The sequence below is a fragment of the Salmo salar genome, chromosome ssa01 (assembly GCF_905237065.1).
Source record: "Salmo salar chromosome ssa01, Ssal_v3.1, whole genome shotgun sequence".
Lineage (NCBI taxonomy): Eukaryota > Metazoa > Chordata > Actinopteri > Salmoniformes > Salmonidae > Salmo > Salmo salar.
This window is the reverse complement of record NC_059442.1, coordinates 84000485-84144663: the sequence shown is the minus strand read 5'-3', so window position 1 is coordinate 84144663 and position 144179 is coordinate 84000485. Positions and strand designations below refer to the sequence as shown.

General features: G+C 41.7%; 2 protein-coding genes across 4 annotated transcripts; both read left to right on the top strand.

The window, feature by feature from the left end:
• Positions 1-36219: 36219 nt before the first annotated feature.
• LOC106611875 (inward rectifier potassium channel 16-like) lies at positions 36220-122147 on the top strand. 3 transcript variants are annotated; one of them, XM_045723457.1, is made up of 3 exons: positions 103076-103265; positions 107584-107667; positions 118567-122147. In XM_045723457.1, exons 2-3 carry the CDS (start codon positions 107600-107602, stop codon positions 119813-119815), a joined length of 1317 nt encoding a protein of 438 aa, XP_045579413.1. In that variant the 5' UTR covers positions 103076-103265; positions 107584-107599; the 3' UTR covers positions 119816-122147. The 3 variants fall into 3 exon arrangements, with proteins under 3 accessions (XP_014067992.1, XP_014067977.1, XP_045579413.1); XM_014212517.2 differs by lacking the exons at positions 103076-103265; positions 107584-107667 and adding an exon at positions 36220-36324; XM_014212502.2 differs by lacking the exon at positions 107584-107667 and having other exon boundaries at positions 103062-103265.
• A 3274-nt stretch (positions 122148-125421) lies between these two features.
• Positions 125422-133500, top strand: kcnj2a (potassium inwardly rectifying channel subfamily J member 2a). The gene is made up of 2 exons (XM_014212530.2): positions 125422-125598; positions 129748-133500. The coding sequence occupies exon 2, from the start codon at positions 130029-130031 to the stop codon at positions 131295-131297; it is 1269 nt and encodes a 422-aa protein (XP_014068005.2). The 5' UTR covers positions 125422-125598; positions 129748-130028; the 3' UTR covers positions 131298-133500.
• The last annotated feature ends 10679 nt before the right edge of the window (positions 133501-144179 follow it).

The window sequence follows — 144179 nt, the reverse complement described above, 5'->3', positions numbered from 1 at the left end:
ATAGCATCAATGCCTTCCTCTTGCAGGAACTGCTGACACACTCCAGCCACATGAGGTCTAGCATTGTCTTGTATTAGGAGGAACCCAGGGCCAACCGCACCAGCATATGGTCTCACAAGGGGTCTGGGGATCTCATCTCGGTACCTAATGGCAGTCAGGCTACCTCTGGCGAGCACATGGAGGGCTGTGCGGCCCCCCAAAGAAATGCCACCCCACACCATGACTGACCCACCGCCAAACCGGTCATGCTGGAGGATGTTGCAGGCAGCAGAACGTTCTCCACGGAGTCTCCAGACTCTGTCACGTCTGTCACATGTGCTCAGTGTGAACCTGCTTTCATCTGTGAAGAGCACAGGGCGCCAGTGGCGAATTTGCCAATCTTGGTGTTCTCTGGCAAATGCCAAACGTCCTGCCCGGTGTTGGGCTGTAAGCACAACCCCCACCTTTGGACATCGGGCCCTCATACCACCCTCATGGAGTCTGTTTCTGACCGTTTGAGCAGACACATGCACATTTGTGGCCTGCTGGAGGTCATTTTACAGGGCTCTAGCAGTGCTCCTCCTGCTCCTCCTTGCACAAAGGCGGAGGTAGCGGTCCTGCTGCTGGGTTGTTGCCCTCCTACGGCCTCCTCCACGCCTCCTGATGTACTGGCCTGTCTCCTGGTAGCGCCTCCATGCTCTGGACACTACGCTGACAGACACAGCAAACCTTCTTGCCACAGCTCGCATTGATGTGCCATCCTGGATGAGCTGCACTACCTGAGCCACTTGTGTGGGTTGTAGACTCCGTCTCATGCTACCACTAGAGTGAAAGCACCGCCAGCATTCAAAAGTGACCAAAACATCAGCCAGGAAGCATAGGAACTGAGAAGTGGTCTGTGGTCACCACCTGCAGAACCACTCCTTTATTGGGGGTGTCTTGCTAATTGCCTATCATTTCCACCTGTTGTCAATTCCATTTGCACAACAGCATGTGAAATTTATTGTCAATCAGTGTTGCTTCCTAAGTGGACAGTTTGATTTCACAGAAGTGTGATTGACTTGGAGTTACATTGTGTTGTTTAAGTGTTCCCTTTATTTTTTTGAGCAGTATATATATATATATATATATATATATATATATATATATATATATATATATATATATATATATAATGTTCAGGGGAGCCCAATTGTAACGGCCATCAAAGGGAATAGACCAAGGCGCAGCGGGTTGAGTGCTCATTTTAACGTTTATTTTAATAAACTTGAACACGTAACAAAAACAAGAAAACGAATGACAGCTACACAGTTTTGCAGGCTAACCCTAGCAGTGCAAAAACAACTTCCCACAAGGGACAGGTGAAAACAGGGCTACCTAAGTATGACTCTCAATCAGCAACAACGATGTACAGCTGTTCCTGATTGAGAGCCATACCAGGCCAACACAAAGAAATACACAACATAGATATAGCATAGAAATACAAAACATAGAACACAACCAAAACCCCGGAATACTCTAAACAAACACCTCTCTACATAAACACATATATCAACACACCCCGAACCACATAAAACAAACACCCCCCTGCCACGTCCTGACCAAACTACAATAACAAATAACCCCTTTACTGGTCAGGACGTGACACCAATTGAGACCAGGGTCTCATTGACAATGGAGCCCTGAGAATAAACAACTCAGAAAATAAAAAACAAACTACAAGGTACAGTAGATACAGGCACACCACATCTCAACAACACAAATAAACCATCACAATCAACCACAACACCGATAAACCCTCACAATCAACCACAACCCTAATAAATCCCCACAATCAGCCACAACACTAATAAACCCTCGCAATCAACCACAACACTAATAAACCCTTGCAATCAACCACAACACTAATAAACCATCACGATCAACCACAACACTAATAAACCCCCAAAATCCACCAACACTAATAAACCATCACAATCATCCACAACACTAATTAACATCACAATCAACTACAACACTAATAAACCCCCAAAATACTAATAAACCATCACAATCATCAACAACACTAATGAACCCTCACAATCAAACACAACCCTAATAAACCCCCACAATCAACCACAACACTAATAAACCATCAGAACCAACAACAATACAAATAAACCATCACAATCAACCACAACCCTAATAAATCCCCACAATCAACTACAACACTAATAAACCCCCAAAATACTAATAAACCATCACAATCATCAACAACACTAATGAACCCTCACAATCAAACACAACCCTAATAAACCCCCACAATCAACCACAACACTAATAAACCATCAGAACCAACAACAATACAAATAAACCATCACAATCAACCACAACACTAAGAAACCTTCACAATCAACCACAACACTAATAAACCCTCGCAATCAACCACAACACTAATAAACCTTCACAATCAACCACAACACTAATAAACCATCAGAACCAACAACAATACAAATAAACCATCACAATCAACCACAACACTAAGAAACCTTCACAATCAACCACAACACTAACAAACCCTCGCAATCAACCACAACACTAATAAACCTTCACAATCAACCACAACACTAATAAACCATCAGAACCAACAACAATATAAATAAACCATCACAATCAACCACAACACTAAGAAACCTTCACAATCAACCACAACACTAATAAACCCTCGCAATCAACCACAACACTAATAAACCTTCACAATCAACCACAACACTAATAAACCCTCGCAATCAACCACAACACTAATAAACCTTCACAATCAACCACAACACTAATAAACCCTCGCAATAAACCACAACACTAATAAACCCTCGCAATCAACCAAAACACTAAGACACCCTCGCAATCAACCACAACACTAATAAACCCTCGCAATCAACCACAACACTAATAAACCCTTGCAATCAACATCAACACTAAGAAACCCTCGCAATCAACAACAACACTAAGAAACCCTCGGAATCAACAACAACACTAATAAACCCTCGCAATCAACCACAACACTAATAATCAAATCAAATGAAATTATATTGGTCACATACACATGGTTAGCAGATGTTAATGCGAGTGTAGTGAAACGCTTGTGCTTCTAGTTCCGACCATGCATTAATATCTAACAAGTAATCTAACAATTTCACAACAACTACCTTATACACACAAGTGTAAAGGAATGAATAAAAAGGAATGAATAAGAATATGTACATATAAATATATGGATCAGCAATGGCCGAACGGCATAGGCAAGATGCAGTAGATGGTATAGAGTACAGTATATGCATATGAGATGAGTAATGTAGGGTATGTAAACATTATATAAAGTCGCATTGTTTAAAGTGACTAGTGATACATTTATTACATCCAATTTTTTATTATTAAAGTGGCTAGAGATTTGAGTCAGTATGTTGGCAGCAGCCACTCAATGTTAGTGATGGCTGTTTAACAGTCTGATGGCATTGAGATAGAAGCTGTTTTTCAGTCTCTCAGTTACAGCTTTGATGCACCTGTACTGACCTCGCCTTCTGGATGATAGTGGGGTGAACAGGCAGTGGCTCGGGTGGTTGTTGTCGTTGATGATCTTTTTGGCCTTCCTGTGACATCGGGTGGTGTAGGTGTCCTGGAGGGCAGGTAGTTTGCCCCCGGTGATGCATTGTGCAAACCTCACTACACTCTGGAGAGCCTTCAGGTTGTGGTCGGAGCAGTTGCCGTACCAGGCAGTGATACAGCCGACAGGAATGCTCTCGATTGTGCATCTGTAAAAGTTTGTTAGTGTTTTTGGTGACAAGCCAAATTTCTTCAGCCTCCTGAGGTTGAAGAGGCGCTGTTGCGCCTTCTTCACCACGCTGTCTGTGTGGGTGGACCATTTCAGTTTGTCCGTGATGTGTACGCCGAGGAAATTTAAACTTTCCACCTTCTCCACTACTATCCCGTCAATGTGGATAAGGGGCTGCTCCCTCTGCTGTTTCCTGAAGTCCACGATTATCTCCTTTGTTTTGTTGACGTTGAGTGTGAGGTTATTTTCCTGACACCACACTCCGAGGGCCCTCACCTCCTCCCTGTAGGCCGTCTCGTCGTGGTTGGTAATCAAGCCTACCACTGTAGTGTCGTCTGCAAACTTGATGATTGAGTTGGATACGTGCATGGCCACATAGTCATGGGTGAATCAGGAGTACAGGAGAGGGCTGAGAACGCACCCGTATGGGGCCCCAGTGTTGAGGATCAGCGGGGTGGAGATGTTGTTTCCAACCCTCACCACCTGGGGGCGGCCCGTCAGAATGTCTAGGACCCAGTTGCACAGGGAGGGGTCGAAACCCAGGGTCTCAAGCTTAATGACGAGTTTGGAGTGGTGTTAAATGCTGAGCTGTAGTCGATGAACAGCATTCTTACATAGACTATCACAATCAACCATAACACTAATAAACCATCACAATCAACCACAACACTAATAAACCCCCAAAATACAAATAAACCACCACAATCAACTATAACACTAATAAACCATCACAATCAACAACAATACAAATAAAACCATCAAAATCAACCAAAACACTTTGTAATGCGATGCTACTGGCGGCAGAGAAGTCAGGCGCAGGAGAGCGGAAACTGATTTACAACGGTTGTGTTTAATAACCATAAATCACCGTCAACAGAATAAATACAATAAATGGGTGAAGCAAAACCCAGTAACTACCAGCATACCGTGCACAAGCACTACAACAAACAATTACGGACAAGGACATGGGGGGGGGGGGACAAAGGGTTAAATACACAACATGTAATTGATGGAATTGGAACCAGCTAAGATGGAAGACAAGACAAAACCAATGGAAAATAAAAAATGGATGGCTAGAAGGTCGGTGACGTCGACCGCCGAACGCCGCCCGAACAAGGAGAGGGACCAACTTCGGCGGAAGTCGTGACACACTTGCAAACCTCAGTGAATTCATCCCTCATCATTGTTCTAAACTGCCCTATTGGCACCAGGGATTCCAGATTGCAAATTATTCCAAACATTTGGGGCATTGAAACTAAAGGCTGATTTACCTATGTTGGTAGTGACACGAGTGGCTGCTAAATGACCAAAATGTGAAAGTGAAATGTTTTACAGTGTAACCAATAACATAAAGGTCAACATATTAGGTCTATGGCAATGTCGCTTAACTTTATACTTCATGTTTAATGATTTGAAGAATTTGAATTGTTTCATTATTTTATTGTAGAATATGTCAAGGACTTACTTGAAGTCCAGTTCCTGATTTGTTGAGCAATTACGAAAACCATTGTCATCATATCCTGTTTTAGTTGACATTGATATTTTTTATAGCGATTAGGGAATGAGCGACGTTGACTTTGGCTTTATTCATTCTTGCTCACAGTTTACACAAACTGAAGATATGTAGAACTGACATAAACATTGCATACAAAATAGCATGAGAAAACTCTTGGAATACTGTACATAACACATGGCCAACATAATACAACATCTTAGAATACATAACACATGGCCAACATAATACAACATCTTAAATACATAACACATGGCCAACATAATACAACATCTTAAATACATAACACATGGCCAACATAATACAACATCTTAAATACATAACACATGGCCAACATAATACAACATCTTAAATACATAACACATGGCCAACATAATACAACATCTTAAATACATAACACATGGCCAACATAATACAACATCTTAAATACATAACACATGGCCAACATAATTCAACATCTTAAATACATAACACATGGCCAACATAATACAATATCTTAGAATACATAACACATGGCCAACATAATACAACATCTTAGAATACGTAACACATGGACAACATAATACAACATCTTAAATACATAATAGGGTACAGAACATTTCTCTTGATGGGATAACTGTATTGTATGAAAAAGGGCTTTTTAAAGAAGATGACTTTGAATAGGCATAAATCATTTAAGAGCTACAATGAGCTCTTCAGCCTATATTCTGGAATAATTTTCAGCATGGGACAGCTCCTGTAATAACACAGTTAAGTTTAACTTGTGCACTGGGGGGTGTTTTGGGAAATGGGTGTGACATCTTCTGCCATTGTTTTTATTATGCATCGTTAAAACACTTGTAACCCTAAATTCCATCGCTATCGGGAAACCAGGACCTGGGCCCGCATCCACAGTGTCTCAGAAAATGTCCTAGGAATCCTGTTAAAATCTGTTTGAAGACAACAACAAAAACCTTCAGCTTAGAGTAGGTTTTAGGATCATGTTTTGACAGTTTAATACCAGGTTTGTATCTTATATCATGCTTCCCTTTTTTGCATTCAAATGTACTATTTAAAAAAACGGAATCTATGGCATTATTTAGGATGCCTAAGACAGAAGCTTATACTATACTAAATAAAAAGAATTATTTGAACAGCAGTGCAGAAAGTGTGGTTTCACATAAAACAATTCTCTAAATAGTGTTTTCAACTAGATTCAACCTCATACCCTTGTGTCCCTGATTGTTCCATAGCTCCCTACTCTACCTGATACGCTACTGGTCAAGTGAAACTTTTTGTACAAAATCCTAAATATATTTGTAAGTATGGTGTCCAGTAAAGGCCAGTATTTGAAAGCAGCTTGTAATCGAAGAAAGCACCCCGTGATCAAATGAAGCTTCGGACGTCACATACTTCTGATGAAGTGATACATGCATCGGCACACTGCTTTGAAGTTAGCAGCTTAGCGATTTCAACGCATACCTCGGAGCTCTGGTATCAAACGTAACATCACTACTGCTAACACAATCGTCACTCCCGTTTAACAACTCTAAGGCCTAGAATAAACGCTATATAGAAATAATAACACTCAAATTGAAAAATCATGAAACTAAATAATATGGTTTTCTATCATCCTAATGGAGGTGTAGATTACCTCTCACATTCCAGTATTCAAACTTGGAAACAAGGCGGCATGGGATTTCTGTTAATGCAACTCCATGCAAGTAATGGCAATGTCCGCTTTAGGTATAATGCCAGGAGTCGCTTGTGGATTTAACAGCTCTAACTCAGTTCCACCTCTGACCCAGCCAAAACAACCGCTATGCGGATGTCGGCTAATTGGGATCTGATTAAATAGAGCATTTAATTGCTTTGGCACATTAGTCGTCAAGTCACTTTTACGCTGAACAAAAATATAAACGCAACATGCATGAATTTAAATAAATTCATTAGGCCCTAATCTATGGATTTCACATAACTGGGAATACAGATATGCATCTGTTGGTCACAGATATCTTTAAAAAAAGGTAGGGGCGTGGATCAGAAAACCAGTCAGTGTCTGGTGTGACCACCATTTGGCTTATGCTGTGCGACACATCTCCTTCGCATAGAGTTGATCAGGCTGTTGATTGTGGCCTGTGGAATTTTGTCCCACTCCTCTTCAATGGCTATGCGAAGTTGCTGGATATTGGCAGGAACTGGAACGCGCTGTCGTACACGGCAATGGGCTTCCCAAACATGCTCAATGTGTGACATGTCTGGTGAGTATTCAGGCCATGGAATAACAGGGACATTTTCAGCTTCCAGGAATTGTGCACAGATCCTTGTGACATGGAGCCATGCAGTATCATGCTGAAACATGAGGTGATGGTGGCGAATGAATGCCATGACAATGGGCCTCAGGATCTTGTCACGGTATTGCTGTACGTACAATTTGTCATTGAGAAAATGCTATTGTGTTCATTGTCCGTAGATTATGCATGCCCATACCATAACCCGACTGCCACCATGGGGCGCTCTGTTCACAACGTGGACATCAGCAAACTGCTCCCCCACACAACGCCATACCCGCTGTCTGCCATCTGCCCTGTACAGTTGAAACCAGGATTCAACCGTGAAGACCACATTTCTCCAGTGTGCCAGTGGCCATCAAAGGTGAGCATTTGCCCACTAAAGTTGGTTACAACACCAAACTGCAGTCAGGTCAAGACCCCTTTCGGTTGTGCAAACCCACAGTTTCATCAGCTGTCCAGGTGGCTGGTCTCAGATGATCCCGCTGATGAAGAAGCCCGATGTGGGAGTCATGGGATGGTGTGGTTACATGTGGTCTGCGATTGTGAGGCCAGTTGGATGTACTGCCAAATTCTCTAAAACAATGTTGGGTGGGGCTTATGGTAGAGAAATTAACATTCAATTCTCTGGCAACTGCTCTGGTGGACATTCCTGCAGTCAGCATGTGAATTGCACACTCCCTCAAAACTTGAGACATCTGTGGCATTGTGTTGAGTGACAAAACTGTACATTTTAGAGTGGCCTTTTATTGTGCCCAGCACAAGGTGCACCTGTGAAATGATCATGCTGTTTAATCAGATTATTTTTATGCCACACCTGTCAGGTGGATGGAAAGGTGAAATGCTCGTTAACAGGGATGTAAACAAATTTGTGAACAAAATTTGAGAGAAATAAGCTTTTTGTGCATATGGAACCTTTCTGGGATTTTATTTCAGCTCATGAAACATGGGACCAACATTTTACGTTGCATTTCTATTTTAGTTGAGTGTAACAATGTGATATTGCCCTCCAAATTGATCACTTTAATCATTATTTAGGTTATTTCAATAATCAAATGAAAAATGTGTGATTATTTTGTGTTTAGGCATATCATGTGAAATAGGCCTCGTGAAATCATTGTCAAAATTGCAAGAGATAGGCTGTTCCATGTAGGTCTATGGATTGATAATATAGAAATATCCAAATATTCTTTCAACAACTACAAAGCAATTGCATGTGGTGCAGGAACCACTGACTCACTGCCTTTTTCTATTATCAAGACACCTGCTGGTAACTCTTAACTGGTTAGGAGTTCTAATTATCTGTCGACTAGGTGGGACTCTTATGACTTATGACTTAAGAGACTTAATGCATAACTTTTACCGATATTACTAGGAGTAAAATGTCTCTATTCTCAGCATTTATGAACTTTTTTCTACCCTGATATGCTTTGTGATGCTGGGTTCCAATGCACCCAATGTATACTGCTCAAAAAAATAAAGGGAACACTTAAACAACACATCCTAGATCTGAATGATCTGAATACTTTTTTCTTTACATAGTTGAATGTGCTGACAACAAAATCACACAAAAATAATCAATGGAAATCCAATTTATCAACCCATGAAGGTCTGGATTTGGAGTCACACTCAAAATTAAAGTGGAAAACCACACTACAGGCTGATCCAACTTTGATGTAATGTCCTTAAAACAAGTCAAAATGAGGCTTAGTAGTGTGTGTGGCCTCCATGTGCCTGTATGACCTCCCTACAATACCTGGGCATGCTCCTGATGAGGTGGCGGATGGTCTCCTGAGGGATCTCCTCCCAGACCTGGACTAAAGCATCCGCCAACTCCTGGACAGTCTGTGGTGCAACGTGGCGTTGGTGGATGGAGCGAGACATGATGTCCCAGATGTGCTCAATTGGATTCAGGTCTGGGGAACGGGCGGGCCAGTCCATAGCATCAATGCCTTCCTCTTGCAGGAACTGCTGACACACTCCAGCCACATGAGGTCTAGCATTGACTTGCATTAGGAGGAACCCAGGGCCAACCGCAACAGCATATGGTCTCACAAGGGGTCTGAGGATCTCATCTCGGTACCTAATGGCAGTCAGGCTACCTCTGGTGAGCACATGGAGGGCTGTGCGGCCCCCCAAAGAAATGCCACCCCACACCATGACTGACCCACTGCCAAACCGGTCATGCTGGAGGATGTTGCAGGCAGCAGAACGTTCTCCACGGCGTCTCCAGACTCTGTCACGTCTGTCACGTGCTCAGTGTGAACCTGCTTTCATCTGTGAAGAGCGCCAGTGGCGAATTTGCCAATCTTGGTGTTCTCTGGCAAATGCCAAACGACCTGCACGGTCTTGGGCTGTAAGCACAACCCCCACCTGTGGACGTCGGGCCCTCATACCACCCTCATGGAGTCTGTTTCTGACCGTTTGAGGAGACACATGCACATTTGTGGCCTGCTGCAGGTCATTTTGCAGGGCTCTGGCAGTGCTCCTCCTGCTCCTCCTTGCACAAAGGCGGAGGTAGCGGTCCTGCTGCTGGGTTGTTGCCCTCCTACGACCTCCTCCACTTCTCCTGATGTACTGGCCTGTCTCCTGGTAGCGCCTCCATGCTCTGGACACTACGCTGACAGACACAGCAAACCTTCTTGCCACAGCTCGCATTGATGTGCCATCCTGGATGAGCTGCACTACCTGAGCCACTTGTGTGGGTTGTAGACTCCGTCTCATGCTACCACTAGAGTGAAAGCACCACCAGCATTCAAAAGTGACCAAAAGATCAGCCAGGAAGCATAGGAACTGAGAAGTGGTCTGGGGTCCCCACCTGCAGAACCACTCCTTTATTGGGGGTGTCTTGCTAATTGCCTATAATTTCCACCTGTTGTCTATTCCATTTGCACAACAGCATGTGAAATGTATTGTCAATCATTGTTGCTTCCTAAGTGGACAGTTTGATTTCACAAAAGTGTGATTGACTTGGAGTTACATTGTGTTGTTTAAGTGTTCCCTTTATTTTTTTGAGCAGTGTATTTAAATATTAGTATTTTAAAAAACACTTTTCAAATATATGCAAATACTTTCCAAGTGTATTTACAAATGCATTACTAAATAATGAACTACTTGTATTTTCCCAAAAATTATATCTAAAGACTTACTTCAAAATCTATGTGAAAGTAATTGAAATACCTTAAATACTGTATTGAAGCCAGGTCTGCCACCCAGTGAGAGGGAAGTGGTGATGTCACGCTTTTGGCCCCATAGAAGAATCTCATTCTATTGACCCAAGTTCAGAGGGGTTGGGTTAAATGCGTAAGACACATTTCTGTTGAATGCATTCAGTTGTACAACTGACTAGGTACCCCCTTTTCCTTTCCCTTGTGTTATTTGAGTCGTCTCTGACTGCTTACCAATTGATACACCTTACAGCTCTGTTATGAGACTGCCTATTTTCTTGAACTCGCTGATGCATAAATAGTTCATAGAGTTTATAAAGTTCTGGTCAGTCACTACTGTATATTTACTTGAGGCTTTTTGGCAGCCCTGTGAGGAAGCAGTTCATAATATGATGGACAAGTAGCAGCATCCTGAGAGCAATGCAGCAAACACGGGGCGAAGTAGAGTAGTCACCGACGTGTGGGTTGCTGGGTTTTTTGTGTCTGTTTGTTAGAGTAGAGAGAAGTCAGGTAGACTGCACACCAAAGCTACTCTCAAGCACAGCAGCAGTTCTCTGGTTTGGAAGCAGCCCAGCTATCCAGCCAGAATTACACTGCGGTTTTCTACACATAAAGTGGAGCGGTTCCACATTCTGGTGGGTGAATGTAATGAAAGGCTGACCGGGACATGATGTGGGGCAGAGAGGATGAAGAAGTGAGGGTGAAAGCGAAGGAGAGGGAAGAGAGAGGGAACAGTAATGGTCATGGGAGCAGCGGACATAGAGGACACTGCAAGGTTAGAAACAGGTCACATTATAATCAAATCAAATTTTATTGGTCACCTACACATGGTTAGCAGATGTTAATGCGAGTATAGCAAAATGCTTGTACTTCTAGTTCCGACAGTGCAGTAATATTTATAATATAATATCTAACAATTTCCCAACAACTACCTAATATACACAAATCTAAAGGGGTGAATGAGAACATGTACATCCCTCCATCATGATGTAACGATGGAGGGAAGGAGAGAGAAAGTAGAGAGAGAAGCAGATACACACAAAAAAAGAAGGGTTATTTGGGAAGGATGATGGGTTCTAGGGTTCTTTGGAAAGGATGATGGTTCTTTGTGGAACCATACTGATCCAAAGAGCACTTTGAGCTCTTCAATAGTTCTTTGAATTTCAAAAAAGGGCTATTTTTTTATTTTAGTTATAATCTAAATTTAGGGTCGTTATGCCATTAGAATATTATGGGGCGTGGTTTGCGCACAGCTCTTTTTGTGCAACTGAGTGAGAGTGCCATTCCAGTTTACCTAATCTGTTGTGTTATGCCATTATACATTATTTATGACTATGGCCACTAGTGGTGTCTTGTGGAAGACTCAAATATGGCCTTGTGTCAATTGAGATGCTACCACTAGTGATGGGGAAACGAAGCTTCTTGAAGCATTGAGACTTTCTAGTCAGTTCTGTCGGAAATAGGTTCATTACTCGAGGCTTGGATCAACACAGTGTACACTAGTGGCACCTGCTGGTCAAAAGAATTTAGAGCAGCCAAATGATTATAGATGACGTCCCACATGCCATAGCGCGTGTAAAGAATAGCCTTTTTGTCTTCTACCAAAGCAATACCGAACCAATCAGGTGGCTGTTCGACGAAACAAAGCTTTGGACGTCATTGATCACATGCTTCTGATAAAGTGATACAGGCATCGGCACACTACTTTGAAGTACACTTCTTAGCAATTTCGATGCATGCCTCGGAGCTCTGGTATCAAACGCAACATTACTAGCTACCACACCTGATTCAACTTGTAAATTAACACAATAATAAAACCTATGGAATTATTATTTACTCCCTTTTTCATGGTATCCAATTGTCAGTAGTTACTGTCTTGCCTCATTGCTACAACTCCCGCACAGACTCAGGAGAGGCGAAGGTCGAGAGCCATGTGTCCTCCGAAACACAACCAAGCCGCACTGCTTCTTAACCTGTTGGGTCTAGGGGGCAGCATTTGCACGTCTGGATAAAAAAAATGTACCCGATTTAATCTGGTTACTAATCCTACCCAGTAACTACAATATGCATATACTTATTATATATGGATAGAAAACACTCTAAAGTTTCCAAAACTGTTTGAATGGTGTCTGTGAGTATAACAGAAGTCATTTGGCAGGCAAAACCCTGAGACATTTTCTGACAGGAAGTGGATACCTGATGTGTTGTATTGACTTTAAACCTATCCCATTGAAAAACACAGGGGTTTAGGAATATTTTGGCACTTCCTATTGCTTCCACTAGATGTCACCAGCCTTTACAAAGTGTTTTGAGTCTTCTGGAGGGAGATCTGACCGAACAAGAGCCATGGAACGTTGATGTCCCATTAGACACCTGGCGCGCTAGTTCATGTTGGGTACCCTCGTTCCAATACGTTATAAAAGAGTATGCATTCGTCCACCTTGAATATTATTCATGTTCTGGTTAAAAAGGCCCTAATGATTTATGCTATACAACGTTTGACATGTTTGAACGAACGGAAATATATTTTTTCCCCTCGTTCATGACGAGAAGTCCGGCTGGCTTACATCATGTGCTAACGAGACGGAGATTTTTGGACATAAATGATGAGCTTTTTTGAACAAAACTACATTCGTTATGGACCTGTGATACCTGGAAGTGACATCTGATGAAGAGAATCAAAGGTAATGGATTATTTACATAGTATTTTCGATTTTAGATCTCCCCAACATGACGTCTAGTCTGTATCGCAACGCGTATTTTTCTGGGCGCAGTGCTCAGATTATTGCAAAGTGTGATTTCCCAGTAAGGTTATTTTTAAATCTGGCAAGTTGATTGCGTTCAAAAGATGTAAATCTATAATTCTTTAAATGACAATATAATATTTTACCAATGTTTTCTAATTTTAATTATTTAATTTGTGACGCTGACTTGACTGCCGGTTATTGGAGGGAAACGATTTCCTCAACATCAATGCCATAGTAAAACGCTGTTTTTTGATATAAATATGAACTTGATAGAACTAAAAATGCATGCATTGTCTAACATAATGTCCTAGGAGTGTCATCTGATGGAGATTGTAAAAGGTTAGTGCATCATTTTAGCTGGTTTTATGGTTTTGGTGACCCTGTCTTTGACTTGACAAAACATTACACACAACTCTTGTAAATGTACTGTCCTAACATACTCTAAATTTATGCTTTCGCCGTAAAACCTTTTTGAAATCGTAAAACGTGGTTAGATTAAGGAGATGTTTATCTTTCAAATGGTGTAACATAGTTGTATTTTTGAAAAATTTGAATTTTGACATTTATTTGGATTCAAATTTGCCGCTCTTGAAATGCACCTGCTGTTGATGGAGTGCACCACGGGTGGCACGCTAGCGTCCCACCTAGCCCCAAGAGGTTAACACAGCACGCATCCAACCCAGAAGCAAGCCGCACCAATGTGTCAGAGGAAACACCATACACCTAGTGACCTGGTCAGCATGCACTGCACCCAGCCCACCACAGGAGTCACTAGTGCACAATGAGACAAGGATATCCCTGCTGGCCAAACCCTCCCTAATCCGGACGACGCTAGGCCAATTGTGCGCTGCCCCATGGGCCTCCCAGTCACGGCCAGCTGCGACAGAGCCTGGGCTCAGACCCAGACTCTGGGAGCCTTAGACCACTGCGCCACCCGGGAGGTGATAACATATGGAATTTTAACAATATAATATGGATAACCAGAAAAAATAACTTTGTATAGTTATTCAAAATGTTTTTTTTTTAGAACCTTTGACATTGAGAATGGTTCTTTATACAACCATTCTCCATCAAGATTCCATAAAGAATGATAAAAAAGGGTTGCTCTAGCACAAAAAAGGGTTGTAATGGTAGCAGAACCCTTGTTGGTGCTTTATAGAACCATAGGAAAGGGTTATTTATAGCATATTAAAGCTTCCATTTAGAATTGTATGAGCATGGTTCTTTATAGAACCTTCAAAAAATGGTTACATTCTGAAAACATTTAATATGAAATGGCACGACATAACAGATTAGATCAAATGGAATGAGACTCTCACAGTTGCACAAAAAGAGATATGCGTGAACCACGCCTCAAAATATTAGAATGAACTGCTGACCCTACTTTTTAATTATCACTATAAGAGGAAAGAACTCTTTTGTGAACTGCATCGAACAATTGAAGGGCTCAAAGGGTTCTTTGAGTCATTATGTTTCCACTTAGAACCATCACCTTTACCAAAGAACCCTTGAGAAAACCTTTTTTCTTAATATGTATTGGGAGTGTTTATCCTGTCTTGTTGCCCACACCTCATCCTGATGCTGCCCTCCTAACAGAACAGGACAGACCCCATGAAGAGTAAATGTAGCCTAGCCCACCAGCTAAGAGCTAAGAGCCCCAGTCTGCTCCCCCACCAAGAGTCTGGAATGCAAATAGTTTCCACTCACTTTTTCTATTCTGTTAGAATAATAATTAAAGGGGATGTTGTCAGTTAGGAGTGGTGAGTGGTCCTGATGGCTTCCTCTCTGATCTCAGCAGGACCATAATTGAGAAGAACCATCAGGTCAGACCACTCTCTGTAAAGAAGAGAGAAACACACTAACCCTGTTGTTGCACTGGAGTCCAATGGACTAGATAGTTCCAGTTCTGGAGTAAAAACAAAACATTTAGCAGTTACTATATACCGTCACAAAATGCAGCGACTAGGCCAGGGTATGCCTTTCATCGTCGGGGGACTACATTTCTTTCTGTTCTCTTTTTTTTATTTGGTGAGATCAATGTTTACACTTTCTATTATTGTTTATTATTTCATATGAATATTGATTTTTGGCCACACCCGGCCAGCTGTTTTATAACTATTGTTATGTCTCTTCTGCTGCATACTGTGCAGCAGTCATATCAGTCCATAGGCTGAGGGTCTGTTGTGAGAGAGCATCATGGACTACTTACTGCAAAGAACCAATTAGGGAGCTAGGGAGGGGTTCGCAAGTGCACTCAATTCAGACCCCTTGACTTTTTCCACATTTTGTTACGTTACAGCCTTATTCTAAAATGGATAGAATAAAAAAAGTCCTCAGCAATCTACACACAATACGCAACAATGACAAAGTGAAAATGTGGGCGGCAGGTAGCCTAGAGGTTAGAGTGTTGGGCCAGTAACCGAAAGGTTTCTAGATCGAATCTCTGAGCTGACAAGTTAAAAATATGTAATTCTGCCCCTGAACAAGGCAGTTAACCCACTGTTCCTAGGCTGTCATTGTAAATAAGAATTTGTTCTTAACTTTGCAAAAAACAGAAATACCTTATTTACATAAGTATTTCGACCCTTTGCTATGAGACTTGAAATTGAGCTCAGGTGCATCCTGTTCCCATTGATCCTTCTTGAGATGTTTCTACATCTTGTTTGGAGTCCACCTGTAATAAATTCAAATTGATTGGACATGGTTTGGAAAGGCACAGAACTGTCTATATAAGGTTCCAAAGTTGACAGTGCATGTCAAAGCAAAAACCAAGCAATGAAGTTGAAGGAATTGTCCGTAGAGCTTTAGACAGGACTGTGTGGAGGCACAGATCTGGGAAAGGGTACCAAAACATTTCTGCAGCATTGAAGGTCCCCAAGAACACAGTACCCTCCATCATTCTTAAATGGAAGAAGTTTGGAACCACCAAGACTCTTCCTAGAGCTGACCACATGGCCAAACTGAGCAATCGGGTGAGAAGGGACTTGGTCAGGGATGTGACCAAGAACCCGATGGTCACTCTGACAGAGCTCTAGAGTTCCTCTGTGGATATGAGAGAACCATCCAGAAGGACAACCTGCAGCACTCCACCAATCAGGCCTTTATGGTAGAGTGGCCAGACGGAAGCCACTCCTCAGTAAAATTAACATGACAGCCAACTTGGAGTTTGCCACAAGTCACCAAAAGGATGCTCAGACCATGATAAACAAGATTCTCTGGTCTGATGAAACCAAGATTGAACTCTTTGGCCTGAAAGCAAAACGTCAAGTCTGGAGGAAACCTGGCGCCATCCCTACGGTGAAGCATGGTGATGGCAGCATCATGCTGTGGGGATGTTTTTCAGCGGCAGGGACTGGGAGACTAGTCAGGATCAAGGGAAAGATGAACAGAGCAAAGTACAGAGAGATCCTTGATGAAAACCTGCTCTAGAGCGCCCAGGACCTCAGACTGGTGCGAAGGTTCACCTTTCAACAGGACTATGATCCATAAGCACACAGCCAAATCAATGCAGGAGTGGCTTCGGGACAAGTCTGGATGTCCTTGAGTGGCCCAGCCAGAGCCCGGACTAGAACCCGATCGAACATCTCTGGAGAGACCTGAAAATAGCTGTGCAGCAACACCCCCCATCCAACCTGAAAGAGCTGGAAAGGATCTGCAGAGATGAATGGGAGAAACTCCCCAAATACAGGTGTGCCAAGCTTGTAGGGTCATACCAAGAAGACTCGAGGCTGTAGTCACTGCCAATGGTGCTTCAACAAAGTACTGAGTAGAGGGTCTGAATACTTATGTAAATGTGATATTTTCGTGTATTACATATTTTTTATAAACTTGCTGAAAATTTCTAAAAACCTGTTTTTGCTTTGTCATTATGGGGTATTGTGTGTAGATTGATGAGGAACAATTTAAAAATAAAGCTGTAATGTAAAAAATGTGGAAAAAGTCAAAGGATCTGAATACTTTCCAAAGGCACTGTGCCTGCAGTTGTCCCACCTAGATATCTTATTAGATGAACTCATCAAATGCAAGTCACTTTGGATAAGAGCATCTGCTAAATTACTTAAATGTCAATGTAGATATAAAATAGATTCAGAAAACATAAGGAAGCAGCAGCAATGTGTTCATTCTTTCCAAACAGAGCAGACAGGGGTGATGCACTCCCTTTGGTATGGGGCCGGGGCCTGACAGGGCCGTTCAAAGGGAGGAGAGAATGGAGAGGTTCTGCTACTAGTTAGCATACATCTGCTGCTCCATGAGATGGACATGAGCCGCCCGGACCTCAGAGGCCACGCAGCGGGCAGACTAACGTTGAGAAATTAAATACAGAACAGCAGCCACTTACAGAAACACACAGACAGACAGATAGACACACACACACACACACAGACAGACACCCACACAGTAAACATGGAAGACACAGGAGAAGCTAAACGAGAGCTGGTTGCATGTCTGGTTTCCCTAGCTTTATAAATTGTGAGAGGGGAGCCAAGATGTGTTGTTACCATGTGCCCCTGTACCACTCTATACATTTTACTCCCTAACACATAGTGAAGGAAGAGCTCCTTGCTTCATCCTACTTTCCTTATCTCTGAATCCCTGTCTCTTTCTCGCTCTTGTTTTGAACACTTTCAACATTTATTGGTCAGTTACATCACATTAATTTTCCTTTGTGCTCTCTCTCTCTCTCTCACATCATATTAATGTTCCTTTGTTCTCTTTCTTGTCTCTATTTTCTCACACTGCACATACTATAAGAGGAAGTTTGTGCTGAGAAGGTAAGTTTGACAGCACACAGCTCTTCGACTGGTGTTTTGACAAGGAAATTATACTCCAACTTTATGGAGTAAATTGTAGCAGCTGCCTCTTCTATTTCATTCATGTTCTCACAGTTCTAATATATTCTCTCTCTCTCTCTCTCTCTCCCCCGTCTCACATAGAAACACCCAGAGAAGAATGCACACACACGCAAACACACACACGCACACATGCACGCACACACACGCACACACAAAACCTACAGTAGCAGGTCCCTTCAGACCCTCTTCTCTGACAGAGGTTCATCAATAACTCCAGTCTAAGAATACTTGCTTGATACCACACACTGAGGTATCAACCTGCCCTAGACCATGAAACACTGACACACACTTAGGTATCAGCCTACCCGCTAATAACTATTGAAACCATTTCAAGGCCATAAGTACGGCATTACATTATTTTACAGCAAATGTTCCAGTGTAAAAAAAACAAATAAATGTACATGCAGTGTTAAATCAGCACTCTGTTGATTTATGCGTCTGTGGACGCATATAGACACCAGAACAGCGTAAACTAATCCAATCAGTTAGTACGATTTTTAATAAAATGTTTGTTCAAGTTTAAAATGATTAGGTAGTCTACTCACAATGATCCTAACCCTGCCAGTCATTCTGGTTGCAGGTGAATAAAATTCCAATCGTTGGATATCTGTCACGCTTGTCGTCGGTTAAAGACGACCAAAACGCAGCAGGTATGTGAATGCTCATCTCGACGTTTTAATAAGTACCAAATGAACACCAAAATAACAAACAGGAATACGATCGACAAAAAACAGTCTGGCAAAGCATAAGGCTAACACAGAACAATCTCCCACAAATAACAAACACAAACACACCCTAATATATGGGACTCTCAATTAAAGGCAAATAGACAACACCTGCCTTCAACTGAGAGTCCCAACCCCAATTAACCAAACATAGAAACAGACACACTAGACTAAACATAGAATACATGAAAACCAAACAGTGCCCAAAAACCCCAGAATACTTAAATCAAATGCCCCTTCAACAAACACACCACCCCGAACCACATAAAACGAATACCCTCTGCCACGTCCTGACCAAACTACAATACCAATTAACCTTATACTGGCCAGGACGTGACAATATCCCAACCAGGATTTTTGGAAAAGCTGGGCGTTTTGGGAAAGTTGTTGGAATTTTCAACCCTATTTTCAGGCCTGGTGTTTCCTGCAGTATGAACTAGGGTACAAGTATGTGCTTATAACTAAAGGTACAAAGTGGTACCTTACTGGGTACCACTACAGTGACAAGTGTTTGTACCCCTTTAAGAACAAATCCAATCTGAGAGTGTAATACAATGGCCTGAAACTAAGTTTACAGGCCACATCTGGCCTGCACGTCCCATTACACTAGCTTGCAAGGTGATTTATAATTCCTATCAAATTCCAGCCAGAGTAGGGATATCCAACTTTTGGAATTTTTTTATCACCCGTAACCTTTATTCGGAATGACTTCCAGGGTTGGGACTAGGGTTGAATGGCGGGAACCCGGTTACCGAGATTTACCGGGATTTACCGCCCAAAACCACTCCCTTTTCCCGGAATAACTGTGAGAAACCGGTAAATTATGATAAATTATTTATATGAACAGCATGGTGTGAAATGGAACTGTTAAATTATATGCAATGTCTAAAGCTGGCTTCTATACTACCTCTGCATGATGAATCAACGCTCAAGGTGGGGACAGACAGCCCATCTCAGTATGGAGCGGAGGTCACAATGCATGTAGACTAATCATCTCATCATGGTAACTTTTTTCTTGTGACAGGTAGGCCTACATTTTCTGCAGCATAGACTATGCTACAGTAACATAAAGACAGAATGCGCGTCTAATTTATCCATCTCCATCTGGCTTTCAAGTGTCACCTTTAAAAAATGGTTTAATAGCCTTAATTTCTCAGAGCAAGAATAGACTGTTGAGTTTCAGAAGAAAGTCCTTTATTTCTTGCCATTTTGAGCCTGTAATCGAACCCACAAATGCTGATGCTCCAGATACTCATCTAGTCTACACAATGCCAGTTTTATTGCTTCTTTAATCAGAACAACAGTTTTCAGCTGTGCAAACATAATTGCAAAAGGGTTTTCTAATGATCAATTAGCCTTTTAAAGTGATAAACTTGGATTAGCTAACACAACGTGCCATTGGAACACAGGAGTGATGGGCCTCTGTACGCCTATGTAAATATTCCATTAAAAATCAGCCGTTTCCAGCTACAATAGTCATTTACAACGTTAACAATGTCTACACTGTATTTATGATCAATTTGATGTTATTTTAATGGACTTTTTTGTTGTTGCTTTTCTTTCAAAAACAAGGATATTTCTAAGTGACCCCAAACTTTAGAATCTATGGGCTTTTCTGTTTTGTGTTGTGCATTATGTACAGTAGACTATATCATGTACAGTATGTGTTTTGATAATGGCACAGTCATTTGGGCTTTTTTGGTCTTGGGCTTATTAAATGTCGTTAACGTAGGGCTAATAAAATGTATTTAATATATGGCTCATCAGGCTCCGGTAGCATCAGGTTTGAATTTTCATGCTGATCAAAGCCTGACATTTGTACCCTTTATAATGCTTTTGAATGGCACTTTTGGTTTTGGTGGGAAATACCAGGTTACCCAGGAGAAAAGTGATTTATTCTCAGGATGGAATATTTGTAAAATACAGAGGAAAATATTCAACCATAGTTGGGACATGTAAGGTATGAGACTATGTAAATATTTTAAACTGGAACAACCATTTCAGTAATGGGTGCAATAAAGCCAAGTAACATATTGGATTAGTTTAGAAAATGCTTGTAATTTATATTTGAGTTGCGTAAGATTAATTAATTCATTCATCAATACATGTACATGCACACACATAGATATTGAAACAAGCAATTCTAAAAATCAACCTGCAAGAGAGCATGCTGGGAAATAGGATAATGTTGAACGTGGTATTGGTTAATTAGTGATGTGTATGAGTTTCAGGCCTTCTGTATTAGGGTAAAACTAGGCCCTCAAAATAAGGCCTTATGAAATGCATCTGGTATTGTGTTAGGCTCTTACCAAGCCAAGAAGTACATAACAATGAATAGAGAGAGAGAGAGAGAGAGAGAGAGAGAGAGAGAGAGAGAGAGAGAGAGAGAGAGAGAGAGAGAGAGAGAGAGAGAGAGAGAGAGAGAGAGAGAGAGAGAGAGAGAGAGAGAGAGAGAGAGAGAGAGAGAGAGAGAGAGAGAGAGAGAGAGAGAGAGAGAGAGAGAGAGAGAGGCTTTCGTAAAAATGTAGTATTGATTTCCCATGGAATGCATCACGTCCAGTGGGCAGACAGACTCACACTTAAAGCAGTTTCAGGTTCATATAAAAAGGGATATGTTTTTCTATGTCATGTCTCATTTGCTTGTTCAACAATCAAAACCAAAACCCATTGTGCCCAATAATTGACTCCAGTCCTGTGTGTGTGTGTGCGTGCGTGTGCGTGCATGTGTGTTTTAGCGAGACAGCTGAATTGATTTACACAATGAAGTGTCTGTAATCATTGCAACAACCCCTATCAAAGCCTGAACGGAAGGCAAGGATTCAGTTACAATACCCCCAGCGTGCCTAATATTCCACCACCAAATCATGTGTCTGCGGCCTAACAAGAAACACAACCAAATAAGCTCTTTCATTCTCTCTAATGAGTCAGAATGCTTTATTCCTAACCCACCATGGCTTTCTACTGCTTTGTTCTAATGGGTTAGATTTACTGTTTTGGTGGTGAGTTCAAAGCCACAGCCGTAAATTCTTCATTTAGAAAAAGGACAAGAAGGTGAAGTGAACTTCCCTGTTACAGAGCTGAAATGTTTATTTTTCTGTTTCTTTTATGGCTTCAGACGGATTAATAAGACAAGCACTGGAACTCCCTCAAAGCTCGGCCTTGACTGTTCTGGTCTGACTTCTTGCTAAACTTACCATGGAGAAAGAAAAATATGATGATGATTTGTTTATAAAAAGCTAAGGTTATAGCTAAAGGGCTTTTTGGACAGGCCTTTGAAACTCCTGGGGGCACAGAGGGAGGGCTGGTTTGGTAGGTGTGCTGACTGATCCTATCACCCAAGTCATAGCCAATCTAACCAGGGACATGACCTCAACCATACCTAAAACGACCAATATGTTGTAGCTAAACTAAACTAAATCTTTGTCTAACTAGCAGCACCCCAGATCTTCAAAACCAGTCACCAGCTCATGGTGAATCAACACTGGTCACACTGCAAGAGATACACTTTTTCCATGACATGAAATAGCTATTTATATGCAACTTAATGTAATTTCCATGAGTGCCATTTATCATGGACTACAATATGACTGTGACTCTGAACTTCCCGGACAAAGATTGTGACGATACTGCTGGACCATATGGACCAGCAGAGCATGATAATAAACACTTTGTTACTCAATGTTTAGTTTTATTATATCAACACGTTTTAATGATTTAAACAGTGGACTGAAGTCACTGGACAACAAAGCAAATGTTTCTAAATGTTTTTTTAGATAGCCTACGATTTTACAAAACAACTCACCGGAGGCCAACATCTCTTATCAAAGTCTCAGTCTGTAGTGAGGTGTTTGCTGATGAGGTATGTGATAATTTTTATACAGGCTTTATAATCAGCAGCACATTAAATAGGGGCACTGATTTAGGAGTGTATCGTGTGATTTTAATAAATATTGTGCAAGCTAAGACAGGGTAATTAAATGATATAATGTGTGGGAGTAATGGGTGCAATTGTGGGAAAATATCATGGAAAATATTACAGGTAGTTGGAATCCGAGAGATATTGTTAGAATATATTGCACTCGTGATGACAACACGTCCAGAAAAACATGAAATCATGAAATCTCACCGCATAAACCACACAAACACACACACACACGTTTTGTCCTAATGAGTTGGTTTGGCTGGAGTTAAGTTACAGGCATGAGCGCACACTGGGACTTCACCCCAGAGAGAGCATGCCCAGCCCAACCCCAACTGTGTGTGTGTGCGTGTGTGCCTGTATGGGTGTGTGTGTGTGTGTGTGTGTGTGTGTACCCAGCCCGGCACCAACAGCTCCCGGGCTCAGTGATTTACAGTGTCATCCATCCAGGTTTGATTGATGGGACAGAGGTGACCACGTGGCCACAGTCTGGGTCATGGAACTCACCCAGGATCACAGGTCAGAAGTCTCTTTAACCCTCTCTCTCTGTATTTCTACTCTCTCTATTTATCTCTCTGTATTTCTGTCTGTCTCTCGCTCTCTATTTCTGTCTGTCTCTCTGCAACTGCCATATAATATGGCTGCCGCAGGGTATCAGAAGCCAAGGTGGAGAGTGAGAGAAGGAGGGAGAGGAAGAAAAATACAAAAAAGTGTGTGAGAGAGAGAGCGAGAGAGAGAAAGAGAGGAAATAAAAGGAAAGTGAGAGACAGAGAGAAAGGCAGTAGGGTGAGAGAGCTAGTAATTACATGCAGCTGCAGTGCTTAGTTGGGGGTATAAATCTGTAACCACATCAGAAATTATCCATAAAATTTACAGTTTAGGAAAACCATGTGTGTGGCTCCTTAACACTCTTTAACCTACAGAGGCCTATGTTACACTACACTGCCCCGGAAGAACTGGAGGTGGTTGGCAACCAGGACCTCTTATACACAGGCTACATGTAAAAACTACAAAATGAGGGTTCCTCAAAGGTTCTTTGGGAAGAGTGATGGGAAGAGTGATGGTTCTATGTACAACCATTATGACTCAAAGAACTGTAAGCTCTTCAATGGTTCTTTACAGTTCACAAAAGGGTTATTTGCTCATTTAGTGATAATTTTTAGAGGAGGTGGCTCATTAGAATATTTTGGGCTGGGGATTGTGCACCACACTTTTTGTGCAACCGTGAGTGAGAGTGTCATTCCAGTTTATCTAATGTGCTGTGTTATGCATTTTTAAAGATGAATATGGCCTGGACTGTTTTGTAAAAGATTTGCGGATGGCCTTGATTTGTGGATGGCCTTTCTTAATTCTCTCCTCACGGACCCCCAGCTGTTCCAGAGGTAGCTCACTTGATTCAACTTGTCAATTAACACAATAATAATACCTATAGACTTTTTCAATATATCATATTAAGTAATGACAATGTATTTTAAACTTCACGCAAAGTAAAATGCTTGTATAACCTAATACATGATTTTATCATTAGGAGTGGAAAAAAGGTGCTTGTACTTGAACATTGATAAGCCCACCAAAGACTGTGTTAACGGTAAGTAATCAAATAAAGACAACACTTGTAAAAGTCTATTTCAAACCATAGCCTGCTGAATTTGCAAGATAACTTTTCTTTCATTTTGATTTCAGCACAAATTAAAATGTGGCACTGACTCACCAATGGATTGATGTTGCGGCATTGTCTCAATGAATAGTTTGGCTTTCCAACTAACCATGCTGGGTTGTTTGGTTGACCCAATTTCTGGGTTGCAGGCGTTGGGTCACTTAGTTGGGTTATTTTCTTGAAAAACTTCTGGGTTATTGATGCTGGGTGCTGGGTTATTGGTGCTGGGTTATTGACATATGACCCAGCGGGTCAGATCAGAAGACTAGAGGCGTAGTTTAGTAGGGGCATGGCATTCAGACAGTTATTTTTAGCCACTCACGAGAGTAAATGTCATTCCTGTTCATCTATTATGTTGAATAGTTATCACATGTTACTGTCAAAGATTGACATTTTTGTACCTTGTCTGAGTGTCTGGGTTCCTTAAAAGCCTAGGTAAATCCCATTGTTGGGATACAATAACACCTTATTATAATATGTAATAAATCATCTTATTATTATAGAGGAGCATGGTAAAAGAATTAAGGAAAATTTCAATTTGCAGTGTAAACTTAACATGAACAGGAATTACATTTACTCTCACAGGTGGCCAATAAGTGCTATCTGAAAGCCACACCCATAATAAGCCACACCTCCTGAAAATAACCTAAAGATTGTGTTAGAAAGACCCAGCTGCTAGGTCAACCCAGCTTTTGAGAAGAAAATACCCAACTGATGGTTAAATTAATCCATGTTTAGGTAATCCCAATAACCCAACTTGTTATTCACGCATCCAACTGGCTGTGTCAAAATAACCTAGCGTGTGTCCTGTCCAATATTTACCCAGTGCTAGGTTACCAAATAACCCAAATTGGGTTGTTTTTAACCCAGCATTTTTTTGGGGGAGTGTTCTTCATGGCTCGTCCCAGGTCGTTCTGATTCTGGCCAGACCACCACACTGACTATAAAGTATTACAGCGTTACAATGTTACAGTCATTATGTCTACAGGGACCAGTCGCTGTATTGGCTTGTTTCCACACGATCTATGACTCTACCTTTCTCCCTGGCTTACTCTCGCTCAACAATACTCTCACTTTCCCTCTCCTTTTTTTCCTCTCACTCAACAATTCTCTCTCTCTCTCTCTCTCTCTCTCTGTCCCTTCTTCGCTCCCCCCTTTCTCTCCTCCCAGCTAAACATCCCTGTGTAGCAGATAGATCCAAGGCCCATAAATCTCATAGCCTTTCAGCACAGTCTCTTTATTGCCTTTCCCTCGACACACATCTCACTCCCACAGCCATGGCTTCTCCACATGTCCTCATCCTCTTCTCAGTTCATTGACTCAGCACTGCAGTTCAGGGCTTCCAAGAATGAGTTCAAGACAGCAGGGTATATTTTCTTCTCCTTTTACTTTTTAACCACTGTATTTCTGACCTGTCCACCAGTTGTCTGCAGTCAGCCAATACCATCCTGGCTTGGAGCCTGCCCTCCCTTCCTCTCCCCTACTTTGGCCTGGCCTGCATCCAGTCTTGCCCTGCCTCTGGTGACCTCTGACCTTGCTATGGGTCATTATGGGTCTTATTAAAATAAAAGAGTGAATGTCTTGAGATGAGAGCTCAGAGGATCTCATCTCACTCCATCCCAGTGCTGAGTAACCCAGTTTACCAGAGGTACTTAGACCAAGCGCATAGTCTTAATTACTATTATGTAATTCCTGAACCACAGCAGGGTTGGATGCAGGGCTATGCTTCCGTGTCTTTATGAATGATCCAGAGTTTGCTGTTACTGTCTTTTTCTGTCAGTTCCTACCACTACAACACTAATACCGTATCATAGTGAAGACATACAGCTCTAACTGGGGCTACTGTGCATTCCTCTCTACGCTCACCAAGTTGCATGACCAAACTGACCAAATTACCAAACCGTTGCTTCACTTGTTCTGGCCGTACCTCTCAAAGTCATGAATAAGCTCAGCGTCATACTACTGTACAGTATGTCTTGTGCATCTAAAGCAAATGTACTTAGCATGAGAAAAGGCAAATTCTGGAGATTATTTGTAGTTGTAGACACAGAGAAGGAGAAGAGTGGTCCTGTGTGTGTTTCCTGCCAGATGGTTTTTCTATAATTTTCTACTCGTTCCTCTGGTCCAGGCAGCAACTTTGGGACAGATACCTTTTTGATACTCAACTGGAGATAAGTATCTGATGTGGGTTTTTAATGATAAGCATCATGTCTCTGCAGTGGTACTGTAAGAGCTACTGCAGCTCAATTAAAGATGTAAAAGATATATGTAACCTCTCTCACCACAAGGCTCAGATGAATCAGCATGGGATTATCTGTGAAAAGAACATCTCAGTAAATTAACTTGTATGATATTCACTTGTTAGTTGAAAAACAAAAGGCTAGGGTTATTAATAATAGATATATTAAGGTTATGAATGATTGACTCAAAGAAAATACAACCACACACTGAATACAATTTCACTTGAATACATTATGAATAAAAAATGATCAGTTACACAAATACAATTATTCACAATGTAGAAATGAAAAACAGAACCCCCCCATCGGGTACTAGAGTGCACTCTTTAAACTCAGTCTAACTTTGGCGCACGTTGAAGCTCAATTCATGTGTGATTAAATGATTCAGCAAATGAATGGAAACCGAATGTTACTCACGGTACTGTAGAAAACCCCCTGAAACAATAATTCCAAGGCTGATGCCTATTTGTAATCCATGGTGGAAAATGCCCTGCATGCAACAGTAAATATGTCCAGTGTCACAATAGAAGTCATCAGGTTGTCTTGGAACAAAGCTGTCCTCTCGAGCTCTCGATCCGAGAAAAGCCAGGCTATTTCTTGATGAAGTGACGATTGCTGGTTATATTCTCCACAGCCGTACAGGTAAGTTCGACAGATAGATATTAAACTTTACTTTCTCTACACTTGAAACAAGTGAGTAAAATTAAGCAACAGTATTTTGCTAAATGGAATTTGTATCTTCACAGATGTAAAAGTTCCAGCTCAACAATGGTGTTCATCTCTTTTCTCTCCTCACATCTCGAGCTGTCATGAGTCCGAGTCACCGTCAACAGCGAACCCAAAGTTCACACAATTGGCCCAAAAATGTAAAAGGGCTTCTGACTGGCTAAACCAAACCAGGTTACTTTAGTTCACATCAACGTAAAGATCAAACTAATCAAGTAGACGGTATATTAGAGAATTCAACGCACAGGAATTTTCAAATGATTGACATGACGACTCTTTTGAAGTTTGCACATGTTAGGGCCTACATAAAGCTGTCCCAACAGCAGAGCTTTCTTTTCAGCACCATGGAGTGAATCCTTAACACCACTTGGTCATGTCCTTCATCGACAATTTTGACTACTTCTGGAATAGGCCTGGCTAATTTGTGGAAGACGGAATTCACCTGGGTGAAAATGGCTCCCGGCTGTTGTCATCAAACATTGGAAAGGTTCTTGGTCAACTAAATGGATGTGAAGACAATATTAGCATTGCATGTACGTCAGTTTTTACCATCTCCTCTTTGGTCACTGTGAGAGTTCCACATGTTGTATCTGAAAGTGGTGACATGCCAAATGGTGCCAACCGGAGAAATGTAATTTCTATTCCTACTTTATTTTATTTTCCTAGTAGGTATAATCCAATCTTTGAGTCTTCTGGTGTTCTGAAATCTCAAAGTAATCTGACTTGTATTGAAACTCCATATGAATTTAAATGCAGAAAAGGTTTGACAATTTTACTTCTTAATATTCGTAGTTTATTACCTAAAATAAACCATGTCAAGATCTGGGCCTCTCAGGCAGACCCTGATATTTTTATTGTATCTAATTTATAAATTCTGAGGTTGCTATGGATGGTTACAATGTGTTTGGGGCTGATAGGAAAGGCAAAGGTGGTGGTGTTGCTATTTACACAAAGAATATTATTTCTGTGTCTCTGTTAAAGGCTACCTCCATTCCTAAACAATTTGAATTGTTGGCTTTAAGTCTTCAGTTGGGTTCAAACTCAAAATAACAGTTATAGGAATCTATCGTCCACCCTCCGCCAAGAAGTGTGTACTAAACGAACTGACTGATTTAATTGCCATTTTTACTACTCCAGAGGTGTGGATAGCCGGAAATGTTTATCTTGCATGGGGAACGCAGGATGCCTACTGTTTAAATGATTAGTACAACATCTAAATTTGACCCAGCTGATTACAAAGACCATTCGTCCAAACTTAAAGGACCCTACGAAATCTACTTTGATTGACCTCATATTTACAGATACTCCAGAGAAATATGCTGGGAGTGGGGCTTTTTCTTTGGATATTAGTGACCACTGGCCCATTGTATGTGTCAGGGATATATGGATGCCTTGATCCAAACCGTGTTTTATCAACAAGAGGAATTTTAAACATTTCAATGAAAATGCCTTTTTTGTGACCTTTATTTTGGTGACTTTGACTGTATTGCATCTATACCTGACCCAAAGTTGGCTCTGAACCACTTCTCAAATGTTTTCAATTGTATTGTAGATAAACATGCTCCATTTAAAAAAACTGAGAAATAAAAATCTATCTTGCCCTTGGTTCAGTCTAGAGCTATCTGAAGTCATACACAACAGAGATGCTGCCTGGGTCAAAGCTAGATTCACAGACTCAGGCCCAGACTGGCGGTCTTTCAGGCGATTGAGAAAACTGTGTGTAAAACTAGTAAAAAAAGCTAAATCGGATTATTATGTTAATACACTATCTGAATGTACAGGGAACCCAGCTACATTTTGGAAAGCTATTAAATCACATTGTGTCTCCTCTTCTCTCCCCCAATAAATTGATTTAGATTCTGGCCTTATTACTGACAAAATTGATGTCATTAATGCAGGAATACCTGGGATAGGATAAAGTAATCCTTCTAACCCCCCCCTTAAAAGATTTAGATGCACTATTGTAAAGTGGTTGTTCCACTGGATATTATAAGGTGAATGCACCAATCTGTAAGTCGCTCTGGATAAGAGCGTCTGCTAAATGACTTAAATGTAAATGTAAATGTAATTTTATCACTGCGGGCTTTATATTTGAATATATTTGAAAAAAGTAGTTTGGATGTAGATGGTCAAAATCTATTGAATGATTCTGAAAATGCTGGTCAGGAGTTTTCTTTTCGGAAATTTACCGATAAAGAAGTCCTGGACGCTTTGTTAACATTAGACAAAAATAATCTGATAATTTGGAGCCTGGTCTGCTTAAGTGTGCAACTGCCTTTATTGCTGGCTCAGTAGCCCACATTTTTAATTTAACATTGTTATCGGGAAGTATTCCAAAAGCATGGAAATCCACATATGTGCTGCCAATCCATAAGGGTGGGGATACAAATGATCTTGACAACTATCACCCCATTTCAAGACTACCTTGTTTAGCTAAGATTTTTGAATCCTTGGTTAATGTACAACTTTGTTCCTTTTTATCTGATAAATTGTATTCTTAATGTAAACCAATCAGGGTTTAGGACAGGGCATAGTACTATCACAGCAACCACGCTAGTTGTTACCGATCTTGTCAATGCCTTGGATGCTAAAAAGAGCTGTGATGCCTTGTTTATTGACCTGTCAAAGGCATTCGACACTGTTGATCATTCTGTTTTGCTGAAGAAATTATCAAGAGTAGGCTTGGGATATACAGTCTGTTTATGGTTTTAGAATTATCTTAGCGACAGAACTCAGGCCATCTTGATGGGGTTAAAATGTGAATTTCTTGCGCTTCAAAAAGGTGTTCCTCAGGGTTCGAATTTGGGTCCATTATTGTTCACTTTGTATATTAATGACATAGAAAACACTGTTAATACTTGTAACATTGATCTCTATGCAGATGACACAGTTTTGTACTCCTGTGCCACCTCAGTGCAGCAGGCCATTCGTGAACTTCAGCATGACTTTGATTCAATTCAGAAATCACTTACAAATCTTAAATTAGTGTTAAATACAAGTAAAACCAAGCTCATGCTGTTCTCTAGGTCACAAAATATTGACCCTGAGGACCTGCATATTTGCGCTATAAATGGAGTCCAAATTGAGCTTGTTTCTCAATATAAGTATCTGGGTGTCTGGATTGATGACAAGTTTTCCTTTGTAACACATATTGAAAATCTGACAAAAAAGTTAAGATATTTAAGTTAAGATCCAAGATATTTTCTTTATATAGAAATAAATGATGCCTTAGTATTAAAAATAGGAGAAAGATTGTTCAAACAACGATTTGTATTGGATTTGGGAGACATTGTTTACATGCATGCGACAACCTCTGTTTTAAAACCCTTGGACACAGTCTATCATTCCACAATAAGTTTTATCACAGGGGACAATTTTAAAATTCATCATTGTGGTCTGTATAAAAATATCGGATGGACCTCTGCCTGTAAGAAGAGAGCGGCGTTCTCTTTCATTTATTTACAATTCAATCTTTCAGAAACTCCCTCTATATGTAGCATCATTAATTAAGAATCATAAGTTAACAAATCCATTCACAGGAATGGATAACACTAGAGATCCCTCCAGTCTCCACAGATTTGGGAAAATCTGTGTTTAGTTTTTTTGCCCCTAATTTGTGGAACAATATGCAGAGTTCACTACAGTTAGAGTTGCTGGTGCCACTTAGGCAGTTTAAATAATTGATTGCGGACCTCTATGTAGTTGAATGTGATTGATTTTATTGAATATGTTAACTTTTGTTTATTGTGCTGAATTATATTGTTTTATACACATATTGTCACATCCTGACCAGTAAAATAGGTTGTTTGTTATTGTAGTTTGGTCAGGGCGTGGCAGGGGGTGTTTGTTTTATGTGTTTCGGGGTTTTTGGTTTATGTTCTATGTTAAAATATTTCTATGTCCGTGTCTAGTTTTTCTATTTCTATGTTTAGGGTTTTTGTTTGACCTTCAATTGGAGGCAGCTGTTTCTTTTTGCCTCTGATTGGAGGTCCTATTTAGTAGAGGTTTTTCAACTTGTGTTTGTGGGTGGTTGTTTTCAGTCTAGTGTTTTGTACCTGACGGAACTGTTAAGCTGTCGTTCGTTTCTTGTTTTGTTTACGTGTTCAATAAAAGTAAAAAATGAGCACTCAACCTGCTGCGCCTTGGTCTACGCCCTTCGATGTCATTTACGCATGTGTATGTTGTTTTAATATTCTGTTCTTATTGTAATGTGTACAGGGCTCTCTTGTAAAATAGATTTTTAATCTCAATATGACTCCCTGTTTAAATAAAGGTTTAAAAAACAACAGCACCTGGCTGTCATCGAAGCCTTGTCTGGCAGCGAAACAGTTAATTCAGACTAATTTACTGGCTTTTTAAAAAACATAGATGATATGGCTGACTTGCTTTAACAAATGTGGTTTCTACTGACAATTTAGATGTACAAACTATTGTACAAGGGAATGATGAGCACATAAGAGGCAATCCGTAATTTAGATTAAGACATTAATGAGCGATCGAAGATTGACGTAGTTAATATAACTATTTATTCAGCACTTTTGAAATGTACATGGACAGAATTCAGAACATGGAACGTTCTTACAATATTCTCCCTGTCCACCAACTCAGAACCGTAGGATAAATAATGGTGGCATATAAGCAGACGATGAAAGATCATATGACATTTCTCTAAAACAGGCTATAGACTACATGTGTGCCACCAACTCAGAACAGTAGGCTAAGATATGAGGGGAAAGGGACCCAATTATTAGGGTGAGGTACATGGGCTACTAACAGCTTACTACACAACATACACTTAGTATTACTTTCTTAGCTACAGTATACATACTGTATCTCCCTGGCATATTTGTTACGTGCCTCCTAGTAGGAGGGAGGTGCAGGAATCAGGAGCAGGAGAGCAAGGAAGTCCCAATGGCACAATCGTTTATTTAAGGAGTCCCAACTCAACAACAACATGGGGGGAAACACACCCAAACGAAGTCGCCACACACAGGGAAAGTAACGCAACACACGGAGGAGAAACCTCTACTCCTAAACACATTTCAAAATGATACAACTACTGTGTGAAAAAAAACCCCGTGGTGCAGACACGTGCCCCTCACAAAGTAACACAACCAAACAATCCCGCACAAAGACTAGCAGGCAGCGGAGGTAAATAAACCCACCGAAATCAACTAATGGGACACAGGTGTGACAAAACAGACAGACACAAATGAAAAGGAAAAATGGATCTGTGGCAGCTAGTAGGCCGGCGACGACGACCGCCGATCACCGCCCGAACAGGGAGAGGAGCCACCTTCGGTGGAAGTCGTGACAATATTACATAATTTATACAGCACCATACAATATATTTTTGCACTTGTTATGCTGTGCTCACTTGAACAGGAAGGTGGTGTGGCGGTCCTTCTTGTGGGCAAATTTTGTCATCAAAATTTGTCATCAAAGTCTGGCATTCTCTGGATTATGGTGCTTTCAAGACAACTGGGGAAAAAACAAGGTTGAATCATGACTTCAGATATTTTCAGTTCGTAGCTCTAGAAAGAGGCCTGAGTTCCCTACTTGGAATGCCAATGTATCCAACATTTTCTGGCCCATGGTGTTGCATGTGAATGTTTATCCTTTTAAGCTTGGAAAAGAGACCCTTAAACCTGGACTTGGACCACACACCCTCTCCAATGAATAGCAGGCTAGTGATTGCTTTTGCAATGCTTGCAGTTCACCACTGATTCCTTCCAAACCATTCATTGTTGAATTTGTGATTTCCAACTTGTTGTGTAAAGTTTATGTCCAATAGCCGATGAGCACAGATGCGTTTTATCTATAATTTATCTTCCTATGACAATGATTGAAAAGGATTTGCCAGTAGATTGTCGACTTGATTCATGATGATGACTGCTTGTTTAGCTAAGATTTTGTCCAATCAAGCTATGGTAGATATAACGTGATTTGACGTAATTTTATCTGTGGCCAATTACCTTGAGCCTTCTCGGATGGGCACTTTTGATGTAAATCTATGGCAGCACTCAAGGGGCTTGAACATTCTAGGACTCTGTAGATTTCTGCAGTGACGTAGTGTCCCATGAGTGACAGAACACTGAGCCAATCCCAGCGCAACTAGAGAATATTACCAATCCCTACGCTCTGTATTTCCCTCTGGCTGCCACATCACAGAAAGCACTGTGCTTGGCTGAAACACCTACATTTAGGAGCTGCCTTACTCAAGAATACAAAAAAGAGACTGTTTGTATGCTTCTTTATTTTTTTTTTACATTGTTTGCAAACTGATATGTGACATGTATTAATGCCAAAATAACATGCTAAACAAGCTTTGCCCCACCTGCCCTGAATGATGGGTTGCAACTGATTACATAATTTCATATGAACAAGTCCAGAGAAGAACACAGGGAAATAAATCCCACTAATGACACCATCAGGCAGAGAGCAATGTTTAACCGGCTGACAAATAAATTAAAGGGGTGCCTGCGACTACAGGTCCAATACAACCTGCATTCTCAGGCTGGGTTTGGTCAGAAACGTTGCTGGGTTGGGGTCAGAAATGACGTCTACTATGTTTGGCCACTGACATAATGCATCAGCCTGCTCACGTTTTAATGTCGGTGCACCTTTCCTAATTTTGCATGGGTACACTGGGAGATGGGGAAAAGATATATCAAAATGTGTCTTGATACAAATACAAGATACTCTAAAAACAAATGTATCCAATGTATCCAATGTATCAAACTAAAACACTATAAAAAATGGTGTAGAAAAGTATTTTGTATTTTGAAAATAGAAATTACAGGTCTTGAAATATATTGTTACAAATTACATTTGATTATAGTTCAGGCCAGTGTAACACAAATTCCAAAATACTAAAAAGTAATTCAAAAGTAATTAAATGCGTACACTACCGGTCAAAAGTTTTAGAACACCTACTCATTCAAGGGTTTTTCTTTATTTTTACTATTTTCTACATTGTAGAATAATAGTGAAGACATCAAAACTATGAAATAACACATATGGAATCATGTAGTAACCAAAAAAGTGTTAAACAAATCAAAATATATTTTATATTTGAAATTCTTCAAACAGCCACCCTTTGGCTTGATGACAGATTTGAACACTCTTGGCATTCTCTCAACCGACTTCACCTGGAATGCTTTTGCAACAGTCTTGAAGGAGTTTCCGCATATGCTGAGCACTTGTTGGCTGCTTTTCCTTCACTCTGTGGTCCGACTCATCCCAAACCATCTCAATTTGATTGTGGTCAGGGGATTGTGGAGGCCATGTCATCTGATGCAGCACTCCATCACTCTCCTTCTTGGTAAAATAGCCTTACACAGCCTGGAGGTGTGTTGGGTCATTGTCCTGTTGTCCCACTAATCCCAAACTAGATGGGATGGAGTATCGCTGCAGAATGCTGTGGTAGCCATGCTGGTTAAGTATGCCTTGAGTTCTAAATAAATCACAGACAGTGTCACCAGCAAAGTACCCCCACAGCATAACACCTCCTCCTCCATGCTTTACGGTGGGAAATACACATGCGGAGATCATCCATTCACCCACACCGTGTCTCATAAAGACCCGGCAGGTTGGAAACAAAAATCTCCAATTTGGACACCAGACCAAAGGACAAATTTCCACCGGTCTAATGTCCATTGCTCATGTTTCTTGACTCAAGCATCTCTTCTTCTTATTGGTGTCCTTTAGTAGTGGTTTCTTTGCAGCAATTCAACCATGAAGGCCTGATTCACGCAATCTCCTCTGAACAGTTTATGTTGAGATGTGTCTGCTACTTGAACTCTGTGAAGCATTTATTTGGGCTGCAATTTCTGAGGCTAGTAACTCTAATGAACTTGTCCTCTGCAGCAGAGGTAACTCTGCGTCTTCCATTCCTGTGGCGGTCCTTATATGAGCCAGTATCACCATTGCACTTGATGGTTTTTGTGACTGCACTGGAAGAAACTTTCAAAGTTCTTGACATTTTCTGGATTGACTGACCGTCATGTCTTAAAGTAATGCTGGACTGTCATTTTTCTTCGCTTATTTCAGCTGTTCTTGTCATAATATGGACTTGGTCTTTTACCAAATAGGGCTATCTTCTGTATACCTTGTCATAACAAAACTTATTGGCTCAAACGCATTAAGAAAGAAAGACATTTCACAAATTAACTTTTAAGAAGGCACACCAGTTAATTTAAATCATTCCAGGTGAATACCTCATGACGCTGGTTGTGAGAATGCCAAGAGTGTGCAAGGCTGTCATAAAGACAAAGAGTGGCTATTTGAAGAATGTCAAATATAAAACATATTTTGATTTGTTTATCACTTTTTTGGTAACTACATGATTTCATATGTGGTATTTCATAGATTTGATGTCTTCACTGCTATTCTAAAATGTAGAAAATAGTAAAAATAAAGAAAAAACGTTGAATGAGTAGGTGTTCTAAAACGTTTGACCCGATAGTGTATTTCAAATACAATACATGCTGCCCAGCTCTGGGTACATAAAAAATATCCCTTGAAGGGGACACCAGTCACACGGAGTTGGACTTTAAACCCAAGTATGCCCTCAAGTCAGTCATTGTTGAAGTGATGTTTAATGTACTACGAGAGTTTCCATCAGTATTGCACTTTCAGTCATGTCCGGTAAATAGTTGTCTGTGTGGCTACTGGACTATAATCTCAACCTAGCAGTTCACTGGCACAGCCGATGAACAGTAAGTGGTAGTTTTTCATCTATTTCTTTGTTGAAATGAGCTTTACAGTCTGGGCATTGACAGTGCTGGCTGTGGTGGTGGAGTGGGATCGAGTAAACCATGAAAGTACATATCTAGTGACATTGCAGCCTAAAAATGTTTCAAGGGGCTCTTTGCAGTTTTGGGTGTAAAAAACTAGTCAATACTATTTACTCTCCAAAGAGAGTAATTTATGGAGTAATTTCTGGTCACTCACATGCAAATTGACAGACATCGATGAGCATAGTCTCACGTTTGCCTCTCTTGCTCTGCTACATCTGTAGACATCACTGTTTGTGACACTATCACCAGTCTGAATGTCTTGGTAGCACTTTAGAATAACTTTCCATTGATATGCCACTAATAGATCATTTGTAGGGCATGTGTTCTGTCTTTCTCACTCTTGCACTGTCTCTCCATATTTAAAAAAACATTGTTTGTGAATGAGCAACAGGGTGAGCGTCATGCCTCATCAGGCAGTCTAAACAACGCCGCACAGCGCTGCGTTCCTAACTGATCACTGTGTTGGCTGCATGTCACAGACCTTTGAATACTATTTCCAGCAGCATATCACCCTGCATCCCACTGCTGGCTTGCTTCTGAAGCTAAGCAGGGTGGGTCCTGGTCAGTGCCTGAATGGAAGACCAGATGCTGCTGGAAGTGGTAATGGGGTGCCAGTAGGGAGCACTGCTTAAAGGATATAGCAACGCCCCAGTGAAGGAGACATTGTGTAGGGTGCTGTTTTTTTGGATAGGACATTAAAATGAGTGTGACTCCCTGTGGTCACTAGAGATCCCATGTAACTTATCGTAACAGTAGGGGTTTTAACTTCTTTGGGATAGGGGGCAGTATTTTCACGGCCGGATAAAAAACGTACCCGATTTAATCTGGTTACTACTCCTGCCCAGAAACTAGAATATGCATATAAGTAGTAGATTTGGATAGAAAACACTCTAAAGTTTCTAAAACTGTTTGAATGGTGTCTGTGAGTATAACAGAACTCATATGGCAGGCCAAAACCTGAGAAGATTCCATACAGGAAGTGCCCTGTCCATGATGGTATGGGAATTTAGCCAGGACACCAGGCTTAACCTGTTGAGGAGTTATACTGCTACACCATCAAAAAGTTATACTGCTACACCATCGAGAGCATCCTGATCGGTTGCATCACCGACGGTATGGCAACTGCTCGGCATCCGACCGTAAGGCGCTACAGAGGGTAGTGCGTACGGCCCAGTATGTCACTGGGGCCAAGCTTCTTGACATCCAGCACCTATATACTGTCAAAGACTGCAGTCACCCAAGACTATTCTCTCTGTTCCGCACGAAAAGACCTACCAAGCACCAAGTCTAGGTCCAAAAGGCTCCTTAACCTGTCTGGGCTAGGGGGCAGTATTTTCACGGTCGGATGAAAAATGTACCCAATTTAAACAGGTTACTACTCTGGCCCAGAAACTAGAATATGCATATTATTAGTAGATTTGGATAGGAAACACTCTGAAGTTTCTAAAACTGTTTGAATGGTGTCTGTGATTATAACAGAACTCATATGGCAGGCAAAAACCTGAGAAGATTCCAAGCAGGAAGTGAAAATGTTTTGAATTGTAGTTCTTCTTTTGATTCTCTATCGAAGCTACAGTGTCTGTGGGGTGACGTTGCACTTCCTAAGGCTTCCATTGGCTGTCTAAAGCCTTCAGAAAGTGGTTTGAGCATTTTCCTGTCACTGGGCAGATAATAGAAGCTCAGTTACTGAGTGGTCTGCCTGCCAACAAAGGGATTGGATATGCTCGGTCCCGCGAGCGCGCCCCTCCTTATTTTTCTTCTTGAATGAATATGCTATTGTCCGGTTGGAATATTATCGCAATTCTACGTTAAAAATACCATAAAGATTGATTTTAAACAGTGTTTGACATGCTTCTAAATAAGGTCATGGAACATTTTGACTTTTCGTCTCTCGTTCCGCTCTCGCATCATGCTTTTGGATAGTGACCTGAACGCACGACCAAAACGGAGGTATTTGGACATAAATATGGATTATTTGGAACAAAAACAACATTTCTTGTGGAAGTAGCAGTCCTGGGAGTGCATTCTGACGAAGACCAGCAAAGGTAATACAATATTTCTAATACTAATTCTGAGTTTAGGTTGCACCGAATTTGGCGGGTGTCTGAATAGCTCACCGTGATGGCTGAGCTATGTACTCAGAATATTGAAAAATGTATATATATTTTTTTTAAGCTATTTCAAAATCTGACACAGTGGTTGCATAAAGGAGTAGTCTATCTATAATTGTTATGTATTTTGTTAACGTTTATGATGAGTATTTTTGTAAATTGATGTGCACATTCACCGGACGTTTTGGTGGGAATACATTTTCTGAACATACACGCCCCAATGTAAAATGCTGTTTTTGGATATAAATATGAACTTTATCGAAAAAAACATACATGTATTGTGTAACATAATGTCCTAGGAGTGTCATCTGATGAAGATCGTCAAAGGTTAGTGCTTCATTTAGCTGTGTTTTGGGTTTTATTGACACATGTCCTTGCTGGAAAATGGCTGTGTGATTATTTTTGTCTATGTACTCTCCTAACATAATCTAATGTTTTGCTTTCGGTGTAAAGCCTTTTTGAAATCGGACAATGTGGTTACATCAAGGAGACGTGTATCTTTAAAATGGTGTAAAAATAGTTGTATGTTTGAGAAAGTTGAATTATGACATTTTGTTGTTTTTGAATTTGCCGCCCTGATATTTCACTGGCTGTGTCCCGCAGGTGGGATTCTAGCGTCCCACCTAGCCCATAGAAGTTAACAGGTTCTACCCCCAAGCCATAAGACTGCTGAACAATGAATCAAATGGCCACCTGGACTATTTACATTGACCCCCCTCCCTTTTGTACACTGCTGCTACTCACTGTTTATTATCTATGCATAGTCACTTCACCCCCACCTACATATACAAATTACCTCGACTAACCTGTACCCCCACACATTGACTCGGCACATGTACCCCACTGTATATAGCCTCATTATCATTATTTTATTGTGTTACTTTATTTTTAAAAATTTACTTTCATATTTTTGAAAATATTTTCTTAACTCTATTTCTTGAACTGCATTGTTGATTAAGGGCTTGTAAGTAACCATTTCACGGTAAGGTCTACACATGTTGTATTTGGCACATGTGACAAATATAATTTGATTTGATAAAATATTATATTTTCTCAGTCAACTTACCTTGTAAAAATTAGTTTTAATAAATAATAATCATAATAAATACATTTAGTGTTTGCTTTAGTCTACCTGGAGTGACATAGGGGTGGGCTTTGCTCTTCTGCAACCATTATATTAGTTCCATTGCACCAGGCAAGCTCAATCAAGCCCAGATACAGTATTTGAAATTATTTTGAATACTATTTGAACCCAGGTCTGGTGTGTTGTTAATGAGTATTCTCATCCACCACCATATAAATTAAAACAATTCCCTGAGCTCTGCTCTGACTTAACTGCATGGATGGAAAGCTCTCTCTCTCATCATAACAATCTCATGAAGAATTTCTAGTTCATGCTAAAGTACGTAGCATACTTTTTCAAAGTGTTCTGTGAATCTGCTGATTAGGGCTCCGTCCCAAATGGCACCTTATTTCCTGATATATTTCATTTGGGCCCTGGTCATAAGTAGTGCACTCTATAGAGAATAGAGTGCAATTTGGGTCATATACTTAGGGGTCGTTCCAATATGTCTAAACCAAGCTGGTACACTCCAAAGCCACAGAGACACTTAGAGTGAATGGTATTTTTAGTACAGCTGGGGCTGGAATCAGATCAGTTCAATTCAAGTATTTCCAAAATAGAGAGAGGGAGAGAGAAAAAAAAGTGGTGAAACTATTTTCGCCCGCTGCAACCAAACCGTTTACACAAACATTATGCACAGATGAAAGATCGGGATATGAAAATGTTGATCATATTTCTTCACACGACATTCTAAGAACAATAACTACTCAATGATGTAATATGTGTATAAAAAAAACAAGATGTAAAGAAAATGTAAAACTAAATTAGACAAACTCAAGAGACAAGTTTGAACCCAAGAGCGGTCCGGCCTTTTCAATTCAATTTCAATAACTGTGACAACACATGCCCCAGTCTTTTATTGAGATGCAGAAGAAGCTCTTTATACCTATATCCAACGGCTAGTAAACAGCAGTGCAAATGGATCTAGGAAATAGTGTTTTGTTGGTCAATTGCAGGCACTTACATTTTATAGGTTCAAACTCTTAAGGGTGGCACCCATAAAATCAAGTGTTTACAAACCTTTTAAAACACATCATTTGTGATTAGAGTTAAATAGGTTAATATAGTTTGTTAAGTTGTTTGTTTAATTGTTGTTTATTAAATGCACTGTTAACCAAGAGGCTTTGAAATGAGCGCTGTTAGGCATACATTAATGACTTAATTCACCTGGTGATGTAAAGTATTAGGCCTACATTTTACAATACTATTACATAATGAATCATATGGTTACAACCAATGTTATTGATGGTTGTTGTTGGATGGAATAAATACAGACAAGAAACAGAAAACAAAACAATGGAAGCAAGAAGTAATAGAAAAACGAAACAGCAGGAACGAGATGTGAAACGCAACAGAACACAAAAGAAAACAGAAGCCTCAGAAGCTGATGCTTAAACGTAAACTTTTTAGAATGTAGCTCTTTTGTTGACGTAGTTTAACGTAATTGCACATGGTTAAAGGGTACATGTTTAGATGTTCACAATAGTTCACACCTGGCACATTTAGCCCTATCCTAACCTCATCAAGTGGCATTGATTATTTCCTGTAAAAATTCTCCATCAACCTGTCAAAGATCTTAAACTTTTTTATCACCAAACCAATGTAATTTCTTAAGATGGGTCAACTCAGCCACCAGAGGAATATATATTTAAACCTCCAAATTCAAGGTTTACTTTTGTTCCACTTTACTTGGTCTGTCTCAAGTGCAGAGTGCCAATATTGCGTGATCATTGCATCCTTTAGGTCATCTTAGACAAATCTCGTTTTCGCATATATCACTACAAAGTTTTTGCTTATCCGTTTAACATGCATCCATGTGCTTTTACTGAGAAAAAGTACATCAGCTGTCTCAATTTGTTTCCCAAAGTTGTTAATAAAGGTAACAAACAACAGGGAACCTAAAACGGATCCTTGTGGCACACCTGAGAACAACTCTACGGTGTCCGACTTACAACCAGCTTAACACACTGTGTTTCATTTGACATGTAGTTCACAAACCACTCCAGAGCATGACCAGTAATCTCAACACACTTTAATCTCTACACCAAGACAGTATAGTCCACATTGTCAAATGCCTTTGGCAAGTCTATGAATACAGACACACAATGCAGCTTCCTATCCAGGGCACAGTGAACATCATTCAAAACCTTCAACGTTTCCGTGACAAGGCTATGGCAAGATTTGAAACCTAATTGCATACCACTCAAAATATTGTTTTCCTGGAGGTAGGCCTTAAACTGCTTATTGATTAGGGACTCCAATACCTTTGTCAGAACAGACAACTTAGATATGGGCCGATAGTTATACAGTAGAGTGGGATCTCCTTGCAAAAGATGTAGGACAAATGCTGATTTCCACAACCTGGGGATTACAATACATTCTAGGGTGAGGTTTAAAGTGCATGTTACGGGGGAGCAATGGTGTCTGCAGCTAATTGTATTAGGCAGGGGTCTAGCTCATCAGGGTCACAGGATTTTTTAACATTAACAGCTAGCTAGCTGCAAACGAGTGGCTACTGTTACCTAACGCCTCTGTCCCGAACCAAGCACCAGCTATCCTTGAGGTAGCTTTGAGCTAGGCCCATATACCAGCTAATTCTAGTGCTACAATACCTCCTTTGCCAATTGGCCTGGACCCTTTATTGTCGACACGGAGCCCCGCCGATCCATCACGACTGGACTGCCGACGTGAATGTGGCATCAACAGGCTGTTCTGTTATGATGTCGCTGAAGAACCATCTACTAGCCCCGGCCAACTAGCTTTTCTGAACGCTGTGTCCCCTGCTCGCCTTGCGTAGTAGTGGCTACCGAACAGCACCCTGACTCACCTATTGCTGCTCTTTTGACCCTATGATCACTCGGCTACACAGCTGATGCTCCCTGGACTGTTTCAATAACACAGAACCTCATTTTTTTTACCTGTCGGCCCCAGCATCGAACTCAGGTCCTGTATGTACCTAACGGACCCGCTCTGCCCATTCATCGCCATTTAGCCGTTGATGTCTTAGCTCTCCTGATCAACACCTGTGAATGCTTTATGCCTTTCTCTAATGTCATTATGCCTTGTCTTCTGCTGTCTTGGCAAGTTTTTACTGTTTTATTTCACTGTAGAGCCTTCAGTCCCGCTCAAAATGCCTTAGATAGCTCTTTCATCCCATCCCACATACATGCGGAGACCTCACCTGGCCTAACTTGTCCCTCCAGAGACGAAACCTCTCTAATCGTCACTCAACGCCTAGGTTTACCTTCACTGGACTCACATCCTACCATACCCTTGTCTGTACATTATGCCTTGAATCTATTCTATCACACCCAGAAATCTGCTCCTTTTATTCTCTGTCCCCAAAGCACAAGATGACCAGTTCTTATACCCTTTATCCGTACCCTTATCCTACTCCACCTCTGTTCCTCTGGTGATGTAGAGGTTAACCCTGGCCCTGTAGCCCCCAGTTCCACTCCAATCCCCCAGGCGCGATAATTTGTTGACTTCTGTAACCGTAAAAGCCTTGGTTTCATGCATGTTATCAGAAGCCTCCTCCCTAAGTTTGTTTTATTCACTGCTTTAGCACACTCCGCCAACCCTGATGTCCTAGCCGTGTCTGAATTCTGGCTTAGGAAGGCCAACAAACATTCTGAAATTTCCATCCCCAACTACAACATTTTCCACCAAGATAGAACTGGAAGGATATTGACCTCATTCCGTCAGTAGAGGATGCCTGGTTATTCTTTAAAAGTTAGGAACCAATACACACAGGCAGTTAGGAAAGAAACGGGCGGGCCTCCTTCACTCATGCTGCCAAGCATACCCTTGTAAAACTGACTATCCTACCGATCCTTGACTTCGGCGATGTCATTTACAAAATAGCCTCCAACACTCTACTCAGCAAACTGGATGTAGTCTATCACAGTGCCATCCGTTTTGTCTCCAAAGCCCCATATGCCTCCCACCACTGCGACCTGTATGCTCTCTTTGTCTGGCCCTCGCTTCATATTCGTCGCCAAACACACTGGCTCCAGGTCATCTATAAGTCTTTGCTAGGTAAAGCCCCGCCTTATCTCAGCTCACTGGTCACCATAGCAGCACCCACCTGTAGCACACGCTCCAGCAGGTATATTTCACTGGTCACCCCCAAAGACAACTCCTCTTTGGGTGCCTTTCCTTTCAGTTCTCTGCTGTCAATGACTGGAACGAATTGCAAAAATCACTGAAGCTGGAGACTTATATTTCCATCACTAACTTTAAGCATCAGCTGTCAGAGCAGCTTACCGATCATTGCACCTGTACATAGCCCATCTGTAAATAGCCCACCCAACTACCTCATCCCCATATTGTTATTTATTTTTGTGCTCCTTTGCACCCCAGTATCTCTACTTGTACATTCATCTTCTGCACATCTATCACTCCAGTGTTTAATTGCTAAATTGTAGTTATTTTGCCACTATGGCCTACTTATTGCCTTATCTCCCTAATCTTACTACATTTGCACACACTGTATATATACTTTTCTATTGTGTTATTGACTGTACGTTTGTTTATCCCATGTGTAACTCTGTGTTGTTTGTGTCGCACTGCTTTGCTCTATCTTGGCCAGATCGCAGTTGTAAATGACTTGTTCTCAACTAGCCTACCTGGTTAAATAAAGGTAAAAACATTTTTTTTAAAAAGGCCTTCTGCTTACCCGACCTAGAATTCCCTGCAATCAGATGTATTACCTCCCAAGAGAATTCTCGTCAGTTATCGTCACAGCTCTGTACATTCCCCCTCAAGCAGACACCAAGGCGGCCCTCAAGGAACTTCACTCTCTATGTAAACTGGAAACCATATATCCTGAGGCTGCATTTATTGTAGCTGAGGATTTTAACAAATCAAATTTGAGAACAAGGCTATCTAAATTCTCTCAGCATATTGATTGCACTACGCGTGGGGGTAATACACTCGATCACTGCTACACTAACTTACGTGATGCATACAAATCCCTCCCCCGCACTCCCTTCTGCAAATCCAAACACAATGCCATCTTGCTCCTACCATCTTATAGACAGAAACTCAAACAGGATGTACCAGTGACTAGAACCATTCAACGCTGGTCTGACCAATCGGAATCCACGCTTAAAGATTGTTTTGACCACACAGACTGGGATATGTTTCCGGTCAGCCTCAGAGAACAACATCGATCTATATGCTGACTCGGTGAGTGAGTTGATAAAGAAGTGCATTGGACACATTGTACCCACTGTGACTATTAAAACCTCCCCTAACCAGTAACCATAGATGGATGGCGGCATTTGTGCAAAACTGAAAGCGCGAACCACCACATTTAACCATGGAAAGAGATCTGGGAATATGGCTGAATATAAACAGTGTAGTTATTCCCTCAACAAGGCAATCAAACAAGCGAAATGCCAGTACACAGACAAAGTGGAGTGGCAATTCAACGGCTCAGACATGTGACGTGTGTGGCAGGGTCCACAGGAAATCACAGACTATAAAAAGAAAACCAGCCACGTCACGGCCACCGACGTCACACTTCCAGACATACTAAACACCTTCTTTGCCCGCTTTGAGGATAATACAGTGCCACCGTTGTGGCTCGCTAAGGACTCTCCTTCTCCGGAGAGTCCTTAGGAGGGGGGCTCTCCTTCTACATGGCCAACGTGAGCAAAACATTTAAACGTGTTAACCCACGCAAGGCTGCTGGCCCAGACGGCATCCATAGCCGCGTCCTCAGAGCATGCGCAGACCAGCTGGCTGGTGTGTTTATGGATATATTCAATCGCTCCCTATCCCAGTCTGCTGTCCCCACATGCTTCAAGATGGCCACCATTGTTCCTGTACCCAAGAAGGCAAAGATAACTGAACTAAATGACTACCGCCCCATAGCACTCACTTCTGTCATCATGAAGTGCTTTGATAGACTCGTCAAGGATCAAATCACCTCCACCTTACCGGCCACCCTAGACCCACCTCAGTTTGCATACCGCCACAAAAGGTCCACAGACGATGCAATCGCCATCACACTGCATACTGCCCTATCCTATCTGGACAAGAGGAATACCTACAGTTGAAGTCAGAAGTTTACATACACCTTAGCCAAATACATTTAAATTTAAACACATTTCCTGACATTTAATCCATTTAAACACTCCCTGTCTTAGGTCAGTTAGGATCACCACTTTATTTTAAGAATGTGAAATGTCAGAATAATAGTAGAGAGAATTATTTATTTTTGCTTTTGTTTCTTTCATCACATTCCCAGTGGGTCAGAAATGTACATAAACTCAATTAGTATGTGGTAGCATTGCCTTTAAATTGTTTAACTTGGGTCAAACGTTTCAGGTAGCCTTCCACAAGCTTCCCACATTAAGTTGGGTGAATTCCTCCTGACAGAGCTAGTGTAACTGAGTCAGGTTTGTAGGCCACCTTGCTCACACACGCTTTTTCAGTTCTGCCCACACATTTTCTATAGGTTTGAGGTCAGGGCTTTGTGATGGTCACTCCAATACCTTGGCTTTATTGTCCTTAAGCCATTTTGTCACAACTTTGGAAGTATGCTTGGGGTCATTGTCCATTTGGAAGAACCACTTGTGACCAATCTTTAACTTCCTGACTGATGTCATGAGATGTTGCTTCAATATATCCACGTAATTTTCCTCCCTCATGATGCCAGATATTTTGTGAAGTGCACCAGTCCCTCTTGCATCAAAGCACCCCCACAGCATGATGCTGCCACCCCCGTGCCTCACGGTTGGGCTGGTGTTCTTCGGCTTGAAAGCCACTCATTTTCCCTCCAAACATGACAATGGTCATTATGGCCAAACAGTTCTATTTTTGTTTCATCAGACCAGAGGACATTTCTCCAAAAAGTACGATCTTTGTCCCCATGTGCAGTTGCAAACCGTAGTCTGGCTTTGTTATGACGGTTTTGGAGCAGTAGCTTCTTCCTTGCTGAGCTGCCTTATGTCGATATAGGACTTGTTTTACTGTGGATATAGATCCTTTTGCACCTGTTTCCTCCAGCATCTTCACAAGGTCCTTTGCTGCTGTTCTGGGATTGATTTGCGCTTTTGCACCAAGGTACGTTCATCTCTAGGAGACAGAATGTGTCTCCTTCCTGAGCGGTATGACGGCTTCGTGGTCCCATGGTGTTTATACTTGCGTACTATTGTTTGTACAGATGAACGTGGTACCTTCAGGCATTTGGAAATTGCTCCCAAGGATGAACCAGACTTGTGGAGGTCTATAATCTTTTCTGAGGTCCTGGCTGATTTCTTTTGATTTTCCCATGATGTCAAGCAAAGAAGCACTGACTTTTAACCTGTTAGGGCTAGGGGGCAGTATTGACACGGCTGGATAAAAAATGTACCCGATTTAATCTGGTTACTACTCCTGCCCAGTAACTAGAATATGCATATAATTATTGGCTTTGGATAGAAAACACCCTAAAGTTTCTAAAACTGTTTGAATGGTGTCTGTGAGTATAACAGAACTCATATGGCAGGCAAAAACCTGAGAAGATTTCATGCAGGAAGTGGCCTGTCTGACAAGGTGTTGTTCTTCTTGTCTCTGTTTATTGAAGAGTGAGGATCTTAGCTGTAACGTGACACTTCCTACGGCTGCCATAGGCTCTCAGAAGGCGGCAAAATGCTGAATCGTGGCTTTGCAGGCTCTGGCTGAAAAAAAGTAGCGCGTTTGGGTAGTGGCTGGTTACAGTACTGTGAGACTCAGGCTCGTGCCCGCGTCGACTGAAAGCTTTGTTTTCTTTCCTCTGTTTAGCTAAATGGAGATTCCCGGTCGGAATATTATCGCTTTTTTACGAGAAAAATGGCATAAAAATGGATTTTAAACAGCGGTTGACATGCTTCGAAGTACGGTAATGGAATATTTCGATTTTTTTGTCACGAATTGCGCCATGCGCGCGACCCTGATTTACCATTTCGGATAGTTTCTGGAACGCACGAACAAAACGCCGCTATTCGGATATAACGATGGATTATTTTGGACCAAACCAACATTTGTTATTGAAGTAACAGTCCTGGGAGTGCATTCTGACGAAGACAACAAAAGGTAATCAAACTTTTGTAATAGTAAATCTGATTTTGGTGAAGGCTAAACTTGCCGGGTGTCTAAATAGCTAGCCCGTGATGGCTGGGCTATGTACTTAGAATATTGCAAAATGTGCTTTCACCAAAAAGCTATTTTAAAATCGGACATATCGAGTGCATAGAGGAGTTCTGTATCTATAATTCTTAAAATAATTGTTATGCTTTTTGTGAACGTTTATCATGAGTAATTTAGTAAATTGTTAGTAAATTCCCCGGAAGTTTGCGGGGGGTATGCTAGTTCTGAACGTCACATGCCAATGTAAAAAGCTGGTTTTTGATATAAATATGAACTTGATTGAAGAAAACATGCATGTATTGTATAACATAATGTCCTAGGGTTGTCATCTGATGAAGATCGTCAAAGGTTAGTGCTTCAATTAGCTGTGTTTTGGGTTTTTGTGACATATCTCCTTGCTTGGGAAATGGCTGTGTGGTTATTTTTGTCTATGTACTCTCCTAACATAATCTAATGTTTTGCTTTCGCTGTAAATCCTTTTTGAAATCGGACAATGTGGTTACATTAAGGAGAAGTGTATGTTTAAAATGGTGTAAAATAGTCGTATGTTTGAGAAATTGAAAATGTGACATTTTTGCTGTTTTGTATTTCGCGCCATGCTATTTCACTGGCTGTTTAATAGTGTGAGACGGTCATGTCCCACCTTGCCCAGAGAAGTTAAAGGATTTTGGGATATGAGTGATGGCCATATGACTTCCATATTCCAACCTGAGGATTCAACTGTGAAGATTTTCACAGACAGCGGTCCCAAACCCCTTTATCATGCAAAACTCAGGAGTTTTTCTCCTGTGCTGCGTATGAGAGAATGGCTTAAGATACAGCTAGCGCTCTGTCAAATTGAACAGGCCCTGAGTGGTACAACCGTGCCAGGCTATGCCTTGGAAGAGCTTGTGTGGGGGCGCAATGATTTGAAAGCCATAAGGATCTCTTCAATGGCGTATAACCCCAACTCCAAAGTGACAATTTTAGCATGTGAACAATTTGATAGTACAAATGCGACGAAGTCTGTCAGTTCATATGTATTTTCCAAAGCCTGCAAGGATGTAAACTTTTTTATGCCAGTGTTTAGCTTTAAATAGATTGATTACCCCATATTCATAACCCTGGACAGTCTTTTCCAAAATCGTGAACAATTACGTCGCTGGCCGCTTCTATCCTTAAGACATACCCAGGATCTACATGCAAGACGTTTGATCTATCCATGGAGTGAAAACTTACGGAGCCTTGACGGATCGTGCAAGAGAGCATGTCTTGACGAGGGGGAATTGGAAACTGACGGGGGGTCAGGGACAACCCTATAACCGGGCCCTTTATCTGTAAGAAAGGAATAGTAATAATGTTAAGTAATTATAGCATGTTTAAAAAGGTCTGTACTAAATATTATGAATTAAATAAAGGGATTTAAAAGCTGAATCTCACCTTTAACGAAGGGACTCTGTCTTTTCGTTCTATCATCATGCCATCCGGAAAGACGTGTCCGTGCGCGGGGGGTGTGCGTGTGCGGGGCATGTATGTGTGTGTGTTTCAAAACAAAAAGAGGGTGGGGGTGTGTGTCTCTGCATGGGGCGTTTGAAACCAAAAAGGTGTGTGAGGCTGTTTAGGATTGTGTGTGCGTCTCTTCAATTGGGTTTGGCACTTTCGTTTTATTACCCCACAAGCCTTTCAAAATACGTATTTATCTCACCCCCAATGATGTGGGGGCTAAAATGTCAAACAACCCAGACAGAATATATCTCGTCTCGACAACCTCCTATAGTTTAAAACAAATGTTATTTCTAATCAGCGCCCCCAAGCTGTGCTATGAAGCATAAATGCAATACCGGCAGACAGAATATGTCGAGACACCCGCCTGTGGTTTTTTGGGGTCTCTAGACATTCTGGGGTACTATATGACCATTTTTGCATACAGGATGTCGCCCGAAAAAACGGCACCCCCGCTCTGTAAACTCATTACAGAATATCTCTCCTTAGAGCCACGACCGCGGAGCGAGGCTAGTGAAACAGATACTAGCCATTCTGTACGAACGGCAAAAGCGCAACTCCAGACACCAGGCCCAACATCCCAGAGGAGTTATTATCCCAGAACAGCTAAAAGATCATCTGTGAATCCGTCCTAATGGAGCTTTCTGAAGGTGAGTTAGTGAAAATAATATATTAGATTTGGAGGTATTTTCAAGGAATTGTATGTATATTACAATGTGATATTATTGTAATATTAAACAGGAGTTATATGTTTTTTTAAACCGGGGACAGCAATTTTTTAGGTAATATGTCAAATGCTCGTATTCTTATAAGTTAAAATGTATCTATTTCGTATAAATATAGGTTAATATTATATAACGTTTGCAGGTTATCAATCTTTTACCCAGTTGCTCCGGGGAATAAATTATTTGGAACAGCCTTCGTTAGAAGGGGATTCAGTGGAGCAAAATGCATGCAGCCAGTCCCCATCACACTATTGTCGATGTAAGTCCAATAATAAAATCCATAAGAATATTTATACATTAAAAACAAAAAGTGTGCACCCTATATTAAAAGCTATTTTTGTGTTTACAGCTGACAGACCGCAAAGAAGGATCACGGCTGCATTATGTACTCTGAACGACTACGGAGGAGACGATGCTATTCTCCCGTTCTGTACGAACGTTTTTTCAAACAATGCGGTGTTTTATGTGATGATACTTGATACTCTGAACGAACTGTTAGACACGGCAAGAGATTATGGCGAACCTCGTGATGTCTTACATTTGTACATTTGTGGAGATAGCATGCAAAACACTGTATCTCTTATTTTACCCAATGGCGAAGCAGATTTTGAACAATTTATAGCCCTGCTGGAACGACTTGTTCAATCACATTTATCTGTCATAGCCGATAGGACCCTCGAGCTTGTGGTGCAAATAATATGTCAACCCCTGGGTGGTGGGGGGCAGAGAAGGAAACTAGATAGCCTTATGCAATCAGAAATCATAAACAATAAAAGGGCATACCTCATAAACGTTCACAATCCCGGTAATAAGCTATGCTTTGCAATAGGCCTAGCACATTTACTCAACCCTGGATGTACGGATCTAGCGGCGTTACAAAAGGCTAGAGAGCTCCAAATGGCCGTGTGTCTAGGTATAGAGGATGCGGTGGCATTCTCTGACATAGTCAAATTTGAAAACTTTCTGAACATCAAGATTGTGGTTTTGTACCTAATGCAGCTCTCTTGAAATTCCAAAACACCCCAGAACCTCATCCTCAGATTCTGTACTTTTATGTGCAAAACGACTATAATTATGCTATTACCAACATCACAGCGTTTTTAGGCGCACCATATGTGTCCAGCCTGTCATACAGGCTACACCCGAAAGGGGGGGGCACTCGTACCGTTATAACTGTTCAGTATGTCTGGATGAAAATTGTCCGATGCATCCCTTAAACCTGACACCCTGTGCGGATTGTCACTGCACATGTCGTTTGGCCTACTGCTACGAAAAACACAAAATTGAAACATGCACCCCAAGGCCTGTAAATCTGTAAGCAGTTGTGACATTAACAAGAAATGTCCAAAATGTCAGTGCAATTACAACCTTAAAATAAACAGCCCTAAACCTCATGTGTGTGGAATCATACATTGCCCAATTTGTAAAGGGCCTTTGAAAAGCAGAGACGCTGAAGTGGTTCAAGAAGTGCCACACGAATGTTATATTCAGCCCTTGGCTGAATATGAACATTCAGAGAAATACATTTTTTATGATTTTGAGACTAATCAGCAATCAGGTGTTCATTTGCCTATTTTTGTATCTACCATGACTTTCAAGGGTGATACGTGGTCGGCAGAGGGGCCCAATTGTGCACTCCTCTTTCTAAAATACTTCAGAAAACCCCAGGACAGAAACTTCACGTTTATAGCGCACAATTCTAGAGCCTATGATTCATACCTTCTTTTGAATCCTCTGATACAGCAAGGCGTTGCACCCAGTGTCATAGCTCAAGGTAATAAAATCTTGTGTTTTGTAGACCCCGCCTTCAACCAGAGATACATTGACAGTTTAAGTTTCTTACCCATGAGATTGGCTCAAATGCCTGAGGCCTTGGGTTTTGAGAACTCTGTGAAATGCTGGTTTCCCCATTTTTCACATCTGAGGAGAATCTACATTGTATTGGATCTTATCCCAGATCCTAAATGTACGGGTGTGATCAGATGTCTCCCAAAGAGCGAGAGAGATTCATGACATGGTACGAGACAGTATGTCACAGCACTTTTGATTTCCACAAAGAGATGGAGTCATACTGTGACAACGATGTAGTTATACTTCGTGAAGGATGCCTCAGATTCAGAGAAGAGGTAATCAAAGAGGCAGGCATTGGTCCCTGGAGTTGTACAACTATTGCATCTGCATGCATGAGTACCTATCGTACACACTTTCTACCTACAGCATCTATAGCTATCCCCTCACCTGAAAACTACCGACGCCAATTCAAGTCATACTCTAGTGGTTCCATTCAGTGGTTGAAGTACTTGACCCAGGATAAAGACATTTTTATTCAACATGCTTTGAATAGGGGTGAGAAGGCGTTTGGGCCTTATCATGTAGATGGATACACACAGATTGACGGTGTTGAGACCGTGTTTGAGTACAACGGTTGTTTCTTCCACTGTTGTAAATATTGCTTTGTGCCACAGGCCATGTGTGTGACTTTTGGGGAAATGTGCCAAGAGTTTCAAGACAAATTGGAATCTTTACAGGCTACTTACGTGTTCAAAGTGAATGTGACGTGGGAGCATGAGTGGACCACACTCAAAAAGTCTGATCCTCATGTTTGAGCCTTCCTTTCCAGCTTTGACACACCAGAACCCTTGGAACCACGACAAGCCTTGTATGGAGGCCGTACCAATGCTTTGACATTGTGGTATGTAGCGCAACCCGACGAGACAATAGGATATGTAGATTTTACATCCCTTTATCCTCATGTAATGAGTTCCTCATGCTATCCTATGGGGCATCCTGAAATTATTCACCGCGACTTTGACTTACCCCAAAACTATTTTGGTCTGATCAAAGCAACTGTCTACCCTCCTAGGGGTTTGTTTATACCAGTGTTGCCTTACAAGGGACCTCAAGGAAAACTTTTCTTTCCCCTTTGTCACACCTGCAGTGAAAACAACAACCAGGAAAAGCCTTGTGACCACTCAGATCAAGAAAGAGCCCTGACAGGTGTATGGGTCACAGTTGAATTCTCTAAGGCTCTAGAGATGGGGTATCGTGTGGCCAAAATCTTTGAAGTGTGGAACTTTTCCAGGAAATCAGACACTCTTTAAAAAGAGTACATCAAGACCTTCTTGAGATGCAAGCAAATGGCTTCAGGCTATCCTGCATCGGTCACAGATCAAGAGAGCAAAGACAAGTACATTCAAGACTATCACGACAGAGAAGGCATACTTCTTGACCCTGACAGAATAGAGGTCAACAAAACCAAAATAAACGTGTCGAAATTGTACTTAAACTCTCTTTGGGGGATGCTTTCGCAGAGATGCAATATGCTAACAATGTTGATCATTAACCTGTCTGGGAACCTCGGACGCTTGCGTCCCACCCTAGTCAACAGCCAGTGGAATCGCGTCGCGCGAAATACAAATACCTCATAAATGCTATAACTTCAATTTCTCAAACATATGACTATTTTACACCATTTTATAGATACACCTCTCCTGAATCGAACCACGTTGTCCGATTTCAAAAAGGCTTTACAGCAAAAGCAAAACACTAGATTATGTTAGGAGAGTACCGTGCCAAAAAAATCACACTGCCATTTTCAAAGCAACTAGCATGCATCACAAATACCCAAAACACAGCTAAATGCAGCACTAACTTTGACATTGACAATCTTCATCAGATGACACTCCTAGGACATCATGTTACACAATACATGCATTTTTTGTTCGATAAAGTTCATATATAAAAGCAGCATTTTACATTGGTGCGTGACGTTCAGAAAATATTTTCCCTCAAATGCTTCCGGTGGATCAGCGCTACAATTTACAAAATTACTATTCGAAAACATTGTTCAAATTTAATATTGTCATTCAAAGAATTATAGATTAACATCTCGTGAATGCAACCGCATTTCCAGATTTCAAAATAACTTTACTGGGAAATCACACTTTGCAATAAACGAGGTGGTATGCTCAGAAAAATAGGCTTGGCGATACATGTTAGCGCCATCTTGGAAACATCTAAAATCAAATATACTATTGTAAATATTCCCTTACCTTTGATTATCTTCATCAGAAGGCACTTCCAGGAATCCCAGGTCCACAACAAATGTAGTTTTGTTCGAAAAAGTTAATAATTTATGTTCCAATAACTCCTTCTTGTTAGCGCATTCCGAAGGCTACTCATAATGTACGAGGTGCGCTGGACTTGTCGTCACGAATGTGCAAAAAATATATATTTACGTTCGTTCAAACATGTCAAACGTTGTATAACATAAATCTTTAGGGCCTTTTTCAACCAGAGCTTCAATAATATTCAAGGCGGACAATTGCATTGTCTTACTAAACGTTTCGGAACAAAAGGGTACCCATGGGCGCCCGCATCATAGTAGTAATGGCCCTCCCTCTATGACCAACTTTCCAAGCCTCTCTTTCGGTCAGTTTCTACCATAGAAGACTCAAACCACTTTGTAAAGACTGTTGACGTTTAGTGGAAGCCTTAGGAAGTGGTAAATGAATCCTAACTCACGGTGTGTTTTATAGGCAAAGTGTAGAAGGTGATTCCACAAATCAGATTTCCACTTCCTGCATGGAATCTTCTCAGGTTTTGGTCTGCCATATGAGTTCTGTTATACTCACAGACACCATTCAAAAAGTTTTAGAAACTTTGGAGTGTTTTCTATCCAAATCTACTAATTATATGCATATTCTAGTTACTGGGCAGGAGTAGTAACCAGATTAAATCGGGTACGTTTTTTATCTGGCCGTGCAAATACAGCCCCCTATCCCCAATAGGTTTTAAGGACCCCGAAGAATAAGGAATGCCCCACTTACTAAAAGATTCAGGGTAGTCTATGACAAGAGACTACTTTTACCTGATGGGACCACATTGCCCTTTGGCTACTGACTTATGCTACAAGCCTCAGTGTGTCTTAAAGCTTAAGATATAATGGCTGCTGTAGAAGGCTTTGACACCCGGTTGCAACTACCATTTTCGGCCTTAATCGCAGGCCCCTCCAACAGTGGTAAAATTTGTTTTGTAAAAAGTATTTTAGAGAATTCTGAACATGTGTTATCTCAGAAGCCTGACAATATTGTATGGTGTTATTCGTGTTATCAACCTTTGTATGATGAACTGTTGAAGAAAATAAAAATCAAGTTTGTTGAAGGAATACCTGAATCCCTGTCTGATGATGAACTTTTACCTCCTCATAAAAACAATCTGCTGGTTTTGGACGATATGCTATTTGCAGGTAGCGAACATCCTGAAATTGCACGAGCTTTTACCCAATATACTCATCATAGAAACCTGTCCGTGCTTTACTTGGTGCAGAATGTGTTTCAACAAGGTAAAAATAGCCGTACCATTAGTTTGAACGCCAATTACATGGTTTTGTTCAAAAACCCTAGAGACAAACTACAAATTAACACTCTAGCTCAGCAGATGTACCCGGGAAGGAAATCCTACTTTATGGAGAGCTATGAGGACGCAACCAAAGCGCCATTTTCTTATTTAATCGTGGATTTAAAAGCAAATACTCCAGACCACCTGAGGCTCCGAACCGGCCTGTTCCCGTATGAGTGGCTGGCTGCGTACATTCCTAAAAAGTAGCCACTATGTCTCTGCGTTTAAAAAGAAACCTGCCCCTCTTGAGAAGCCTAGTTGGGGCTACAGCTAAAGAACGGAAGGCCATCTTGGGTCACTGTTCTTCAGATCTCATATTATCCCTATGTGAGATTGCTTTGAATCTTCTCAAAGGACGCATTCCACTCACCCTGACCCAATAAAAAAAAATAAAGAGACAAAAGACTGCGATCAAACTCTTTGCCAATAAAAGGGCCAGTCTTCAAAAGAAAAGACATAGCATACAACAGTCTGGGGGTTTTCTTCTGCCTTTGCTAACTATAGCTGTGCCCTTCATCATCAGCCTTATTGTTGCCAGACGTGGGGGTTGAACAGAGTGTGATGGCAAATAAAATGTACTTGGTGCCTCAACAAGAGTTGGATAGACTTAAAAAAACAAATGCAGGGTCCTGAAAATTTCAGACAAACAGCGGAAAATGATTTGGATATGGCCATGAATGATATTTTGAACCGAAAAGGTTGAACCCCTATGATAAGGTCCAGAAATACACAAACCTCTTACAAAGGTATTTGGCCTTGGATAAACAAGGTGAGAGAGAGACCAACCATTTAACGCTTTCCCTACTGGAAACTTTAAAAGATGACGCGCCTAGAGATAGCCAAGCCCCTGTAATGCCTGTACCTGCGATCTTACCGGCTAAATATCAAATGCATGTCGAAGATAATTTTATGCATGATATGTTGACACATGTTCCGGCACGTAACAGGAATTACGAACAAGCTAATAGACTCAAAGGGGACCGCTACTTGGAATGCCAAAGGAGAATTTATCCTTCAGGGTGCTGTTGTCAAGGGTTCACATATGCTTGACTTGCTTAAAAGTACCACAGCATCCCACAAGGTTGCTGATGACAGAAGACCTCCAGGGTGGCATCAGTTTCTTAAGGCCCTGGGAATCCTCAACATTCCCCTCTCGGGTGTAACCAACTATAAGCTTCGTCAACAGATTCAAGCTTTAAAACAAAAACCTTCAATGAGCTACAGCATCCCTAAAGATGTCCCAACAACCCCTCCCCCCTATGAAAGGGATGATGATAACTCATTTATCCCCATGAACGCCTCCGGACCTTTTCCTAATCCTGATCTCTCGGGGTGGTTAGACTTTTGAATGACTTTTGAATGACTATGACTAAATTCAATACATTTTATTAGAAAAATTAAGCAATTTAACATTTGTGGCATTCTTGAAACATTTGACGTGAGCATACGCCTTGATTACATGGTCTTAAAGGACACATATTTGAACACTTTTGATATTTTCTAACAAAACAAGCTACAATGTTATCATTACTTCTTAAATCATCATTATAAAGAGACATAACATCTTCAAAAGAAACTCCCCGGGCTCTATGGCATAGGTAGAATACACAGTGTTGACCACATGTAGTGGAAAGGTTATCTTGCACTTGTTTGATGCTGTAGTATATCTTTGATCCATTTTTGGTCAAAAAATCTTTAATAGATTTGGGGAAATGTGAAAAACCGGGGGGAAAGCCATAGGAATCAAAAAAAGTTGAGATTTTTCTTCCTCCTTCATCTTTCACAGCTAGCCAATGTTCACCCGGCATGTGTTTAGGATGGGTATTGACAATAAACATGGCCGGCCGCTCTGGCCATTTCTCAATAGGTAATTCATCACAAGCCCACGCTCCACAAAATTGTTTTCCAATCAAGCGGGTAATGAGCCCCTGCAACTCTTGGGTATTCATGTCTTTGCTCAACGATCCTTAATAATAATCCACTAAGACCTGTCTTAGGGCATTCACTTCCAAGATTGAATCAGAGCATGCATAAACAATCATGCTAACTGTACAGGCTAAAGGTGTACGGAAACGCATTTTCAGCCTGAGGTTACCTTGGGACACCACAGACAGATTTCCTGAGGTGTCATCATCAGGGGATAAATTGAAAGCATACAATGTGTAACCCTCTACAAGATCATTTCTGTCAATAGGTAAAGAGAGATCTTTTAGATGCCTCCCGGTAGCCAGGAATAGATTGTAAAATTCTTGCACAGATATGTTGTTATTAAATTGCGGTTGGAAAGCCTTAGCAGGGACCTGACGTCCATCCTGACAGAGAGCTACATACTCTGCATTGAAGTGTTGAAAATTAAATGGGTTTTTATGTAAGCTGCCCATATTAGAGGCGTGATCAACCAAACCTATAACCATGTAGCGGGGTAAAGGGCCTAGAAAAAAGTTTTCTTGACTGCAGATTCTACTGCCCACAGGTATGCTAAAGGTTTTCATGGTAATTCTTTGGAAAGGGTAAAGGGCATTTCCATTAATCAAAACCTGTGCGTGACCCAGACGAACTGCCGGAGATACAGACACTTTTTTAATAAAAAGCGTTGCCCCCAACACTTTTAAACTAAAGTCACCGTCTTGGGCAGACATCAGACAAAACTCATCCTTATTTAGTCTTAAATTTTAGTCTTAAATCAACCGAATTTAAGAGTAAACGTTCTTGAAAGAAAATGTCAGAGTGTATAAGCCCTAGCAGATGAAACTCTCGAGATTCGGCACAGTAGCGAGCGCGTGCCGCCAGTCCTTTGTTTGCACCGGTGGAAGGGTCTATCGAGTCCATAGAGACTCCTGCAGTATCCTTGCTAAACAGCCTGGCGCTGCACAAAGGCGGAGGTAGCGGTCCTGCGGCTGGGTTGTTGCCCTCCTACGACCTCCTCCGCGTCTCCTGATGTACTGGCCTGTCTCCTGGTTGCGCCTCCATGCTCTGGACACTACGCTGACAGACACAGTAAACCTTCTTACCACAGCTCGCATTGATGTGCCATCCTGGATGAGCTGCACTACCTGAGCCACTTGTGTGGGTTGTAGACTCCGTCTCATGCTACCACTAGAGTGAAAGCACCGCCAGCATTCAAAAGTGACCAAAACATCAGCCAGGAAGCATAGGAACTGAGAAGTGATCTGTGGTCCCCACCTGCAGAACCACTCCTTTATTGGGGGTGTCTTGCTAATTGCCTATAATTTCCACCTGTTGTCTATTCCATTTACACAACAGCATGTGAAATGTACTGTCAATCAGTGTTGCTTCCTAAGTGGACAGTTTGATTTCACAGAAGTGTGATTGACTTGGAGTTACATTGTGTTTTTTAAGTGTTCCCTTTATTTTTTTGAGCAGTGTATATATATATATATAATACTAATAATATATTATATATGTAGAGAGTCTTTGGAGGGCCTAAGGTGGAGTTTTACAATCGTTTTACCATAAGTAAATTCGATGTTTTAGTTCTGATCCATTTTAAGCTCAACCAGAGTGTTTTCAATATATTTCTTGCTTACAGGTACATAGTGGGGCTTGTCGTAGGTGACAGTGACTACGTCTCCATCCTTTCCCTCTATATGAACTGTTCTCAGGAGGGGCACACAACTGTCTCCTACCCTTTGATAGGATATGATGTCGGTATACACAAATATGTTGTAAAACCCTGCATGAATATCCGCAGGGGATGGAAATAATTTATCTTTCACGTACGTCCATTTATTGGGACCCAGCCCCAACATGTAGGCTAAATTACCGGTGGTCTTTATACCCCTATACGCAGCCCCTGAGATTTGTACACGTTTATGAATAGGGTTGTAGATCAAGAGTATTTCCGTATTGTTCAGGGTTAGGAGTTTATTCAACTCTGAGACGATCCTGTCAACGGTTCTATAGAACCCTTTTGAAATCTTTATAAGTTTCGCAGGTTCCGATATCCTTTTGCAATAAAAATCCCGGTCCTTATCCTTGATATTATACCAACTATGGGGGTATGTAATCTCGCTGAGACCTACTTCCCAGGCCTTGGATAACTCTATAGGCTTTGGAAAATTGGTTGTATAATTCGAACTTTGGTTATTACGATATATATGTGCAGACGCATTACTGGGGAGGGTCAGGTAGAAGCCGCTATGTTCCATGATGCACTCCTGTGTACACGCGAATGATGTTGTATTTATCATGCATGAGGGTTTAAGTTAACCTCTATGGGCTAGGTGGGACGCTTGCGTCCCACCTACGTAACAGCCACTGGCAGCCTGTGGCGCGATTTTCAAAACCTTAAAAATCCTATTACTTCAATTTCTCAAACATATGACTATTTTACAGCTATTTAAAGACAAGACTCTCGTTAATCTAACCACACTGTCCGATTTCAAAAAGGCTTTACAACGAAAGCAAAACATTCGATTATGTCAGCAGAGTACCAAGCCAGAAATAATCAGACACCCATTTTTCAAGCCAGCATATAATGTCACCAAAACCCAGAAGACAGCTAAATGCAGCACTCACCTTTGATGATCTTCATCAGATGACAACCCTAGGACATTATGTTATACAATACATGCATGTTTTGTTCAATCAAGTTCATATTTATATCAAAAACCAGCTTTTTACATTAGCATGTGACGTTCAGAACTAGCATACCCCCCGCAAACTTACGGGGAATTCACTAACATTTTACTAAATTACTCACGATAAACGTTCACAAAAAGCATAACAATTATTTTAAGAATTATAGATACAGACCTCCTCTATGCACTCGATATATCCGATTTTAAAATAGCTTTTTGGTGAAAGCACATTTTGCAATATTCTAAGTACATAGCCCAGGCATCACGGGCTCGCTATTTAGACACCCGGCAAGTTTAGCACTCACCATAATCATATTTACTATTATAAAAATGTCATTACCTTTTGTTGTCTTCGTCAGAATGCACACCCAGGACGTCTACTTCAATAACAAATGTTGGTTTGGTCCAAAATAATCCATCGTTATATCCGAATAGCGGCGTTTTGTTCGTGCGTTCCAGACACTATCCGAAATAGTAAAGAAGTGTCGCGCGCATGGCACAATTCGTGACAATAAAATTCTAAATATTCCATTACCGTACTTCGAAGCATGTCAACCGCTGTTTAAAATCAATTTTTACGCCATTTTTCTCGTAGAAAAGCGATAATATTCCGACAGGGAATCTCCTTTTCGGCAAACAGAGGAAAAAATCCCAAAGGCGGGGGCGGTCGGGTCATGCGCATAAGCCCAGTGTCCCTTGATCGGCCACTTGAGAAAGGTGATAATGTGTTTCAGCCTGGGGCTGGCTGGAATGACGACATTCTGTTTTTTCCCGGGCTCTGAGCGCCTATGGACGACGTGGGAAGTGTCACGTTAGAGCAGAGATCCTTAGTAAATGATAGAGATGGAAAAGAAGTTCAAGAAATGGTCAGACAGGCCACTTCCTGTAAAGGAATCTCTCAGGTTTTGACCTGCCATTTGAGTTCTGTTATACTCACAGACACCATTCAAACAGTTTTAGAAAATTTAGGGTGTTTTCTATCCATATGTAATAAGTATATGCATATTCTAGTTACTGGGTAGGAGTGGTAACCAGATTAAATCGGGTATGTTTTTTATCCAGCCGTGTCAATACTGCCCCCTAGCCCTAACAGGTTAACACCCGATGCCTCCACCACATCATGCTCTAATCCCCAACTGTTGAACTTTTGGGGACAGTTTTTCGAACGGACCAACACCCATTTTTTACCCTTTTCTCTCTTATGATCTACAATCTCCTCCACGTGAAAGACTTTGTCTTTACCCATCTGTACCTTCTGTAGTTCCTTCTCATAAAACTCATAAAGCTCTATAAGCTCCCCGTCATAATCTTTTAACTTGTAGACAGGGGGTATGCTCGGTAGACATTCGGTAACGGTAAACACCTCATCGCTGCAGCCTTGCTCATATTTTTTGTCAAAAACACCCCTCAACTTGGGTATACGTACCAAGTCCCCCACTATGAATTTAAAAAAAAATTATCTTACAGTTAAGGGGGAACAAACCATACAGATTTTTAAAGACTTGAAAAGAGTTTTCAGAAGAGACCTCGGAGGGCTTCATCCGTATACTCTTATGGTAGCTGTAGTTGTAACCCTTTACTAAATCTTGAACTATATCGATATATCTATGCGTGTTGTGAGCTGTAAAATATCTCCACATCCGCTCCTTCAGAGTTCTGTTAAAGCGTTCAACAACTGAAGCTTTCAAATCCGAGCTTGTAGCAAAATGTACTATATTGTGCTTCTTCATGAGTTTCTGAAAAGTATTATTTAAAAAATGATTTTCCGCCATCAGTCTGCACTTTCTTGGGGACTCCTCCTTCCGTCAAGATAGAGCCAAAGGCCCTGGTCACCTCTGCCCCGCTCTTATTTTTTAAGACCCTTACAAATGCTATTTTAGAGAAAATATCTATAACCGTTAGCATGTATCGATTTCCATCATTTTTATTTGCAAGGGCCTGCATGTCACATAGATCCGCCTGAAACTGGGACAAGGGATGAGTAGAAAAAACTATATTTCTTGGAAATTGTTTTCGTACAGGTTTATGCAGAGTATAAGCATCCTGCTCTGCTAACCACTCATTCACCTGAGCAACGCCTAACCGGTTACCTGTTTCTTCGGCTATAGCTCTCTGTAAACGCTCCTTACCCCCATAAGACCCAGAGTTAGAGGGGGTATAATACATGTTTTTCAACATCTGCTCCGCCATCCTTCTTGCGTCTCTGAGGTACAATAACGTTAATGAGCCACTTTCAAATAACGACAACATTTCATTTTAATTTAGAATTTTTATTTTTGCAAACATCAAGTATTACGTATACAGACAATTCAGGATTCGTTGCAGGATACTTGTCCCCGTTTTCTCAACGATCCAAGCATGCAACACCCTGTATATTTGGTTTAGATTTACAGGCTTGTGTCGCTGAATTTTTAAAACACACACATCCGCTACATAAGTATATAACCAACAAATATGATACATGTTACAATTAAACGGTGTTTCAAAAAATCTTAGACAAGGTTGTTTCTAGTTCTTCAGAATCATCCACAAGACGGGAGACCAGTTGTGTCCATTGTAGACTCTCGCCCATATGTCGTACATGATTCATGATTTGCTCCATTTTTAGCACACACTCTACAATAGCCCATGTATTGTGGGTTGTGTAGAACGATACATTGTTCACGTTATTTTCAATAATTTGATGCATCACATTTGTAAGTTCTCTCAAAAGAAAAAATGTATTTATTCTCTCTAACATCGTATGCATATAGTTACCCATTGCTTTACATCTAAATAACAAATATGTATTGTCACTCAATCTCTTGGGGTTTATTGAGCCAGAAAGTCATCACATCAGCCACCACAGCTTCCCTGTATTTGTTGTCGTCCACGAGGGTGTGTCGGAATTCTTTGAGTTTCTCGTGGATGTAGATTGCCTCCTTCAGTTCATGTAGGAAAGCCTCTGTTACCCCGTAAACATTGGGAATAGACGGCACAAGACCCATAGACTCCAGGGCTCTGACCAGCGAAGGTATAAACCTGCAGGACCACAGTCTTTTCACCAGCTCCTCAAAATGGTTGAAGAAGTAGAATCTTGGGGGCTCGTATAAACACGGATGCCGGTGTTGGCTGGGGTGATTGATCTCACAACTGATTAATTTTTGTCTTATATACTCTCCAATCACCACATCTAAAAGTGTGGCTACAGAGGCCTTGATGGTGTCCACAAAAATAGTACTGACCACCCGATCAAACACATCCTCAGGCTGTATATATGTAGGGGGTGTCGGGGGTCTTGCCTGGGGGGAGTAGAATGGTGGGCTGCAAGGCATAGAGTCCTTAGGGTCTGGCCCCCATGACGTATCGGAGTCCTGGTATGTTGTATGAATATCCATGGTGTATGCTGAAATGAAGAACCGGAGGCTTTATGGGCACTCCTTTTATTGTTGAACCAGTCCTTTGGGTATCAGGGCGTGGTTAACCTCTTAGGGCTAGGGGGCAGTATTTACACCGCCGGATAAAAAACGTACCCGATTTAATCTGGTTACTACTCCTACCCAGTAACTAGAATATGCATATACTTATTAGATATGGATAGAAAACACCCTAAAGTTTCTAAAACTGTTTGAATGGTGTCTGTGAGTATAACAGAACTCATATGGCAGGCAAAAACCTGAGAGATTCCTTTACAGGAAGTGGCCTGTCTGACCATTTATTGGCTTTCTTTGACATCTCTTTCCAAAACAAAGGATCTCTGCGGTAACGTGACACTTCCCATGGCTCCCATAGGCTCTCAGAACCCGGGAAAAAGCTGAAGGCTGAAACACATTATCGCCTTTGTCAAGTGGCCGATCAGGGGACAGTGGGCTTAGGCGCGTGCACTGGTCTCGCCCGTCTTTCTTTTTTTTCCTCTATTTACCGAAACGCAGATTCCCGGTCGGAATATTATCGCTTTTTTACGAGATAAATTGCATAAAAATTGATTTTAAACAGCGGTTGACATGCTTCGAAGTACGGTAAGGGAATATTTAGAATTTTTTTGTCACGAAATGCGCCATGCTCGTAACCCTGATTTACCATTTCGGATAGTGTCTAGAACGCACAAACAAAACGCCGCTGTTTGGATATAATGATGGATTATTTGGGACCAAACCAACATTTGTTATTGAAGTAGAAGTCCTGGGAGTGCATTCTGACGAAGACAGCAAAGGTAATAACATTTTTGTTATAGTAAATCTGATTTTGGTGAAGGCTAAACTTGCTGGGTGTCTAAATAGCTAGCCCGTGATGGCTGGGCTATGTACTTAGAATATTGCAAAATGTGCTTTCACCAAAAGCTATTTTAAATCGGACATATCGAGTGCATAGAGGAGTTCTGTATCTATAATTCTTAAAATAATTGTAATGCTTTTTGTGAACGTTTATCGTGAGTAATTTAGTAAATTGTTAGTAAATTCCCCGGAAGTTTGCGGGGGGTATGCTAGTTCTGAACGTCACATGCTAATGTAAAAAGATGGTTTTTTGATATAAATATGAACTTGATTGAACAAAACATGCATGTATTGTATAACATAATGTCCTAGGGTTGTCATCTGATGAAGATCATCAAAGGTTAGTGCTGCATTTAGCTGTGGTTTGGGTTTATGTGACATTATATGCTAGCTTGAAAAATGGGTGTCTGATTATTTCTGGCTGGGTACTCTGCTGACATAATCTAATGTTTTGCTTTCGTTGTAAAGCCTTTTTGAAATCGGACAGTGTGGTTAGATAAAGGAGAGTCTTGTCTTTAAAATGGTGTAAAATAGTTAAATGTTTGAGAAATTGAAGTAATAGCATTTTTAACCTCTTACATCTAGACGTTCCGCTAGCGGAACACCTGCTCCAATATCCAATGATAGGCGTGGCGCGAATTACAAACTCCTCAAAAATACAAAAACTTCAATTTTTCAAACATATGACTATTTCACAGCATTTTAAAGACAAGACTCTCCTTTATCTAACCACACGGTCCGATTTCAAAAAGGCTTTACAGCGAAAGCAAAACATTAGATTATGTCAGCAGAGTACCAAGCCAGAAATAATGAGACACCCATTTTTCAAGCTAGCATATAATGTCACAAAAAACAAAACCACAGCTAAATGCAGCACTAACCTTTGATGATCTTCATCAGATGACAAACCTAGGACATTATGTTATACAATGCATGCATGTTTTGTTCAATCAAGTTCATATTTATATCAAAAACCAGCTTTTTACATTAGCATGTGACGTTCAGAACTAGCATACCCCCGCAAACATCCGGTGAATTTACTAAATTACTCACGATAAACGTTCACAAAAAACATAACAATTATTTTAAGAATTATAGATACAGAACTCCTCTATGCACTCGATATGTCCGATTTTAAAATAGCTTTTCGGTGAAAGCACATTTTGCAATATTCTCTGTAGATAGCCCAGCCATCACGGCTAGCCATTTAGACACCGACCAAGTTTAGCCCTGATCAAACTCCGATTTACTATTACAAAAGTTTCATTACCTTTGTTGTCTTCGTCAGAATGCACTCCCAGGACTGCTACTTCAATAACAAATGTTGGTTTGGTCCAAAATAATCCATCGTTATATCCGAATAGCGGCGTTTTGTTCGTGCGTTCCAGACACTATCCGAAATGGTAAAGAAGGGTCGCACGCATGGCGCAATTCGTGACAAAAAAATTCTAAATATTCCATTACCGTACTTCGAAGCATGTCAACCGCTGTTTAAAATAAATTTTTATGCAATTTTTCTCGTAGAAAAGCGATAATATTCCGACCGGGAATCTCCTTTTCGGCAAACAGAGGAAAAAATCACAAAGACGGGGGCGGTCAGGTCACGCGCCTAAGCCCAGAGTCCCTTAATCGGCCACTTGAGAAAGGCGATAATGTGTTTCAGCCTGGGGCTGGGATGACGACATTCAGGTTTTTCCCGGGCTCTGAGTGCCTATGGACGACGTAGGAAGTGTCACGTTAGAGCAGAGATCCTTAGTAAAAGATAGAGATGGCAAAGAAGTTCCAGAAATGTTCAGACAGGCCACTTCCTGTAAAGGAATCTCTCAGGTTTTGACCTGCCATTTGAGTTCTGTTATACTCACAGACACCATTCAAACAGTTTTAGAAACTTTAGGGTGTTTTCTATCCATATATAATAAGTATATGCATATTCTAGTTATTGGGTAGGATTAGTAACCAGATTAAATCGGGTACGTTTTTTATCCAGCCGTGAAAATACTGCCCCCTAGCCATAAGAGGTTAAGCTATTTGAATATCGCGCCACGGGGTTAGACTGGCTGTTGCGTAGGTGGGACGATTTGGTGCCACCTACCCTAGAGAGGTTAACGCAGCCACGTACTTAGTTTTCTTCGGGGTCTGACCCTTCTGAGGATGACCCTTCTTGGGGTTCCTTTGAATCATAATCCTCAGGATTTGTATATATTATGCACTTCCTTAGCCGAACAATGCTCTGCCGCTGTTGGCTCTGTACAAAAAGAGCGTCCAACAACTCGAACATTTTCAATTCCATTAGATCCCAACTTTTAAAAGGAATAAGCATGCGCAACCTAAAATCTCCAGTCAGGCCACCATCACGAATGTTTTGGTTACGGGTTTCCTCATTGCTGATATAGAACTCCACGCATCCACAAGGAAGTCCATTCTTTCTCTGTATTTTCACCCTGTGAAATTCTCGTCCTGAGGAGTCTGGGGTACCTTCCCAATGGGTCTTGTAGCCCGTGAACACGCTATACCCCTTTGTGATAACTCTCAGTTCGGGACACACAACCTTGAGAAAAGCCGGCCAGTCTTGAACCCCGTAGTCCACTCCTAAAGTCTGGTCTGTATATTCTTCACCTTCGGCTACGGTATAGAGTTTCACTCTACAGGCCTGGTAATCAAACTGATACCCCCATTGCTGTACATTAGACATCATCACTTGATCTTTCAGTGCAGTTGCGGGTGGTATTTGGGTTCTATACACCTTAGAAACCGCTTTTTAGGCGCATCATATATTGTTGCTTTATACTTGGCCTTTTCTCTATGTTTCAGCCGCGGTCCTGCTTCCATTGTTACGGTAATCACTGCTTTGCCACTGATCACAAAATCCATGTTTATTTTTAAAATCTTGTTTAGTGTTCTGGGGCTGCATGTGTTGTTCTGGGTCTTATTTATAAGGCGTCTGCCGCCAGCACAATCCCCCCTGGACATTCCTGCTTCATAGACAACAACCCTAAGAGCAATAAAATAGGTGGGGTGGGGAGCCATCCTCTTTGAAATGTTCAAACACATCCCCCCCCCCCCCAGTTCAACGAGGTCCCTACACATCAACCATCATGACAACTTCAAAGGAATAGATGCAATATAGATATAAAATAACACACACTCTAACACGTAACAACAGGAACAGGATGCACCTATATGGCCATAACCACGTGACACCTTCCCGCCAGGATGTCCTGACCGGATGCCCTTATTTGGGCATGTATGCGTCATCGGACATAGGGTCATAAATCAGACATTTGACGCGCGCCGTCTACTTTATTCTCTCTCACATCGAAGGGACAGCTGTGGAGAAGGTGAAAAGTTCCTCGGCATACACATGACAGACTAACTGAAATGGTCCACACACACAGACAGTGTGGTAAGAGGGTGCAACAGCACCTCTTCGACCTCAGGAGGCAGAAGAAATTTGGCTTGTCACCCAAAACCCTGACAAACTTTTACAGATGCACAATCGAGAGCATCCTGTCGGGCTGTATCATGGCCAGGTACGGAAACTGCACCGCCCTCAACGACAAGGCTCTCTAGAGGGTGGTGTGGGCTTCACAACGCATCACCGGGGGAAATCTACCTGCCCTCCATGACACCTGCAGCACCCTATGTCACAGGAAGGCCAAAAAGATAATCAAGGACAACATCCACCCAAGCCACTGCCTGTTCACACAGCTACCATCCAGAAGGTGAGGTCAGGACAGGTTCATCAAAGCTGGGACCGAGACACAGAAGCTGTTTTTCAATCTCAAGGCCATCAGACTGCTAAACAGCAATCACTAACTCAGAGAGGCTGCTGCCTACATTGAGAACCAATCACTGGCCAATTTAGAAAATTGATCACTAGTCACTTTAAACAATACCACTTTAAATAATGCCACTTTAATAATGTTTACATATCTTACATTACTGATATCATATGTATGTATATATGTATATACCATCTATTGTATATACATATGTATATACCATCTACAGTGAGGGAAAAAAGTATTTGATCCCCTGCTGATTTTGTACGTTTGCCCACTGACAAAGAAATGATCAGTCTATAATTTTAATGGTAGGTTTATTTGAACAGTGAGAGACAGAATAACAACAACAAAAATCCAGAAAAACGCATGTCAAAAATGTTATAAATTGATTTGCATTTTAATGAGGGAAATAAGTATTTGACCCCCTCTCAATCAGAAAGATTTCTGGCTCCCAGGTGTCTTTTATACAGGTAACGAGCTGAGATTAGGAGCACACTCTTAAAGGGAGTGCTCCTAATCTCAGATTGTTACCTGTATAAAAGACACCTGTCCATAGAAGCAATCAATCAATCAATCAGATTCCAAACTCTCCACCATGGCCAAGACCAAAGAGCTCTCCAAGGATGTCAGGGACAAGATTGTAGACCTACACAAGCCTGGAATGGGCTACAAGACCATAGCCAAGCAGCTTGGTGAGAAGGTGACAACAGTTGGTGCGATTATTTGCAAATGGAAGAAAGACAAAAGAACTGTCAATCTCCCTCATCCTGGGGCTCCATGCAAGATCTCACCTCGTGGAGTCGCAATGATCATGAGAACGGTGAGTAATCAGCCCAGTACTACACGGGATGATCTTGTCAATGATCTCAAGGCAACTGGAACCATAGTCACCAAGAAAACAATTGGTAACACACTACGCCATGAAGGACTGAAATCCTGCAGCGCCCGCAAGGTCCCCCTGCTCAAGAAAGCACATATACATGCGTCTGAAGTTTGCCAATGAACATCTGAATGATTCAGAGGACAACTGGGTGAAAGTGTTGTGGTCAGATGAGACTAAAATTGGCATCAACTCAACTCGCCGTGTTTGAAGGAGGAGGAATACTGCCTATGACCCCAAGAACACCATCCCCACCGTCAAACATGGAGGTGGAAACATTATGCTTTAGGGGTGTTTTTCTGCTAAGGGGACAGGACAACTTCACCGCATCAAAGGGACAATGGACGGGGCCATGTACTGTCAAATCTTAGGTGAGAACCTCCTTCCCTCAGCCAGGGCATTGAAAATGGGTTGTGGATGGGTATTCCAGCATGACAATGACCCAAAACACACAGCCAAGGCAACAAAGGAGTGTCTCAAGAAGAAGCACATTAAGGTCCTGGAGTGGCCTAGCCAGTCTCCAGACCTTAATCCCATAGAAAATCTGTGGAGGGAGCTGAAGGTTTGAGTTGCCAAATGTCAGCCTCGAAACCTTAATGACTTGGAGAAGATCTGCAAAGAGGAGTGGGACAAAATCCCTCCTGAGATGTGTACAAACATGGTGGCCAACTACAAGAAACGTCTGACCTCTGTGATTGTCAACAAGGGTTTTGCCACCAAGTACTACGTCATGTTTTGCAGAGGGGTCAAATACTTATTTCCCTCATTAAAATGCAAATAATTTTAGAACATTTTTGACATGTGTTTTTCTGGATTTTTTGTTGTTGTTATTCTGTCTTTCACTGTTCAAATAAACCTACCATTAAAATTATAGACTGATCATTTCTTTGTCAGTGGGAAAATGTACAAAATCAGCAGGGGATCAAATACTTTTTTCTCTCACTGTATTGCACCTTGCCTATGCCGCTCGACCATCGCACATCCATATATTTATATGTACATATTCTCATTCACCCCTTTAGTTTTGTGTGTATGAGGTAGTTGTTGGGAAATTGTTAGATTACTTGTTAAATATTACTGCACTGTCAGAACTAGAAGCACAAGCATTTGATACGATTTTTTGTGTGTGTCTGCTCACGTGTGTGTGTGAGGCAAAAACATCTGTATGTTTAAAAACAACACAGAGATCTTGGGTGTCAATTATTTCTGTTGGCTTGCAGTGTAACGTACTCCAGACAGCAGCCTTGATGGAGCCAGTGATGCGCCAGCAGGAGGAGAGAATATTCTCATATTGACTGGGCCACAGCCTTTTTACAGCACATACAGTCGTAGAGAACACCTCAAAATCATGCGGATCAAAGAGAACACAGAGGTAGTGTACGTCCTCAGAAGCAAAGAGCATCAACGGGAGGCATAGGCAAACTTCTTTCTCTCCTAATGTTTAACACATGGGTAAAGCTAGTGACCTGCAGTGAACCAGAACTAGTACAGACAGTGTAAACATTAGTGAGGGTGGCCGACAAGCCTCCTGCCACAACCAGGCGTGTTTGTTTTTGTGTTTATTTGTTTGTTTGATTGTTCAGGTTCTTAGAAATGGGGGTTCTTTCTGAGTCATTACAGACCAAATACCTTGAAGACACACCCACCTGTTGAACACCCACCCACCTGTTGAAGACACATCCACCTGTTGAACCACATCCACCTGTTGAACCACATCCACCTGTTGAACACCCACACACTAGTTGAACACCCACCCACCTGTTAAAGAAACACCCAACTGTTGAAGACAAATAGAGTGGGGGAAAGTGAATTATGAGACTACAAGACTCTTTCAAAAACTTCTCCACAGGCAAAATGAACATCTAGCAGCAAACCTTTTTGGACACACACTTATTTAGCTTTGGTTCGTCATAAGAAAGTAAAAAATATGAACAAATAATAATAAAACCATAAAATAAATTATATAGACGCAAATAGATGGAATTAAACTGGTGGCTTGAAAAGAGGTCTGTAGGAGACGCAACAGAGGAAATAGTATAGTGGTTTTGAGTACAAACATTGTAAAAAGGGTGAGAGGGATATTGCCTTTAGACTGAGCAAAATGCACATTTTATGAAACCACATCATGGAATATGAAACTCTGCTACATATATTAAAGCTAACAAAATGTTGTATATTGTGGTGCGTGGTATAGAGGAGAGGAGTTGAATGGAGGTCCACATTATTTAGTAGCTTAAATCCAATATTACTACATTAAAAGTCATAACAACTTCTTTATACAATCTAGGCCATGTCAATACACAAGGACATTCATAAAAACACAAGATATACATACTGTAGGTCTATGTATTGCATGGAGAGTTACAGGAGAGGGGATGAGAGGGAGGAGAGGGGAGAAGAGGGAGGAAAGGGGAGGAGAGGGAGGAGCTTATCACTCAGCAGTCTGCTATTCATGTAGTTCTGTGAATCTCTTTTATTGAAAACAAATGATTTCTACTTTCCTGGAAATTAGGTGATTTAAAAAAAATTGTTCTTCAGACCCCCCGCGAACGCACACAAACGCACGCACACACAGACACTTCGTCTCTCAGAATATGAAATCATGCCCATAAAATTGGCAGTGTTACACAGACACACATATTCTCAGACAGAAACCCACAGGAATCTGTCTGAGGGCCTTCTACTGAGTTACAACAAGGGAAATAAAACAACTAATCATGTACAGAGAAACATGATATGCCTCGCTTTTCTCTTCTCAAATGTTTTCAAGAGGTGTTAAACAACTTGTGCAGCTTTGTTTGTCTCTCCCTTTTAAGCGAGCACATGGAATTATATTACTTGGCTAAACTCATTCAATTCCCCCACCAAGCTCACCTTAAACCTCAGTGGCCTCCCACGGGGGCCATTGACAAAAAGTGTCCCATCCATGTCTCCAAGGCGTTGCAATGAGATCATGTTGTTCTTATCCTCTATACAACTGGGGTGAAGATGGGTGTCAGATTCTGGTGGCCATTGAAATCCATTTCCTATGTCGACCACAGCAACACAAGCCAATACTTGGGTCGTTCCACAAATAGAGTGCGTTTTATGTCCTTGTGACATTGTGTGTGCATTTTGATATAACACTACATATAACAGTTTGATCACGTACAGGTACCTGACAAAATAAATGAAACATTGGAGTAAATGAGGGATACAAAGTCCACACTGGTGTGGTTCCTGAGTGAATTAAGCAAGTAACATCCCATCATGCTTAGGGTCAAGTATAAAAATGCCCAGTTGCAGATTATTTTGGCTACCATGGCTAGATGAAGAGATCTCAGTGACTTTGAAAGAGAGGTCTCAAAGGCACAGATGGGGTTTTGTGTGCGCTTGCATGTCAACCCAATTGAACACTTATGGGAAATTCTGGCACCTGAGACATCGCATTCCTCCAATAGTGTTCCAGAGCAAGGCGCATTGAAGCTGTTCTGGCAGCTCTTGGTGGCCCAAAACCATATTAAACTTTTACAGTGACATTTACTGTATCTGACTGTTTCTGAAAGAAAAAAACTATTACACATTGTTGTTGACCCGTAAACAGATCATTTGAATTCAGTAATGTTATGCGTTAACTTTTTCCTGAACCTAAATATGCTGCACTGCCTGCACATTTTTATACATTGTCTAATATATCTACTCAAACAAATGAAAACTACAGTGGTAGCCTCTGCACTTCAAAGCAAAAGATCAGCTGTTAAATTTGAATGTATATTATAAACTGCGCTCCCTTATAAAATGAACCCACCATGGCCAGAAAAGGTGGGCTGAATTTACTCTGCAATGAGTTATGAAAATATGCATTATGTTTATGAATTAAATATTGTTTACTTTAGACATTTGACATTACATTAGGCTATTCAGACGTAGACGTAGAGAGAAAAGGTGAACCATCTGTTTTAGCGATAAACTGCTCTCTGGATCAGATCACATGGAAACAAATAGTTAAAAATAGCTTATCTATTTACCACTGTGAAGTGAGTCCAATTAAATGAGAGATGCGATGTTGTAGGCTGCAAGCTACTTCACCAGTATGAAAATATCACGGTCAGAAAAAGTGAGGAATTTACTTTATTTTTACTCTTCTTACTAATGGCAAATGATTGCATCTTGTTATTATATTTAGATCGACTTGTTGTTTTGCTGTGAATACACATCATGATATCCCCCATTTGCACAAAATACTAGGCTACTGGCAATGCAATAATTCAGCCACTAAAAACTGTGCGTGTGCATGGTCTAACGTTTGCGGGAAGCTAAGCACATTCAAATCAAATCAAATTTATTTTTATATAGCCCTTCGTACATCAGCTGATATTCTCAAAGTGCTGTACAGAAACCCAGCCTAAAACCCCAAACAGCAAGCAAAGCATGTGAAAGAAGCACGGTGGCTAGGAAAAACATTCTCACATCAAGTTCAGTTTTTATAAATGACAACTTTTTGTGTAAAAACTGGTACACGCATGTTTTAGGGTATAGTTTGTACATACGCAACATTATATACGCAAGCAACATCTACTCAGGGATTTCTAAAGCTACCCAGCTTCAGTTCGCTTCACATTCACCATCTGTAATACCACGTTTGATATTGCTCGTCAGCCTGACGCTAACTCTAGCAGGCTTTTAACTACAAGTGCTTGTCGCACATGGCTAGTTGAACGCCAAACTCTTCACTCTTCAGCCACGTTCAAGGTCCTAAATGATATCATAACCGCCATCAATAAGAGACATTACTGTGCAGCCGTATTCATCAACCTGGTCAAGGCTTTTGACTCTGTCAATCAACACATTCTTATCGGCAGACTCAACAGCCTTGGTTTCTCAAATGATTGACTAGCCTGCTTCACCAACTGGTTCACCAACTACTTCTCTGATAGAGTTCAGTGTGTCAAATCGGAGGGCCTGTTGTCTGGACCTCTGGCAGTCTCTATGGGGGTGCCACAGGGTTCAATTCTCGGGCCGACTCTCTTCTCTGTATACATCAATGATGTCGCTCTTGCTGCTGGTGATTCTCTGATCCACCTCTACACAGACGACACCATTCTGTATACCTCTGGCCCTTCTGGCCCTTAACTAACCTCCAGGCAAGCGTCAATGCCATACAACTCTCCTTCCGTGACCTCCAACTGCTCTTAAATGCAAGTAAAACTAAATGCATGCTCTTCAACCGATCGCAGCCAGCATCACTACTCTGGACGGTTCAGACTTAGAATATGTGGACAACTACAAATACCTAGGTGTCTGGTTAGACTGTAAACTCTCCTTCCAGACTCACATTAAGCATCTCCAATCCAAAATTAAATCTAGAATCAGCTTCCTATTTCGCAACAAAGCATCCTTCACCCATGCTGCCAAACATAACCTCGTAAAACTGACCATCCTACCGATCCTCGACTTCGGCGATGTCATTTACAAAATAGCCTCCAACACTCTACTCAACAAATTGGATGCAGTCTATCACAGTGCCATCCGTTTTGTCACCAAAGACCCATATACTACCCACCACTGCGACCTGTACGCTCTCGTTGGCTGGCCCTCGCTTAATACTCATCGCCAAACCCACTGGCTCCAGGTCATCTACAAGCTAGGTAAAGCCTTGCCTTATCTCAGCTCACTGGTCACCATAGCAGCACCCACCCGTAGCACTCGCTCCAGCAGGTATATCTCACTGGTCACCCCCAAAGCCAATTCTTCCTTTGGCTGCCTTTCCTTCCAGTTCTCTGCTGCCAATGATTGGAACGAACTGCAAAAACCACTGAAGCTGGAGACTCATATCTCCCTCCCAAGCGTTAAGCACCAGCTGTCAGAGCAGCTCACAGATCACTGCACCTGTACATAGCCCATCTGTAAATAGCCCATCCAACTACCTCATCCCCATTCTGTATTTATTTATTTATCTTGCTCCTTTGCACTCCAGTATCTCTACTTGCACATTCATCTTCTGCATATCTACCATTCCAGTGTTTAATTGCTATATTGTAATTACTTCGCCACCATGGCCTATTTATTGCCTTACCTCCCTTATCCTAACTCATTTGCACACGCTGTATATAGACTTTTCTACTGTATTATTGACTGTATGTTTGTTTATGCCATGTGTAACTGTGTGTTGTTGTATGTGTCTAGCTGCTTTGCTTTATCTTGGCCAGGTCACAGTTGTAAATGAGAACTTGTTCTCAACTGGCCTACCTGGTTAAATAAAGGTGAAATTAAAATAAATTAAAATGGAGACAATGCCACAACATCAATCCATGGGCAAGTCAGTGCCACATTTTCATTTATGACGAAATCAAAATGAAATAAAGGCAATGGCTTTTAGAAGAGGCGTCTTTATTTTATTACTTATCGTTAATGCCATCTTTGGTGTTCTTATCAATTGTATTGTATTTTATTTATTATGGGTCCCCATTAGTTCCTGCCAAGGCAGCAGCTACACTCCCTGGGGATTATTCGGAATCCCCTTTAGTTTCTTCCAAGGCAGCAGCTACTCTTCCTGAGATTCAGCAACATTAAGGCAGTTATATAGTATTTAAAATATTACTTGACATTACATTTCATAACACTTTCACAACACATTAAATGTGTTCCCTCAGGCCACTACTCTACTATTACATATCTCCAATACAAAATGTATGTGTAGAGTGTGTCTGTGCCAGTGTGTGTCTCTTCACAGTCCCTGATGTTCTATAAGGTGTATTTTATCCTGTCTTTTTTATCTGATTCCTCTGCTTGCATCAGTTACCTGATGTGGAATAGAGTTCCATGTAGTAATAGCTCTATGTAGTACTGTGCACCTCCCATAGTATGTTCTTAACTTGGGGATTGTGAAAAGACCTCTGGTGGCATGTCTTGTGGGGTATGCAAGGGTGTCCCAGCTGTGTGCTATTAGTTTAATCCGACACCTCGGTGCATTCAGCATGTCAACACTTCTTACAAAAACATGTAGCGATGAAGTCAATCTCTCCTCCACTTTGAGCCATGAGAGATTTACATGCATACTATTAATGTTAGCTCTCCGTGTACATTTAAGGTTCAGGCGTGCTGCCCTGTTCTGAGCTAATTGTAATTTTCCGAGGTCCCTTTTTGTGGCACCTGACCACAAGACAGTAGTCCAGGTATGACAACACCTACAGGCTCTAGCCTGTAGGACCTGCCTTGTTGATTGTGTTGTTAAAAAGGCAGAGCAGCTCTTTATTATGGATAGACTTCTCCAAATCTTAGCAACTGTGGTATCAACATGTTCGGACCATAACAGTTTACAATCCAGGGTTACTCCAAGCACTTCAGTCACCTCAACTTGCTCAATTTACACATTATTTATTACAATATTTTGTTGAGGTTTAGGGTTGATAATGGTTGATAATGTCAAAAGCCACACTGGCATGTCATGCCTGGTTGTTAATCTTGCCAATGAAACAATAATTAAAGTAACTGGCAACATCAGTGAGTTTTGTGACGAATGAGCCATCTGATTCAATGAATGATGGAGCTGAGTTTGCCTTTTTGCCCAAATTTTTGTTAAGGTGCTCCAAAGCTTTTTACTATCATTCTTCATATCATTTATCTTTGTTTCATAGTATAGTTTCAGTACAATTTGCAGTACAGCCAATTGGTTGTGCAGACAGAATTATTTGCCATTCCTTTTGCCTCATCCCTCTCAACCATACATATTTTCAATTACTCATCAATCCACATGGATTTAACAGTTGTTACAGTAATCTTATTAATGGGTGCATGCTTATTAGTATCTGTAATAAGCAATTTCATAAATGTGTCAAGTGCAGCATCTGGATGCTCCTCATTACACACCACAGACCAACAAATATTATTTACATTTACATTTACGTCATTTAGCAGATGGTCTTACCCAGAGCGACTTACAAATTGGTGCAATCACCTTATGATATCCAGTGGAACAACCACTTTACAATACTACATCTATATCTTTTTGGGGGGGAGGGTTAGAAGGATTACTTTATCCTATCCCAGGTATTCCTTAAAGAGGTGGGGTTTCAGGTGTCTCCGGAACGTGGTGATTGACTCCGCAGTCCTGGCGTCATGAGGGAGCTTGATCCACCATTGGGGTGCCAGAGCAGCGAACAGTTTTGACTGGGCTGAGCGGGAACTGTGCTTCCGCAGAGGTAGGGAGGCGAGCAGGCCAGAGCTGGATGAACGCAGTGCCCTTCTTTGGGTGTAGGGACTGATCAGAGCCTGAAGGTACGGAGGTGCCGTTCCCCTCACAGCTCCGTAGGCAAGCACCATGGTATTGTAGCAGATGCGAGCTTCAACTGGAAGCCAGTGGAGTGTGCGGAGGAGCGGGGTGACATGAGAGAACTTGGGAAGGTTGAACACCAGACGGGCTGCGGCGTAGGGGAGTAATGGCACAGGCAGTAATGGCACAGGCAGTAATCCAGACGGGAGATGACAAGTGCCTGGTTTAGGACTTGTGCCACTTCCTGTGTAAGGCAGGGTCGTACTCTGCGAATGTTGTAGAGCATGAACCTACAGGATCAGGTCACCGCCTTGATGTTAGCGGAGAATGACAGGGTGTTGTCCAGGGTCACACCAAGGCTCTTAGCACTCTGGGAGGAGGACACAATGGAGTTGTCAACCGTGATGGTGAGATCATGGAACGGGCAGTCCTTCCCCGGGAGGAAGAGCAGCTCCATCTTGCCGAGGTTCAGCTTGAGGTGGTGATCCGTCATCCACACTGATATGGCTGCCAGACATGCAGAGATGCGATTCACCACCTGGTTATCAGAAGGGGGAAAGGAGAAGATTAATTGTGTGTCGTCTGCGCAGCAATGATAGGAGAGACCATGTGAGGATATGACAGAGCCAAGTGAATTGGTGTATAGCGAGAATAGGAGAGGGCCTAGAACTGAGCCCTGGGGGACACCAGTGGTGAGAGCACGTGGTGCAGAGACGGATTCTCGCCACGCCACCTGGTAGGAGCGACCTGTCAGGAAGGACGCAATCCAAGAATGAGCCGTGCCGGAGATGCCCAACTCGGAGAGGGTGGAAAGGACGATCTGATGGTTCACATTATCAAAGGCAGCAGATAGGTCTAAAGGGATGAGAGCAGAGGAGAGAGAGTTAGTTTTAGCAGTGCGGAGAGCCTCCGTGACACAGAGGAGAGCAGTCTCAGTTGAATGACCAATCTTGAAACCTGACTGATTTGGATCAAGAAGGTCATTCTGTGAAAGATATCAAGAGAGCTGGCCAAGGACGGTACGGTCAAGAGTTTTGGAGAGAAAAGAAAGAAGGGATACTGGTCTGTAGTTGTTGACATTGGAGGGATCGAGTGTAGGTTTTTTGAGAAGGGGTGCAACTCTCGCTCTCTTGAAGACGGAAGAGACGTAGCCAGCGGTCAAGGATGAGTTGATGAGCGAGGTGAGGTAAGGGAGAAGGTCTCCGGAAATGGTCTGGAGAAGAGAGGAGGGGATAGGGTCAAGCGGGCAGGTTGTTGGGCGGCCGGCCGTCACAAGTCGCAAAATTTCATCTGGAGAGAGAGGGGAGAAAGTGGTCAAAGCATAGGGTAGGGTAATGTGAGCAGGACCAGCGGTGTTGTTTGACTTAACAAACGAGGATCGGATGTCGTCAACCTTCTTTGTAAAATGGTTGACGAAGTCATCCGCAGACAGGGAGGAGGGGGGAGGAGGATTCAAGAAGGAGGAGAAGGTGGCAAAGAGCTTCCAAGGGTTAGAGGCAGATGCTTGGAATTTAGAGTGATAGAAAGTGGCTTTAGCAGCCGAAACAGAGGAAGAAAATGTGGAGAGGGGGGAGTAAAAAGATGCCAGGTCCGCAGGGAGGCTAGTTTTCCTCCATTTCCGCTCGGCTGCCCGGAGCCCAGTTCTGTGAGCTCGCAATGAGTCGTCAAGCCACAGAGCAGGAGGGGAGGACCGAGCCGGCCGGGAGGATAGGGGACATAGAGAGTCAAAGGATGCAGAAAGGGAGGAGAGGAGGGTTGAGGAGGCAGAATCAGGAGATTGGTTGGAGAAGGATTGAGCATAGGGAAGAGATGATAGGATGGAAGAGGAGAGAGTAGCAGGAGAGAGAGAGCGAAGGTTGCGACGGCGCAATACCATCTGAGTAGGGGCAGAGTGAGTAGTGTTGGAGGAGAGCGAGAGGGAAAAGGATACAAGGTAGTGGTCGGAGACTTGGAGAGGAGTTGCAGTGAGATTAGTAGAAGAACAGCATCTAGTAAAGATGAGGTCAAGCGTATTGCCTGCCTTGTGAGTAGTGGGGGACGGTGATAGGTTGAGGTCAAAAGAGGAGAGGAGTGGAAAGAAGGAGGCAGAGAGAAATGAGTCAAAGGTAGACGTTGGGAGGTTAAAGTCACCCAGAATTGTGAGGGGTGAGCCATCCTCAGGAAAGGAACTTATCAAGGCGTCAAGTTCATTGATGAACTCTCCAAGGGAACCTGGAGGGCGATAAATGATAAGGATGTTAAGCTTGAATGGGCTAGTGAACTGTGCCAGCATGGAATTCAAATGAGGAGATAGACAGATGGGTCAGGGTAGAAAGAGAAAATGTCCACTTGGGAGAGATGAGGATTCCAGTGCCACCACCCCGCTGACCAGATGCTCTCGGGATATGCGAGAACACGTGGTCAGACGAGGAGAGCGCAGTAGGAGTAGCAGTTTTGTCTTTGGTAATCCATGTTTCCATCAGTGCAAAGAAGTTGAGGGACTGGAGGGTAGCATAGGCTGAGATGAACTCTGCCTTGTTGGCCGCAGACCGGCAGTTCCAGAGGCTGCCGGAGACCTGGAATTCCACGTGGGTCGTGCGCGCTGGAACCACCAGGTTAGAGTGGCAGCGGCCATGCGGTGTGAAGCGTTTGTGTGGCCTGTGCAGAGAGGAGAGAACAGGGATGGACAGACACATAGTTGACAGGCTACAGGAGAGGCTACGCTAATGCAAAGGAGATTGGAGTGAAAATTAACTAAACAACTGGGGAAGCGAGAGAGCAGGGCCTCCCTCACTAACCATTCACTGAAACACTCAAATAAACTTTTCCAACTTCCACTTTAGAAATTATAATTGATGTAAACTACAATGTTTCCAGGAATAGGCTCAAACTTAGTTTATTCAGCTAGATAGCTTGGTACAGTATTCTTCCGTGAAACCCACCCAGTACACCGTATCCTATGACGCCGTAGCTAACTAGCATGCTAGCATCCAATAACACATGGTTAGCACCAATACTTGGTTACAACAAACTACCAATGGATCATTCGTGTCCGTGTCTAGTTCCTTTCGGAATGCAGAAGTAATTAAACGTTGGCTAGCTAACACAAAGTCAGTCCTGCTAGCTACACAAGTGGACTACACACCTCGAAAGTTCAGAAAGTTAAGCTTACGTTGCAAAAATCTTATTGACTAAAAATGATACAGTACTGCTAGCTGGTAGAGTTGGCTAGCTAGCAGTGGCTGGGTTTACCTTTAACTTTGATACAAAGACAACTATGTAGCTAGCTAACATTACACTAATCAAATCGTTCCGTTGTAATGTATTTAGTTTCTACAGTACTGCTATTTGGTAAAGTTGGCTAGCTAGCAGTGGCTGTGGTGTTGACGCCGTTTGGAAAACGGCGCGAACGAACGAATACAGCTGGCTAGCTAACCTTGTTAGTTTCTCAATGTTAGTTTCTCAAAGCTACACCTACACCTTTAGCTACACCTTTATCCTTGATGCAAAGACAACTATGTAGCTAGCTAGCTAACATTACACTAATCAAATCGTTCCGTTGTAATATAATGTAATGAAATGTAATATTACCCGCGGAGCGAAGTACAGCACGACTACTCACTCCAGCATCCAGGATGTGTACTACATCAACAACATAGGAATCACTACAAAACATATTTTATGACCTCTTATACACTATATTAGGCCCAGCCTTTGCAACTTTGGTTTTCCTAGATATGGCTACTATATTGTGATCACTACATCCGATGAAATTGGATACTGCTTTAAAGCAAATTTCTGCATCATTAGTAAAGGTGTGATCATACATGTTGATGATTTCATTCATGTGCTGTTTGTAACTACCCTGTTAGGTTGACTGAACCAGGTTGCTGGCACTAGATACAGTTTGAAGCTTTTTCTTGAGTGCGAAGCTGATGAAAGCCAGTGAATATTTAAATAACCCAGAAAATATACAGTTGAAGACGGAAGTTTACATACACCTTAGCCAAATACATTTAAACTCAGTTTTTCACAATTCCTGGCATTTCATCCTAGTAAAATTCCCTGTCTTAGGTCAGTTAGGATCACCACTTTATTTTAAGAATGTGAAATGTCAGAATAATAGTAGAGAGAATGATTGATTTCAGCTTTTATTTCTTTCATCACATTCCCAATGGGTCAGAAGCTTACATACACTCAATTAGTATTTGGGAGCATTGCATTTAAATTGTTTAACTTGGGTCAAACATTTCAGGTAGCCTTCCAAAAGCTTCCCACAATAACTTGGGTGAATTTTGGCCCATTCCTCCTGACAGAGCTGGTGTAACTCAGTCAGGTTTGTAGGCCTCCTTGCTCGCACACGCTTTTTCAGTTCTGCCCACAAATGTTCTATAGGATTGAGGTCAGGGCTTTGTGATGACCACTCCAACAACTTGATTTTGTTGTCCTTAAGCCATTTTGTCACAACTTTGGAAGTATGCTTGGGGTCATTGTCCATTTGGAAGACCCATTTGTGACCAAGCTTTAACTTCCTGACTGATGTCTTGAGATGTTGCTTCAATATATCCACATACTTTTGCTTCCTCATGATGCTATCTATTTTGTGAAGTGCACCAGTCCCTCCTGCAGCAAAGCACCCCCACAACATGATACTGCCACCCCCGTGCTTCACGGTTAGGATGGTGTTCTTCGGCTTGCAAGCCTCCCCCTTTTTCCTCCAAACATAACAATGATCATTATGGCCAAACAGTTCAATTTATGTTCCATCAGACCAGAGGATATTTCTCCCTGGCGGTTTTGGAGCAGTGGCTTCTTCCTTGCTGAGCTGCCTTTCAGGTTATGTCGATATAGGACTCCTTTTACTGTGGATATAGATACTTTTGTACCTGTTTCCTCCAGCATCTTCACAAGGTCCTTTGCTGTTGTTCTGGGATTGATCTGCACTTTTCGCACCAAGGTACGTTCATCTCTAGGAGACAGAACGCATCTCCTTCCTGAGCGGTATGCCGGCTGCGTGGTCCCATGGTGTTTATACTTGCCTACTATTGTTTGTACAGATGAACGTGGTACCTTCAGGCATTTGGAAATTGCTCCCAAGGATGAACCAGATTTGTGGAGGTCTAAAAAAAAAATCTGAGGTCTTGGCTGATTGCTTGACATCATGGGAAAATAAAAACAAAGAGGCACTGAGTTTGAAGGTAGGCCTTGAAATACATCCACAGGTACACCTCCAATTTACTCAAATTATGTCAATTAGCCTATCAGAAGCTTCTAAAGCCATGACATAATTTTCTGGAATTTTCCAAGCTGTTTAAAGGCACAGTCAACTAGTGTATGTAAACTTCTGACCCACTGGAATTGTGATACAGTGAATTACAAGTGAAATAATCTGTCTGTAAACAATTGTTGGAAAGATTACTTGTGTCGTGCACAAAGTAGATGTCCTAACCGACTTGCCAAAACTATAGTTTGTTAACAAGAAATTTGTGGAGTGGTTGAAAAGCGAGTTTTAATGTCTCCAACCTAAGTGTATGTAAACTTCCGACTTCAACTGTACGTCTCTATTGATATCACATACATTATCAAGAATTTCACACACGTTATCCAGATACTGACTATTTGCACTTGGTGGTCTATAGCAGCTTCCCACAAGAATGTGCTTTAGATGAAGCAGGTGAACCTGTAGCCATATTACTTCAATTGTTTTTAACATGAAATCGTCTCTAAGCTTCACAGGATGTGGTTCTGAATATAAACGGCAACACTTCCACCATTGGCATTTCTGTATTCTTGGTATATGTAAATAAGATATATCCTACCACTGCATAATGAAAGGTATTATCTAAGTGAGTTTCAGAGATTGTCAGAATATAAATGTCATTTTCTACTAGCAAATTACTGATTTCATGAACCTTGTTTCTTTAGCTACACATGTTAACGTGGCCTATTTGTAGCACTTTTCTTTGATTCTTGATTGTTTTCATTGCTTTACTGGGAAGCTTATCAGAAGTAGACATGCTCATGTTATTTATGTTAGTTCAGGGTGAGCTGCACACAGTGGACTTCCTATTAGGGCACACCGCCTCAGTGCTAACAGTATAACTCTGGTTCATAGGTGCATGATTACTGCATGCAATAGCTGTAGGATCAGCAGAGGGATTCAGGCCAATTAGAGGGACATAAATTAAGTAACTTACATTGTGTCTTCCAACATCCCTGGGATAATGTACATTTGCTGAAGCATTATGATAACTCAGTGACACAATGGTAGGGATTAACTGAGCTGGGCTTGTGTCATTGATTAGTCATTTTCTCAACGCAGCCTAATAACCATGTGACAGGATCCAGGAACCCAAATGATTTGGGTGGATCCCATCCTCCTTATAAAACAAGCTTTGTTTCCAGAAGGTATCAAAACTGTCAATAAATGTTACACCCACAGAGCTGCAATAGTCACGTAGCCAGTTAAAGAGGGCTAAAAGTCTGCTGACATGTTTAATTTCCACGACAGATATGATGGGGCGTTTGTTGGTGTCAAGCAGAGACAATCAGTTATTTTAAATCCATCTTCAGCTGTTCTGAGTTGCCTTTCATAATGTAATTGAATCCAATAAGAACTATGATAGATTCAATTTCCTGATGCAGCTTATTGATGTCCTGTTCTCATGCTTCTGGATTGTCACGGATTCCCCCAGCACTGCTGCTCATTCCGTGCACCAGCTCTGGAGGTCTGCGTCACCGGCCTGTAGGCGTCACTAAACTGTTTCATTACGCACACCTGGTTCCCATTTCCCCTGATTGGTAATTGTATATATATGCCCTCTGTTCACCATTGTCTTGTCGGTTATTGTTCCCGTGTCCGTTGGTCTTGTGAGTACTTGTGCTTTGTTGTTTCGGCTTTCGTGCTGCGTGTATTGTGTACTCGTTATTACGGGTCTCGTCCCGTGACTTGTTATTATGAGTCTCGTCCCATGTATTGTTATTATGGGTCTCGTCCTATGTATTTATTAGAGGTTTAACCTCACTCTTTTGTTTTGGTTACATCTCTGTGTTTTTGTATACATGTTGGTTTTGGGCTTTGTCCCCATGCCTTTCATGGCATGTTGTATTTTTGCATAGAGTATTAAAACCCCCTATTACATATTCCTGCGCCTATCTCCAATCATTTATAGATTGTGACATGGATAGCACAACGTTTTTGCTCCAGGGACTGAGACATTTCTCACCATTAAACTGCCAGGTACCACGGCCGGAGAAGAGGATGGAGAAATCCGCCCATTCCTTCCCCTCACACCTTTCATGGACCCATGAGAAGCAGGATAACATACGTTGGCTGCTCCCAGCAATAGGTCCAGACCTCCCACAGCAGGCAGTGCCCCATCAGATCCAGAGAGAGGGAAAGGAGCCGAACTCAACGACAAAGCTGCTGCTGCTGGATTCATCGTAGTTGGAGTCAGCACAGACGACGCAGACACAGGCAGTCCCAGCGATGAAGGCACAGGTACATCAGGCACCAGGGCTGCGACACTATTTCTCATGACAATCTTCTCCGGACCTCTCACAGACACTCCAGTCTGCTTAGCAGCATGCCGCTGCCTTCGGTTTCCAGGACTAGTTGCATGGGACCAGCACTGATTGGAACAATCCTCTTGCTATTCTCCATCTACTCCACTACAGGATGGAGTAGGGGAAGCAGATGGAGATGACTTCCTTGGCAGGCAAGTTCCAGGTAGCACAGGCCATTCAGATAGGGATAGATGACAAGGCCGGGATACATCCATCAAGCCTCAGCGGCGTCCAGCCACAGGAGTTGAGAACAAGAGTTCCAATTTACAGAATTGAAATGTATTTGCTAAGGATAGACATCTCATTCCTGTAATCCTCCGCAAGCAAACAATTGCCGCATTGGAACTCCGGATTGTCAATATTGTCCCGGACAAGAGCGTAATAAACACCGCTTCTACAGCGCTGGAAACATTTGTTAGCTATTCCAGGTAAAATGGGCTCCATTGCAACTTAACTAGCTGACTAGTTGATAGCAGGCATTGACACAAACTGTTATGAACAAAATAAAAGTAAAACTGCCGAAACAACAGGTCAAGGCGCTGGAGGTTTCCAAGTTCGTTAACAGGAGTTTGTGACTGGAAACCACAAGCAACTTTGTTTCCCACTCTTATTGATAAAATAATTGTATTAAGTCATACAAAAGTTTTACTGTGCATGAAGTTTAAAATGCATTCTGTCATTACGAAATGTTAAATGTGATATATTGCAATTTTTCATACACAAACATTTGATTAATAAAATATTTAATCAGTTGTCTTCCTCAGATGAAGGGGATGATGTAATTTTTGCAAGACGGAGGGAATCTGATTACATTGGTTCTCAACTCGTTGCTCAGTCATTTCATTCAGGGTAAGTGGAGTTAGCTGTGAGTTGACCCAGAGCAGGTTAATTCTGAAGGATTCGTTGCCATAGAAATTTACCTGGCTAAAATGTGAGCCACTTTTGTATGATCAGTTATCTCGAGTTGAACAAAGTTGCCTCGCTAACCCCTCAAACCTGCTTTTTAGGATACTGCTCTGGTGTTTTGTGTTGGAAAACAGCGTTTCAAGCATAACACGTCAACCCTGTAACTATAGATAACTAAATATGTTTTTACAAATTTAAAAAATATGTTTGCAACTTTGGCTCAGGTTTGTCTGAATGTGTGGCACGTGTTATGGAAAATTGGCATAACATCAGCATTAGGGTTTCTTTTTCATCCCAAAATCTAAGTCACAACCAAAACCCAGAACCTGATATCACTAAAACAAAAATGTTTTTCAGCACCGAATTGGAAAGAAAACAACATTTGTTTTGGTAGAGTGTACCTTGATAGAATTTTATCACCAAGACCAATCCAATTGTTCCAAACTACTGTTGCTGCATATCGTGCTGTGGAAAGCCTTGTGATTAAAATGTTGCTGTTTTGTCTATGAGAGTTGCGGAACTTGGCAAATAAAGCATTCCACTGAAACAACTCAATCATGGTAGTTTTAGTGTAGACTTCATGTGTTACAAAACTAATGCTTGAATGATTAAGAACACTGACATTATAGCCACTAAGCCGCTGAACTTATGTTCACATTCAGGAAGCATTTTATTACACTTACCATCGGCATACCAGACCTGGGTAGAAAGTGTGTGTGTTTCTATTCCACAATGCAAAATCAACAGTTGATGTTACTAGACAGTCTTACCATACCAATTGTAGGCTGTATAATATTTAAGGTTATGGTAAACATAGTCAGACACAAAGGCTTACTACAGCTATATGTGGCCACAAATTGATCATGAAGTAAAAACCACAGGTCAGTCTCTCCACTTTGTGCACATGTAGCTCTGCTTTGTATTAGGAACTCTGTGGACTAAACAATTGACTATGTGGACTAAAGTCAATTCCCTATTCATGACAACACCCTCTGAGGAGGTGTTCAAATGAGGACATCAAATTATATGAAATGATATTTGTCACTATGTGCAGAGGCATAAAGGAGTATTGGGAAAGCTAACTAGCTACTTCTATTGCAATATTACATAAAGAATCATTCAATTCCAGTATAGAGTATTATTCTCACAATTTCCAGACAGTGGCCCAGCTAATTTTAGGCATTTTTGGCCACAGGCAGATAATCCCAGTTAACTACAGTACAGTATGTGTCTTGTTCAGGTAATACCAGTTAACTACAGTATGTGTGTTCAAATAATCATAGTTAACTTCAGTACAGTATGTGTGTTACATGTCATCAACATCACCAGGATTGAAGTCACACTAACCTGAAAGTTCTCTCATTTCCATTGCCTCATATCTCCCCGTCCTGTGGCCCCACAACAGCAACAACCCACCTGGGTTATCATAGCCGTGTGTGTGTGTGTGTGTGTGTGCACGCACACTAAATCAAGCTAATCTCATTAAACAAAAGATTACAGAGACACGTTAGTCAATACATTTCCATGTTGAAACCTGACCTGAGTTACATTCTATTATATAGAAGAGCACCAAACATTTGACTGAGTCACTCATGTCACTCTCTAAGGAGTGTCAGATTGGCAATAAGGGTTTCACTGTAATTTCTTAGATAAAGAGAGAGGCACATGAGGGAGAGAGGGAGTTTTCTACTCTTTGTTTGGTCAAATCATGGTGAATACAGGTGTAAAAGCTCTCATTTTCAACCATTGTCAGGAAGGTTGTTGAACAATTGGAAAAAATATGTTTTGACTCATTTCACATCTGGAAGAAGAAAGAGGTATTTTAGTTTCTCACCCTTGCTAATGGACTCTCCTAATTCCCCTGAGTGGTAGTAGCCTAGAACTATAGTTCAAGGTCAGTGCCTCATACCCCTTGCCTTATTCCACATTTTGTTGTGTTACAGCCTAAATTCAAAATGGATTACATTTCAATTTAAATTCTCACCCATCTACCCACAATAACAAAGTGAAAACAGGTTTTTAGACATTTTTGCACATATAATTGGAAATTAAATACAGAAATATCTCATTTACATAAGTATTCACATCAATACTTTGTAGAAGTACCTTTGGCAGCGATGACAGCTGTGAGTCTTTCTTGTTAAGTCTCCAAGAGCTTTCCACACCTGGATTATGCAAAATATGCCCGTTATTCTTTTCAGATTTCTTCAAGCTATGTCAAATTGGTTGTTGACCATTGCTAGACAACCATTTTCAGGCCTTGCCATAGATTTTCAAGTAGATTTAAGTCAAAACAGCCCATTTAAAAAAAATACAAAAAACATTCACTGTCTTCTTGGTAAGCAACTCCAGTGTAGATTTGGCCTTGTGTTTTAGGTTATTGTCATGATGAAAGGTGAATTTATCTCAAAGTGCATGGTGGAAAGCTGACTGAACCTTTAGGATTTTGCATGCGCTGAGCTCCATTATATTTCTTTTTTATCCTGAAAAACGCCCCAGTACCTAATGATTACAAGCATACCCATAACATGATGCAGCCACCACTATGCTTGAAAATACGGAGAGCGGTACTTAGTAATGCGTTATATTGGATTTGCCCCAAACATACTGTAGCACTTTGTATTCAGGACAAAACAGTTAATTGCTTTTTTGCATTTTTTGCACTATTACTTTAGTATTGCATGTTTTGTAATATTTTATTCTGTACAGGCTTCCTTCTTTTCACTCAGTCAATTAGGTTAGTATCGTGGAGTAACTACAATGTTGTTGATCCATCCTCGGTTTTCTCCTATCATGGCCATTAAAACTTATTCGGGATCTGTGTCCCTTCCACGGGACGGTTGAGCTAATGTAGGCTAATACGATTAGCATGAGGTTGTAAGTAACAAGACAATTTCCCAGGACATCTGATATTGGCAGAAAGCTTAAATTCTTGTTAATCTAACTGCACTGTGCAATTTACAGTAGCTATTAAAGTGAAGGAATGCTATTGTTTGAGGAAAGTGCACAATTTTGAACATGAAAAGTTATTAATAAACAAATTAGGCACATTTGGGCAGTCTTGAGAGGCATTATGAACAGACATGCAATGGTTCATAGGATCAGTCAAACACTTTGTGTGTACCCTGCTGCCATCTAGTGCCAAAATCTAAATTGCACCTGGGCTGGAATAATACATTATGGCCTTTCTCTTGTATTTCAAAGATGATTCAAAATAAGGGTTGGTTTTTTCTTTGTATTGTCTTTTACCAGATCTATTGTATTATATTCTCCTACATTCCTTTCACATTTCCACAAACTTCAAAGTGTTTCCTTTCAAATGGTACCAAGAATATGCATATCCTTGCTTTAGGGCCTGAGCTAAAGGCGGTTAGATTTGGGTATGTCATTTTAGGTGAAAATTGAAAAAAGGTGCAGATCCTTAAGAGGTTTTAAGGCACTTACATTACATATAAACAAAAGATACAACAGTAGATCATATTACACCACTATATATCTACAATACAAAATGTATAATACCACCATACAATATTACAATGTACGTGTGTTAAGAGTGCGTGTGCTAGCGCTCGTGTGTGTATGCTTGTGTCTGTACTTTTATGTGTGTCTGAATCACGCTTCACCAGCTGGCATTCAGACAGATGAAACTGGTTTGGCGGATGCCAGGAGAAAGCTACATGTCACAATGCACAGTGCCAACTGTAAAGTTTGGAGGAGGAATAATGGTCTAGGGCTATTTTTCTTGGTTCAGGCTAGGCCCTTTAGTTCCAGTGAAGGGAAATCTTAGTGCTACAGCATACAATAACATTCTGGATGATTTTGTGCTTCCAACTTTGTGGCAACAGTTTGGGGAAGGTCCTTTCCTGTTTCAGCATTAAAATGCCCCCATGCACAAAGTGAGGTCCATATAGAAATGGTTTGTAAAGATCGGTGTGGAAGAACATGACTGGCCAGCACAGAGCCCTGACCTCAACCTCATCAAACACCTTTGGGATGAATTGGAACGCGGACTGTGAGCCAAGCCTAAAAGCCCAACATCAGTACCCGATCTCACTAATGCTATTGTGGCTGAATGAAAGCAAGTCCCCGCAGAAATATTCCAACATCTAGTACAAAGCCTTCCAAGAATAGTGGAGGCTGTTATAGCAGCAAAGGGGGGACCAACTCCATATTAATGCCCATGATTTTGGAATGAGATGTTCAACAAGCAGGTGTCCACATATTATTGGTCATATAGTGTATTTATAACTAACCCAAAATAGTTAATCTGTGTCGTTTACAGCGGGATTAAATGATTAAACACAGTGGGCAGAACAAGCAAAGTGGAATTCAATCTTGCACTAAATTCAATCTTGCACTCCTACTAAACCTAGTGCACTGTGTTCGTAGCATATTATAGTTTTGGAAACAGAAAAATGTATTGAGATACGATGTTTCATCAATGAGAAAATGTGCAGAATGTCGGCACCGTTTCACCTAGTTCCATCCTCTCCCAATGCCTACAACTGGACTTCCTCTCACTACCATATTTGGTGGTGAGAAAAGATTCTAAATGGATGCTTCAGCTTTATAGCCTGTGTGACGTGTTTGGGTTACCCCTTCTGTCTGTGCCTGTATCTTTGTAGTGACTGGGTGTATTGACACACCATTCAAAGTGTAAATAATAACTTCACCATGCTCTACGGGATATTCAATGTCTGTTTATTTATTTTGCCCATCGACCAATAGGTGCCCTTGTTTGCAACCCAATTGAAAACCTCCATGGACTTTGTGTTTGAAATTCACTGCTCGACTGAGGAACCTTACAATTATCTGTATGTGTGGGGTACAGAGATGAGGTAGTCATTATAAAAGTGTGTTAAACACCATTATTGCACACAGAGTGAGTCTAAGCAAATTATTATGTGAATTGTTTAGCATGTTTCTACTCCTGAACAAATGTGTTATTAATTTCCACATTATGGGGTATTGTGTGTAGGCCAGTGACAAACAATCTAAATGTAATCAATTTTACTTTCACCCCCTGATCTTTATAACCTGTCTTTGTGCTTATCCCCAGTGTATTTATACCTGTGTTCTCTGTTTGTCTGTTGCCAGTTCATTTTGTTCGTCAAACCTACCAGCGGTTTCCCCCTTGTGCCTGTCTGTTTCTACTTCCTGTTTTCTAGTTTTCCCGGTTTTGACCATTCTGCCTGCCCTGATCCTGCCTGCCGTTCTGTACCTTGTCACATCACACTGGATTATTGACCTCTGCCTGCCCTGACCCCGAGACTGCCTGCCGTTCTGTACCTTTTGGACTCTGATCTGGATTACTGACCTCTGCCAGTCCTTGATCTGTTGTTTTTTCTGCCCCCTGCTCGAGTAATACACTTTTGTTACTTCGACACTGCATCTGGGTCTTCCCTAAAACGTGATAGTACGAACTGGCCATGATTGACCCAGTAGACTCGGACCAGCTTCGCAACGCCATTTCCTCCCAATGAGCCACCATTGGAAGGCACGAGGAGTTGCTTCATGGTCTGATGGAAGGGTTCCAGACCTTGGCCGAATACCATGACCAAGCATTGAACGCATTGCTGGAGCAATTCCACGGGTTGTCTGTTAGGAAGCATACCATGACGGTAACCTCCCAGACCCTCAGTAAGCCGGCTGTTAGCAGCACTGCCTCCCCAGCCACCTCGGTTTCCCGGGAACCCCACTTACCTCCCCCGGAACACTTTGATGGAGAGTTGGGCACCTGCCGGGTGTTTCTCACTCTGTGTTCCTCATCATCAAGCTGCAGCCCCCCGCTTACCCCTCGGACTGCTCTAAGATAGCGTACCTCATCACGCTAATGTCCGGGAAGGGTCTTGTCTGGGTTACGACAGTATGGGAACAACAGTTGGCCATATGCTTCAGTCTGGAGGAGTTTGTGGAGGAGTACATCTAGACGTTCCGCTAGTGGAACACCTGCTCCAATATCCAATGATAGGCGTGGCGCGAATTACAAATTCCTCAAAAATCCAAAAACGTCAATTTTTCAAACATATGACTATTTTACACCATTTTAAAGACAAGACTCTCCTTTATCTAACCACACTGTCCGATTTCAAAAAGGCTTTACAGCGAAAACAAAACATTAGATTACGTCAGCAGAGTACCCAGCCAGAAATAATCAGACACCCATTTTTCAAGCTAGCATATAATGTCACAAAAAACAAAACCACAGCTAAATGCAGCACTAACCTTTGATGATCTTCATCAGATGACACGCCTAGGACATTATGTTATACAATACATGCATGTTTTGTTCAATCAAGTTCATATTTATATCAAAAACCAGCTTTTTACATTAGCATGTGACGTTCAGAACTAGCATTCCCACCGAACACTTCCGGTGAATTTACTAAATTGCTCACGATAAACGTTCACAAAAAACATAACCATTATAGATACAGAACTCCTTTATGCAATCGCGGTGTCCGATTTTAAAATAGCTTTTCGGTGAAAGCACATTTTGCAATATTCTGAGTAGATAGCCCGGCCATCATGGCTAGCTATTTTGACACCCACCAAGTTTGGTACTCTCCAAACTCAGATTTACTATAAGAAAAATTGGATTACCTTTGCTGTTCTTCGTCCGAATGCACTCCCAAGACTTCATCACCCAATGTTGTTTTGGTTCCAAATAATCCATAGTTATATCCAAATAGCGGCGTTTTGTTGTGCTTTCAAGACACTATCCGAAGGGTGACGCGCCCGGCGCGTATCGTGACAAGAAATGTCAAAATATTCCATTACCGTACTTCGAAGCATGTCAAACGCTGTTTAAAATCAATGTTTATGTGATTTTTCTCGTAAAAAAGCGATAATATTCCGACCGGGAGTCGTTGTTTTCGTTCAGACTGAAAATGTAAACATGGAGTCGTCTTGTGCACGGGCGCCCCAGTCTCATTGTTCTCAGATTGACCACTTACCAAATGCGCTACTGTTTTTCAGCCATGGCCTGCAAAGTCATCATTCAACGTTCTGGCGCCTTCTGAGAGCCTATGGGAGCGTTAGAAAATGTCACGTTACAGCAGAGATCCCCTGTTTTGGATAGAGATTGCAAAGAAGGCCAAGAAATGGTCAGACAGGGTACTTCCTGTACAGAATCTTCTCAGGTTTTGGCCTGCCATTTGAGTTCTGTTATACTCACAGACACCATTCAAACAGTTTTAGAAACTTTGGAGTGTTTTCTATCCAAAGCTAATAATTATATGCATTTTCTAGTTTCTGGGCAGGAGTAATAATCAGATTAAATCGGGTACGTTTTTTATCCGGCCGTGAAAATACTGCCCCCTATCCATAACAAGTTAAAGTACATTTTCGATGTTCCATTGTCCAGGAGAGAGGCCACCCGGAAGTTGCTTCAGCAAGACCCCTGCAGTGTGGCAGACTGCGGTGGCTTTCCGCACGTTGGCAGCTGAGAGTGCCTGGAACCCAGAAGCGCTGTTCGACATGTTCCTGCACGGAGTTTCGGAGGAAGTAAAGGACAAGCTTGCAGCCCGGGAACTACCGACGGATCTCGACTCGCTCATGCCATTTGACCATTCGGATCGATGGGCAGCTAAGGGAACGGAGGAATAAGAGGAGATTAGATTTCACTCGCCTGCCCAAGGATTCCACCTCACCTCCGAGGCATCCCGGAAGTCCCCGACGACTCCATTGCCAAAAGAACCCGAGGCTACCCGAGTTCCCCCGAGAGTCTATGAAGACTGCCGATTCACCTCTTCCCAAACAAATGCAACTAGGTAGAGCTAGGCTGTCCCCAGCCGAACGGCTATACAGGCTTCACACTAAGAGTTGCCTGTATTGCGGGACTACTGGTCATTTCGCCTCCACATGTCCACTAAAATACCAGGCTCACCGATAGGAGCGAGTGTACTGGTGGGCCATACAGATAACTTTTCCTCTCCCCATACTCACACCCATTTTCATACCTTTTCGCTGTGAACCAATCGAAATCTCTCTGGGTACTCATTGACTCTGGGGCCAATGAGAGCTTTATGGATGCTACCCTGGCATCCGAGCTGGGCATGCCCACTCAGCCCCTCTCCATTCCCATGGATGTTAGAGTGCTGGACGGGCGCTCTATAGGCCGGGTCACCCACAATACCACCCCCATCCACCTACGTGTGTCAGGGTACCACAACGAGATGATCCAATTCCTGCTCATTAAGTCTCTTCAGGTTCCCGTGGTATTGTGATTCTCTTGGCTCCAGCAACACGATCCCCTTATTGACAGATCAGCTGGTGCCATCATGGGCTGGAGCCCGTTCTGCAATGATCATTGCCTGAAGTCAGCGGGACATCTTCCTGGGGGCTCGAAAGTTGCCCCGGACCTCTCCGCCATTCCTGCGGCATACCAGGACCTCCGAGAGGTGTTCAATAAGGCCCGGGCCACTTCGCTTCCACCGCAACGATCCTATGACTGTGGGATTGACCATCTCTCAGGCACCTCTCCTCCCCGAGGACGACTGTACTCTCTGTCGGGTCCGGAGACCAAGGCTATGGAGACCTAAATTGAGGACTACCTAGCTGCAGGGTTCATCCATCCTTCTGCCTCCCCCGCCGGCTCAGGGTTCTTCTTTTTGGGGAAGAAGGACAAAACCCTGCGCCTGTGCATCGACTACTGGGGCTTCAACTACATCATGGTGAAGAACCGCTACCCTCTACCACTCATCTCTTCGGCCTTCGAGCACCTCCAGGGGGCCACCGTGTTCTCCAAGCTGGACCTATTGAACACCTACCACCTGGTGCGGACACAGGAAGGGGACGAGTGGAAGTCTTCCTTCAACGCGGCTAGCAGTCACCACGAGTATCTGGTCATGCCATTTGGCCTTACCAACTCACCATCTGTGTTCCAGGCTCTGGTTAATGATGGTCTCCACATCCGACGCATACCTCATCTTCTCCTGCTCTGCCCAAAGAAACGTGTTCCATGTCCGACATATTCTCCAATGCCTCCTGGAGAACTAGCTTTTTCTGTAAGCAGAGAAATGTAAATCCCATCGCTCCACTATCCCCTTCCTGGGTTACTTCATCACTGCAGGGAGTGTATAGATGGATCCCGGGAAGGTGAAAGCAATGGGAGTGCCCCCAGCCTACGTCCAGGGTGCAGCTGCAACCATTCCTGGGATTCACCAACTTTTATCGCCGCTTTATCCAGGGTTACAGTGCTCTGGCTTCCCTCCTGTCTGCACTCACCTCTTCAAGGTTCCGTTCACGTGGTCCCCAGCTGCTGACCGGGTGTTCCGGGATCTCAAACATTGTTTCACCACAGCTCCCATCTTGGTTCATCCTGAACCGTCCCGCCAGTTCCTGGTGGAGGCTGATGCTTCGGATGTCGGAGTGGGGGCTGTCCTGTCCCAGCATTCTGCCATGAACCTCAAGCTACATCCCTGCACGTTCTTCTCCCATCGCCTCAATGCCATGGAAAGGAACTACGATGTGGAGAATTGTGAGCTTCTCATGGTGAAGATGGCGTTGGATGAGTGGAGGCACTGGCTGGAGGAGGCTGAACATCTTTTCATTATGTGGACCGACCACAAGAACCTGGAATATCTTTGCACTGCCAAGCTTCTCAATTCCAGGCAAGCTATCTGGGCCCTGCTTTTCACCTTGTTCAACTTCTCCCTCTCATACTGACCGGCATCCAAGAATGTCAAGCCGGATATGCTGTAACACCACTATAGCCCCATGGCTACTACCCCGGAACCCGAGATCATCCTCCCCACCTTGTGCCTGGCGATGGCCCTCAGCTGGGGAATAGGGAAGCAGGTTCGTGAGGCATAGCGTTCCCTGCCACCCGGGCTCCCGTCCGACCCTGGCCTTTGTGCAACAATGCTTTTGGTGGCCTACCATGGTTCCTGACATCTTCGCGTTCGTTGCCGCATGCATGATCTGTGCGCAGAACAAGACTCCTCTGCAAGCTCCGGCTGGTCTCCTTCAACCTCTGCCTGTCCCTCACCGTCCCTGTTCTCACATATCCCTGGACTTTGTCATGGGTCTCCCCCCGTCTAATGGCAAAACCACCATCCTGACAGTAGATTCCTCTCCCCAAGCTACCCTCTGCCAAAGAGACTGCCCAGCTCATGGTGCAGCATGTCTTCAGGATCCATGGACTCCCAGTGGACATGGTCTCTGACCAGGGTCCTCAAATCTCATCCCAGTTCTGGAAGGCGTTCTGCACACTCATTGGGTCATCAGCCAGCCTGTCCTCCGGGTTCCATCCCCAGTCCAACTGTCAGTCGGAGCGAGCCAAACAAGACCTGGAGACAACTCTTGGCTGCCTGGTCTCCGCCAACACCATATAGAGCCAGCAACTACTGTGGGTCGAATACGCCCGCAACACTCTTCCTTGCTCTGCCACGGGTCTCTCGCCCTTTGAGTGTTCCAAGGGGTATAAGCACCTGCTCTTTCCTGAGCAAGAGGTCGGCATACCTTCGGCCCAGATGTTTGTCCACCGCTGTCGTTGTACCTGGAAGAGAGCCCTGTCGGCCCTTTTCAAGACCACCTCCAGGTATCGGCGACAAGCGGACCGCCACCAGACTCCGGCCCCCCGGTATTGTCTCGGGCAGAAAGTATGGCTGAATTTTGTCGCAGGGACAATTGTTTCGCAATTTAAACAATTCCCCATGTTTTATGGGAATGTTCTTTTGCCCAAATAGTTTGGAAAAAAATACAATTGTTTTTTTATTTTTAAAAACATTGCTTATGAAGGGGTAGCCAAATTTGAACTAAAAATTTTGGAAAAGGTGCAATTATTAGAATTAGTGACTCTGGTGTCCCTTATCAAGACAAAACTTTGGGAGGCCAGATGTGGTGCGCTCAATGACACTCAAGTGGTCACCGACGGGATTGGTTCAATTTATAAAACAGGACATTTGAAAAAGAATACAATTCGAAAGCGTGGCTGCTGCCACTCTAACCTGGTGGTCCCAGCGCACATGACCCACGTGGAGTTCCAGGTCTCCGGCAGCCTCTGGAACTGCCAGTCTGCGGCCAACAAGGCAGAGTTCATCTCAGCCTATGCTACCCTCCAGTCCCTCGACTTCTAGGCACTGACGGAAACATGGATTACCACAGAAAACACTGCTACTCCTACTGCTCTCTCCTCGTCCGACCACGTGTTCTCGCACACCCTGAGAGCATCTGGTCAGCGGGGTGGTGGCACTGGAATCCTCATCTCTCCCAAGTGGACATTTTCTCTTTCTACCCTGACCCATCTGTCTATCTCCTCATTTGAATTCCATGCTGTCACAATCACTAGCCCATTCAAGCTTAACATCCTTACCATTTATCGCCCTCCAGGTTCCCTTGGAGAGTTCATCAATGAGCTTGACGCCTTGATAAGTTCCTTTCCTGAGGATGGCTCACCCCTCACAGTTCTGGGTGACTTTAACCTGTTAGGGCTAGGGGGCAGCATTTGCACGTCTGGATAAAAAAAATGTACCCGATTTAATCTGGTTACTAATCCTACCCAGTAACTAGAATATGCATATACTTATTATATATGGATAGAAAACACTCTAAAGTTTCTAAAACTGTTTGAATGGTGTCTGTGAGTATAACAGAACTCATTTGGCAGGCAAAACCCTGAGACATTTTCTGACAGGAAGTGGATACCTGATGTGTTGTATTACCTTTAAACATATCCCATTGAAAAACACAGGGGCTGAGGAATATTTTGGCACTTCCTATTGCTTCCACTAGATGTCACCAGCCTTTACAAAGTGTTTTGAGTCTTCTGGAGGGAGATCTGACCGAACAAGAGCCATGGAACGATGATGTCCCATTAGACACCTGGCGCGCGAGTTCATGTTGGGTACCCTCGTTCCAATACGTTATAAAAGAGTATGCATTCGTCCACCTTGAATATTATTCATGTTCTGGTTAAAAAAGGCCCTAATGATTTATGCTATACAATGTTTGACATGTTTGAACGAACGTAAATATATTTTTTCCCCTCGTTCATGACGAGAAGTCCGGCTGGCTTAGATCATGTGCTAACAAGACGGAGATTTTTGGACATAAATGATGAGCTTTTTTGAACAAAACTACATTCGTTATGGACCTGTGATACCTGGAAGTGACATCTGATGAAGAGAATCAAAGGTAATGGATTATTTACATAGTATTTTCGATTTTAGATCTCCCCAACATGACGTCTAGTCTGTATCGCAACGCGTATTTTTCTGGGCGCAGTGCTCAGATTATTGCAAAGTGTGATTTCCCAGTAAGGTTATTTTTAAATCTGGCAAGTTGATTGCGTTCAAGAGATGTAAATCTATAATTCTTTAAATGACAATATAATATTTTACCAATGTTTTCTAATTTTAATTATTTAATTTCTGACGCTGACTTGACTGCCGGTTATTGGAGGGAAACGATTTCCTCAACATCAATGCCATAGTAAAACGCTGTTTTTGGATATAAATATGAACTTGATAGAACTAAAAATGCATGCATTGTCTAACATAATGTCCTAGGAGTGTCATCTGATGGAGATTGTAAAAGGTTAGTGCATCATTTTAGCTGGTTTTATGGTTTTGGTGACCCTGTCTTTGACTTGACAAAACATTACACACAACTCTTGTAAATGTACTGTCCTAACATACTCTAAATTTATGCTTTCGCCGTAAAACCTTTTTGAAATCGTAAAACGTGGTTAGATTAAGGAGATGTTTATCTTTCAAAGGGTGTAAAATATTTGTATGTTTGAAAAATTTGAATTTTGACATTTATTTGGATTCAAATTTGCCGCTCTTGAAATGCACCTGCTGTTGATGGAGTGCACCACGGGTGGCACGCTAGCGTCCCACCTAGCCCATAGAGGTTAAACCCCTACAACTCATCCAGAACGCTGCAGCCCGTCTGGTGTTCAACCTTCCCAAGTTCTCTCACGTCACCCCACTCCTCCGCACACTCCACTGGCTTCCAGTTGAAGCTCGCATCTGCTACCAGACCATGGTGCTTGCCTACAGAGCTGTGAAGGGAACGGCACCTCCGTACCTTCAGGCTCTGATCAGGCCCTACACCCAAACAAGGGCACTGCGTTCATCCACCTCTGGCCTGCTGGCCCCCCTACCTCTGCGGAAGCACAGTTCCCGCTCAGCCCAGTCAAAACTGTTCGCTGCTCTGGCACCCCAATGGTGGAACAAGCTCCCTCACGACGCCAGGACAGCAGAGTCAATCACCACCTTCCGTAGACACCTGAAACCCCACTTCTTTAAGGAATACCTGGGATAGGATATAGTAATCCTTCTAACCCCCCACCCCCCCAAAAAAGGATATAGATGTACTATTGTAAAGTGGTTGTTCCACTGGATATCATAAGGTGAATGCACCAATTTGTAAGTCGCTCTGGATAAGAGCATCTGCTAAATTACATAAATGTAAATGTAAAAATAGATAAGTGGGGCATCATGTCAGTCAAGAATAGATGGAAAGGGGTATTCCCTTCATTGTAAACGGTTTCTATAGTATATATACTGCTCAAAAAAATAAAGGGAACACTTAAACAACACATCCTGGATCTGAATGAAATAAATAATCTTATTAAATACTTTCTTCTTTACATAGTTGAATGTGCTGACAACAAAATCACACAAAAATAATCAATAGAAATCCAATTTATCAACCCATGGAGGTCTGGATTTGGAGTCACACTCAAAATTAAAGTGGAAAACCACACTACAGGCTGATCCAACTTTGATGTAATGTCCTTAAAACAAGTCAAAATGAGGCTCAGTAGTGTGTGTGGCCTCCACGTGCCTGTATGACCTCCCTACAACGCCTGGGCATGCTCCTGATGAGGTGGCGGATGGTCTCCTGAGGGATCTCCTCCCAGACCTGGTCTAAAGCATCCGCCAACTCTTGGACAGTCTGTGGTGCAACGTGGCGTTGGTGGATGGAGCGAGACATGATGTCCCAGATGTGCTCAATTGGATCAGGTCTGGGGAACGGGCGGGCCAGTCCATAGCATCAATGCCATCCTCTTGCAGGAACTGCTGACACACTCCAGCCACATGAGGTCTAGCATTGTCTTGCATTAGGAGGAACCCAGGGCCAACCGCACCAGCATATGGTCTCACAAGGGGTATGAGGATCTCATCTCGGTACCTAATGGCAGTCAGGCTACCTCTGGCGAGCACATGTAGGGCTGTGTGGCCCCCCAAAGAAATGCCACCCCACACCATGACTGACCCACCGCCAAACCGGTCATGCTGGAGGATGTTGCAGGCAGCAGAACGTTCTCCACGGCGTCTCCAGACTCTGTCACGTGCTCAGTATGAACCTGCTTTCATCTGTGAAGAGCACAGAGCGCCAGTGGAGAATTTGCCAATCTTGGTGTTCTCTGGCAAATGCCAAACGTTCTGCACGGTGTTGGGCTGTAAGCACAACCCCCACCTGTGGACGTCGGGCCCGCATACCACCCTCATGGAGTCTGTTTCTGACCGTTTGAGCAGACACATGCACATTTGTGGCCTGCTGGAGGTCATTTTCCAGAGCTCTGGCAGTGCTCCTCCTGCTCCTCCTTGCACAAAGGCGGAGGTAGCGGTCCTGCTGCTGGGTTGTTGCCCTCCTATGGCCTCCTCCACGTCTCCTGATGTACTGGCCTGTCTCCTGGTAGCGCCTCCATGCTCTGGACACTACGCTGACAGACACAGCAAACCTTCTTGCCACAGCTCGCATTGATGTGCCATCCTGGATGAGCTGCACTACCTGAGCCACTTATGTGGGTTGTAGACTCCGTCTCATGCTACCACTAGAGTGAAAGCACCGCCAGCATTCAAAAGTGACCAAAACATCAGCCAGGAAGCATAATAACTGAGAAGTGGTCTGTGGTTACCACCTGCAGAACCACTCCTTTATTGGGGGTGTCTTGCTAATTGCCTATAATTTCCACCTGTTGTCTATACCATTTGCACAACAGCATGTGAAATGTATTGTCAATCAGTGTTGCTTCCTAAGTGGACAGTTTGATTTCACAGAAGTGTGATTGACTTGGAGTTACATTGTGTTGTTTAAGTGTTCCCTTTATTTTTTTGAGCAGTGTATATCATTGTATTCCGTAGGTAAAATTGAGGTGTAGGCTGGGCCTTTGTACATATTTGATAAGCACTAAGGTTTATTTGGAGTTCACTTTGGCATATGTGTATGTTTTTATTTGTGAGTTGTTTGTATTCTTTTTGGAGATTATTGGAGGCATGCTGGTCTTGAATGTAGGCCTATAATGCTGGTCAGGTTCCACAGAACAGCACTTTTTTGAGGAGTTTTATTTTTGTATTGTTACGGTGCTCTTTAATACTGTTTTTATGAATCCATGTTGTGTACAACGTAATGCACTGAATTTGTAATTGTATTTGAATGTGAAATGAAAATAAAAAATATTTTTCCCCAAAAATAATAATAATAATTAGTTCCTCAAGAGGCTAGGTTGTTAAACGTGTGTGTGTCTGACTATACATTTGTTTTTATTTCTGTTGGGTTTTTCTTTCAAGTTTAGTTTCAGTTAGGTTTTAGATATAAAAACATTTACATTTTGCTTTTATGTTATGTCAATTCAATTTGAGTGTTAAGTGACAGAAAGATGTCTATGTGTGGGAGGCTAGAAGCCGTTTATGTGTTTTTTTTGGGGGGGGGGGGGGTTGTCACTTCTTGCCATAGTGGGGCAATAATGCATAAGGTGATGAGTCAGGTCATGAGTTATGTTTAAAGGTAGACTCAGCGAGAATACTTGGATGCACAAAGTAAACAGTAGTGGGTCAATTTCCGTAACAACCAGAGGGGTATACTAAGATACAAGCTAGATCTACTCAGGATTTTCTAAAGCTAGCCAACTAAAGTTAGCTTCACATTCCAGCTTAGGCTTCATCTGTATTATTCCGGTGATATTTCCCATCTGCCTGCCGTTAGCAGTTACAAGCCTGCTAGTGTTAGAGTGGCTAGTCGAATGTCAAACTCTTCACTGAGACAATGCTGCAACATCAATCCATGCCACATTTTCATTTGTGATGAAATGAAAATGAAAGAAAAGTTATCTTGCAAATTCAGAAGGCTATGATGTGAAATAGGCTTTATTTTATTACTTATCGTTACTGCCATCAATGCACAAGCACCTTTTCTCCCACTCCTATCGATAAAATAATTGTATTAACACATATAAAAGTGTTTCAACTGCATTCTGTCATTACAAAATATGATATGTATTTTAACATTACTATTTTTTAACACACAAAAAAAAAAAATGATTATTGGAAAACCCAATGTAGATCTAACTTGATTCATAGTATAACCCTCTGGCTAAAAGGTGAACCACATTTGTGGTACCAGTTATCCCTAGTTGAACTAAGAGTTGATCAAAGTTACCTCACTAACTACTCAAACTACATTCGTAGTATAAGGCTCAAGAGACTTGAAGCGTGAGGCTAAACTTCTTCATTGTTTTGGTCCTGTAGCTACCACTTGTAGCAGAGTGAAGCGCTCCCGTGCACATGTGCAGATACTCTGTGTGACAGCAAAGTATTGCATCATGCTCATCTCAATGGGTGCGTTCAAGCAGACCACTTTTGTCAAGTTTATGGTCACCGCCTTTCAAAGTCTGTAGCATTCTGCGGATAAACATTTTCAGACTTGCCGACTGCATGAAGTTTACAAAAATGATGTGATCAAAGGTCACAAAGTTTTGACTGCAGTCGACTGCAAGTTTCTGCAGTTGCTCCTCAATGACTTCATCCTGCAGCCATCGCCTGCAATGTGGGGGAATCTTTTGTCAACAAATAATCAGGGTGTTTTTGTTTGACCCACCCAAACGTGACCAAAGACATGACTGAAACAGGAACCAATTTGCCATGATTTATGTGTACAGTGGATATATTCAAATAAATTTGAGGCTCTCTCTCACTGATTGATTTTATTAAAATATTATGATTTCAGTTTGTGAGTATGTGATATGGGGGTGAGAAATGTCTATTTCAACATTAAAAATAACATGTTTTATAAACAATGGCAACACTGCCATTTGATCTGAGCCTTGGTGTTAGAAAACAACATTAGTGTCCAACTTTCAGCTGTCATAGATGCACCTCCCCCGACTTCATTCCTTGACTTTTGTCTCCAGTCGGCTGCTTTAGCCTTAGCACTCAAACACGCCCAATATCTGCTGTTCTGCTCATGGCAAATTCATTTCACTGAGTCTATCTTTATATGATGAAGTCACTGTGACCAACCAGATTCAGAAGCTTGAATACCCCATTAGAATAAAAAAATGCTTGAAAACCCCATCAGATTTTTGCCCCCCCCCAATTTTTTTTAAAAATAATTCATGGTTTTTCTTTCATTTAATTTTGTTTTGGAGTCAAACATAATAGTTTCAGTATAGTTTTAGTTTTTCAAACAGATTTGTTATTTTATTTCAGTTTACTAAATCGTTTTTTGAATGATTTGTTTTTAGTTTACTATAATAACCTTGACACACACATGCGCACACACCTTAGGGGAGGTGTTATTCTTTACTTTGTGCAGCTACAGGTGGGTTGATTCATTCTTGCAGGCACGGACGTTGTTGCACCTGTGCCAGTCTCTGCTCTGGTAGCAGTCTCACTCACAGGTAGACGGACTCCGGACACTGATTCATCAACTACTTTTGTAACAGGTATGAAACAACCATGCATTCTCTCTCTCTTTCTCGTTTTAGTCCCATACGAAAAAAATACATGTCAATATATTTAACGTCACATAAATAAATACTTGAGATACATTTGCATCTTTGCTAATATGATATTCCAGAAATGCATGGCTATGACATCTAGTCTACAGTGTGGCCAAAGTGGTTCCTAATACGACTTCTTAAATCAGCCATGAATCCCCCTTGTGACATGGGGAATGGAAGCTTGTTGTGTGCAACAGGGAGGGGCAATTTAATGCAAGATTCCCAAAACGTTTAATTATTTAAACATTTCTGGCCTGTCTATCTATGGGTAACAGGGTTGAAATGTTATGCTTAACCTGCTCAGTTTTTCACCACAAAACACCAGAAAATGGCCAAAAAGATTATAATCAGCTCACCTGCTTTTACACTATGATTTGACTGTCAGATGTTCAATGTTTCTTTTGAAATAAATATTTAAACCATTTTAGAAGGAGAGTTCAGTTCACGTAACAGGTTTGACCTTAAAATGAGGGAGGGACAGACATAAATGAATTACTAATCACATTAAATAAATAACAATCTTCAGAATTAACTTTGTCAAAGCAACAAAATAACTTGGGCTTTACAATGATGTTGAAAACTTAAGAGCATTTAATAAAATAAATATATTATAATGTTTTATTGTCACATACACCGGGAAGGTGCAGTGAAATGTGTTGTTTTACAGGGTCAGCCATAGTAGTACGGCGCCCCTGGAGCAAATTAGGGTTACGTGCCTTGCTCAAGGGCACATAGGCAGCTTTTTCACCTTGTCGGCTTGGGTATTTGAACCAGTGACCAATGTTCTAACAGCTAGGCTACCTGCCGCCCTATTTTGGGGGGTTAGTGAATTCAAATCTTCCTAGAAGTCAGAGAGTGTGCACGGAGGGACACGTCAAAATGCTGCATTTCTTTGCACTTTAGCATGTCTTTATTCATATTGAAAATCCGATGTATTGAATTGTTCATGTGGTCTATATTAAAGGGCACTTAATTTCATATAATAGTGTCAATTAAATATTGGTGTCATGTATCTGTGCTTTACTACTTTTTCACCAAGAAAGCAAATCTATACACAGATTAGTGCTTGTGTTTGTTGGGTGTCAACATTTTGTTTTCATATTTAAGTGTTGAGACACAACAACTAAGTAAGGCTAAAGTGTAAACTGACAACTAGGATCTGACAGCTAAGATCTGCTGACAACAACAACAAAGGAAAACCTGAGAGAGAACATGTTGTAATCTAAGCTATTTAATTACAGACCTACCATGCATGACTGGTTTTACAAAAAAGGGTAGTTGTCAAGGGTGATAGGTAAAGTTTTTTGATCAAACATCTTCCTTTGAACTTTTATTCAAGGTTAAAATCTATAGTAAGTATCAGAATATCTGCCCCTACATGTTGTTGCATTTCTGAGATGTCAAAAAAACAAGACAGACAGAAGATAAGTAAACAGAATTATTACATCAAGGTACAGTCAGTATTTTGTCTGAATGTCTAGAAAGGTGTAAACAAATATTTATGTAAATACCTCTCTGGGTGAATGACAGTAATTGCCATTTGTTTGTTTGTCACTAAACCACAAGACTTTGCTTTATGAATACGGGTCTTGCACGCCTAGTAATATGATGTTCTAGAATGCTCTAGATTGCCTGGCCTCAGAGGAACTGAAGGTTAAAAGGGGTGACAGAGGGCCCAGGGCAGAACAGGGGGCTGGGGCCACCTGCGTGAAGTACACCGTTCTGTGCCAGTGAACCCTGGATGGAGTGGCAGAATGTTATTAGTTGAATATTAAGTGAGCATGTAATGGAGTTGTAAGCAAGGGCCCTGAGCGGTACAGGAAATAAACCCTGTTTGTTGGCCAAAGTGTTTCCCCTTGTTTTATCCCTCTAGTCCAGTTGTCCCTGAATCGGTGACACGCAGCTGTGTGCCATTGTGGAACAATGGCTAACCTAGCCTGGTCCCCAAATCTTGCCATTGGTGTGACAATGACCGTAGGAGTTGGCAGGAAACCACAAACAGATCTGAGATGAGGCTTGAGCTAAGCTTTATGCTATGATTCCCTGTCCTGCTCGCTTAGGATCTGTGTTAGAGGAAAGTTTACTATAGGGCATAGCCTGCTTTGCTTTGGCTGTGTGTACTTTATGTAGGTGTCAAGTCAGCTGTGCTGTTTTGTACACAGAAGGCATAAGTTCCAGCAACAGGCTAGAGGCTAAATTGCAGGTGAATTGTGCAGGCATTGGGTGCAGTAAGGCAAAGGTTTTCAGCACAAACATGCATTCTGTAAGGGCACCAGCTTTGCGGAATATTACTGCACACATGCAAGCGATGTGTGTGCGCTGTGCACAGCAAGGACAATCAGAGATTAATGGAGAAAATAGGTACACAAAATAAGAAAAAAAATGGTTTCAATATATTTAACATCACATAAAAAAAATGTTTTTGTAACATTTGCATCTAATGCCTTAAAATGTCTTCCAGAGATGCATACAGCACCTTCAGAAAGTATTCATACCCCTTGACTTATTCGACATTTTATGTTACAGCCTGAATTCGAAATATATATATTTTTAATTCACCCACACAATACCCCATAATGTGAAAACAACATGTTTTTTGAAATTTTTTATAATTTATTGAAAATGAAATGTCATTTACATAAGTATTGACAACCCTGAGTCAATACTTTGTAGAAGCTCCTTTGGCGGCGATTACAGCTTTGAGTTGTCTTGTGTATGTCTATCAGCTTTGAGTTGTCTTGTGTATGTCTGTTACAGCTTTGCACATGCGGATTTTGGGATTTTCGCCCAATTTTACTTGCAGATTTTGTCAAGTTCTATTAAGTTAAATGGGGAGCGGCGGTGAACAGCAATATTGAATTTTAAAAGCCTGCTATATGAAATGAAGTGCCCTTCAATATAGACCACAGGGAGAATTCAATTAATCAGATTTTCAATATAATTAAATACTTGCTAAAGTGCCAAAATTCAGCATTTTGAAATGTCCCTCCGTTCACCCTCTGTGACTTCTAAGATAATGTTAAACCACTAACCCCCCAAAATACTTTCCACAGATTTTCAATGGGATTCAAATCTATGCTTTGGCTGGGCCACTCAAGAACTTTCACATTCTTGTTCTGACATGGTGTTTTGAATTCAGGCCAAATAGTAAAATGTTTGTCTCATCAGACCACAGAATCTTTTGCCTTGTGTTCTCAATCTTTCACGTGCCTTTTCGTAAAACTCCAGGCGTGCTGTCATGCAGGGGCGGAAATCCCGGGGGGGACGGGGGGGGACACGACCCCCCATCCTGGGAAAAAATATGATTTGTCCCCCCCAATATATCACTGAAACATAACTATGTAATTTAAATAATATTAATAATACGCAATGAAAGCAATTGTGCTGATTATAGACACTTAATAGCGCGTTTTTAAGTTTCAAAAGATTGCGACCCCCCGCCCTTTGCCTCACAATGGTTTGATCCACTGCCAGTTCCTTAGTTTGCACGTAACTGCCGTGAGGTTCATCCAGTCAATCGCGCACACACACACTAGCTGAATATGCAGAGCTAGCGCGCAAATATTAACTATTAAGCTAGCTAGTACCTATTCCATTTATGTGGCGTCATCAAAGATGGAATCAGCATGCAGATGATGTAAGTTAGTGCTTCAAAGTCCCTGTGATAAGGTTAGCGATAAACTGAAGTCCAAACTGAACAAAACTACACTCTCTTCTACCATTGTCTTAAATATATTTAATGGTCTCGTTGCAAAAGCTAAATTTATTTCACCTTTATTTAACCCGGGTAGCAAAGATTATAGCAAAAACCACTGAAACTGAATTGGTGCTCGCTAGCTTTGCAAATTCAGCTATTGTTGGAAGCCAGCCAATATGAAACAAACTATTAAAATTACAAAAGGTTGCAGCATATGTTGTGTAAATGGTGAACTCATACAGCTGTCAACTCTTGTCATTTTAATCCGTTTCACATTTGCTAGCTACCTTTTAGATCGAAGCCCAAATAGAATGATTGAAGATGATAGAAGCCCATCTCCTACTGTAAATAACCTACACACTGTGTGTGTAGCCAGCCAGCCAGCCAGGTAGAAAAATGGCAGAAAATGGCAGAAAAATAAAAGACGGACATCAGAGTATTTTTCAATACACCAAAACGCATAGTAAGAACCCTAGTAGCCTAATATCTCAAAGACTAGTTGATAAAATGTTCATAAGAAAGAAATGAAATTCTAATGGAAATGTTTCACAATGATGTCATTAGGCAGAGCAGGCAACAGATGGCACACAGACAGCAGAGTTGGGGACAGATATGCAGGGACAGACTGGCAGAGACAGGGAGTCTCAGGTAAGTTTGTTGAGTCTTTGTTTGGCAACATTATGAAAGGTTCTCAATTTTTTTTACTTGTAAAATAGGAACATAATTGGAAAATGCCATGGATACCCCCACTCTCAACTTAAACTGGTGACTGAACTAAGATTTGTTAAAGGCAATGGTATTGCTGTTCTGATTAGTTGTGTAGTTTTGGGTACCGGTAGTTAGGAGTACGGCAAACACCTTATTTCTTTGGTTCCTCAATATACATTTACCATATTACAATGTAGGCTATGTGTTACAGCACTACTTTTGGTGTCCCCCTCAGGAATTGCTCTTGAGAAAATGTCATGTAATTGTCCCCTCCAAAGTGGATATCAGATTTTCGCCCCTGCTGTCATGTGCCTTTTTCTCAGAAGTGGCTTCTGTCTGGCCACTCCCCCATATATCCCAGATTGGTGAAGTGCTTTACAGACTGTTGTACTTCTGGCAGGTTCTCCCATCTCAGCCAATGAACTCTGTAGTTCTGTCAGAGTGATCATTGTGTTCTTGGTCATCTAAAAGCAACTACATTTGTTGGTCTTTACAATTATTGTAAAAACTTTGAGTATTTTGGGGGATTAGTGGGTTAACATTTTCCTAGAAGTCACAGAGGGTGAATGGAGGGACATTTGAAAATGCAGAAATTTGGCACTTTAGCAAGTCTTCATTCATATTGAAAATCTGAGTTATTGAATTCTCCCTGTGGTCTGCACTAAAGGGGATTTCATATAACAGGCTTTTAAAATGCAATATTGGTGCATAATTTCTACTTAACATATCAAAGGAATTCAAAAGGCACTAATTTCGAGGAATGACCCAGTACAGGTTAAGTTCTACCCATTGGATGTTGGTTGCAATGCTTTTGTCAAATTGATATATGCATGTGAAAATATATTCTAAAGTACATTCTTTAATGTATTTCAGAATTTACTGTATTTTGAAATAAAAGAACAATTCATTCTGATGCATATAACATATATTATGATATACATTATATATATTTTTTTAAATAAGTTATTTGGCCAATTCTAAGTCCCGAACAGTAATTCGTATTCCCATGTAAAATAGCCTTTTCAGTCACGGAAATATCACACATATTTGTTTTGGTTTGAAATGTTCCAAATTCTCTCATGGTTAACTCTCAGGAAGTCTGAAAACACAGGCTAAGTGGGCGGGGAACTTATATTCAGGAACTCACCTTGACTGACAGTTCTTTGAAACACCTTCGTCAAGCAACTTGGAAGCAGTGAGCAGTGTTGCAGTAAAATCATCTCAAGCAAATTTGGTGGCACACAATACAACTCAAACACTGAAATTGCATTAATTTTTTGCATATACATCTGCTGTTTGGCATGTCTCTTGTGATGCATTTCACAGCAGCACTGACAGATGTGTTGACATGACAACTGCATCAGAGTTTTTTCTCCTTATGGGTGGTGTGGAGAACAACGCCTTTCTGTGTCTAAGGATAACCCTGAGACACGATGCTCTCTCTCTCTCTGTGTGTGTGTGTGTGTCTCCCTATACCTGTGGCCTAAAGCAACTACAGTTATGTTGTGAGTGGTGTATATGTCCACAAGGACAACTGGGCTATTTCAGCTGTAAATGCATTATATATTTGTCACGGGCGTTGTAAGGATTGGACCATCTTTTTATTAGGCGAAATGAAGGAAAGACAAAACAAAACACACGTATATAAAAACAACGACGATAAACAGTCCTGTAAGGCTTACAGCTATACAAAGAACAACTACCCACAAAAACCCCCATGAAAAACCCCCCTACTAAATAGGACCTTCAATTAGAGGCAACGAGGAACAGCTGCCTTCAATTGAAGGTCAAAACAATAAACCCGACATAGAAATAGAAAAAATAGAAAATAGAACATAGAAATACAAAACATAGAACACAACCCAAAAACCTCGACAACACAAAACAAACACACCCCTGCCACGTCCTGACCAAACTACAATAACAAATAACCCCTTATACCGGTCAGGACGTGACAGTACCCCCTCAAAGGTGCAGACCCCGGAAGCACCTCACACAAAACATAAACACACAAAAAAATAAACCCCAAAACAAAAAAAATTATCCTAACTAAAGGGAGGGAAGGGAGAGTGGCCACCGTCACCAACGGTTGTTGTGCTACACCCCCCCCTCCCCAACCTCCTACTACAGAGGTGGCTCAGGCTCCGGCCTTACTCCCCAACCTAACCTGTCCACCCCCGCTAAATGCTTATTATATTTTACCCCTCCTGAAGTCTCTGGGATATGGCGCATCGCTGAAGACCTCGGGCTGATGCGCGTCGCTGGAGACCTCGGGCTGATGCGCGTCGCTGGAGACCTCGGACTGGAGGGCCAACTCTGGGAGCTCTGGACGGGGCACTGTTGCTGGAAGCTCTGGACGGGCCACTGTTGCCGGAAGCTCTGGACGGGGACTGCGCACTGTAGGCCTGATGCGTGGGGCTGACTTAGGAGGCGCCAGACTAGGGACACGCACCACAGGGCTAGTGCGAGGAGCAGGAGCAGGACGAGTTGGACTGGGCTGACGCACTGGAGGACTGGCGCGTGGGGCTGGTGCTGGAGGTACCAGACTGGAGACACTCACCCCAAGGCTAGTTCGAGGAGCGGGAACAGGACGTACTAGACTGGGCTGACGCACTGGAGGCCTGGTGCGTGGTGCTGGCTTTGGAGGTGCCAGACTAGAGACACGCACCTCAGGGCTAGTGCGAGGAGCAGGAACTGGATACACCGGGCCTGCACAACCCGTCCTGGCTGGATGGTAATAGTAGCCCTGCACGAGCGGAGTGCTGGCACTGGGCGAACTGGGCTGTGCAGAGGCCTGATGGCTGCCGTGCGTAGAGCAGGCATAGGGTAGCCTGGGCCTAGGAGGCGCACTGGTGGCCAGATGTGCTGCGCAGGCATCCTCCTTCCAGGCTGGATGCCCACTCCAGCACGACACTTGCGAGGGTGTGGGATCGCTCGCACCGGACTGTGCGTGCGCATGGGCGAGATCGTGCGTACTTCCGCATACATCGGTGCTCTCCTCTCCACACGCTCCCCATAATAAGCATGGGGAGTTGGCTTAGGGCTCACCCTTGGCCCAGCCAAACTACCCGTGTGCCCCCCCCAAAAAAATAATAATATTGGGGGTGCCTCTCAGGCTTCCTTGCTAGCCGGGACCCAGCATAGCGTTCTCTGTCCTCTCCAGCCTTCCTCCATGGTCCTTCTCCCGCTAGTATCTGCTCCCAAGTCTCCTTATAACTCTGCTGCTGCTCCTTCCTCTGCTGCTTGGTCCGTTTGTGGTGGGTAGTTCTGTCACGGGCGTCGTAAGGATTGGACCAAAATGCAGCGGGAGTGTGTATACTCATCTTCTTTTTATTAGGCAGAAAGAAGGAAAACCAAAACAAAACACATGTATACAAAAACAACGACGATAAACAGTCCTGTAAGGCTTACAGCTATACAAGAACAACTACCCACAAAAACCCCATGAAAAACACTCCTACTAAATAGGACCTTCAATTAGAGGCAACGAGGAACAGCTGCCTCCAATTGAAGGTCAAAACAATAAACTCGACATAGAAATAGAGAAACTAGAAAATAGAACATAGAAATACAAAACATAGAACACAACCCAAAAACCCCGACAACACAAAACAAACACACCCCTGCCACGTCCTGACCAAACTACAATAACAAATAACCCCTTATACTGGTCAGGACGTGACAATATTATTCTATAATATTATTATTATGTTATATATAGACTTACTGTATGTGATCTCTGATATAATCTAATTAACATGAACAGAAATATAAACCTACTTGACAAATATCAGGCATTGTATATGGATGGTACTCTACTCGGCCTCTGTGGAAATACCCTATTATGACGCTTCATAGAGAACAGTTCAAACTGGATAGAAATCAAAGAGAAAGTGTGAAACTTACTGTAATCTGACCACATGGTATCTTGATTCAATTAAACTGAAATGAAGACCTTTATTGTGGTGCATAGGCTACTCATGTTTTATTGCCTATTTTTCACCAGTGTGCTGTAGATTCCTTCCTATATTCCTAGCTTCATCATTAAACATGTTTTCAAATGCAGTACTACACTTGTTTTAATAGATTTAGATGAATAAACAGATTTTACTCATTGAAATCTATTTGTATGAAACTATCAACATTAGGAGGGAATAAAACACTCAGGGGCACATTGGATCTTTGATGCTTTTATGAGATAAACACCCACATGAGACAAGATAGAATTATCCTTATTAAACTTAATGCATTTTAAGGTTCAAAGCCGGGAGATGAACAAAACATTACCAGGGACTTGGTGCCTGTTAACATATTTGAAGGGGGCTGTTGTGAACTTCTTTCCTTGTTCACCATATTGTCCTGGGAGGAGTGGGCCTTAATTAAGCGATATTGAACCTGACTGAGGCCTGCATCCCAAATTGCATCCTATTTCCTGTATAGAGCACTACTTTTGACCAGGGCCCATTTGAACAATGGAAAAAGGCTCTGATCAAAAGTAGTGCACTATATAGGGAATAGGGTTCATTTAAGACGACTAATGGGTAATGTAGGTTGATATAATAAGGGCTGATCGCTACATAGCGTAGCTGGGGCTAAGAGCCTCTGCTTTTCGTGCACTGTGTGTACACAGCTCACAACTGTCTTATTAACAGTGAGTTTATAACAGTAAAAAATACTTTTCGTCATAAAGCACTTTCAACCTAATTTACTACACAGTATGTTGTGTTAAGTCCATTTGGATTTGTGTGTTTTGTTTTCCGTTAGAACATCTTGACCATAGTCAGTGTAAATATGTGTTGCTTTAGGCAAAATACATAGAATATACTGCTGTGATTAAGAGTTTTATGACCAGTGAAATGTGATTAAAATGAGCGTTATTATACCGTATAACAGTCTAACAGAAGGAGGATTAACTTTCAAAAGGAGACAGTTATGGTAATGTGAAGATGATGCACAGACATACAGTAGGAGTTTCCATTCAATAATATATTATTGTCAGAATTATAACATTGTGGTTTCCAAAATCATAATGTTTTGTTTCCTTCTTTCATTTAAAGATATTTACATTTTGGAGAAGAACGGGTTACAGAAAGTTAGTAGAACCTTTTTTCTGTATAACCTTATATTCTGGCAATGGGGGCTACATTTTTAGCGAAGAGGAAGCTACATCTTTTGCCAGGAGGAAGCAGAGTTTGAGACCATAAAGTCTGGTTGACTCAGATAGGCGAAGAAGAGGAGTGATTGCGCTCGGACGGAAAAAGAGAGAATGCTTTCAGTGGTGTGTGTGTTTGAGTAGGGAGGATGCTCTCAGTGGTTTGGCTGTGATGGAGCCTTCTTCTGCCCGTGATCGTTCCAGTTTCCACATGAATTCTTCTCCTCAGCCTCAGTCTAACCTAGACCAATTCAGTCCTGTGGTGCTTCCTTTACTGGCTTGTAGACAACACAACACTTTTGACTCCACCCAAATAAAAGTCACTTCAACAGAGGGCCATGCACTGCCTTGCATGCACAACCTCATCCATCATGCATTTCGAGTTACAGGTTTAAGATGATTACAGAATTATTTGTCCAAGTACACTGCAAAATCGAATTACCGTTGAATTTGTAATCTGAAATTAATACTATCCAACCACTGGCACCTGACTCAAAACGTGTATTTTTGCTGGTTCTACAAACAATCAACATGTCACAAAATTTAAACCACCCTAGTTACTGTAAGTGTTACATGTTTCTCCTTAGGTGACCTTGGTAAGACAAAGATATAAGTTACAGGAAGCCCTGTGAGTGGCAGGGCAATAGAAACAAACTGCAGTAGGGAAAAATACACCTCTGCATAATCATGCCACATGATACTTCCAAGTAGCTGAAAACACCACAGAAAATGAATGGGGCCAACAGGGTCTGTTGCCATGGGTTTTTGCATCTCTAGGCAACTGCCTCATTATGATAAACGGTATTGACACAGTGCATGGAGGCAGGAAAAAAGGGAATCATAGATGGTAAACATTCCCAGATTAAAATTTAAAATAGCAGCAAAGTGCACCATGGGAGAAAAGACAAAATATGAAGAAAACTGCTTCCATGAAATTATGAACAACCAGCTGTGGAAAAAAGTAGGCAATAAAGTGTCTGCCACTCCCTTCCTCTCTCTCTTTCCCCTTGTCAATTTGCCTTGTCTCAAAGTTTTCACTGTCAACAAAAAAGCGTCCTTAGCTTTCTTCTCTCGTTCACTAATGCACTAATCACTAACGCATGTACACTGAACAAAAATATAAACGCAACATGTAAAATGTTGGTCCCGTGTTTCATGAGCTGAAATAAAAGATGCAAGAAAAAAAAGCTTATTTCTCAAAAATGTTGTGCACAAATTTGTTTACAACACTGGTAGTGAGCATTTTTCCTTTGCCAAGATAATGCATCCACCTGACAGGTGTGGCATATCAAGAAGCTGATTAAACGGCATGATCATTACACAGGTGCACCTTGCACTGGAGACAATAAAATGCCACTCTGAAATGTGCAGCTTTGTCACAAAACACAATGCCACAGATGTCTCAAGTTTTGAGGGAGAGCGCAAATGGCATGATGACTGCAGGAATGTCCACCAGCACTGTTGCCAGAGAATTGAATGTTAATTTCTTTACCAATGTAATTTTACAGAATTTGGCAATATGCCCAACCGGCTTCACAACCGCAGACCATGTGTAACCGCACCAGCCCAGGCTTCCACATCCGGCTTCTTGACCTGAGGGATCGTCTGAGACCAGCCACCTGGACACCTGATGAAACTGTGGGTTTGCACAAACAAAGAATTTCTCCAAAAATTCGTCATCCTCACCAGGGTCTTGACCTGACTGCAGTTTGGCGTCGTAACCGATTTCAGTGGGCATATGCTCACCGTCGATGGCCATTGGCAGACTGGAGACGTGTGCTCTTCACGGATGAATCCCGGTTTCAACTGTACAAGGCAGATGGCAAACAGCGTGCATGGCATTAGCTGATGTCAACGTTGTAAACAGAGTGCCCCATGGTGGCGCTGGGGTTATGGTATAGGCAGGCATAAGCTACGGACAACGAACACAATTGCATTTTTCAATGGCAATTTGAATGCACAGAGATACTGTGACGAGATCCTAAGGGACTATTGTCCTTTCATTCATCTGCCGCCATCAACTCATGTTTCAGCATGATAATGCACATCCCTGTCACAAGGATCTGTACACAATTCCTGGAAGCTGAAAATGTCCCAGTTCTTCCATGACCTGCAAACTCACCAGACATGTCACCCATTGACCATGTTTGGGATGCTCTATATCGACGTGTACGACAGTGTGCCCCAGTTCCAGCAAATATCCAGCAACTTCGAACAGCCACTGAAGGGGAGTGGGACAACATTCCACCGGCTACAATCAACAGCCTGATCAACTCTATGCAAAGGATATGTGTCAAGTGTGCATGAGAATAATGGTGATTACACCAGATACTGACTAGTTTTCTGATCCACGCCTTTTTTTTTTAAAGTATCTGTGACCAACAGTCATGTGAATCCATAGATTAGGGCCAAATTAATTTATTGATATGAGCTGTAACTCAGTAAAATCATTGAAATTGTTTCATGTTGCGCTTATGTTTTTGTTGAACCCTTCTGAAATGTTAGGACCTTGTCAAGCTGTAGTAACCAACAAAAAAAACACAATTGACAATGATTTCTGTGTCATTTGGAGGAATGAAAATGAATCTAACTTTTTTACACTAGTGCGGCGACTAAGCAAAAATACTCAATTGTGCATTTCGCGATAAAAGCACCAACGTTGGCACAGAGGTAAATGCAAGTAGCCTGAAAAGATGTAGCCACCCCAGATTTGGCCCCTGGGGGGCATTGCAGTCACTATAACAAAAAATAACTAAGGAATTGAAATACATAATTTGCCTTAAATCAATGTATCTGGTGAGAGTCTCATCTTTGAGATTCAATTGGAACTGAGCTGATAGCTCATAGCATTCGAAAGTTAGATCTACAAGTCTGATGGCACCGGTGCCCATATCACCCATATTGGAAGGCATCTTTGGTCGTATGTCAGATTAGCTCAATCACCAATATCTCAGCCTCTAAGTATTACAGAAAAACAACATTTTGAATAAATAACAGACATGCTCATGAAAATAATTTTATCAAAATAACTGTTAGAAATGTAAAAAAAACATACAAAAACATGTTTTTTTACATCAAATTTGACTATAAATGTGTGAACAATTTTTTTTATCTGCTTATTTTGGAGAATTTAAACCATTTACTTGTTTTATAAAAGGTTAACTACAGTCAATGTCCGTACCCCCGAGAAAACCGAATTAGCATTATACAAAAAAAGTAATTTTGCATGAGCTGCGTCTCAATCCACCGATGGCCTTCCACATCTGCGCTGGAAGGTGGCCGAGCTACAGTGGTGTAGATGTAAGATCTTTCTTATATCTCTCAGATATAGGACAGACACTTCAAAACAAACTTCCTTTTGATGTATTTTTTTACTGTCTGTTTTTCCATGTATGAATCTGTTATTCAATATGTTTCTATGGGCTAATAACAGTAAGGCAAACTTCTATGTTTCATCAAATATTTTCTTTATATATGTTTTTGATACCTAAAGTGGTCCTAAAATTCTAAATACAATATCTAAATGATCCTTGGTATGACCAGCTTAAAACAATTCCACATGTTAGGAGCCCCCCTCGTAATTTCAAATAAGCAAAAAAGTGTGATGAGTCTGCACTGAAAAATATGTAGCATAAAGCTTACTTCCTTTTTCATTTTTAAAATTCATTTCACTGCATCAGAGATAGTGTACACAGACATTTCAGCTTTGCAGCCTTCTTCAGTGTGTAGGTAGAAGTTTTTTGTAATTCAAAACAGCATTTATGGGGAACTGGTTAGCAGCAGGTGCTTCTAATCAGGATAGATATTTTTTTTTACATCTCAGTCGACCAGACAGGTCATACAGGCCCTAGTTTTGTCACACCTGGACAACTTCCCAGTTATTTGGTCATGTGCGGCAAAGTGGGATATACAGTGAGCTCCAAAAGTATTGGGACAGTGATAATTTTGTTGTTGTTTTGGCTCTGTACTCCAGCACTTTGGATTTCAAATTATTTGATGACTATGAGATTAAAGTGCAGACTGTCATCTTTAATTTGAACAAATTTTCATCCATCCACCGTTTAGAAATTGCAGCACTTTTTGAACGTAGTCCCTCCATTGTAGGGGACCGAAAGTGCAGTATTGGGACAAATTCACGTATACATATGTGTATTAATGTAGTCAAAAGTTCTGTATTTGGTCCCATATTCCTAGCGCTCAATGACTACATCAAGCTTGTGACTCTACAAACTTGTTAGATGCATTTGCTGTTTGTTTTGGTTCTGTTTCAGATTATTTTGTACACAATAGAAATTAATGGTAAATAATGTATTGTGTCATTTCGGAGTCATTTTTTTGTAAATAAGTATAGAATATGTTTCTAAACACTTCTACGTAATGTGGATTCTACCATGATTAATGATAGGCCTGAATGAATCGTGAATAATGATGAGTGAGAAAGTTACAGACGCACAAATATCATACCCTCCCAAATAAATGCTAACCTCCACTGCTATTGTAATGGTGAGAGGTTAGCATGTCTTTGAGGTATGATATTTGTGTGTCTGTAACTTCCTCACTCATCGTTATTCATGACATACTGTACATCAGATTTCACTAACATGTTTGATAGATTTCTTTATCGTTCATAGTTAAATAAGTGTGGATTCTGAAAGTCAGAATTTAACGAGGTGTCTGATGATAGTATAAGCCAGTGATGACAATAGACTTGATGCTTTTACAGCTATCATTGAAAGTAAGTAAATCGAAAAATGAAATAAGCTTTACTGCTACTCCTTTTTGAGTGTGGACCATCACTCTTTTTTGCTTCCAAAACTTTCAGAAAATATAAACTGTTACTGCTTGATAAACTGTCTCTTTGAAATCATTACCAAATTGGGGTCAGAGAGAGAGCAACCATGTTTTAACTCAACTGCTTTCCGTCTAAACATTTTTTTTGTCACGCTCTGACCTAGAGAGCTGTTTTTTTCTCTGTCTAGTTAGGTCAGGTTGTGATAGAGGGTGGGCATTCTATGTTTGCATTTCTATGTTTTGGCCGGGTATGGTTTCCAATCGGAGGCAGCTGTCTATCATTGTCTCTGATTGGAAGCCATACTTAGGCAGCCTTTTTTCCTTTAGTTTTCGTGGTTAGTTGCTTTCTGTTTAGTTTGTAAACCTGACGGAACTGTTGGCTGTCATTTTGTTATTTTGTCTAGTGTTCGTTTTCCATTAAAGTATATCACGATGAGCACTCTACACGCTGCGCCTTGGTCTCCTCTATACGACGCCTGTGACACCCAAATCACCATCAAGTTGATTCCAACCACAGAAACGTTCCATCATAATGATGGAATTGCACAACCTCTCCCCATAAGTGTTCTCATCCCTAACACACAAATACCCAACTCAAATCCACACACTCAAAATTACAATGACCCACCAACAAACCATGTGAGTGTATCTGGATGGACTGTGCTGTTGTAAAACTGTTGTCCTTCAAATGCCACCATACTCTAGTAAATATATTTGTTCAGATATTTTGTAAATTATGTTTGTTTAATTCTTAATTTATAATTTCGGAATCCAGAACCAAATCTCGGCTTGGCCACCGGATCTAGAGACTACGATTCATAACAGTAACATTTTCAGTGTTATACAGTAGATAATACAATCACTAAACATTATTTTCCTGTCTCTCTTCTTCCCAGATCTTACAGGATGAACAAAGAGTACACCGAGGTCAGTCCCTCTGATCCCTCCGTCAACGCCAACACCACCACCCTGTCCGCGGTGAAGGCCGAGATCGACTACAAGCACAAGAAGTGCCGCTACGTCCGCAAAGATGGCAAGTGCAATGTCCTGTTCCGCCATGTTCCTGAGGAGTGGCTCATGTACGTCACCGACATCTTCACCACGCTGGTGGAGATCAGATGGCGCGTCATGTTCCTCATCTTCGCCCTCTCCTACATCTTCTCCTGGCTCTTCTTCGGCATCATCTATTGGGTGATTGCCATGGCTAACGGCGACATGAAGGACCCTACTAATGCCCCCTGTGTGTACGAGGTGAGGGACTTCACCGGGGCTTTCCTCTTCTCACTGGAGACCCAGACCACGATCGGTTATGGTTTTAGAGGGATGTCGGAGAACTGCATGGTGGCGATCATTGTTGTGACTGTGCAGGACGTCATCAGCTGTTTTATTGACACATTTGTCATCGGTATCGCTGTGGCGAAGATGGCATCGGCACGGAAACGGGCGCAGACGGTGGGCTTCAGCAACTGCGCCGTTATTAACTTGCAAAATGGGCAGTTGTGCCTGTCTTGGAGGATTGGGGACTTCCGCCGGCACCACATGGTGGAGGGGAAGGCTCGCGCCCAAATCTTCCGCCCCAACATGCACGCCACGGGCAGGGAAGATGTCAACTACAAGGACCTGGAAATCAAACAGAGTGATTTAATTTTAGCGATACCAACCACCATCTTCCACGTTATTGAGCCAAGTAGTCCACTCTACCGCATGAGCCTAGAGGAGCTTCGGAAAGATGACTTTGAGTTGGTGGTGTCCTTCACCTACACAGACGACTCGACGGGCATCCTGCACCAGACCCGCACCTCCTACACGCCCGACGAGATCCACTGGGGACATCTGTTCCAAGAGATGCTGAATGTAAACCGGAGGTACTATAAGGTAGACTACTCCATGTTCCACCACACTGCTAAGGTCCTGGTTCCGGAGGTCAGTGCAGAGGAGTACGAGCAAATGAAGCTTGGGTGTTACCCACGCCACTCACCGCGCCCCAAGCGCCCATGCATTAATCGCAAACCCCCGACTGTGACTGTAGAACTGGTGAATGGCACCCCAGAACCAGAGGAACATGTAGCCACGGTTGCCACTATTGCAGCAGTTTGTGAGGATCACGGACATTTGTGTCTTACAAGGAACCCCGTTCTGACATAGATGTTCTACTGATATGATGATGCTTACACAGTGATCAATGGCCATTCAGAAACATATGAACTCATGGACAATTTGATAATTTCTTCACAGGCAACAGTAAGAGCAGGCTGTGTTCTTAGTGGATATTTTTGCAGGAAGTAACCCCCCCAACCCGCACACACACACACACACACACACACACACACACACACACACACACACACACACACACACACACACACACACACACACACACACACACACAAATGTGGAAACTGCTGTTGTGTTGCTTGCTAAGTTTTTTTGTCAAACTTAGTATCTATGGTGGAGTCACAATATAATACGAACAATTATACAATGTCTGCTCCTCAATATGATAGATAGGCTACTGAAATCAAAGAGATACAGGAAATGAATAAAAATAAGATAATCATGATTTTTATGGAGAGGTTATGGTAACTTTATACTGTCATCTACAACAAGAAAGTACTATATAGAGATTCATTTATTTTCAGAAAATGTTTTGAGGTGTAGGAAAAAATGCTGTTTTATTTTGTGAGTGCTTTGTAAAATATGTACAGTGCCTTCAGAAGTACCCCTTGACTTATTTCACATTTTGTTACAGCCTGAATACAAAATGGATTAAATATTTTTTTCTCACCCATCTACACACAATACCCCATAATGACAAAGTGAAAGCATGTATTTAGAAATGATTGCAACTTTATTTAAAATGAAATACAAATCAAATTTACATAATTTACATAAGTATTCACACTCCTGAGTCAATACATGCTAGAATCACCTTTGGCTGCGATTACAACTGTGAGTCTTTCTGGGTAAGACTCTAAGAGCTTTGCATACCTTTTTGTACAATATTTGCACATTATTCTTTTAAAAATTCTTCAAACTCTGTCAAGTTGGTTGTTGATCATTGCTACACAGCCATTTTCAAATATTGCCATAGATTTGCAAGCCGATTTAAGTCCAAACTGCAACTTTGCTAAACAGGAACATTCATTGTTGTCTTGGTAAGCAACTCCAGTGTATATTTGGCTGTGTTTTAGGTTATTGTCCTGCTGAAAGGTGAATTTGTCCCCCAGTGTCTGCTGGAAAGCAGACTGAACCAGGTTTTCCTCTAGGATTTTGCTGGTGCCTAGCTCTATTCCGTTCATTTTTATCCTAAAAAACTCCCTAGTCCTTGCCGATGACAAGCATACCCATAACATGATGCAACCACCAACAAGCTTGAAAATATGAAGAGTGGTACTCAGTGATGTGTTGGATTTGTTGAAACATAATAGTACATTTCTTTGCCACATTTTTTACAACTTTAGTGCCTTACTGCAAACAGTATGTATGATTTGAAATTGTTGCATTCTGTACAGGCTTTCTTCTTTTCACACTGTCATTTAGATTAGTATTGTGCAGTAACTACAATGTTGTTGATCCATCCTCAGTTTTCTCCCATCACAGCCATTTAAATCTGTTTTAAAGTCAGCATTGGCCTCATGGTGAAATCCATGAGCGGTTTCCTTCCTCTCTGGCAACTGAGTTAGGAAGGACGTTGTGTCTTTGTAGTGACCGGGTGTATTGATATACCATCCAAAGTGTAATTAATAACTTCACCATGCTCAAAGGGATATTCAATGTCTGCTTTTTGTATTTTTACCCATCTACCAATAGATGCCCTTATTTGCGAGGCATTTGAAAACCTTCCTGGTCTTTGAGGTGGTCATTCAGAAATAATGTTAGACACTATTATTGCACACAGAGTGAGTCCATGCAACATATGTGACTTGTTAAGGAACTTTTTTACTCCTGAACTTAGTTAGGCTTGCTGTAACAAAGGGGTTGAATACTTTTGGACTCAAGACATTTCAGCTTTTAATTTTTAATTAATTTGTAAAAATGTCTAAAAACATAATTCCACTTTGACATTATGGGGTATTGTGTGTAGTGACACAAAATCTCAACTTAATCCATTTTAAATTCAGACTGTAACAGAAAATGTGGAACAAGTCAAGGGGTGTGAATACTTTCTGACGGCACTGTACATGAGTATGTTGAACACAATGATGTACCAACACATTACAGAAATGTTAAGCACAGTAGAATGAAGTGTTTTGCTTGTTGTGTGGTTAGTTTAAAACATGATACTTTTGCACACACGCTGTGTTCAATACACATTTACATCTGTTGCTTTTATAAACTGATCATTAAAATGATTCACTGCACAGCAAATTGGCCAGTGTTAATTAGTGTTGATTTTTCAATGTAACATTTCTAGTGTTGATTCAGGAATTAAATTAACTCCGTAAGATTTCAATTAAAACTCAGTGGTGTAAAATAATCAGTGTTTGTGTTAATAACCAGAGTTGAACCAAAACCACATCCATCATTATAATATTTACCAGCATGCCCTATTGCAGGTTGATTTTTATAATTGTTTGTTTCAATATCTATGTTTGGGCATGTACATTGATTGATTAATTTATCTTATACTACTCAAATATAAATAACTTACATTTTTTAAAACTAATTCAATCTGTAACTTAGATTTATTACACATGTTACTGAAATGGTTGTTCCAGTTTAGATGCTTTAGGTAGTCTCATACTGTAGCTCAGTCTTCTCAACCCTGGCAGTCATTCTGAATGCGGGTTGCAGGTGAATAAAAATGGGATATCCCCACTCTGGCTGGCTTGAAATTTGTACGCCAGCATAAGGTGACATGTAGGCCTGATGTGGACTGTAAACCATGAGTTTCAGGCCACTGTATTAGGGTAAAACTAGGCTCTCCAAATAAGGCTATGAAATATGTATTGTCTTAAAAAATGTATTTGAATGATAACTTATTTGCTTAGGATGTCACCTGGTGAAAGCCACAGGACTAAAAATGAATGAATGCAACAACCATGTCTCTGTCACTAACAAATATAGTAATGGTGGTAAACTCTACATTTCACTCAAAAGGCACACTGGAATATATGCAAATATATGGGCGGCAGGTAGCCTAGTGGTTAGAGCTTTCGACTAGTAACCAAAAGGTTGCAAGATTGAATCCCTGAGCTAACAAGGTAAAAATCTGTCGTTCTGCCCCTGAACAAGGCAGTTAACCCACTGTTCCTAGGCTGTCATTGAAAATAAGAATTTGTTCTTAAATAACTTGCCTAGTTAAATAAAAGGTAAAATGAACAATTACAAATAAATAAGGTGTCACGGCTTCCATCGTGGATATGAAAGGACAACCAAGGCGCAGCGGAAGTGTGGACACTCATGTTCCTTTAATTTACAAAAAAACAAGCAAAGTATCCACCGAAAAACAATAAACAGTACTTACAATAGTAACAGTGTAGCATGCTCAACCCACCGCAGTGCACACAAACAATTCCCCCCACAACCCCCAGTGACAAACAACTCCTACATATATGACTCCCAATCAGGAACAACGATTCCCAGCTGTTCCTGATCAGGAGTCACAAGACACACACAAGACTGCCACGTCCTGACCCCCAAACTACTACACCAGCTCCATCTGCTGGTCAGGACGTGACATAAGGCTTTACACTAAGCCGTGTGGTAATTTAACACTGGAAATTGTGGACCTGTATAGACTCTGGAACATTGTTAAATTGAACACTCTCTATTTTTATTTTTACTAGATGTAGATGCACTGAAGGTGAGGGTGTTTTGTTGTTGGTAGTTTCATCATTGACAAATCAATCATCAGTGTATCATGAGTGACTAAATGTATTTCCTTGAATATGCAGAAAGTAGTAATAGTCATGACTCATGTTACCTTGTCTCTTAATACGTTACTGAAGTATCATCAGTATTATTTAACTTGGAATTGAATGGGTACATTTCTATTTAGAGACATATTGTGGTCACTGTGGTGTTAGTCTGGCATGCCTCTTTCCACTGGACCCACACTGCAGCCCAATACCCTGAAGCACAATACCTGGCATTTATAGTACCCACCTCCGTGTCATTGGTGGCAGTGCAGAACCTGGCATCTGATGAATCTGGTCCATGTCTGTAAGAACAAAGGCGAGGAATGACAAGGGAACTTTGATGTGAAGGAAGCAGATCACACTGTCTCTGTATATGCCTTTCAGTTGCTTTGATTTTACAGGGATGTTTAAAGCCATAATGTCATTAAGGTAGTATAATATTTTTTTAGAGGATAATAAATCTATCAAAAAACTATAATATTGCCCAAGATATACAAAACATGTGGTGTAACATCTAAAGCAGTTACTGTAACTACACTGTCATGATTGCTCATATTCAGCAAGCTGAACATTGAGATTGATAGGCCTACTTACCCAATATCTTCTTTAAGTCATAGGACAATCATATGAGAGGTCATAAGGCACAAACATGGACACAGATACGGCACCATGTCAATATAGAGTGAATGCAAGTTGATGGACATCTCTCCATGTTTCTCACTCATACTTCCTCCCCACAGCGTCACAGGAGAGCTCATGTGGGGACCAATCATGTTCCAATATCAGTCTCGTGCTCTCCACCTTGTGGCCCCGAGCTGCATGACTATTTTTCTGACTCCTGTAGTTGTAAATTGGGCATGAAAAGCAAACATACGCTGAGTGCCGATGGCCAACTCAGAACTCACACAGCAAGTTCGGGTAGCTAAATATATAACCTGCTATTAATAGAGCCACTGACATATAGCACAAATAAACAGTTCAGTATGTGCAGAAAAGGAGGTAGGATATGGGTCAGAGCTTATCATTAGTAAGCATCCTGCTCTCATGGCATCCAACTGAAACAGCTGTGGAGCAAGACAGACAGATCTTGACCTAAAATTAAACTTTTGAGGCATAAACATCCTCAGAACTTTTATAGTGGAGGAAGATAACCCAAATATAACATTGGAAGTTAGAACAACTTTTTCCTACTAAATACATTTGCATTTTACCATAGGCTCTAGATACCATGGAAATATCCTAGATAAACAGATCAAGAATAATGTATATTTAAGTATATTTTACTGAGAGTGGCAAATTTAGGGGAATGTCTTCAGATGGGATAATGTGAAGCAGCAGGCAAATAGATCAACTGTTTCAACTTGTGTATAGGTAATGGGCACTTTTGAAGCCAACAGTGCATAAAAAGTTTGATTCATTCTTTTAATTTCTAACAACTCTTTATTCTTTGACTGTAGCCTAACATTATTGCCTGGACATTGTAGAACATTTAGGAGAGTTTTATAACTTGTCCCGGCGGAGGGGTTTAGACTATAAAAAGATACCCTTTGGGTGAAAATATGTTCCTGTGTTCTGCCTAAAATGAACCCACCATCCCCGGCAACCCTAAAATGAATAATCGATAATCAATATTAATTAACACCACTAAACTACCAAGTTGGTGTTAAGCACGACCGTCCTTATCCAAACCCCTGACATGTCTCCCCAAACACCACTTTCAGTCTGTAGTCTATGGAATTTCTCACACGTTTCAAACAGCAGTGTAAATGTATCAACCGACAATATGAGCGCGTTTTCGTCTCTGTAATACTATTGGCTGGGTATGGACCAGAAGGCGGAGCATGCCGGTATACGCTATTTAAATTGCTCTGGCGAACTATTTGCGAACCACATTATCAAGACCAGTCATTTTAGTGACATGAGGGACTGTCGGTTAACGCTGTCATCATAACAAGGCAACTACTTAAAAACAGAAACAAACGGTTTGAAAAGTGTGGATACCAGAGAGCATAACTTCTGGAATATAATTTAAACTGTCCGTTGATCCGGTCTACAAATGAGAAACTGGTAGGTTTAAAATCCTCTTTCTAGCAATTCGTATCAAACTTTTGGGGAAGTTGATGATGCTGAATGCATGACATGGAAGAATACTGGAGTCTATTACATAACTATTAGCCAACTCAATAGACTCCGTTTTATTTTATTTGATCTCTAGGCCTGTTTGAAAAGCGTGGAACAGTGGCACTTAAATGGATGCGCGGCGCAGGAGAGTAGGGATACGGGCGATTTACACGACAAAGTCATACCTACTGTGGCTGATGGCTTGCAGAGAATATAACTGCTATTCATCATTGTTTATGAATTTTAAATCATTTGATCAAACTATTTAAACCCAGCATAATACGTTAAGTGCGATAAACATGTCATGTTTATGCGTGGGCTGATTCATACATGTATGATGCAATAGGCTACACTTCTTGCAAATATATACAAAACAAACATTTTACATTGGCCATGCAATCATTGTAAGTCATAGGCCCTATATTATCCATGTAAACATATATGCTTGTAGGCCTACAGTTATAACTTGTCTGAATTGAATGTTTGAAAGACGCAGTTGGTTCCCATTTTTTTTAGGCCGCACCTGTTCGTATTTGTAGATGGCATTTGCCTTATTTTGAGTGCCGCTTGGAGCCTGGCTGTGGAGACACAATAAAATATATGTTAAAATGTTAGTCTTAAATTAAACATTGTAAAATACGTTTTTTTTTGTGTGTGGCTGCAGAGGTATAGTAGCACTGTAACAATTGCAAGACCATCCCTATGCACTCGTGAACAACTGTGCGCTGGCAGTAGGTCAGGGTTACCGTAAATTCTGTCAATTCTGTTTCTGCAGAAAAACTTAAACCATGACATTGTTTCCAGTGAATGTTGGCACTATATATACATCTCTCAGATTAGGCCAGTCCATGAGTACTGTGATTCAATTTTCCACAGAGCATAATTATCCCACTGATCAAAAAGGGTCTGTAATAATAGAATAATAGACAGTTATACTTTTCTATTCTGTTATCATGGTCCCATAGAAACATATAGGAATATCGCTGTTTAGTATCTATTGATCTTCCTAAAAGCAACACAAAATGAAGGACCTTCTCAAACCACAAAATCTAAATTAACAAAGGAAACAAAACAGCCTTATCTATTCAATTTCGACACTAAACTTCCTATTAATCAAGTACTGTGTAAACCAGACAATCATCCTAATTGATATTCATTGAGGAGAGGTTGTAATGCCTACTGACTTTGCATGTCTTATTACTGATTACTGCCAACAATGCAAATTTCCCCAAATAATGCCCACGTTTGATGACAGAGGTGCTCTTAATTCACCAACATGCTATTTGAGATCCAATTTAATAAGAGATTTTAGGACTAATTCTAGGAGCTGATACTGCAGATATCACACTTTAAAGATCGAATCCTTAATAGTGAAACGTCCATGTCCGTTTGTGATATAACAACAACAAAGGGGTTACTGCAAACAATGAACAATGTTTTTTTCCCTCAAACAATCATTGCAAGCGTTATAAAACAGCAGCATATGTACTGCAATTTTTTTTTCCTTGATGCACAACGCTCCCCACCTCTGCTTCGTCAACAAAAACAATAACAGGCATGGGGCGGACAGTGGTGCTGTTTCCCCTAGCGCGGATTCCATCTTTAAACTTACTTAGAAACATGAAAATAAATATCTGAAGTCAGTCTACACACTACAGAAATGTTTGTAAATTAACTAAAGAGAGACTGCAGTCTAATCATAGCTACACATCTCTGATGTGTTTACTCTGAGTAAAAGTAATTATATTTGGGGATTTAAGTATTGCAAGCAAGGGAACACAAAAAAAATATATATTTTCCTGATGCACTCATGTCCCTTTTCATCATTGACTCTCATATCATCAAATCTCCCAAAAGTCTTTACTAAATTCAATACATTTCTTGTAAATGGAAAAACCCCAACCAAACAAAACAAAAAGCGTTCACAATGTCCGTTGCAACCATGGCTAGGACATGTATAACAGAGCAGACACAGGCAGGGCTCTCTTTTAATGAGTGGTGTTACAATAGTGCCAGAGTTAGAGCCCTCACGGGACAGCCATTTTGCTGCTGAGAGAAGATGACGTCCCAGAGGACTCTGTGAGTCAACAAGTTACGTTGATGCCCTCAAATGCACACATGAGCCAGAGAAAGAGGGATACCGTGTACACTTTCATGTTCACATTTCCCCACTCATCGGGAAAGTCTCCACAAACATTTGTGTAGTCAAGTCACACAGCAAATGGAATAAATGGTATTTCTGTATCACTGACACCGCATTTAAAAACGCACCATTACTACCTGAAAACACCAAGCACCAAAACACGGTGCCAAAAGCCCTGGTCTGCCCTAGAAAGCCTTTGTAAATTACGATAGACAAAACGGCCAAACAATAAAAAAATGTCGATGGCCGTTTTGGCCTGTAAAATTAGTTTATTATGATCAAGTTCAATCCACACCGTTAATTATTAAAAAGTTTGCTACAAATCAAGATATTTAATTAAATGGTGATCCATTCTGACAACACTTGTTGTCACACAGGACCACATGCTGGCACAGACCAATCACAGGCTGGCAGGCTACGAGGAGGCTTGTGCCCTCATGCACACTCTTTGCACGTGCACCTAAGGGGTTGTGATGTGCTTTCCCGATGAGAGCGCAGATTCAACGAGCCTGTCAAGTGGAGATGGAGGAGCTAACCAATGTCTATGGGGCTTCCGTTATTGACGCCGACGTCATCTAGCAGCGTTGAGTTGACTCTCAGGCATGATGAAAACGATTACATCGACTATGAGCCATTGTTAGTTATGGCCACTTTCTCCATGATCCTTAGCAATTTTTTGGGGTTTTGTTGGTGCCACTCAGCCCCATTCAGCCATATGGCGAGCTTCAAATTCAAATACTTCCGGCTTCATGAGCCGTCGGGAGTTTTCCATTGGAATACGCGGATGAAGTCAGCGCTATCAACATCTACTGGTTTTAATGGGTATGGTTGTGATTAGCAAGGTATGTGAAAATGGACATTAAGAATGCACCAGTGGGCAATGAGGCAGGAGGAGTGGTGCATGCACCGTGCAATGTGACAAACAGGCTGGTGTGGCCGTCTTCACGGTAGGGTTGTCACAATAAAAGTATTGCGATACTCAGAGGTATCGTGGCAAGGAAACAAAACATGAAACGGACAACATTTCCTAAGGAAAATGTTCTAATGATGGAAACGAGAAGCCTTATGTTGTCAACCAGAATCACATGTTTATTTTCCAAGCTATAGCACACAATATGTTACCTACAGTAGGTTTCTTAAAGGACCAAATAGTTTTATCCATGGAAAATTAGGTATCATAGTATCGCGATACTGGTATTGTGACAACCCTACTGTCGTGACAACCCTACTTCACAGAGTGGAAGTGACGGGCCTGCTTGTAAAGCAATATTAAACCAATCATTCATTTTCTGCTTTAACAAGACTGTTATTTCCCCCTCCATGTTGCAACAAATGTGCTGGTAAATAAAACATTTTGAAAGTGACATGTGCATCCGACGATGATCAGTCATCAGTTAACAGTAACGGTAGGTCAAGAACTTGAAAAGACCGAGTCCAAAGAATCCCGTCCATGGGATCCCGTAGAAACACCGTAACCAACAATCCAACAAGAAATGATCTTGTCGACACTGTGGCCAACAAAAACAAATATGCTTTGTGAATGACCATCAGTAGGACCTTACTCCTATTACTCTGTGACCTCTCTCAGTGGAGAGTGGAAAAGCCAGGATCGGGGTTGAATACGGTTGTTATTTTGTCATAACTGAATGAAATATTGTTGGCTTGAGGAGACGTGCTTGTTCTTGCTCTTGGGTATACAGCATTTTATGGTATTCTCAGGCTGCACACACTACATGGTAATCGATGGGATAATGATATAATAATCCATGACAGTTGGTGACTCTTTCATGTACAGAGTTCAGATTGGAAGCTGTTACCTTTAAATAAGGACATCGAGTTCATATTGCTTTTATCATGACTCGTATCATTACTAATAGATTTTTACCTCTGTATCCGTTCTTTGACACCGTCAGTAAGTCTAACACCTTTCTCTCTATCTCTTTTACCCTCAGCATACGTCATTGCTGAGGTCCGGTCGCCCGATGAGAGAGCACTGATCAACTCATCATCCTCAGCCCTGCGGATACCAGAGGCCATCAAGGACCGAGAGAGAGAGAGAGGCTTTGTCTCCTCCTCCCTCCGTCCCCTTGTCCGCCTCACTTCACCACCCCATTTCCTGCTTGAGTTGGTCCCCCTTAGCGTTTCAAAACTGTTTCTCCAACGCTTTTTCCAAAAACTCAGACTGTTTTCCAAAGCAGAAGCAGCGCCACAGCCCTCCCACCAGAACGAGGTGATGGGAAGTGTGCGAGCCAACCGCTACAGCATAGTGTCAACCGAGGAGCACAGCATGAAGTTGGCCACTGTGGCAGTGCCCAACGGGTACGGCAAGGGCAAGGTGCACACGAGGCACCAGCCCCAGAGCCGCTTTGTCAAGAAGGACGGTCACTGCAACGTGCAGTTCATCAATGTCTCTGAGAAGGGCCAGCGTTATCTCGCCGACATCTTTACGACCTGTGTGGACATCCGCTGGCGGTGGATGTTCGTCATCTTCTGCCTGGCGTTCCTCCTGTCGTGGCTGTTCTTCGGCTGCGTCTTCTGGCTGGTCGCCATCTTCCACGGGGACCTGGAGAACGACACCCAGAAGTGCGTCTCCAACGTTAGTAGTTTTACCGCAGCCTTCCTCTTCTCCATCGAGACCCAGACGACCATCGGCTATGGCTACCGCTATGTAACCGACGAGTGTCCTGTGGCGGTCTTCATGGTGGTCTTCCAGAGTATTGTGGGCTGCATCATCGACGCCTTCATCATCGGCGCAGTCATGGCCAAGATGGCCAAGCCCAAGAAGAGGAACGAGACGCTGGTGTTCAGCCACAACGCTACAGTGGCCATGAGGGACAACAAGCTGTGTCTAATGTGGCGCGTGGGGAACCTGAGGAAAAGCCACCTGGTGGAGGCCCACGTTCGGGCACAGCTCCTCAAGTCGCGCACCACTGCTGAAGGGGAGTTCATCCCTCTGGACCAAGTGGACATCGACGTGGGCTTCGACAGCGGAGTTGACCGTATCTTCCTGGTGTCCCCCATAACCATCGTCCACGAGATCAGCGAGGACAGCCCATTCTATGACATGAGCAAGCAACAGCTGGAGACGTCTGAGTTTGAGATTGTGGTGATCCTGGAAGGGATGGTGGAGGCCACGGCCATGACCACCCAGTGCCGCAGCTCCTACCTGGCCAGCGAGATCCTCTGGGGCCACCGCTTTGACCCGGTGCTCTTCGAGGTGAAGAGCTACTACAAGGTGGACTACTCTCGCTTTCATAAGACTTACGAGGTGCCCAGCACTCCGCTGTGCAGTGCCAGAGACCTGGCAGAGAAAAAATACATCCTGTCCAGCTCCAACTCCTTCTGTTACGAGAACGAGGTGGTGCTGGCTAACAAAGGGGAGACGAACGGGGGTAGCGTGGGCCCAGACGTAACTCACACAGACAATATCTCAGACTCTGCGCATCACCAGGCCACTGTGCCACTAGAGCCCAGGCCCCTGAGGCGAGAATCTGAAATATAACTGTGCAGAGACTTCAAACCACCTCACAGAGAATACGTTTCTAATTCTAGAATCACATGTTGTTGTTCTAAAAGGCACATTGAGCTGAGCTGGGCCTTGTGTAAAGGACAGATTCATGCCGACGGTACTGCTGTGGGAACGGGGTAGCCGGGGACTTGTATGTAATAGTTTCTTAAAACAATGTAATTGCATATTACAACAAAAACAGCACTATGAAATGTGCATAGATGAAGGAAAACGTTCTTGAACAATGGTTCCCACAAGAAAATGAAAAGTATACATCTCTTTAGCATCTATGGATAGACAGGAACATGCATCTATATATCATTGGAAGGGATGTTAGCTATAATGACCTGAAATTAGCAGGCATGTCTCTGTGTATCTGTCCAGCAAATAATGAACAAGATGGTTTTAAGAACTATAGTTTTGATTTCTATTCACTGCCCTTTAGTTGAAAAGAAAAATGCTGCTATATGCAAGTTTTCTACTTTCTCGTTTCAGAGGAACTGGGAAAAAACATACAAATACCCATAGAGTAAGAGAGACATTTTGAAAGTTCTGCTCTTTCAGAGTGAAAACCAAATACGTTTTTATTTAGCTAATTTGCACTTTTTAATTGATCATGGGCAACCATCTCTAAAGTACTATAAAGTTATTTAATGTTTATCCAAACAATTAAGCTGCAATTCAGCCCTTTTTCCTTATGAGATTGGAATTTATCACCAATTTTCCAGTGAATGCACAACTGATTTTGCCTTTGACTAGAGCCTGATGTTGCAGTGGACTGGGCGATCTTTGAAGGCTTTGGTGAATTGCATCAAAGGAAATGTAGCTCAATGTAGCTTTAACCTATTGGAGAAAATACTATGCAGCTGTTGTAAAATAGCAGAACAAATCCTTTAAAAAAAATAAAACTAAATTATCAATTTGATACCTTTTTTATATGAACTACTACTTCAATACAGTACTTATCCAAAGCAGATATTTGAACCTGTATGTACTTTTGTTATTTGAGCTGGTCTCATAACAGACATACAACATAACATACTGTACATGTAAGGGCCGTTCAATGCTGGTCAATTCAATAGAAGCATGCCTGTTTTCTGTTTTGTGTGAAGGAAATGAGCAGGGTGCTATTAGTATTGACATTTAGCATGAGCATACAAATGTTCTCAAAAAGTGCTGCTACGTTGTTGCATTTTGTAGGGTTTGATAACAGAAGAAGCCAAAGAGTATTATTATCATCATAATAATTGTTGTGTGTCTCATCCATTTGTTAATGGTAGAAGTAGAGCATTTTTCGAAAGTAAAACAAAAATGTAGAGGAAATATTTATTTTCAAACACTCCTTTTAGAAGTGTTCATAGCACTTAATTAGAACTCATTCAGCATAAGACTTAATCAATCTCACTGTGATACAGTCATGATACGCAAAGTTATGTGGCTCTTATGATGAGAGGCTTTCAGTAAAGTGTTACCGTCATTTTCATATTCAAAGCCAAAGATTTAAGCCAGACTAGACTAGATCAGCAACATGTTTTAACTGGGTTTTTTTAGGTGTTAGCACATGCTCAGAAAATAACTCAAGTACAGTGTTACAATAGTTATTTTTCAGTAAAAAACAACAAAACATCAGTTTCGTCTTAGTACTTTAGTCATTCACAATTCTGCCATCAAAAAAAGAGAATATCTTCTCCTAAAGTCTCTTTAAATAAGGAGACTATAAAATACAATGCATCTACCCCTCTATCATACCCTATCAATGTCTTTGCTGTTCATGAACGTGTACTTATATCCAGAGTATGCCTAAGGATTACCATGCCTTGATATCAAATATTATTTTATTTTTCATTTTAAGTTGTTTGTTGTTTTACTTGGGAATCTTGGATTGGAAAACATGGTTTAAACTAAGCCAACAGTACTGTAACCCAGGCATATTAATAAGATGTATTGAAAGCCTATAGAGTTTGCATTATGGCAAATCTATCTCCTATTTCTTTGACTGAAGGCCATTCGGCTACAATGTTCCTTTTCTTGTACATAGACCCCCTCCCTCCCTGTTGCAGTAATTTTGTATCAGAGTCTTCCAGTTGTACTGCAAAACAATGGAATGTACAGATTTTATATTATTAATAATGTTATTATTGTACATGCTATTATTATATTGTTACTTTTTTCAATAAAACCTCAATGAATGATCAAATGATGTTGTGTTCATTGCCATTGTAATAATGATCATAATAATTTAAGATATTGACATACAGTAACACAGTAAACCACCAATGATTTAAAGTTACCTAAAAATCCGTTATTGAGGTCACATAAAAACAAAAGTATTATCTTCCATCAGGGAAATAATACGTTAAATATCTTTCATCAGGCTTCTGGGGTTACTGTAGGGTGTTGTGAAAATCCCCCCTTATCTTCTGTCTAGTACTAAGGCAACAAGCCATTGAATGAACCAGACAAAGTTTGTGATATATTTATGAGAACATCTGTGTCCCTCTGAGAATATGAACAATCCTCATGACAGATATGTCTTTGCCAAATGGCACCCTATCCCCTACATAATGCACTACTTTTGACCAGAGCTCTGCTCCATGGTCGAATGTAGTACACTATATAGGGAGTAGGGTGCCATTTGGGATGCAATATGGAAAAATACAGAATTGGCCAAGGGCCAGTGGATCAGCTCTGGTAGAGTCTGTTTTGAAGGGACCCTGTACATGTGCGTCAGAAGTCTTACCTTCTACAGTAGTGGTTTAGCTTGTGATACTAAGCAGCACCCCTGTCCTACGTCTTGTCGTCTTCCTAGAACGCATTAGGGATTATTATTAAACCAATAGGGATTAGCAGCACCCCTTTCTATTTCTCTCACTCTGACACACTCCACCTACAGTATATCCATCTCTTTCAGTTTCTCTCACTCTGACACAATCCACCTACAGTATATCCATCTCTTTCAGTTTCTCTCACTCTGACACACTCCACCTACAGTATATCCATCTCTTTCAGTTTCTCTCGCTTCGACACTCCACCTACAGTATATCCATCTCTTTCAGTTTCTCTTGCTTCGACACACTTTCCCCGGCACTTTCCTGCTCTGTACATCGCTCATCTTGACTTCCAGTCCACTGTAATTGTATTGATCTTTGTGCTGCTCATAATGACTGTTCCAATTCTTCACAATTAGTCTATTATTCATTGCCACTCATCTATCTGTGGTTTCCAATCAACTTCAGCTACTGTAACTCCCCAGACCATGAGAATGGATTGCTGTATTTCAGGTATGACCAGAGTATGGTCAGACTTTGGGCTACTTTTCAATCCTCCACGGTATCAAGTGTTTTTATCGCTGATTTATCTCTACATCCCGTCATTTACATGTATCTCAACTGTGACATTGAGTGCAAATTTGATTTTATTCTCCAAGATAAAAAACAAATATATATAATTTAAGTTTCTAACATAGTCCATTTCTTTCAATGATCTCTGCACATCAGACGGTCTTATAGTGTCAGGGAAATGTGCAATGATACATCTCAAGGTTAAGCGCACACAATTTCCATAGGAATCACAGAAACTTAATTCTGCCAGGCCCCACTGCACTTTCAAGCTGGCGTGCCCAAGGAGAAGGAGAGCAGATCTCATTGTAATGTTTACCAGTGCTATAATGCACACACTATACTTACAAAATATTTAAGACTCTATGGATTCTCAGGGACTATCTCTGACTCCACTTTTGTCCTCCCAAGTCACGTCAACCTTCCAAATGACAAAACAATCTGTCGAGGGAGGTGCTCTGGCACTGGCACTGGCACAACCACATCCCTTGACTAGCAGACCAGACGCACCTGGCGGGCAGACTGAGGGATAGAAGGCACATCAGTGGCTACTGGTCACACTAGAAATACAAAGTAAGGACCCAACAAACCAATATTTCATTAGTGACAGATATTATGGTTAAACGGGAATCTATAGTAGTGCTCTAAATCACAGGTCTGCTCTGAAGACAAAATTAATGAGAGAAAAAAAACATTGTTTGACACTTTTTAACAGTGTCTTGTGTAATTCCCCTGTCATCATGTCACAAAGACAAAATCCAGTATTGGAAGAGAGGAAAAAGAAACGGATGACAATAACCCTCCACCCCTGCACGTGTGTTCAAGAGAAAAGAGGGATGATGGAGAAAAACAGGATAAAACCGAGCTCCATGGAAAATTCCTAAATTTACAGTTCATGAAGATTGACACTAATGTCAACTTCTGGAGTCTTGACTCTGGAGTCAGTGCTGTGGATGTGTGTGTGTGTTTGTGTTTGATGTATTCTGGCAGCTAAGTGATCTGATTCACTTCCTATCAAACTGGCAGAAGAGAGAGAAATGGAGTCAGATAATAACTCCAGTTCTGTTTTAAGAATCGACTCATTTGTGAAGAATGACTTGGTGGGCAAGGTGGGCGCCAAAAACACCAAGCCCACACCAAGCCCAGCACAGGCTAGCCCACACCAAGTCCAGCTACATCATAATGTAGAGGCGGGTTCTCATTCGAAAATTTGCGGGCGTGGTTTCAGCATATACTCCAATTCATGTTGTTAAGTGAAAAATAAAATGTAAAAACACCATTCAAGCCAATGAGCATTCCGAATGATCTCGGAATGTTATTTTTTAGATATGACCTTGTAGCTCTAAGGTCACAAGCAATTTTTGTGTGAACATCTCTTGGAGTGTCGTTCCAGTTTAAGTGTTCTGTTGTGTGACGTCAAAAAACATATAATAACAATAATTTAAAACCCAAAGTGGACTTGTGATGTTTGTTTGTTTCTTCAGATCAGAGGGAGCAGGCGCTAAAGTGGAATTGTGATGTTGGTTTGTTTCTTCAGATCAGAGGGAGCAGGCGCTAAAGTGGACTTGTGATGTTGGTTTGTTTCTTCAGATCAGAGGGAGCAGGCGCTAAAGTGGACTTGTGATGTTGGTTTGTTTCTTCAGATCAGAGGGAGCAGGCGCTAAAGTGGACTTGTGATGTTTGTTTGTTTCTTCAGATCAGAGGGAGCAGGCGCTAAAGTGGACTTGTGATGTTGGTTTGTTTCTTCAGATCAGAGGGAGCAGGCGCTAAAGTGGACTTGTGATGTTTGTTGGTTTCTTCAGATCAGAGGGAGAAGGCACTCCGTGCGACGCAACTTGGGGAAATACGTGTTTCTTGTTTTGCTCTGTTGAAGGGAGTGATTTTTGTGGTAGCGTGTGTGGAGGACGAGCAATTTAAGTTGAAATTCCTGGTGTTTGTGATGCCTGCCATTTGGTGCAACGCATATCCAGTGTGGAGCATGGTGAAACCGAGATAACACAGTCTATTATTTTAGATTTTTTATTCAGAGTCTCTACCTGACAAAGTAGTTAGAATATATGAGTTATGCTGTTAGAGCTTTTGTACCGAATACACTGCGGTATTATAGGTGTCACATTTATGGTCATGTCGCAGCAATGTGTAGGAGTAGATTCCAAGATGTGGGAAGTGTGCAGGAGGACATGGGACAGAGGAATGTGTAGTTTCGGTTGAAAAAGTTGTGTGTGTCAACTATATGGGTGCCCATGTTGCTGGAGATCGGAAGTGTCTGCTGCGAGAGAGGCAGGATGAGGTGGCCAGGGTCAGAGTAGTGCAGAAGATGTCTTATGCTGAGGCAGTGAAGAAAGTAGAGGAGGGTGGATCAAAGATGAGGGACTCTTAGAGGATCCCTGTGAATAGTAGATCTGTGCCAGAACAGAGGGATAGGCCAATGAATGATATATGTTTCAGTAAGGTTAGCTTCTTAGTGTTCATAGCAATGGCTATCAACTGTACTGCAGAGATGGATCGTAAGTCACAGAAAATAGATTTTGTGGTGGCAGCTGCAGAGAAGTACTTGGATGTACGATATTTGACTTCAGAAGAGTTACAGGGTGTATGGAGTGGTAGTGTTCGGTCCTCTCAGGCCATTGGCTTGGGGTAGGATCAGATAGGGTTAAAGTAGTGTAATAAGGTGCAGGGTTTTAATATTGGATGCCAACCGCCGTTAAACTCCACTGAAGAGGATAAACACTGCCATTGATGAAGTCTGTAAAAAGACTTAGATAAGTGCATGTCAGATAAGATAAACGTTTAAGTGGTAAAAATATGTATATAGTAACATCTCTGTTTTCTTTCTGATGCAATGTAATGGGCAGCCGATCCAAAAGGGTTAGCTTATTCAGGCGAAGTGAGGGCTGCCCACAATGGGCCACACTGGGCCAATGCCTTGGGGGCCAATGTGGAGCCGTATGAGCAAAGGTGCATCGGCCCAATGTGGGAAGCCTACGTGGGGCCAATACTTTAGCCCTTATTGGGCCCACATCAAGCCAATGTCATGTTGGCTGGGTATGTACCGCCAAGGGAGGAGGGCAATAAAAGTGAGACACGGAGGGGGACTTTGGTGGGAAAGTATGGAGCAAGGAGTCAATCCATTCCTGGTTACACCATTTAATAATCCATTTATTCATTGAATTATTCATTTAAAAGTAGTGACTAGGAAAGGCACATTGAGGCTACTTCCTGTTCAAAAGGAAATAATAGTCCAATATTGTTAAGTGCCTTGCAGTGTAGCAGAGTAACGGTTCTGGCTACTGTTGGTGAGCTTCTGATCTTCTATTGTGTCTTTCAACCCACCACCCTCCACCTCCGCACCTCCCCTGTTTATGCAAACAATAAAGTTGTATATGAGCAGAACAAACATCCCAATAGGAAATGTTGGAATAACTTTCATTATACAAACCCATAAGAGACAGAGACCAGGTATCAGCGGCAGTTTATAGTTCGATAATCTTTAATCTAACAAAATTTGACACTTTTTTTGCTCAACCATTTATCAACCAAGATCCGAATCAAAGGACAACAATTTAGAGCTATAAAATGGGGGCAACAACACAAAACAATCCACCTCCCTCCCCAAGCAAACTATGACCGGAAACACCCTTTCTTGCTATTGAACCTGAATGGGAATTTAGCTTTTCAGTGTTTGCTGGATTGAACCTGCCAGACAAAACCTGCCTCAGAAGAGCAGCAGGGTTAGCTAGGTTCCCTTTCACTTTGGGGACGTCAGGGTCAAATCGAAAGGCTTTTTGGCAGATTTGTTTTTAAAAGACAATGTGATTCCATTACAACCAGATTACAAAAGGACCAAAAACTGTTTTTCAGTATGTAATGATGTAATTTCAACCAGTTTTAAACCAGTTGCGCATGTATCATTGGTATGCCCCAATGGTCAGTTCAGTTAGTGCTCATGTTCTTGGACCAGAGTTCCTGACCTGTTCTGTCTGAACGTGTTGACAGTATGTGACAGTGTCGAAGGTTGCAGTGATTTATAATACAGTTGAAAGACGGATGAAGGCGTTAGAAAATACCTGCCCAGTTGAAAAATAACTGCACCTCCAAGTATGAGGATACCTCAGGGTCCACCGAAGAGGGAGATGGGGCAAGTAAATATGTACCTCACAATGATAGACAACAACAAGATGATAGTTGGGTGTCTGGCCTCGGAAAACTACACGCAGTGGATAACTTTGTTTAACCCTTGGCATCTAGCATAAAAAAACTGTTTTATATGTGGACATAAATGTCTGTATATTTGATCTTGATGATCAAATGTGTGAAATACGCCTGCTCATACCAGCGGTCGATAATACACTGTTTTGTGATGCTACCTATCTGAGCCATTCAAACGACTTAGCAAGATGAAAGAGGACATTTTCAAGAACCGGACAGTCCAGGGGCTTCAAAAGCCTAACTAGCTCTGACTCCTCAATGCCGACCTTGAAGCTTTGCCAGATAAAGTTGACTTCTCTTTGGTGTCATGCAAAACACAGTCACCATCAGAGACAAGCCACTCTGTATCAAGACAGCATGCAACACGTTGCTCTTGCGCTAAAAACTTTTTAGTCCTCTTTCAAATTGTAGAGCAGCAGTCAAAAACATGACAAACCACATCACAAAGTCTTAGTCTTTTCGTACTAGTACTAAAGTAGCTAAATGTACTTACTACGACTGTCATATGTGGATATGTGGTTGTCTCACCTAGCTACACTATATATACAAAAGTATGTGGACACACTTTCAAATAAGTGTATTCGGCTATTTCAGCCACACCTGTTGCTGACAGGTGTAAAACAATCGAGCACACAGCCATGCAATCTCCCTAGACAAACATTGGCAGTATAATGGCCTTACTAAATAGCTCAGTGACTTTCAATGTGTCAGTATCACCTTTCCAACAAGTCAGTTTGTCAAATTCCTGCCCTGCTAGAGCTAACCCGGTCAACAGTAAGTTATTGTGAAGTGGAAACATCTAGAAGCAACAATCGCTCAGCCGCAAAGTGGTAGGCCACACAAGCTCACAGAACGGACCACAGAGTGTTGAAGGTCGTAACACGTCCAAACTCCCTCTGGAAGCAAGTCAACACAAAAACTGTTTGTCTGGAGCTTCAAGAAATGGGTTTCCATGGCCGAACAGCCGCACAATGCCCACGTTTAGGGAGTCCGCTTTCAGAGTGAAATTGAGCTTGTGTCCCAGAAACCTTTGAGCCACCCACATCATTCCATCTTTCAATGGGTCGATCATTGATCACAAGAGGTTTGATTCCCATTGTCGATTGGGAGCAATAAGTTATAGAGCAAGTTATGACATTTATAGCTCCAGAGATATGATCTGTGCAATGCATTCATTTCAAATAGGAATGTGCCATGGTTGTACCTGGTGTACCTGGTCCATTATGTCTTGTATTATACAAAGCTAACTTAACTTCAAAAGTATTGAAATGAATGGCTTGCACCATGAGTTATGCATAGTATTACATAATACTTTTCACATAACAGTGTTATGTGTTAGATACTTGTAGCTTTGTACTTCTTCTAAAACTGGGCAAAATCTGTTAATACATTATATATTTTTTTTTACGGCTATTGTATCACACTGCATAATTCATAATTATCTCTCTTCTCATTGAGTTAGTTATCCTCTATTGGCTGAAATAACTATCCTGTGCTGTGGAGCAGACCAGCTGAATACTTTTCTTAATACCCAAAAGACTTGTTTCCATTTCCTGCATCTGCTGTTTGAAAGCGGCCCCAGGCAACAGACACACACACACACACACACACACACACACACACACACACACACACACACACACACACACACACACACACACACACACACACTCTCACACACACACACACACACACACACACACACAGACGTAAGACTCAAACCGCATAGCACTACAGCACATGCCCCTGTGTAAAACCGAAAATCTCAAGTATGTCTTGATGGTAACTCTACCCAGACCTGAATGAGCAAATAAGCCACTACCCTGGTAGCAATCTTGTTCAAGATCTTAGAGGATCTTGTAAGATCTTGGTACTCTTGTCCTACAATATCTATAAGGTACTATCAGCTGGCAAAAAGTACAAGAGAAGACTAGTTGAAACTAGTCCAGATAACTTTTTCTTTGAGTCTGAACAATCAATCCTCCAATCAAATCACATTTTATTTGTCACATGTGTGGTAAACAGCAGGTGTAGACTAACAATGAAATGCTTACTTACGGGTCCCTTTCCAACAATGCAGTGTTAAAGACAAATATATATATTTTTTAAAGCAATCATTATCTACGTAAGGGAAGGTATTGTAAACATGGTATCTATTTGGTTCATGTCCTCTCCTCTGTCCTGCAAAGGACCTGGATTAAAGGATAAAGATACACTCAACTTGGCACATGCAGGCGGACATACAGGCACAACCTAGACCAGACAGTGGTGAGGGGCCAGATATAGGGGTTAAGGGAGGGTTAGGTACAGGGTCCAGGGTGGTACTGCAGCTGGTCACAGCAACTTGAGCCTGTAGAGGAGTGACAAATGGTCTGCTCAACATTTATATCCCCCCCTCTCTCTCTTTCTCCCTTTCTCTCGCTCTCTCTCCTTCCTTCTCCCCCCCTCTCTCCCCCCTCCCTCTCCCCCTCTTTATCTTTATCAGCCCAACTAACCGGTGCCTGTATGTAGCCTCGCTACTGTTATAGCCTCGCTACTGTACATAGCCTCGCTACTGTTATTTTTCACTGTCTTTTTACTGTTGTTTTTTATTTCTTTACTTACCTATTGTTCACCTAATACCTTTTTTGCACTGTTGGTTAGAGCCTGTATGTAAGCATTTCACTGTAAGGTCTACACCTGTTGTATTCGGCGCGCGTGACAAATAAACTTTGATTTTATTTATCTCTCTCTCTCCTACCCTTCTCTCTCTCTATCCCTCCTCTCTTTTCTCTCTCTCTCTCTCTCTCTCTCTCTCTCTCTCTCTCAATTCAATTAAATTAAATTCAAGGGCTTTATTGGTGTCACAAGTATCTTCGTCTTCTGACGATAATGCGAAATCGTCATCAGAAAAGGTAGACCAATACGCAGCAGGTGTGCAGTTGTTCATTTTGAACATTTAATTAAATCAACACGAATACAAAAACAACAAACAAGAAAACGAACGATAAACTGACAGTCTGCAAAGCATAGGCTCAACACAGAACAATCACCCACAAATCACACACACACAAACACACCCTAATATATGGGACTCTCAATCAAAGGCAGATAGACAACACCTGCCTTCAACTGAGAGTCCCAACCCCAATTAACCAAACATAGAAACACACACACCAGACTAACCATAGAATACAAACACATAGACCATCAACCAAAAACCCGGAAATACTAAATCAAACACCCTTTACACAAACACACCACCCCGAACCACATAAAACAAATACCCTCTGCCACGTCCTGACCAAACTACAAAACAATTAACCTTATACTGGCCAGGACGTGACAATTGGCAAGGGAAACATATGTTAACATTTCCAAAGCAAGTGAAGTAGATAAACAAAAGTGAAATAAACAATACAAATGTATAGTAAACATTACACTCAAAGAAGTTCTCTCCCCCTCTCTTTCTCTCTCTCTCTTACCCTCTACACTCCACACTGATAGATTACAGAGAATAAGGAGCAACTTGTTGGTGCTGCAAAGATTTTCCTCATAGGGCAATCTGCTATAATTACTGCACATAGAAAAGACAGTGGTGCTGGGTGAAACAATTACTTTTACAGTATACACTTCAGGGTCAAGCAAGAGAGAAAGCCATCAGGCAAAAGCTGAATGGACAACACACTGGATTTTTTTGACCATGCAGCCGCAGGTAAAAATAAGAAAATAAATTGGTAGCAGGGTGATGACCCATAAAAGAGGAAGCTACTGAAAACTGAGGAACAACTCCAGCTACTGAACGACTGAGGAACAACACCAGCTACTGAACGACTGAGGTACAACACCAGCTACTGAACGACTGAGGAACAACACCAGCTACTGAACGACTGAGGTACAACACCAGCTACTGAACGACTGAGGAACAACACCAGCTACTGAACGACTGAGGTACAACACCAGCTACTGAACGACTGAGGAACAACATCAGCTACTGAACGACTGAGGAACAACACCAGCTCAATATAATTCAAAAAGCATTTTGATGCTGTATTTACTGGAAAGGCCATTTTAGTACAACTTTTTAAAAAGCTTCTGAAGCCTGTATATGTCTGATGGGGGATGGTGTTCCCGTGTGGCTCAGTTAGAGCATGGCACAACAAGGTCATGTTTGTGGGTGCACTTCCAATGGGGGACCAGTAGGAACATTTATAAAGTCACTATGGATGAGAGCATCTGGTAAAAATGGGAGGAATGAAGCATCAGACTGAAAGGATTATACAACAATTTCAGTCAAATAGATACACAGAGTTTTCGCCTCTTTCCTTTCTTTGGTCAATGAGAGAAAAATTACCCATTCATGATAGACTATTTTGGAAACAATTTCATTCTACTAGTGGTGTTTAAGCACACACAAACATGACAATGTTATTATGGCCCTATAAAGTCCTCTTGGTTTATAAATTCCTCTGTTTTTTTCAAAAGTGAGATTGTGAGCTTACCCAGCACTGGATCAATTGCTTTCGAGGAATCAAGGAAATTGTCTTTGAGGTCCAAAGTCCACCCCAGTGTTCCATTGCGCCTTTCCACACCAGATGGAACTTGGAGGGAAAAGGAAGGGAAAGGGGGATACCTAGTCAGTTCTCCAATTGAATGTATTCAACTGAAATGTGTCTTCCGCATTTAACCCAACCCCTCTGAATCAGAGAGGTGCGGGGGGCTGCCTTAATCGACATCCACATCTTTGGCGCCCGGGGAACAGGAAACTGTCATACATCTCATCATGGTTTCACAAATGATTGTTTATCCAACTGTTTGGTTATTGTAACAGCATCATTATAAACAAAATGTTGGCTGTATATCTTAGCTAGCTAGCCCAAATGGAATTGTCAGCACTGCTTATCAAGCTAGCTAGCCAGTTCATCTTGGACAATTTCAGTGGAAATTTTACAGGGGGAAGTCGGGGCACATTACACACAGTGCCTTCGGAAAGTATCCAGACCCCTTGACTTCTCCACATTTTGTTACTTTACAGCCTTATTCTAAAAAGGTTTAGAACAAAATCAAAATGTTTGCACACCTGCATTTGGGGAGTTCTTTGGTGGAGTTTTTGCTTTGTCATTATGGGGTATTGTGATGAGGAAAAAAAAGATTTCATCCTTTTGAGAATAAGGCTGTAACCTAACAAAATATGGAAATGTAAAGGGGTCTGAATACTTCCTAAAGGCATTGTATACACAGGTAACTGCCAAAATAAAGGAAACACCAACATAAAGTGTCTATGGCGTTGGGCCACCACCAGCCGAGAGAGCCACCAGAACAGCTTCAATGTTCCTTGGCATACATTCTA

Bases quoted from the DNA above. Each gene is read 5' to 3' on its own strand.
- kcnj2a (XM_014212530.2), top strand. From the start codon at position 130,029: ATGGGAAGTGTGCGAGCCAACCGCTACAGCATAGTGTCAACCGAGGAG.
- LOC106611875 (XM_045723457.1), top strand. From the start codon at position 107,600: ATGGCACACAGACAGCAGAGTTGGGGACAGATATGCAGGGACAGACTG. The intron at 107,668-118,566 runs GTAAGTTTGTTG...TCTTCTTCCCAG, and splicing joins GCAGAGACAGGGAGTCTCAG to ATCTTACAGGATGAACAAAG.